The sequence below is a fragment of the Suncus etruscus genome, chromosome 10 (assembly GCF_024139225.1).
Source record: "Suncus etruscus isolate mSunEtr1 chromosome 10, mSunEtr1.pri.cur, whole genome shotgun sequence".
In the NCBI taxonomy this organism is placed as follows: Eukaryota; Metazoa; Chordata; class Mammalia; order Eulipotyphla; family Soricidae; genus Suncus; species Suncus etruscus.
The window spans coordinates 9595149-9739327 of NC_064857.1; the positions used below are offsets into that span (position 1 = coordinate 9595149).

At 34.9% G+C, this 144179-nt stretch overlaps 3 non-coding genes and 1 pseudogene across 3 annotated transcripts; 2 read left to right on the forward strand and 2 right to left on the reverse strand.

Moving 5' to 3' along the window:
* Window positions 1-24814: 24814 nt before the first annotated feature.
* LOC126021198 (small nucleolar RNA SNORA51) lies at window positions 24815-24942 on the forward strand. The gene has a single exon (XR_007499802.1). It is a non-coding gene; the product is annotated as a small nucleolar RNA SNORA51 (small nucleolar RNA).
* A 6620-nt stretch (window positions 24943-31562) lies between these two features.
* Window positions 31563-105132, forward strand: LOC126020843 (pyruvate dehydrogenase E1 component subunit alpha, somatic form, mitochondrial-like; annotated as a pseudogene).
* On the reverse strand, window positions 62996-63126 carry LOC126021175 (small nucleolar RNA SNORA51). Its single transcript, XR_007499781.1, has one exon. It is a non-coding gene; the product is annotated as a small nucleolar RNA SNORA51 (small nucleolar RNA).
* Window positions 99713-99815, reverse strand: LOC126020990 (U6 spliceosomal RNA). Its single transcript, XR_007499623.1, has one exon. It is a non-coding gene; the product is annotated as a U6 spliceosomal RNA (small nuclear RNA).
* Window positions 105133-144179: the final 39047 nt, after the last annotated feature.

The window sequence follows — 144179 nt, forward strand, 5'->3', positions numbered from 1 at the left end:
AACTTGATTGTCTTACCTGAATTTATCTACAGGGGAATTATGATCAGATCTAGATAACTCCCATCAATCTCACATTCTAAACCTTAGACAACACTCTTCAGATTCTATTTAACATATTCCTGGGGATCAGATCCAAATGAACACCTGAAAAGTTACCACTATATACATTGAAAACATTAATTTTATTTAATTTGTATTCATACTAATGAAACCTTGAAGAATATGTTTTGAACTTAATCGAAAATTATTGAATAAAGTGGGAGAATATTATGCTTTATCAGTTGAATTTGTTTCAACATGAATTATTCTATATTTAGCATGATTTAAATAGCTAATAAATGGTTTCAGCTTTTGACTTGGTATACTATAAAGAAATGTTTCTCAAAGTTTTAATGACTCTAATTTTTTGTCCATGGTTGGCTCCTAATTTTATTTCATGACCTCTCATGTTTTATGATTTTTATATACACTACCATTGAAATATTTTTAGGACCAATAATAGTCATTTGACCCCTAGTTGGGAAGTACATCTATATAGACAGTATTAGATCAACATAAGAATTCTGGAATGTGGAGATGTATATCTCCTGTAAGACTTGATCATGATTTATATAAATATCTCAAATATATTTATCAGATATTTGAAAAATATTATCAAGGTGTTGAGACATGTACAGGGGAGGGATTACAGTTGTCTTTGAAAAACTCCATAGAATTTGTTCTTTGTAGCACAAAAAATGACAATACATATTACTAACACCATTATAGGAATTAATAAAAATAAGGATGGTGGATGGAGGTGATAGAGAATTGAGTGATTCACTGACACATTATTGGCAAATGAATCATACATCTGATTAAGTAATCAGAAATATTTTAACTTTAGAGAAATCTGTCTCTAACCAGTCATGATAACCTGAAGGATAAAATATATAAGTAGAATGCTGGTATCCTACATGATTTGTAAAAGCTAATCCTCTATAATTGTTGAATGGCATTTTCCCTTGATTTTTAAAATAGACGATCAGTTCCCATTCTTGAGTAATTTCCCACTGGTAAGGTATCCTGTGCCCAGGTGTTAATATATTTAGAATCACTAAGTAAAGCCACCAAGAGGTCAAGATCATTGAAAGAAACACTTTGATTACTCATATTTTCTCTAGAAACAAACAGTATGACTCAATAATAGAGACATGGGGGGGGCATCAATTAGTATCATGAAGCAGTAGCAGGAGTAAATACTAGTTTATGGTCGAGATTATATTGAGGTTCCTTGGGTAAAGGAAAGTTAAGATAAAGAAAAACAGGTTACAATGGTCACATTTAAATAATTTAGTAGGTCTCAAAATGGTTGTAGAGACCCCTCATTGTGTGCACTTGTGTTAGGATGATTAATGCAGAGAAGATTGTTTCTTGAAGCATACAGTTCAGTTCAAGTAGTACAGCTGTGTATTTTAAAAGTATGGTCCAGAATAAGATCTTGGATAGCCTTGAGAAGACTAATCATTCCTAGCCAGAAAGATCTTTGAGTGATACAAAAATGTCATACAAAGGATCCCTTCATGAAGTAATGCATATACATTGAGGAAAAACACTGAACTGGCATAACTCACTTGGTCTATTTTCTCCAGCCTTCCAAAAATGATCTGATGTAATTATCAAAGAGGATATTATATTGAGAATGGGAACTTGATCATAATTTTTATGAACTACTTGATTCTGGCTCTGAAAAGCCAGTAATTCCTATAGATACAAAATGTCATCATGATCTGCCAATCAGAAAATAGGCATATAGAAGATTAGAAAAACAATATTTTATTGGTTTTGTTTGATAAGAAAATCACTCGGATTCCAAGTTCATGGCATAAATATTTTCTAGTGCCAAATGACAGATTGGAAAAGATATAATAGGGCTAGTTATACTGGTTCTTTGATACAGAAACTGAAATTGTTATAGTAATATTGGAAAAGAAAAAATATTCAAAACAGCCTTTACCTAAAAGAGTAGTAAAGATAAAGCAAAGTTTGATAGGGAGGGTTTTAAGATTAGCGTCATCTCCAACCCAAAGTCAAGGACAATAGAATCACGAGACCCAAACTACAACAAGCTATACAGAAAAGGGACCTGTTATAGTAGCAATCCAGGATGGAGGAATAGGCATGCTGGGAAAAGTGGTGGAGGGAGATCAACACTGGTGACGGAAATGACTGTCACTGTGTACCATAAACAAAACTGTGGAAGACTTGTAAGTCACATTGATCTCAATAAAAATTATTTAAAAAAGAAGCTAAAATGCAAAAAATATAAGTGTTATCTATAAAAGAATATCAACGCTTCTAATAGCTTGATAGAAAGTTCCTGTTGACAAGTACATTGAGGAAAACGATTGCTGAGCCTATCTTACTGATGGATCTTCTTCACATGATATGTTGACATTACCTAAAACAGTGATTTATTTTATTCAGAAACTAAATGATGAATAATTGGTGTTAATTAGTTATATATAAATGCTACATGGAGAATCTTAATAATGAGATAATTGAGATAACTTATTCATGGATGTTGGTCAGCTGTTATCATCAGTTACTTCCTTCACCAGTTATTCATGAAAAAAATAGTCATGGGTTCATCAAGCTAGATCGCTTCTATTAATAAGGATGTAACTTAGCTCCAAGATAGCATAATTCTTAGAATAACCAGAAATTATCTATTGACATGTTTAATACATTAAATCATTTCCATTGTGGACAAAAAAAGGTTTTTCCCCAATTAAAGTAGATTTTCTTAATATATTTTTAATAGAAATATTTCTTCAAAAATCACTCTTCATAACTTTTAGATGTCTTATTTACTATTATAGTAGTATTTCACGTTACTTTTGACACAAGCACTATTTTTATAATATTTAAAACATGAGAAAGACCAAAACTTATGGTGTTTAATGATATCATTATATTTTTAATAATATATAAAGAGTCCTATAACAACTTCTGAGTTAGAATATGTTTTTAAGTATTTTAGTATAGCATCAGTTAGATGGTAAACCAATCTAGAGTAGAATAATGTTTTCCAAGAATTACTATGTGTTCTGAATCTGTAATTCAAAATGGTGCTATTATGCCCCAAATTAAAATGTTAGGTCCATTAATGAGCATTAGAAATGGAAAGCAATTTAGTTTTATCTTTCTTCTCTTTACATTTAACAAAATGCTTATAAAATATTTGCTTCTGTTATTTACAATTTGGTTTCATTCACCTAGATCTTTGCCCTCTTTTCCAATCATTTCTCTGTTCTTAATCAATTGTGTTTGAAAAATTATTAGTTATCACTTGATCTTAATATGTTAGAGACATTAAAACAAAGTAAGGAATGCCATTTTGTCTTAAAAACCATGTCTTACCTTCTGTATTCTTAAATTGATATTGACCAAAAAATATGGATTTAGATTTTGACAATATCCTTGATACAGAATTGAATTTTATCGGTGGTGAAAACAAGCCAAGTTATTTTCTTTTCCCCCCACAAAATTCACAAAGACTTGAGCACTTTAAGATTAAAATCATAGGTGATTCTACTGAGCTTGAACTTATAATTTCCATTTTCACATTGGGAGAAAAGAAAAATACCTGCTCTTCATTTTCTTACATTTTCAAGGCAGCTGGACTATTGCCCAGTCATATTGGCAAATCACATGCTTAATTTATGCAGGAGATAAAAGTTCCAGAATGCTGATTTTCAGTGCATAGAAGCATATGGAACAGAAAAGTGCCAGACCCAGCTTTGCACTCCAGGAATGTGTAGGAGGGCTTACTGGCACTTATGGGTGAAGAAAAGGAGACATGAGTAAAACTCATGAAGTAGTCTAAGTTTGCTTTCATTATCTTCACTTTAGATACATTTTTGAAAGAAGTTTTTTAAGATATATTTTTGAAAAAAAATACTCTGATGAAAAGTACAATGCATTACTAAAATCACAAGGCATCTTGCTTTTTAAGGTACTTTTTGTTTTTATTTTTTCTGAATTTTCTGATACTTTAAAATTTTTCTCTATATTATCCTCAATTTTTGAATTGAGGGGCCGAGGATATAGCACAGCAGTAAGGCATTTGCCTTGCATGTGGCTGAACTGAGATAGACCTGGGTTTAATTCCCGGGATCCCCTATGGTCTCCTGAACTTTCCTGGCGCAATTTCTTAGCATAGAGCCAGGAGTAACCCTGAGCATCTCCGGATGTGGACCAAATCCAATTAATTAATAAAAATAAATAAATAAATTGCTTTAATAAAAAAGAAAAGAATTTTTGAAAGAATATTTCACTCTATACCCACAGGAACCTCATAAGAATTAGATATAATTGAAAATATTTAATTCATAGAAATTTTCGTTTAATTGTAAACAACTGAAAATGAGAACTATAACTACATTGTATATTAATATATTTTAACTACAATATTTATTTGATCTCAAATTGGTGAAATGCATATTGTAGAGTAAGGTTTCAGTTTCTCTGGGCATCTATTTTACAGCATAATCTCTTGTATTTTTTTCTTTATGTTAAACAGTGCCCAGTTCTTTCAGCACTTACTAACACTCATTCTCAGAACTTAACTCTCTTCATAGTTGAATTCAATGAGAATTCTACTTAATGGAGCAGATCTGGTCCGTGGAAGTTGCATCTAGTTTTGTCCTAGAAATAAATTAAAATGTGTTGCCATAGTTTCAAGCACTAGGCATTTCTTTTATTAAAACAATTGTTTTTTATCCACTCAAGCAATCAAAAACACTGAAATGACTCAGGCAAAGAAAGCCACAATCAATCAAGATAGGTGAACTTTCCAGATTTAAAGTTTCTTTCAGCATATTTAATTAAGAATATTTTATATGAAGTATAATAAATACAAGTATGATATTCATTTTCAAAATACACCTTGAAAATATCAAGTATTTTATTGTTCACAATTGTTTATTTTTTTATTATTATGAAATAGTGATTATTATTTGCTTTCTGCCTTTCATTTTTTTTCCTTTTTCTTGAAATTCTCTCATTTTCATTCTGAAATATTCTTTCCTTTTCACCCCTTTGCTTAAGTGGTGCATTCTCCTTCAGCTCATGGTGAAATAAATTATATAAACTCCTACCAGTTATCGCATTATATTTTCTAGATTATATTTTCTAGTTGTAGGTATGTTCATAATATTCTCCAAGTGCCATGGGTAAGAGACGGCATTTTCCCTGTGTGTACTGCATTAAAGATAATTGTTTTCCTATTTAATGTAAACCTATGTGTAGTAATGGTGGCTACAGTAATTTTGTGATTAAGTGCCAGAAGTAGCCAACTTAAGGTAGCATATACCAAGAAGTAGAAATGAATAAAATTACTTTAGGTATCATCATCTGAAACTTATTTAAGTCCTAAATAAAGGTAATCCTGAATATTCATTTTGAAACTCTTTGTTATTTTACTATACACACCTCTATCCTATTTTTACTTGTTTATTTGACAACATAAATGATTATAACTGGTATACTAATTTAAATAAATGGTATAACTCTTTTAGTACTGAAATAAAAATTTCTAGCTTTAGGTAACCTCAGTTCTTTTTTTTTGGATTTTGGTTTTTGGGTCACACCCAGGGGCACTCAGGGATTACTCCTGGCTCTGTGCTCAGAAATTGCTCCTGGTAGGTGCAGTGGACCATATAAAATGTTGAGATTGGAGCCACCATCTGTCCTGAATTGACTGCATGCAAGCCTTCCCGCTGTCCTATCTGTCTGGCCCCATACCCACAGTTCTTAAGTCAGAAATATTCCATTGTATGAGAAATGTTTCACAGAGTAACAAAAGTACAAGTTTGGGAACATTGAAACTTTTTCACTAATAAAATGTGCTATAGTAATTCCTTATTTAAGAAAAATACACATTTATATAATTATTTGATTCAGAACTCACTTGCTGTATTTTTTAAGAAGTAAACCTGATTTTTGTCAATGATATGTAAGCCACTATGATTAAAATAAGAAGTATATTAAAAAAGAAGTAAACCTGGGCACAAACAAGTTGGGAACTAGCAGTTTATGTGGAGGTCTTCCAGGAAGTGCGATTGAAGGAATAGGTAAAAAAATGAGATATATGGGAGAATTATTTCTTAAATTAATATGGGGACCTGAGATTTAATTGTATTAGTAACTAAAAAGCCATCTGGATAAGCAGATTAGGTATTTATCCATAACTTCCATTTTTTCTTTACTGGTTGAATATTAATCCTAGGGAAAGTATATTCAGTGAACTTTATTTAAATATTTTAAATGTTATTTTAATAATATTTTTTATTGTGACCAAAAAGTGAATAAAAAACCTTTCACAGTAATATTTAAGGTCACAGTGACAATGAATCAGGGCCATTTCTACCACCAGGGTTGTTCTCCTCTCTCCACCCCTTTTCCCAGCATGTGTCTCATATCTCCCCATTTTCCCCGAGTGCTAGTGAAACTGTTCCCCTCTGTGTATAGCTTGTTGTAGATAGGGTATAGATTCTGTTTTCTTACTTTAGATTTGATGTTTAAGTCGGATCATTTTTTAATTCCACTTAATGTTCATATGGCTGTTGGTCCTGGTACAGTTCATTTTTATTTCCCTCCTCAATTCATGAGGCAGAACAAGATGATTCACGTTGTGTGGTTCTGCTGGAAGAGGAGAGGGCTATCGAGAAAATATAGCTCAATTTATTCTTTTGTTATTCCTTTTGAAATAGTTTTATACATCATTTTTGGTTTGTTTTGTTTATTTTGGTTTGTTTTTGGTTTTAGTTTTGGGTGTCACCTGATGGCACTCAGGAGTTACTTCTGACTATGCACTCAGAAATCACTCCTGGCAGACTCAGGGGACCTTATGGGATGCAAAGAATTGAACTTAGGTCCATTCTGGGTTGGCCGAATGCAAGGCAACCGCCTTTTCTGCTGTGCTATTACTCTGGCCCCGAAACAGTTTTATACTTCTTTTATATACTATAAAATGTAAAATTTTCTGTATCTTAACAGGAACAGGAAGGCCATAATATTGATAACTATATTAATATTAGATCACCATATTAACACACTGTCAGAAAAATCTAACTTTTAGTAATATTATAGCAAGTGATATGTTCTAGTTATTTTATTTTATGATTTTGTGTGTGTGTGTGTGTGTGTGTGTGTGTGGATTGGGTCATATCAAGCTGTATTAAGGGTTTACTCTTGGCTCTGCTCAGGGATTATGCTGGACAGTAACCTATTATAATACTGGGGTTTGAACTGGGTTCACTGTGTCTAAGACAAGTGCCTTACTTGCTGTACTATCTCTCCAGCCTACTTAACCCATGTGTAGTAGACCACATTCCTATGGGATCACAGAGAATCTTCAGAGAGCAGTTGCTCAATGAAAGACACAGTTGCCTTAAACCAATGCAAATGAATTGATGCCAGGCTAAGGATTATGAGGCCAAATAAAAAAATACTATTCCTTTCTATTACTTATATGAATTCCTAGAGACCTGCTTTTACCTGTTTTTGAATTTTAGCTTAGTGAATTATCTGATAGTAGATATTCTTTTCCTTCTGTTTTATGTTATGTTATTTTATTTTTTTGCTATCCCTCTAGGGCTCAACCTCTTCCTCTGAAAATCTAGAGAAGACATTTTTGCAGGAATTTTTTTGCTAAATATATGTGTAATATAATGGTCAGAATATTATGTAAATATGAGTATTTTGAGTATTATGTAAATATGAATATCTTTGCAATTGTTTTATACTTCAACATTTAGTATGTTTTCTTTGACTTAAAATATTCTAGGTTGCTTTCCTTCTTTGAGTTACTTGTCAGTAAAGATTGACACAGATTCTTGGACAGTATCTGTTAAGGGAGTTAATACAAGGAACGCTGTAGTGTTATAAACAATGCAGGAGAAAAATAAGTAAACACTCAGTGATTAGGTGTATTACTCATGTAATCTTTACTCATTGTGAGTTCTGGTCCCATGGTGTTATTGCTAAGACAAAGGAACAAGATTTTTTGTATTTATGTGTTAGATGTTAGCTGAAGTCTTACTCTAGAAAGAAATGTATATCTTCCGAGATTTTTTCTGTATTAAGAGGCACTGTTGGTTAACAGAAATTCTCCAAATCATGCAATAAGCAGTTGGCAACTAATGCCTACAGTACAAGTACTTGCTTGTCAGAGAAAACATTTTTGGAGAGATAACAACAAACTACAGCGGTCATTCCATTCTGGACATCTTTTTGTTCTTATTGTGTATTTTAATTTATTTTTTTCTGTGCCACACCAGGTGATGATCAGAGATTTCTCCTGACTGCATTCAGGATATACCCCAGGCAATGCTCAGGGAACCATATAAAATGCTGGGGAATAAACCTGGGAGCATACAAGACAAGCACCATCTGTACTAACTCTGTAGTCCCCATCTTGAAAATATTTGACCCTACAGGTTTATCCATAGCCCCTGATCTGCAATAGTTTTCTATTTTCATCATATCTCTCAAGACCCTCTTGGTTTTCTGCCTCTGGCCTGCCCATTGCTGTCCAAAATTAGATTATTGATACAAAAGACAATTAACTATAAATGTTTTTCCTTGACCTACTCATAAGTTCACATAAGTTAATTTAAACAAGAAGTCCTTTGTTTTTTTTTTAAGTATATAAAATATATAATATTGATTAAAACTTTATTTCACTATAACTACTGATACTGAAATAAAAAACTTTAAATTTCCTTATTTCTTTTTTTTTATTATTTAATATAATTTTTATTTTGATCATAGTGGCTTACATATTGTTGACAATAATATTTTAGGTACATATTTACATAAAACCAGGGGGGATTCCCATCCCCAAATTGTCCTCCCTACACCCCCGTTTCTGTCTTACCTCCCATTTCCTCTTCCCTCACCCCCAGGGCGGCTAGAATATGTGGTCCCCTCTGTCTCTAACCAACTACTTAGTAGTCTTGCATCAGTTTGGTCTTGATGCCTCCCCTATTTCCCCCCTAAGTAGGGGCAGGGGTAGCTAGTTCAAGTTGCATGGTTTTGCCTGAAAAAGAGAAAATAAATAAACCGGGGTAAGAGTTTAATACCCCGAAAATGGGCAGAATCCTTCTAGAGGTTCTCATCATCGATTTGGGAAATGAAGGAGAAAAAGAAGTTGAAACACTCCACCAGTACCAAAAGAAGTGTCAAATATCCAGTGAGGACTCCAGCTATAACGATAAGCACCACAAAAAAAACAGATAAAAAACAAACCAAAACAAACTAAAAACAAACACAAACAAACAAAAAAGACGCCGTGGTCTTGAAATAAGAAACATGGCGTAGCACATAACGAAAGAAAAGAAAGGAAGAGAAAGAAAAGAAAAAAAAAAAAAGAATAATTGGGGCCAACAATTTCAATAATCACATCCAAACTGAGGAATCGACCAAAATAGCTAGGTAAATAAAAATAATAATAACAATAATAAATGAAGGTAAGATATATATATATATATATATATATATATATATATATATATATATATATATATACATAACCAAGATTTTGTGTTTTTTGTATTTTTTTTCCCTCCTGCCCTGGCACAGTAAATATTGGGGTCATTCGAAAAGGAATTCACTTGCCCTATAAGATATGGGGTTTCTCCGTCCTTGGAGTATACTGTCATGGAATCAGCTCTAGTCTTTGCTCAGGATCATTACTCTCCCGGTTGTGGTTTTTTTTTTTTTTTTTTTTTTGGTGTGTGGAAGGCTTCTGCTCTGTCCAGTGTGATACCGTCAGAGCTCTGTGTTTAGCAGTCCCAGTATCTGTACATATCCTGAGGTGGGACTTATGGTGAAGTCAGTCTTTGTGAATCTAGAGGTTCTGTTACCTCAGTGCCATTTTAATCCATCTTCTGTGGTTGGTGATCTTGGTCTTTGCGCTGAACCTAGGAAGGCATCTAGGATAGCGTCTTTCTTTGTTCTTCCAGAAGCCCCTTTCCGTTACAATTGTCTCTGCCAGACCTTTGGGACTGGGGATCATGCTTATTGTGCAGGTCTTAGTTCAAACCCTAGACTAGGGCTTTTTTATTGGTTCCAAGATGTATACAGTCTGGTCGTGGTTCTAGTATCCAGTCATCTGTAAATCACGATCTTGGCTTTTGGACCTACCAAAGGGTGCCGCATCTTCTGGTTTTGTCTTGTCGTTAGCTGGTGAGGTAGGCTAAACTGCTCTAAGGTCAAGTTGTTCACATTTTCCTCATTGTCGAGATATCATGTTAGAGCTGGCCCTTGTTGTTGACCCTGCAGTAATAAGGCTGTCCCAGATGGAGATTGTTTCTTACAGCTGTTGTGAGGAGCTGTGCCGTTTCTATGTCTGGGATCCAGGGTTCAAGGCTGGTTGAATGGTATCTAATCACCTGAGGTCTAAGTTGATTCCACTTGACATATTTTCAAGGTAGGAGATAACCCTGTATTGTAAACAACTATGAGTTCCTATCTCTAGTAGATAAGAGCTCTTTTTTTTTAAATATGTAAGATTTCCCCTTTATTTAGTGTGCCTTTGCAGGGGGAAGTGGTGCTCCATTATATGTCGGAGTATTTGGGGTGGACAGAGTGGGTAACAGAGATAGGTCACATACCCAAAGACGATTAAAAAAAAAAAAAGGAAATAAAAGTGTATGTGCCCACAAATGTAAATGTAAGGCAAACATTTAAATAAATAAGTTAATTAAAAAAAATAAAAAAAATAAAATGAGTTAGCAAAGTTTTTAAAGGACCAACGTGGTGCAAAAGACTACTTTGCATTTGGGAGAGAACAGGTAAAGAGTTGGTGTATTACAGGTCTTATGCCTATGTTGGAAGTACAGTTTTCCCATTGTCTTTTGGATTTTTCTTGTGGTGTGTGGGTTCCCAGGCATCTTCCAATCACACCCCCTGCCCCCCTTCAGATTGGTAAAAATTTGCAGCTGGGAGGTCTTGGAAGAGTTCTTGCATTGGGGATACTATTGGACCTAAGTCCGGTTTCAAGAAACAGTACATGTTAGGGGGAGTTGGTAGGGAGGGTCTCGCAGCATGTGTCCACAGGGGAGTTGGCTGTCTTTTCTTGCAGGAGACGATGTGTGGGTTCGGTTGGGTGTCCCCTCGCCTGGGTGCTGGGTACTGGTTCATTGGGTAGGAGGTCGATCTTGATGCCTAAAAGATTAAGGACTGAGGGTGGAGAGTTTTAATATGGTGGGAGATCTGGATGGGATTGAAGGGTGAAGGGATAGTTGGATTTCCGGGGGGGAGAAAGGGGAAGGTATATGGGAGGGGTATGAAGGAAGAGAAAAGAGAAAATACTGTAGAAAGGGAGAAGAGAAAGGGAAAAAAGTAAAGAGAAGAGTAGAAGAGAAAAAGAAAAGAGAAGAGAAAAAAAATAGAGAGAAGAAAGGAGAGAATAGCAAGGGAATGCTGGTTTGGTTGAATGTGTTCGATGACTAGAGCCTGTAGTTTAGGTCTGTACATCGCAGGTACTGCTTTGGTGGTCTGACTGGTCACGTGCTTCGATTCCTAAAAGAAGGTTTAACCTAGAGATAAAGTGTATGTTAAAGAGTTTTCTCGTGGCCGTCTCATAGTGCAAGCAAGGTATGGTATCTCGTGTGGTATCCCGAATTGCCATCTTAGTTTGTCCGCCCTTTGTATCTAAGGGCGCCTGTGGAAAGAAAAGCTGAGAGGTTATTTTTAAAATATAGTAAGGTAAAGGGATTAAAACGTAGTGTTACGGTATGTTGCCATTGCATTACGTGATTTCCCGCGGTGCTCTATACTTGTGTTCCTGTTTACGATCTCTAAGGGATTATTGTGGGCCTTTGTTGTAGGAGTCTGGTTACATACTTGTTCTCTCCATGTTGCTGTTTCTGTTGTTGCTGTTTTCCTTGTGGTATAATGTGCAGTCAAGAGTTTGCATTGTTCCTTTTTCATGTATTTTGGACACTGCTCCCACGTATATGTTGACTATTACAGTGATCGGAGTTTCTACCCTGTTAAACCCTGTTATATGATTGTTAGGTATTAGTTGTGTATAAAATATATGTTCTAGGTGTTTCAGAATAGTGCTACCATTCTGTGTTTATCTTTTGTCTTCTGGCTTACTTCGTTTAACATAATATGATCTAGGTCCATCCACGTTGCTGCAAAGTCTGTGATTGTATCATTTCTAACTGCCATGTAATATTCCATTGTGTATATGTACCACATCTTAATGATCCATTCATCTGTTGTTGGACACCTAGGTTGGTTCCAAGATTTGGCTATTATATTGAGTGCTGCGATAAATAGTGGGGTGCATACGTATTTTGGAATGAATGTCCTTCCATCTTGTGGGTATATGCCTAGGAGGGCAATTGCTGGGTCAAATGGCAGCTCAATTCTGAGTTCTTTGAGCACTCTCCAGACTTTCCTCCATAGGTGTTGGACTAGGGGACATTCCCACCAGCAGTGGATGAGAGTTCCTTTCATACCGCATCCCTGCCAACAAAGGTTGTTTCCATTATTTTTGATGTGGGCCATCCTCACTGGTGTAAGGTGGTATCTCATTGTTGTCTTGATTTGGATCTCCCTGATGATGAGTGAAGGTGAGCATGTTTTCATGTGTTTGTTGGCCATCCTTCTGTCTTCCTCAGAGAAGTGTCTATTCATTTCATCTCCCCATTTTTTTATAGCTTTGTTTGGTTTTGGGGGGCTCAGCTTTCTGAGTGCTTTGTATGTTCTAGATATCAGCCCTTTATCTGATATGTCGAGTGAAAAGATTTTTTCCCATTCTGTTAGCTGTCTTCTTGCGTTAAGCAGGGTTTCTTTTGCCATGCAGAAGCTTTTTAGTTTGATGTAGTCCCATTTGTTTATATTTGATGCTAACGTTCTTGCCATTGGTGCTCCATTCTCAAAGACCTTTTTGATATATAGGTCTTCGAGTGTTCTGCCTATTTTATTCTCAATAAACTTTATGGATTCGGGTCTGATTTCAAGGTCTTTGATCCACTTTGAGTTGATTTTTGTATAAGGAGTAAGGTATGGGTTGATTTTCACTTTCGTACATGTGGTTTTCCAGTTGTACCAACACCATTTGTTGAATAGGCTTTCTTTGTTCCATTTCAGATTCTTGCCTCTTTTATCAAATATTAGTTGGCTATATACCTGGGGGTTTATGTCTGGGAATTCTGTTCTGACCCACTGGTCTGAGGTCCTGTCTCTGTTCCAGTACCATGCTGTTTTGATTACTATGGCTTTATAGTATAGTTTCAAGTTAGATAAGGAGATGCCTCCCAGCTTCTTGTTTTTCAGTATTTGTTTGGCTATCCTGGGTCTTTTGTGGTTCCAGATGAATTTTGTGAATGCTTGTTCTAATTCTTTAAAGAATTGTGTCTGGATTTGGATAGGGATTGCATTAAATCTATATAGGAGTTTGGGTAGGATAGTCATTTTGATTATGTTAATTCTACCTATCCATGAGCATGGGATGTTCTTCCATTTCTTTAGATCATCTTCAATTTCTTTCTGGAGTGTTTTGAAGTTTCCCTGGTATAGGTCTTTCACTTCTCTTGTAAGGTTGATTCCTAGATACTTGATATTTTTTGATACTATCTTAAATGGAATTGCATTTTTAATCTCTCTCTCCTCAACTTCATTGTTTGTATATAGAAACGCTACTGTCTTTTGTGTATTGACTTTGTAACCAGCCACTTTGCTGTATTGGTTAATTGTTTCTAGGAGTTTCACTGTGGACTCTTTAGGGTTTTCGATGTATATCATCATATCGTCGGCAAAGAGAGATAGCTTGTGTTCCTCTTTCCCAATTTGAATTCCTTTGATTTCCTTCTCTTGTCGGATTGCTATTGCTAGGACTTCTAAGGTTATATTGAATAAGAGTGGAGAGAGTGGACAGCCTTGCCTAGTTCCTGATCTTAGTGGGAATGCTTCTAGTTTCTCACCATTGAGTATAATGTTGGCTGTAGGCTTTTCATAGATAGCTGTAACTATCTTGAGGAAGGTTCCTTCTAACCCTATTTTGCTGAGTGTCATTAACATGAAAGGATGTTGGATTTTGTCAAATGCCTTCTCTGCATCGATTGATATGATCATGTGATTTTTGTCTTTCATGTTGTTGATGTGGTGTATAATGTTGATTGATTTGCGTATGTTGAACCAACCTTGCATTCCTGGGATGAATCCCACTTGATCGTGATGTATGATCTTTTTGATGAAGTGCTGGATTCGGTTTGCTAAGATTTTATTGAGTATCTTTGCATCTATGTTCATTAGTGAGATTGGTCTGTAGTTTTCTTTTTTGGTAGTGTCTTTGCCTTCTTTGGGAATGAGTGTGATATTAGCCTCATAAAAGGAGTTGGGGAGGATTCCTGTTTTTTCTATGGTTTGGAAGAGCCTATGGAAAAGTGGTAGTAAGTCTTCTTGAAATGTTTGATAGAATTCACCTGTAAATCCATCTGGGCCTGGGCTTTTGTTCTTAGGGAGTTTTTTAATTACATCTTCAATTTCCTCTGAGGTGATTGGTCTGTTTAGGATTTCTAGATCTTCCTTTTGCAGTCTTGGAAGAGGGTGTTTTTCCAAGAATCTATCGATTTCTACTGGGTTCTCTAGCCTAGTTGAGTATAGTTGTTCATAATATGATCTCATGATATGTTGTATTTCTTGGGGTTCTGTTGTAATCTCGCCCCTTTCATTTGTGATCCTACTGATTTGGGTGTTTTCTCTCTTTTTTTTGGTGAGTTTTGCCAGTGGTTTGTCTATCTTGTTTATTTTTTCGAAAAACCAACTTCTGGTCTCATTGATTTTTTGTATTGTTTTCTTGGTTTCTATGTTGTTTATTTCTGCTCTGGTTTTTATTATTTCTTGCCTTCTGGATGTGGTTGGACTTCTCTGTTGCTGATGTTCCAATTCTTTGAGGTGATCTTTTAAACTGTTGGTTTTGTTATTTTCCTGATTCTTGACATAGGCCTGTATTGCTATGAGTTTCCCCCTAATTACTGCTTTTGCTGTGTCCTATAAATTTTGACATGTTGTCTCTTCATTGTCATTTGTCTCAAGGAATCTTTTTATTTCTTCCTTGAGTTGTTCTTTGATCCAGCTGTTGTTGAGCAGCATGTTGTTTAATCTCCAGGTATTAGTTTTTCTCCATTGCTTCTTCTTGACCTCAATTTTGAGCTCTGTGGCATAGTGATCTGAGAGGGTACTTCTAATGATCCTTACCTTTGTGGTCTTATATAGGTTGGCTTTGTATCCTAATATATGGTTTATTCTGGAGAAGGTTCCATGTGGGCTTGAGAAGAATGTGTATTCTGCTTTCTGGGGGTGGAGGGCTCTATATAAGTCTATTAGCCCTAAATCTTCTAATTTTTCATTCAGAGCTCTTATTTCTTTGCTATTTTTCTGTTTGGTGGATCTGTCCAGTGGTGATAGTGGAGTATTGAGGTCCCCTGCTATTATCACATTTCCCTTCATGTGTTTCTCCAGGTTTGCCAGTAGTTGCCTCACATATTTTGCTGGCTCTACATTAGGTGCATAGATATTGACCAGGGTTAGTGTTTCTTGATCTAATGTTCCCCTGATCAGTAAGTAGTGACCCTCTTTGTCTCTGATCACTTTCTTGAGGTTGAATGCAATTTGGTCTGATATAAGAATTGCTGTCCCTGCTCTTTTTTGTTTTCCATTGGCCTGAATAATTACTTTCCATCCTTTTATTCTAAGCCTGTGCTTATCCTGCATCTGTAGGTGTGTTTCTTGCAGACAGCAGAAGTCCGGTTTATTTTTCCTAATCCAGTTCTCTACTATGTGTCTTTTAATTGGAGAGTTTAGTCCGTTAACATTTAGGGAGATTATTGAGAGAGAGGATTGTTGTGTAGTTGTGTTGTGTAGGGTGGTTTTTGTTACAATCGGGGGTTTGGATTGTGTAATTCGTCTTTGAGTAAGTCGTTTAGGATCAGTTTTGTTTGCACAAATAGTTCAAATTCGTTCTTCTTTGAGAATGTTTTTAGTCTATCCTCCCATATGAATGTAAGTTTTGCTGGGTATTGGACCCTAGGTTGGAAATTTCTTTCATTCAGTCGTTTAAATATGTCATTCCATTGTCTTCTTGCTTGAATTATTTCAAATGGGAGATCTGGTTTGATTCTTATGTCCCTACCTTGGTACTTGAGGTTTCTTTTCTTCCTTATTGCTTTAAGGAGTTCTTCTTTCTCTTTGTTTTTTGCTAATTGGAGTACCATGTGTCTTGGTGTTTGTTTATTGGGGTCTATCTTATTGGGAACTCTTTTTATTTCCTGTATTGGCATTGCAGTATCCTTCCAGAGGGTGGGGAAGTTCTCCGCTATTATCTCTCTGACTACTTGTTCTTCCCCTTTCCCTACTTCCTCCCCTTCTGGTATACCCACAATTCTTAGGTTGTTTCTTTTGTCCTTGTTCATTAGATACTGGACCTTTCCTTCCAGTGCTTTGCCTTTTATTTCTTTGTTGGTTTCTTGATCATTTTTTGTTTGCAGTTTTCCTTCGAGTTCTTCAATGTGTTTCTCCAATTCTGTGTTTCTGCTTGTAAGGCTTGTTACTTTGTCTGTTAATTCCTTCACTTCTTTTTGTATGGAATCTCTCATGTTCTTTAACATTTCTTCTTTAATTTGGCTGATTTGTTCATCCATAGATTTCTTATACTCGATAGCTAGGGTTTCTCTCATTCCTTTTATTAATTCTTGCATTTCCTTCCTCATGGCTGCTTTTAGGTCTTCATCGCGTGTATCTGTGCGTTTTGGTGGACTTGGAAGCTTGCAAGACTTTGTCACCATATCTCCAGATATTAGTGATCTCCTTGATTTATGCATACTTCTTTGTATTTAATGGTGTGTTTTAGAGTGCTGTGCTTCTAATTTTCACCTGTTTTGATCCCGTGTGGTGTGGGAGTTGGTTCCCTCCCTGAGGGTGGTTCTAGAGGGACTTTTGGGTGAACTCGCTGAGGTTTTGATCCTCCTGTACTCTTTATGTGGCCTGGTTAGTTGTTTTCCCCTTTTGTTGGCAGCTAGTACTGGCCCTTTCCTGACCACAGTGGTGGGGGGCACTGTTTCTCCTCTCCTTTTTCTCCTCTCCTCTACTACTTGGAAGTCAGTCTTCCTCTTAATATATGTCAGCAGGTGTAGTTCCGCTTCTGGCCACACTGGTTGCAGGCGCTGTTGAGCCTGACTCTCTGTTCCCTCCCTTATCTGGGGGTCAATGAAGCTCTGCTCCTCCGAGTTACCGCGGAAGAAATTCCCCCAGTCAAGCCCTCCCGGTAGCTGCTCTCAGCCCTAGGGGGGGTCTCCGGTCCACTCTGGGGCTCGGGGCTAGGTTGCTCTAGGTTACCAAAAGGTCCAGGGGGCAGGCCCAAGCTCACCTAGTCTATTCGTCCCACCTGTCCCAGCTGGGCAGGTGACTCCGGCCCACTAGGTACTAGGGAATGTCCTCCCCAGTCTACGCTCGGGTGAGGTGGGATGAACTCTGGGGCCTGGAAGTTGAGGCAACGGGTGGTGTGGTCTCTGTGCCAACCAGCTGGCCTCTGCAGTCTATGGGGGGGGTCGCGCGCAGGGTGGCTGGCGGCTGCGGGTCGTCCACCTGTGAGCGCCCTAGGAGAGTGCACTCACCCTGGACGCCTGGGGTCCCTACTCCCCGGTTGGCGCGGCTGGCCTCTGCAGTCTATGGGGGGGGTCGCACGCAGGGTGGCTGGCAGCTGCGGGTCGTCCACCTGTGAGCGCCCTAGGAGAGTGCACTCACCCTGGACGCCTGGGGTCCCTACTCCCCGGTTGGCGCGGCTGGCCTCTGCAGTCTATGGGGGGGGTCGCACGCAGGGTGGCTGGCGGCTGCGGGTCGTCCACGTGTGAGCGCCCTAAAAGAGTGCACTCACCATGGACGCCGGGGGTCCCTACTCCCCGTTGGCGCGGCTGGCCTCTGCAGTCTATGGGGGGTCGCGCACAGGGTGGCTGGCGGCTGCGGGTCGTCCACGTGTGAGCGCCCTAAAAGAGTGCACTCACCATGGACGCCAGGGGTCCCTACTCCCCGATGGCGCAGCTGGCCTCTGCAGTCTATGGGGGGGGGGGTCGCGCGCAGGGTGGCTGGCGGCTGCGGGTCGTCCACGTGTGAGCGCCCTAAAAGAGTGCACTCACCATGGACGCCGGGGGTCCCTACTCCCCGTTGGCACGGCTGGCCTCTAAGAAGTCCTTTGTTTTAACTCACTGAATAAACTCCCTGAAACCCGACATTTAGTCTCTATTGTTTTTTATTTGTTTCTGAACAAGTTTATCACTGAAACAAATGCCTACATTGAAAGAAGAGTTAGTTGATTGATAGTCTTAATTTGACACAGCAATGATTTTTATCTTTACAAAAGATGAAAAGTAATTAAGTGAAACATGAGTTTGTTGTGGATAAAATTCATGTTTATAGAATCAAAGATGTGACTGAGATTTAAAAATACAAGTCATTCATTTTAGAATGACTTTTAGAATCAAAAGTCTAATTGTAGAGAGAAGCAGATAGGTGTCTATGGTTTAATATACAATGCCAATATGTTTATTATTTACCTTGACAATGTGATACTATTGTTCAAACACCATATTAATAAGAACTTTCTATGTATGTTATATGCAAAGTGGACTTGGAATGGTGAATCTTATTCTCAAACTTGGATAGGGGAATTTGTTACATCATTTTCTACAACATGAAAACTGATGACATTTTATTATTTATTTATGTATTTATTTATATATATATTTATTTATTTATTTATTGGTTTTGAGGCCACACCCGGTGATGCTCAGGGGTTACTCCTGGTTCTGCACTCAGAAGCCGGTCCTGGTTCTGGGGACCATATGGGACTCCATATAGTCCCAAAAGAGGTCCATCCTGGGTCAGTGGCACGCAAAACAAATGGCCTACCGCTGTGCTATTTTTCCAGCCCCCAAAATGATGACATTTTAAAAAGAAGTTATGATAACCATGACGAAGAGAATGGTATGTTTAAGTGATATTTAAAAAGTAGAAAAAGGAAGATCACATGATGGATAGACGAGAAATAAGAAGTGAGTAAAACATAAACTACAGAAGATCACTGCTCAGGGCTTACTCAAAGCTCTACATAGGGACCACTCTTCCTTGTGAAAGGCAAGTACCTAACACATCTTATATCTTCTGGCCTAAAAATTGCTATAGTTTTTATAGAGGTCAATGGTCAAGAAGTTCTCCGGGTTTACTTGTATCTCGGGGATCACTCTTGGTGGGGCTCAAGGGAACATATGTGATGCAAGGATTGAATTTGGGTCACCGTATACAAGTCAATTGTTTCAACCCCAAATTGCTAGATTTTAAAGATTTCTAACAAATATCATTAAATAGCTCATTAGGAATTTCTTGAGGTCTTCAGAGAAAAAAAAATCATTTGGTTTGAAATGCCTTGGAAAATCTGATCTTAACAAGAATGCTTTCTCAGAATATGATTTTGTGGCATTACTTTTAAATTTTGATCACTACTGCTTTATTAATTTTTTTTTTGGTTTTTGGGTCACACCCGGCAGTGCTCAGGGGTTATTCCTGGCTCCAGGCTCAGAAATTGCTCCTGGCAGGCACGGGGGACCATATGGGACACCGGGATTTGAACTGATGACCTTCTGCATGAAAGGCAAATGCTTTACCTCCATGCTATCTCTCCGGCCCCTGCTTTATTAATTTATTAATTTCTTCATGGTATTTAGGGCACTAGGAATTTATATTATTATGTTGAAGAATATAATCCTTTCAATTTTGTATATTGAAATATATATATTTCCTTTTGGAAAAATAGAAAAACAACCTCAGGCAATGGACTTCAAAACTTATTTGTGTAGTCTATGAATCTATTGATTATTACTAAGTTTAGTCATCTACTTAGTAATTCAAACATCATATTTATTGTAAATAAAATGGATACATTTTTCTCTTTATCACTTAAGTAGTTTATATTTTCCTGGGCTTATGACAATGATAATAACAAAGTCTGATATATATGTGGTGATTTTTCTGAATCTAGCATTGTTTTATCATAATGTCTATGAAATAATATATTACCATTCAGAAACCTGTAAGAAATAAGGATAAAATAAAAATATAAATAAAGAGAAACATAGGACATGTAAGGCTTCCATAAATTCTCAGGTACATAAAAAGTACATTGGTGGTACTCACCTTCCAGTCACTCTTGACATGGGTGAGTCTTTGACAGAGTTTCCAGGCACTGTTAGTATTTAAACAGAAATATTAAAGTTAAAGAAAATGTAGCTTATGTGCTCCCATAACTTTTTAGAATACAAACCAACCAACAAACAAAGAATACCCACAAGCCATTCAGGAACCTCATGTGTTTTTCAAATTATTTTTAATAGTGGTCAATCACAATGGTACTTCCTAGCTATTCCCAACATATAGAAATGGGGGCTTCCCATCCACGAAACATCCAGGCTGGTCTATAACATCACCTGGAAGCAATCCTCTACCACGGAAGACCCTACACTGCTCAGATATCCACCTGCTCAAAAGAGACTTCCCTTAACACTGAGAAGACTTAACAACAACAACGACTGCTTACAGGACAGGGCTCCCTGCATTGCCCTTTGATTGTGAGGTGAAACGAGAGGACGCTCCACATCCTGACTTCAATGTAAGATATGCAGATTCCAGGATTTTTAATACAGAAACATGATACCAACAACAGAGACTGTGTGAAAAACAAAAGTGTGTTGGCACTACAGACAATGTCTTGGATTGGACGTTCTAGTTTGCCTGGAGTCTAGAGTTGGTCTTGTGCCAGGAAACTTCAGGGGTAGGGTCTCTTTGTATTTAGGCCAAGGTTATTCCTTTCCATGTCCCTCATATTTTGGTGGGCCTATGAAAACAACAATTGCCACTCTAACACCATTTTTACTGTGATCATTTGACTCTAATCCTTAAAAAGAACCCACTTAAAATTTGAGGTTAACTTAAGCTAATATGCCTGTATATGGAAATGTAAAAAAATACTATGCCTGTAATGTTTAAGGAGTTACGTAAGTTTTATGGCTTTAGATTGCCTTGTGTGCTGTTAAGAAATATTATAATGTGTTACAATCTGGGGACTTGAGGGACAAAGTAATTGTACATGGATTCTGTCCTAATTATCTTAATGTTCTTTGGCTGAAATTTCAAAGTTAAGATATCAGCAAAAGGACTTCTGAGAATTATGTTATGGGTGATTGTCCTTCCACTGTAACTTTACCTTGTCCTCTTTCTTTGCATCCTTGTTCTCATAATTAAAAATAAAAAAATTAAAAAAAAATTAAAAAATGGGGGCTTCTAATGATTATGCACTCATGTGATAAACATGTAATCTATCACTTGAGTTAACTTTCAAGCCCCATACCAGCTTTTCAAAGCACTTCTTTAAGAACATATATTATATTCAGTGGCATAGGGATAGGCAGAATAACAGCTTATATTTTTTTCTGAAAGATTAATTATTTTGAATTCTTTTCACTCAATCCTCTTTGATCCTTTCATTGCTCAGACCTAATAGAGTATGTGTCCAAGTTATTCATGAATTTTGATAGAAAAATTCAATATTTTACATTTATCTTGACTTTTAACATAAAATATATTAAACCCTGCTTTATATTATTTTACTTTCTGTTAGAGTATGAGATTGACAATTACTTATATTTGAAAAATTCAAATAAGTTAAGAAGGTTTAATCAACATAATATGCATTAAAAGAAGAGATTCATAAAACAGCTAATAATAGACCTGATGAAATTAATTTTTGGCAAAACAATTTATAATAGAAGATATTAACATTCCCCCTTCATCATTGTACAGGTTACATAAAGAGGAATAAGGAAATAAGGTTCTAGAACAATAGTATGGTGGATATAAGGGAAGAAAATAGTACAGTAGATATAAAAAATAAGGAAATAAAGTTCTAAAACAATGGTATGGTGGATAGGGTGTTTATTATGCACATGACTAAACTGTTTTTGATCACTGGCACCCCATAAACTCTTCTGAATCCAATATGAAATGATCCCTGAGTGTAAAGCTATGAATAAGTCTTGAGTACCTCTATGCATTGATCTCTCTATCACTCTTTCTCTCATACACACAAATACACACCTACATACAAATCAACAAAAGGAAAGAAAAAAATCATTTAATCTTTTCAATAGATATAAAGAAAGCTTTTGGCAAGATTCAATATACACTCAACTTAAATTTCAATAAATAGAGATAGGATAAATATACATAAATAGGAATGACAGCTTACAACATACCTATTTCTAAATCCCTACTTAATATCGATAAACTGAAAACTTTTTGTCTGAGATCAGGCAGAATACAAGAATGTCCACTTGTTCTATCATTTTTTCATGAATTCTTTCAAGTTCTTGTCATAGCAGGTAGCCAGAAAAACTAAATCAAAACATTCAAATTTGGTAAAAGTTAATCTATCACTTTCTTGATGATAATATAATATGTACAGAGGCTTTATAAAAGCCCACTTCAAAACTCATAGAAAAATAAACCAATATCATAGAATTTAGGCTACAGAAATAAAATTTATTATTTTTCCTCTATAAAAAATAATAAACTAGAAGAGTAATAAATAAGATGATAAGTACTTTAAGATTCCCGAAATATCAATTTTCCAAATACCTTATTGACAGTTTCTTTTAATTGAAGCACTGAGATAAACAAAGGTGTTCTCAGTTGAGTGATACAATATTCCAACACCCTTCTCTTCACCAATTTACATTTTCCAAACCCAGCTTGCCTATCTATCACTTATCTATCTATCTATCTATCTATCTATCTATCTATCTATCTATCTATCTATCTATCTATCTATCATCTACCTGTCTGTCTATCTATATCCATCATCTATCTATATATCTATCTCTATCTATGTATATATCTATTCATCCATCCATCCACCCATCCATCCATTCATCCATCCATTCATCCATCTATCTCTATCTCTATTTTCTCTCCTCTTATTATTTTAGGCCTTGTAATTTGCAATACTATTACTCAAAGGGTATCTTGCATATTAATTTACGTCTTTTCAGTACTCAAACACATATTTTAAGTTTGGTTGTTGTACTTTGGATTTCATGCTTTACCTGTTGTTTGCTTATATAAATAGATGATAGATAGATACATAGATAGATACATATATAGAAAGAGAGATAGATGGTTTAGATATATAGATATGGCACACTTCTACCTCACTGATTTACCAGAGTCCCTTGACAACTGCCCCTGTTACTTTAACTAGGCCTCTTCTTACTTTATCTCTTACTGTTTTCCTTGTCCTTGCCCCTATAAGTACTATCAAGTGTAATCTTATGTTAACATGCACTTCCTTGACCAGTTATATCAACAGATAGTGAAATTATCTTGTGTTTGCACTTCTTACTTCTCTTAACATTAAGTGCATAATTTTTATGTTCCTGTAGCTGCTTGGTAAACCTTTATGTATATATATCACACCTGCATTATCCACTTATCTTGGAACTTTCCTTTGTGCAACCCTTAAGTGCTGTGATGTTGCATTTTAATCGTCATTTGTCTTTTATTTTATTGATTTTTCTTCTGTTTTGTTTTTTGGGTCAACATTTATCAGTAGCATGCCATTTAATTCTACATATTTGTGAATATTTAAATTTTTATAATTTATTTAATATGAAATATAACTGGTTGAAAAAGATGCTTGGTATGATTCAATCTTGAATTTACTAAGAAATATTAAAATTCTTGTTCTAACATATGTTCTTGAAAAGATCCATTTGGGAAGATCCATTTGGGTAAAATAAATATTTTGTTTATGTGTAATAATATGTGTATTACTATTAAGCTAGAATTGTCTAACATGTCATTTACTCTGTATTTTTGTTAAATTTTTAGTCTTAATTATCCACTACTTCATATGGGGTATTATATCCTATACGTTATATTTTTACTTCTCCCTTAAACCTATTAATATTTCATAAATATATTTAGATGTTCTTGTGATGTATGCATATCGTCAAATGTATTATTAAGTTGTAGTAATGACCAACTGCATATGTTTTACCCACTATTTTTGGTTTTTGTTGTTATTTTGTTTGTTTTTAGACCACACCCGGTGACAATCAGGGGTTACTCCTGGCTATGCGCTCAGAAATTGTTCCTGGTTTGGGGCTTCATATGGGATGCCAGGAGTTCGAACCTTGGTCTGTCCTCGGTCAGCCACAAGCAAGGCAAGTGCCCTACCATTGTGCTATTGCTCCAGCCATTGAAAATATATTTAATAATAATCTCCTTGGGGTGCTTTTATATCAACTATATTTATTTTCTATTATTAATTTAAATATTTTCTTTGAAAGACATTATTAAGAATAAAAACTTTTGTTATTATCTTCATTATTTTGTTTTTGTTTTAATCAGTGTTTACTCTTTGCTCTGTACCCAAGAATAACTCTTGGAGGACTTGGAAGACTCCCTATGTAGTGCAGTGGATTCAACCAGGTAGGCTTCAAGGCCACTTTGTTCCTGTTATCTTGACTTTTTGTGGCATAATAGAAATTAAGTGGAAAGTAGAAAGCCTGCCTAGAGTACAGACCAGTGTGGGGTGCAGAGGAGGGACACTTGGGATATTGGTCATGGTAATGTTGCACTGGTGAAGGATTATATATATACATATATATATATATATATATCAAAAAAAGAAAAGAAAAGATAAGACCTCCCAATTCTTACCAAGTGTTCTTTACACTGACTATATAGAAAGAGGAGGTATAGTAAATGCATCCCATATACACCTCAACACAGGCCCTTTGCCTGGTCTGTATTGTGAATTGGGGGACAAAAAAATAGAAATTAAATGGAATTTCTATTCATTGGAATGGTTAAGAAATACAATGAAATGGCTAAGAAATTTAGTGGAGTGTGTAAGACCCCAATTTTTAGGAAAAAGTTATCTTTGAATAATTACTACTTCCTCTTTCATTCAGTCTCAATAGTAATGATTATTTATTCTTTTCTTAAATAATTTCTTTATTTAAGCACCATGATTACAAACATGTTTGGAGTTGGGTGTAAGTAATGATTATTGAATCAGAAAGAATGCCCTCCATTTTGACTGATGTTCCATTTTTAGGAAACAAGTAGGTCTTGAAACTTACTTAGGGTCTTTAGAGTAATCACTTCTGCCTTGCAATTAGTAAAGAAAAATTTTTGAATTGTGTCATTGGGATTGTCTATCTAGAGCCACATCTGAGCTTTATTAATTTTTACAGGCAAATAGTTTGCTGAAATCAACTGAAATGAACATTCCAAAAGTAGAGGGAAATCATGAACTATCAACCAACTTGCCTTTTCTTTAATGCTGTATGCCATTTATTGTAAGCAATACACACTATGTGATAAAGTCACTTTAAGATTTAGTGAAGTTTCATAATTTTGAAAGTAAATGGGGGCTAAATGTTTGAAAATCAATAGGCTACTTGGACCAGTAGTGTTTCCTGTGCTTTTCAAGGGAAAAAACCTAAGTGGATCATTGAAGCATATCAACCGAAAGCAAAATTCTTGTAAACTTTCAGTGGGCTTTTGTTTTGGTGAAATCATCCTGAAATATAGCACTGACTTAAATACCTTTCTTACTCTTACATGGATACCAATTGTCTGTGGAAAAAGCAAAGAAATATTAATTACCATACTGCTATCTAAGAGCTTAGTTATATATGGATAAACTAAACAGTGATTTAATTAAAGTAAAATATTTTAAAATAAATAAAATTATAACATGACACACATTTTCACGTAAAAGAAATTTTGGCTTGATTTTTATGAAGTGTTATAATATACACTAATTCAGTTAATAAACTAAAATCTTTCTTTAAAAATGTTAGACATCTAATGCTCAGGAAATAGCTGTAGTTTTAGGGTACATGCAGAGATTTTATGAGGCCCTGGCTTTAATCTTAAGTACCAGATAGTTCTTCAAGCACCTCCAGGATGACCTCTAGATGGTGATATCTTTTCTTTTTCCCACACTCCACCAGTATTGTATGGCTCCTATAAACATAAAATTACACAACATTTTTTGCAGGGTCAAAATTTTGGATGTGATTTTAAATAAATTATATAGTAATTTTCTATGTAATTAGCTACAGTGTTCATCTTTTTTTAAATTTTTTTTATTTTTAATTTTGCGAACAAAGATGAAAAGAAAGAGGACAAGGTAAAGTTACAGTGGAAGGACAATAACCCATAACATAATTCTCAGAAGAAGTCCCCTGGCTGATATCTTAACTTTGAACTTTCAGCCAAAGAACATTAAGATAAATAAAACAGAATCCATGTACAATTACTTTGTCCTTCAAGTCCCCAGATTGTAACACATTATAATATTTCTTAACAGCACACAAGGCAATCTAAAGCCATAAAACTTACATAACTCCTTAAACATTAGAGGCATAGTATTTTTTACATGTCCATGTACATGCATATTAGCTTAAGTTAACCTCAAATTTTAAGTGTTTTTTTTTTTAAGGATTAGAGTCAAAGGAGCACAGTAAAAACGGTGTTAGAGTGGCAATTGTTGTTTTCATAGGCCCACCAAAATATGAGGGGCATGGAAAGGAATAACCTTGGCCTAAATACAAAGAGACCCTAGCCCTGAAGTTTCCTGGTATTAAGACCAACTCTAGGCTCCTGGCAAGTTAGATCGTCCAATCTAAGACATTATCCGTAGTGCCAACACACTTTTCACACAGTCTCTGTTGTTGGTATCATATTTCTGTATTAAAGATCCTGGAATCTGCATATTCTACATTGAAGTCAGGATGTGGAGCATCCTCTCATTTCACCTCACAATTAAAGGGCAATGCAGGAAGCCCTGTCCTGTAAGCAGGTCGTTGTTGTTAAGTCTTCTCAGTGTTAAGGGAAGTCTCTTTTGAGCAGGTGGATGTCTGAGCAGTTGTCGGGTCTTCCATGGTAGAGTTTTGCTTCCAATACTATACATACAAATAAGATCCTATCTAATAGAGATTGTAATACACAAATCTTGTAGTGCAAGGGGACCTTACACCCTGAACATTGACATAATGACCTGACACAGGCCTCAGTGTTCATCTTTTAATAGAAGCTTTAATATAATCTTTTCAAATCTATATTAATTATACCTTATTTCCTTCCTTTTCATTTTTAACTTTTAAATTCTCCCAATTAACAATGAAACCCAAGAAATTGGGAGTCTAAGATTAATAATTGAAAATGTTAAAGTCGTAGTCATTTTTAACCTTCTCTCTTCATTATACTATCTCTCCTTTTTAGATAAAAATTCTAAATAATTATGGTACTATCTTTAATTATGTACCGTAATACTCTAGAACTGATATCATAATGTCTGTCAATTTCTCCTAAAGCTGAATGGCTCTAAGACTGGGATTTTTTTCTTTTTGGGGGGGACTTTGGGTCACACTTGATAGCCTTCAGATGTTAGTCCTGTCTCTGTACTTAGAAATAGCTCCTGGTAAACTCGGGGATGCTGGGTTTCAAACCACCATCTGTCCTAGATCAGCTGTGTGCTAGGCAAACACTCTCCTGCTGTACTATCTCTCTGCCCCTCAAAGACTGGGATTTTTTTTAATATATATTTTATTTAAACAACTTGATTACATACATGATTGTGTTTAGGTTTCAGCAATGACTGGAATTTCTTAATGAGCAGTCAGTGCAAAAGAACCAGAGATGTCCTATCAACATTTTGCCTTTACCTAAGAAGATTTTTTTTCTAGTGACTCCAGTAAGGTTTTTCTTTGCTTTAGCAAAGTTAACTAACAGAATTATGCTAAGATTTCCTTCCTGGTTAAGCAATATACAGTCCCAAACTTCCTGACTTTATTTTTACTTATTTCCTATATAAGTTTTTTAAAAAATCAAGAAATATGCTAAGCAGCTGTTCTCAGAATTTTCTCAGAATTTTCCCTCTCAGTGTGTGATTTTGAAGCAAGTTGGCAGAAAAAGGTGTGAATATTCAAATGAATTTTCCTAGAAAGGATATAAAATCTACCTAAAATTTTTAAAAATTCAACTTCATGTAAATTTTTTATTGCTGAAAAATGCAAATACATTAGGTGGAAGCATATTATCATTGTAATGGTGGAATAAAATAGTTGAACTGTTTAATTTTATTTACTTATTAAATCTTTGACTTCTATCTCATAATTATAAACATTACAAGACACTAGGAATGTAGATAGAGATATAATAATAGAATTATTTTTATGAGCAATTTACAGTTTAGTGCAGATGTTAAGCAATCATGTTACAAGGAATCACTTACATTTTATATAATGCTATTGCAATATAAATTATGATGGAGAGAAATTAGATACTGAGAGTATGGGATAAGGACATTTATTTTTATCACTGTAAATAATAGTGGTCGGCCAAAATTGTCGAGGGTGGCAGAACTTAAATCATAATGCCAGATTCCAAATGTTGACATTTATTGTAAGAATCAGAAAAGAATCAGAAATTTAATCAAAGGCAATTCATGACTAATGCTAGTTTTAATAGATTTCTAGATCAAAACTGGATTGATTGAGAGTCATACAAATGGATTGGTTAAGAAGAGAAGCTAAAGGTAAGCAAAATAACTGACTCATAGTATAGTCTGCTAGAAAAGAGGATGAATTCCAATTGTGTATGTTGACAACTTATATGTGTCATGCAAGGACACTGCTGATATAGGAAGTAGGATAATTCACAGGACTTCTGTTAATGTGAGAAGTAAAATCATAAAGAAAGATGAGTCAAGGATGCATCCATAATTTTGGTTTGAGTATTTTGGTGGGTGGGGAGACATTTTAAAATGGAATGTATTTTGGTTGTTGATTGTGGACATTAAAAATATCACTTGAAGATTGAAGGCCCATAAGTTCAAGAGTATGGGGGCCCAGAGAGATAGCACAGCGGCGTTTGCCTTGCAAGCAGCGGATCCAGGACCAAAGGTGGTTGGTTCAAATCCCGGTGTCCCATATGGTCCCCCGTGCCTGCCAGGAGCTATTTCTGAGCAGACAGCCAGGAGTAACCCCTGAGCAACGCTGGGTGTGGGCCCCCCCAAAAAAAAGAGTATGTATATATATATATGTTGGGAACTGACTTGTTTGAGGACATTTTGCGGTTCTTTCTGCCATAGCCCAGCTTTTCACCTAAAAGCAATATGCAGTCTTGCTGCAAATTTTTGAGCTAAGAGAAAAGAATGTGCAGCTGCAGGACATAATTTAGCTCTAAGCCCGGAGGAGAGTAAAAACTGCCTGGTACAGTTATCAGAAACTAGGCCCCATTCCTTAAGACCACATTCCGGAGTGAATTAGGCTGTTTTCAATAAGTATATGCTACATTGTCTGTTCAAGATCACTGAGACGAGCACATCTTGCACCATTTCCTGATAGTCAAGCAATTAGGAATGCAGCTAGAAGGACACTAAAAGTTTCCATTGAAACAGCGCGTTCAGCATAGCTTGAAGGTCATCCAGCCCCCTAACCCACTGTCCACTTCGCGCCAAAAGTATGATTGACAGCACCTTTGTACTGCCCCCTTCTCCTTCACTATAAAAGAAGGAGCTGTAGCCCAATAAAGGGGCCTTTGAACAGTGAAATATTGTCTTAGGCCATTTATTATTAACCTCTCTTAAATTTCTTACAGTGTGGTTGTGCTTCTACTCAGCAAAATAGAAGTGCGGTCGTCTGAGAAGCCTTCCCAGCAAATTCCTGCTGGCCGGGCCCCCCTGGGGGGCTTCTGGACCCTGCATTTTGGCGCCCAACACTGGGCTCGAAGATCACCGCCACACTCCGAACGACTATAGGTCGGCGAGTCCGGAGCTGTTTCATAAATCGCAGGAAATACCTCATCAGGGTAAGCGTTGAAACGAGTTAGCCTTAATCAAAAATTTAAACTGCAGTTTTTTCAGTTGTTCTGATCGCCGCCCCTGATTGGCTTTTGGGGCTTCACCCATAGGATACGCTACCATGGGTGTTTTCGTGGAGTACTGAACTTAAATTCATTAAATATATACAGTCTGAGTTGAAAGCCAGACATGTAGAGGTTACCAAAAAAGATATTTGTAATTTTTTAATGTTTGTTCATGATGTTTGCCAGAAATCTAGTGTTCCTGGGCTCCCTCTCGCTCTGACTCTGTCTCTCAGTTTCCTTCCTCTTCTGACCCTTCATCTTTACTTCTGCCGCTGCACCCTCTGTGCAAAATCCTAAACAGCCCTTCACTTCCCTAGTCTCAGCTCCGTCCCTGTTCCACCAAAACCTTTACTCCCCTCACCACCCTCCCCTCCTTAGCCAGCAATTGCAACAATACAAAGCCTTTAATTAAAAAAGCCACACAGCTGTTTCAAGCCATGTGACCCCAGCCCCTTACACGCTCTCCTGCTTGAAATCTATTGGGGGCGGCGCTGTCTCCCCCGCTGAAAAGCTGAACTCTTGCAAAGTTAACTTTTTCTCCGCAGTAAAATCTTTCCTTCCAGCAAGCAAGCACACATTCTAATCTCTGAGCTCATCGCTGGCTTCACCTTAAAGGGACAGCGCCCATTTTCCAAATCCCAGCTTAAACCCGGTTCCACACGTGGCAACAAACTTTTGCTACTCCCCCCCCCCCTTGGCCATGCGGCCGCTTCAGCAAAATTCAGCGAGCAGGGCGAAAACCTCCCATCCCTTACTATACAAATGCCTATCTTCCCTCAGGCTGCTATAATTGTCTCTCTGGTGCTACAAATGTTCCTTTTTCCTGAGTTGGGATGCCTAAGTTGAAATGTTTTTCTAAATATAAAGGCCACAGTTGGTAAAATTAAATGTGTTACAAAATGTCATAAATATAAAGTTTGTAAAGTGGTTCAGGTCATGGGCATTTTTTAATAGTTTAAGCTCCTTAATCTGCGTTTAAATGTTTCTCATATTTTGTCTTTTTAATTGCTCTTTCCTCTCCATGTTTGTTATTCAAATCTAATAGTCAAATAACATTTTGTAACATTTTTAACTTTGTTTTTGAGGAATAATTTGTAAATATAACACAGGTGTCTTTCTTACCTCTGCATTGGAAAAAAAAAAAAGCAAAACTTCTTTGTTAAAATTACTGCACATGTTTAGAAAGTTAATTTTTTAAAAACTAAAATAATACAAGTGAGCCACCCCCAATCAATTTTTGCCACAACCTGGCCCATTCACCCATTCCCCAGGACACACTGGCTATGTCAGCTCAACCTCTCCCATGCCCTGAGCTTTTCAGGACTCTGCCTGCTTCCTCACCCTTCCAGCACATGCTGTCCTCCGGACACCCCTCCTCTTCTCAGCTCATCCTTGTCATGATCAACGCCTCCGCCCAGACGCCTTCAGTACCTACTACTCACCTACCTCACCGTCCTAAATTGCTGCCTTGAACTGCCTCACTTCACCAACGATACCAACCTTCTACGATGCGGTATGAAGCTTCAACAACATAGCTTAACTTTAAAACTAGTGGTGGAACTTGAACTTTGCCTTTGGTACCCAATATGATTCCCCCTATTGAAAATTGTAATCAAATTCTTGTCGTTGATTTCTCCTTTCAGTTCATGATTGCCCCCAATTTAACGTTTTTTGCCTGTTTCACTGGTTTATCTCCCCCATTGTTTCACATTTGTTTTTTCAGTCCTAAAACTACTGTGTTTTCATTGTTTTAATGCCTAACTTACCTGTCAAACCTGCTCTCACCCTAGCCTTAATCATAGGCCTGGGTGCTACCGCTGTAAGCACAATAATTTATTCATTGGTTCATGCTCTAAAATCTGTCAATGCCTTAAGTATAACTGTTGTTAATAATGTTTACAAACTTAAACTAAGTTTACAACACTTAAAGCACATTGTTAAATCCCTAGCAAAGATAGTGCAGCAAAACCACCATGCTTTAATTTGGTTTCCTTTTTTTTTTTGAAGAAAGGGGGAGTCTGTGTAGCCCTTAAGGAACAATGTTGTATTTTTAAAGACAAAACAGGTTTAGTTAGAGATAGCGTTCAACATATTGGTGATGGTATAAAAGATTTTCAAAAACATTTCGATGAAGAACAAGGATGGTACCAGGATTGGTTTTTCTCTTCCCCTTGGCTCCACACAATCTTGTCCACTATTTTGGGCCCTCTTATTAGCCTCATGCTGCTCTTTTCTCTTGGCCCATGGATTTTCCGCAAAATTACTGCCTTTATTAAAAACCAGGTAGATGAAAAGGCAAAAACCTCTATTCAGGTTAACTACCAGCGTCTAACCCCGCGTGACTCCTGTGAAAACTTGGCTTTAGTCACCAAGCCGCCTTTCCAGCCACTAAGTTTCCAGGAGATAGAGCGCATAGCTAACAGACGGAGCTCGCTCCGGCACTTGTGCTCTCGGCTGTGGAGACACCTACGACGGGATTAGCAAGGTCCCAGTTAGGGCACGGCCCTAAAAGGCTACAACGCATAATTCGGATCTCTGCGCACACCCACGGCGTTTGTAGCCACCTTTTAAATGCGGCTTTGGCCGTGTCCGACCTGGTCAAACCTTGTATGCCTAAGACACGGTTCTTCCACTCGCTCACGACTTTCCTTCTTTTATTAGAAGAGAAAGGGGGAGATGTTGGGAACTGACTTGTTTGAGGACATTTTGCGGTTCTTTCTGCCATAGCCCAGCTTTTCACCTAAAAGCAATATGCAGTCTTGCTGCAAATTTTTGAGCTAAGAGAAAAGAATGTGCAGCTGCAGGACATAATTTAGCTCTAAGCCCGGAGGAGAGTAAAAACTGCCTGGTACAGTTATCAGAAACTAGGCCCCATTCCTTAAGACCACATTCCGGAGTGAATTAGGCTGTTTTCAATAAGTATATGCTACATTGTCTATTCAAGATCACTGAGACAAGCACATCTTGCACCATTTCCTGATAGTCAAGCAATTAGGAATGCAGCTAGAAGGACACTAAAAGTTTCCATTGAAACAGCGCGTTCAGCATAGCTTGAAGGTCATCCAGCCCCCTAACCCACTGTCCACTTCGCGCCAAAAGTATGATTGACAGCACCTTTGTACTGCCCCCTTCTCCTTCACTATAAAAGAAGGAGCTGTAGCCCAATAAAGGGGCCTTTGAACAGTGAAATATTGTCTTAGGCCATTTATTATTAACCTCTCTTAAATTTCTTACAGTGTGGTTGTGCTTCTACTCAGCAAAATAGAAGTGCGGTCGTCTGAGAAGCCTTCCCAGCAAATTCCTGCTGGCCGGGCCCCCCTGGGGGGCTTCTGGACCCTGCATATATATATATGCATTATATGTTATCTAAACATTCATATTAAGGTAACTCTAGTTTAAAGTCTACTTGCTCACCTGGAAAAGTCAACCTTATGTGGGAATTATGAAATAATTAGGTGTGCATGTAGGAGAGTCTACATTATGTTTGGATATCTATGAGACAATCAGGGCACTGCTTATTTAGAGGGTTCCGATTTTCAAGATTGAAAGTACAGTTCCTCTACCCTGCTGCTTTCTTTAACCTGACAGCGCCGTAATTCTAGATAATTGCCTTGCAGGTAGCCAACCAGTTTTGATTACCTACATTTCATATGAACTCCTAACCCCACCAAAGAGTGATTCCTGAATGCAGATCCAGAAGCAACCAATGAGCATTGTTGAGTGTGGCCCCAAAATAGACTAAAAAAATCCACTATACTTGAGATTACTAGATAAAAGAAGCCATTGGTAAAATTAACTAGCAGTATTAGCTACAGTAATAGTTCTTCAATTTCTTATTATTAGCAGAGGACTTGAGCTATCTAAGATTACCTTCGATAGGAAAGAATAAATCTTCCTTTATTTTCTTTCATTCATTTATTTGGGGATGTTTGTCAAGTTATTCACAATATCTAGCTGAAAGATATGCAAAGTCTGCCGGTAGAGTTCTGGGTTACTTTGGCTCAATATTCCAATTGTGGTAGTAGCATCTGGAATGAAATATCCTGGCCTGGTTATGAACTCGAAAATAATGGCTGATACTTTCACATTCTTCCTGTTATGTTAAATTCTCCCTCAGAATCTATGATATATCTTTATGATGTATGACTAATATTTGGGGTTCCTCCAATATATCAAATTGTGTAGTATTACATTCACCCCTTCTAATGGCATATTCCAATCTCTGTTCCTGGCTCCACATTCTTCCCTGAAAATCCTGAGGCCACTTATATATAAGTAGATGTTAATTAGACACTTGAAAGTGTTTTTTCATCCAAGACATATCAAGAATAATGAAATAATTATAAATCAAAATATTGGCACACTAATTATATTTAGTATCATTCCAAGGTAACAAAACACATATGTACAAAATGCAGAAGTTGAAGTGATAGTGCAGCAGGTTACCTTGATGTAGCTGAATTTGGTTTGATCTCAGGCAACCCATACATTACCTTAATGCTACCAAAAGTGATTCTTGAACTCAGAACCAGGAGTAATTCCTGAACATATCCAGGTCTCCCTTACATCCCAAAATATTTAAGACAGTTAAATTATACAAAATCTTTTAAATTTTTGTTGATTTTTTCTGGTGCCAATTATCAAATAGAGGTGTCACATATGATAGGCAAGTGTTCTACAGCTGAGATAACTAACACTAGAAATATTTTAGAATAGTAATTATCACAATATTGCAGTAAGGGGATGAAAGACAGGCTGCAGCTAATAAAATTATGGGGACTTTTAAGGTTTTACGTGTTCACATACCACCTCGAGTTCCTCTTCAGATGGCTAATCATGGCAGCTTTAAAATTGTGTAAAGAGCTTCAGGAAAGGAATTATTTGCGCTACCTGTGAATTTTATAATGGACTTGATCTGAAGGTACTACTTTTGTCATTTTTTTTTTTGCTACTTTATCTTGAGGTTAGGCAGAAATTAAACTTTTGGAATTAAAAATAAAAGGTTTTCTGCATAAGCTTATAAACCATTGTTTTAATGGTTTTGTGGAATTATTACAAGATTTTCTTTATTTTAAATGTTTTTGTTGAAAGAAAGATTGAGAGACTCCCAAGTAAAGCTCAGGAGTCCCAGAGCCACTCTAGATTATTCTTGGCCTGCTGAGCTTTCAGTTCTGTGCTAGGACCCAAATATGTGGTTTTCAGTGTCAAGAGACCATCAGAGACACTCTAATAATATTCAGTAATATTCAGGGACTTCCTTGTGACACTTGGAAATGTTTTCTGATAGACTCTGAACTCTCTTCTATCTTTTTTTTCTTTTTCTTTCTTTCTTTCTTTCTTTCTTTCTTTCTTTCTTTCTTTCTTTCTTTCTTTCTTTCTTTCTTTCTTTCTTTCTTTCTTTCTTTCTTTCTTTCTTTCTTTCTTTCTTTCTTTCTTTCTTTCTTTCTTTCTTTCTTTTCTCTCTTTCCCTCTTTCTTTTCTCTCTTTCCCTCTTTCTTTCTCTCTTTCTTTCCCTCTTTCTTTCCCTCTTTCTTTCTTTCTTTCTTTCTTTCTTTCTTTCTTTCTTTCTTTCTTTCTTTCTTTCTTTCTTTCTTTCTTTCTTTCTTTCTTTCTTTCTTTCTTTCTTTCTTTCTTTCTTTCTTTCTTTCTTTCTTTCTTTCTTTCTTTCTTTCTTTCTCTTTCTTCTTCCTTCCTTCCTTCCTTCCTTCCTTCCTTCCTTCCTTCCTTCCTTCCTTCCTTCCTTCCTTCCTTCCTTCCTTCCTTCCTTCCTTCCTTCCTTCCTTCCTTCCTTCCTTTCTTTCTTTCCTTTTTTTCCTTTCTTTCTTTCTGTTCTTGGGCCACGCCCAGTGATGCTCAGGGGTTACTCCTGGCTAGAAATCGCCCCTGGCTTGGAAAACATATAAGATGCCAGGGATCAAACTGCAGTCCATTCTAGGTTAGTAAGTGCAAGGCAAACACCCTACCGCTTGTGCCACCGCTTTGGCCCCTCTTCTATCTTTCCTGCTTAAAAAAAAGTAACTGATGTCTACACTGGAAAAAGTATAAACATTAGATGATTAAAATATTAAAATACAAATATTTAGCCAACTTATTAGAATTTGTAACATTTTCTTAAAAGCAATTTGTATATAATACAGTGAATAAGGTGTTTGCTTTGCAATTATTAGATCAGGGTCTGATCCAAAGCACCCAATATGGTTTTTAGAAGAAAACCTTGAAGACCATGACGATCAAACCTAAGAAAAACAGAATAGTAATAATAATTGTTTGTAAATGCTGAAACAATTTAAGTTGAAAATGTAGTTACTAATATTCCATTTACTTAATAATGATTTATATAACTATCTAAAATTATATTATGTGTTTTATACTTTTGTACTGATGGATATAGACTATTTCAAATATGATCAGTTAAAGTCAAAAGTAATTCTTCCTTTTTTACATATTTATACAATTTACAAATACTAATAACATGCTTTAGCATATCAATTTTTAGAGAAGAAAAATTTGAATTTCTTTAAACTGTTATACTTTTATACTGTTATACTGTTAATTTTACAGTGAACATCCAAAATGACTTCATAATAATAACTGAATTTTATTACAATTACATAGTAATAAAATGTCAGGTTAGTTATAAAGCAAACAAAGAAATATTTTGGCATCCATGAACTTGTTGGTTAAATTATTAGTGGTTCATTCATTTCTATTTTAGCTTTTAAGAATACCTTAACATTTTTATAAATAAAGCTTATAGGTAAAATTGAGAATTTATTAACATTTAGATAAACAAGTTTTAAAGTAAATTTCAAAGATGTCATGAAACATACATCAAAAATTATATACAATTTATAAGAAATTTGAATTTTTCAAAGGCTCGTGTTTTTATCTAAATTGGATAGCATACATAGGATACAGACATAAGTTGCATACTAGTTGGTAAAAAAAGTCATTAAAATGTTATTCTCTTCTCATCTATTAAAAGTAGGATGACCTTTTGATTTGGAAAATGTTTCAATTGTCTTTATTTTCCACACTCAGAATATATTTGGCACATCGATTAAAGTTCTTGTTTTACATGATATTGACCATGACTTGACCTTCAATTATGCATGTTCCCTCTGAGAATCACAGGGAGAAAAATGTGAGTATAGTCAAGAGTAGTATTAAGCAATATGTGTGACCCTAAAACTAAAATATTAAAAATAAAAAATTCTGAATCAAGAAAATGAGTTCTGGGACTAGAGATAAAGTGTATATTTTAAAGATGTAAAGAACTAAATGGTGAACAGATATGGGCACTAGATCTAAGATCATTACTGAACACATCCCTTGGGTCACTGGAGTACCTTCAAGATGATTTGGCTATCATTTCTCTGTAATGCCCTTGAAGTGCCTATGCAGTGAATCATCTGAGAATCATTAAGAGGTGCTCTGTGTCTTCTGAGCAGCTCTGATGGTCATCTTATTAAGTAAACGAGTTGATTTTGATAGAGACCTTGTAGCTTTTGCATCAGAATTCTGATTCAATGGGGCCGGCGAGGTGGCGCTAGAGGTAAGGTGTCTGCCTTGCAAGCGCTAGCCAAAAAAGGACTGCGATTTGATCCCCAGGCGTCCCATATGGTCCCCCCAAGACAGGGACAGTTTCTGAGTGCTTAGCCAGGAGTAACCCCTGAGCATCAAACGAGTGTGGTCCAAAAAAAAAAAAAAGAATTTTGATTCAAAAAAGTACTAAAGGACATAAAGGTACTCAAAGAATTTTATCTAATTTAGTACAGTATGATAACTCTAAATTATTCATGATCTAGATTATAATTAGGTTTGAGGTTACTTAAATTAATTATTTTAAATTAAGTGAGCTTAAATTTTATATCTGGTCCTCCCAAGTGTTATGCAGAAGTTCCAGAAACCACTCCTAGAGAGGTTCATCCAACTAGGTCCCCGGTTAGATGCTAAGGCCCAAATGCTGCTCAGGATCTTCAGTGTTGGAACCAAAAGGGCTATATCTGGAATTCTATATATCTGGAATTCAAGGGCTATATCTGGCATTCAGGACCATGGTAAGTGATGGTCAGGATGTGGTGCCAAAGATAGAACTTTATTGACTATGATATCTGTTGTGTCCTTATTCTTTCATAAAAGTGTTAACTGAACTACTCATGTCTAGAAATTTACTTCTAAATTGGTTTACTTTATTTGTATGTTTACTTTAATATATTTTATTTGTATTTTCTAATTACATAAAGGAGGGTTTTGGAATTGGTATTTTTGCTTGTATGAAACAACATATGTTGTTACAAATATAAAAACTATATATATACACACAATATTAAATTTTTCTGAAACAAACTACACTGTCCAAGCTAATATCCTGAATCTATAATTTGTGAATTGAGAGAGCTAGGAAAACTTACTTATAGTTGCTACACTTCCATTTTGCCACCTATTCCAAAATATCTATAAAAGTATTTTATATGCATATAAAAGTTCACTTTCATATTACTTCCCATTACTTCCAGAATCCCCTTCCCATAACTACCATTGTCTCCCCCTCAGATGGGCTTCCAACCAACTCAGTTAGATAGGCTGGTTCTCTGGTTCTGTTTCATTAGGGCATTTGTTATTTCTTAGTATGCATCTTTGTATTTCACATCTGAAAAAGATAATTCTGTGTGTCTGCTTTTCTCCTTCTGATTAACGTCTTTCAACATGATGGTATTCAAATCTATTCATGGGCAACAAATTGCATGCTTTCATCAGTTTTATAGATGAGCAGTATTTCACATTGTATGTATGGCATAGTTCTTTCTATCCAGTCACCTATTTTTCAGAAAGTTGGAAAACTGATGGCATTTCTATATGTAAATAATAAACTATATGAGAGACATTTAAAAATCTAATCCCATTTTCAATTGTGCCTCAAAAATTATTTTAAAAAAATCCTGAGAATAGGCTTATCAAATAAAATAGAAAACATACTAAGAAACCTGTAAATCACTTTTAAGAGAAATTATTAGTAGGAAGTCTTAATTATACTTGCTATAATTCTCCTTTTTCCACCTATTCCAAAATATCTGTAATAAATTTTCATATGTTTACATGAGTCCACTTCCCATTAACACTATTTTCCCCTTTTATAAAAAAAAATATTTATATCTTCTACATAGGGCTCCCACTTTTTTCTATAGAATCTTGGAACATGAAATACTTTGTTTTACCTCATATTTATACATCTTTCAACAAATCAATAAAAGGAAAATAAGTGAATGGGGCCCAGGGGCCAAATGGTCTCAGATGCATTGGATGGGGAAAAAAAGTCAGAACTAAATACCCTAGCCAAAGTCAATGACAAAAGAATAGAAAAACAGAACCAAGAAACCAAGACTACAACAATTTAAACATAAAATGGACCTATTACACTGGTTGACCAGAAGGCTAAAGACAGAGGTAAGGGATGCATTCTGGGAACTATTGTGGAGGGATGTCAACACTGGTGCTGGGAATGGACCTAATTCACTGTCGTTATATACCTGAAATACAACTATGAAGGATTTATGATTTACAATGGTTTCAATAAAAAAATTAAAAAAGAAATATTACATGTCTAAAACTCAGCTATCAGTAATTTTGTAAAATACACTTTCCTAATTAAATAAGATTTAAAAAAAAGACAAGCTTCTCAGCGTTGGTGGTGGGAAGGTTGCACTGGTGATGGAAGATATTCTTTTTTATAACTGAAATCCAACTACAAACATGTTTGTAGTCATGGTACTTAAATAAAAATATTTTTAAAATAAACATTTAAATAAATAAATTTGATATAACAAATAAAAACAAATATAATTCTAACTGTCACTTCCACTTCCAAATAGTTAAAATTTCTATGACTCTCGAGGAGTCTTATTGAGACATTATTGAGGTGCATCATTGTTTAAAAATTAAAATATTTCTTGCAATGTTTGACAATATGATTTATATGTACCTGGCATAGTTTATATATAGCTATATAAGTGTTTAAGGTAATGATAGCTTATTTAGAAAAAGAATAAAATATATATTTTATGTCTTTATAAAATGGTTACACATAGGAAAGAGAATGTGTAAAGAAATATTGCTTCTGATAATATTCAGTGAAAAATGAAGTTATTGTCTATGCTTGAGACAATATAATAACATCACTTTGTTAAATCTGACCATATATTTTTAATCTTATCTCTCACTCCAGCTTTTTTTTTCATTCATTCGCTAGATGAATGTACACCTATTTTTGGTTTCCCACTAAGAGATGTCCTTGCAGAGCCCTTGTTTATCAAGATGTTATAAAGCAATAATGGTGTATTCTCCTATTTCTTACTCTTTTTAATGTAAAATTTCAAGCATTTTATCAATGTCAGACTGTGGGATACACGGATAGAATAAAATCTGAGTCAGATGCCTCAGAGGCTAAGGAGGAAAGAACTAATAATTTTCAGTTGAACATGATAGTTTACATTTCCATATCATAGCATCTTGACTTTTACATTTTCAAGATAATCTTCAAGTTTAACTGGGCATATTTAAGACAAAATTTTGAGACTTATTCATTATATAAAAATTTACATAATTTTCTTTTGTAAAAGTGATGTGTTATATATACTCAATGAAAAGTACTAAACTATAAAATAATAAATATTGGCTTCTTGCAATTTAATTTAATTTAAATTTAAAATGAGCATATTAAATTAATCAAGTCAGAAAGGAAAGACAGAATACAACAGTCTCAATCTTAAGTGAAACAAAGCAATAACTAACAAAACAGTAATAATAGCTCAGACTTACCACAAAATTGAGGTTACTGTACTGTAATGGGAAGGACTGTTGAAAGAAAGGACTAGAGGGAATCAATTTTATAGTTTTAAGTGTAGTTGAATGTTGCTTGTAGATGTCATGTGCAGCATATAGTTATCAAAATGCAGAACTGTATTCCTAAAACCTGTAGTAGATTCCAATTTAATTGATAAAAAGAAATATTAGTACAAATATTCCACTTGCTAATCATATGCATACAAATGTGTTTGTACATTAGTTTGTAAAATAAGATGTTTGCTATTACAGATTATTAAGTATTTCATCAATCTCCTTTTTTATATTAGCAAGGAAAATATTTTCATAAAATGAGTAGACTTAAATAAAAAAATTAATGAATATGTAGGTCATCATTACAAAGTATAAATGATTCATCCCAAAAGACAAATATTTATATTCGTGGTTAAATACTAATTCTTGAGAAATGCTTTTTAATTACTGTTAAATCTATTGTCATAATATATACAATGTATTTTTTGAAAACTCAGGATATTTTTATGAAAAATTTTATTTTGATAACCTATATCCTGAGAAGTCACAAGAACAAGAATATCATTAAATTTAGAACAGAAATTAGTTGAGTTCTGAGATTAACTTTATAGCTCTAATATGTATGCATATATAAGTATATATGTTTGGAACCAATTCTATAGCATATACTTATGTTATAATTTTTGTAGAATTCGTTTTTGTTGTTGTTTTGGTTTGGTTTTTGGGTCACACTCGGCAGCTCACAGGGGTCACTCCTGGCTCTATGTTCAGAAATTGCCCCTGGCAGGCATGGGGGACCATATGGGATGCTAGGATTTGAACCTCTGTCCTTCAGCACACAAGGCAAACACTTTACCTCCATGCTATCTATCCAGCCCCAATTTTTGTAGAATTCTATCACTAGAATCTGGGGACCAATTCTTTCTGGGAACCAAACAGGGTATTGTGCATGCTAAGAATGTACTTTGCCACCATGTCCACTATCAGTTCAATCCTCTATGTTTTTAATGTATTTTTCTTAGATAAAAAGTGAGCTACATGATGGGAACGGGGAACATAGATTAATTATTACTAAATACTCTTTACTAGTGCCATATCTTCCTCATTAGCCCCTCAATAAAAGTCTTGAACTAATTGTTGGTAAATATTTATTCATAATGAAGGGATATATTGATTTAATTTTATTATATATATTATAAAATATTATATATGTACTTTCAATATCTATATATAATAATATGACTGAAAGAGGCATTTTCATAGAGTAATGGGCTAAAAAATAAGGTCTTTGATGTATTCTGTCATAACCTTCCCTAACATAATTTGAAATTAGAGACACTTTGTCTTCCATAGTCTAAGGTATAAGTCTGATATTTTCTGCTTTTCCCCCAAAGGCATATTAAATAGTCCAGGGGTCCCTTTGAACAATGGATTAAAATTTTGACATTTTCTCAGGTTCAGATTCATATTTTATGAGTCCAGTGCCACCCAGACATGCACATAAAATTATTTAAGTCCCATATGTTCATTTGTACAGAGTATGCATTCCATTACTCATAATAAGAAGTAGAACATGTGAATATCTCTTATATAAAGTCCTTACCGAGAAGCAATTTTCTCCCCATGGAATTTTACAAATTCTTTCCAATTTATAAGTGAGAACTGTACAACACTTTAATGATATTTCTAGAGTGGTATCTTATCTTTTTTCTGTGACTTTTTTGTTCTTCTTTAGAAAAAATATTTTTAAGAGCTTTGTTGGAAGATACATTCAATGTTCCCACTACCCAAGTATTATAGAAATTATATCAGAACATAAATATTTCTATTATGTAAGATATGTAAAGGTATTCCCATCACCACAGAAATTAAATGAATGCATGTTTTATTTATTTTAAAATGTGCCTTCCCACTGACAGAACTTTACAAGAAAAAAACATCTAACCCCATCAAAAAATGGGGAGAAGAAATGAACAGACACTTTGACAAAGAAGAAATACACATGGCCAAAAGACACATGAAAAAATGTTCCACATCACTAATCATCAGGGAGATGCAAATCAAAACAACGATGAGATACCACCTCACACCCCAGAGAATGGCACACATCATAAAGAATGAGAATAAACAGTGTTGGCGGGGATGTGGAGAGAAAGGAACTCTTATCCACTGCTGGTGGGAATGCTGTCTAGTTCAACCTTTATGGAAAGCGATATGGAGATTCCTCCAAAAACTGGAAATCGAGCTCCCATACGATCCAGCTATACCACTCCTAGGAATATACCCTAGGAACACAAAAATACAATACAAAAACCCCTTCCTTACACCTATATTCATTGCAGCACTATTTACCATAGCAAGACTCTGGAAACAACCAAGATGCCCTTCAACAGACGAATGGCTAAAGAAACTGTGGTACATATACACAATGGAATATTATGCAGCTGTCAGGAGAGATGAAGTCATGAAATTTTCCTATACATGGATGTACACGGAATCTATTATGCTGAGTGAAATAAGTCAGAGAGAGAGAGAAAAACGCAGAATGGTCTCACTCATCTATGGGTTTTAAGAAAAATGAAAGACACCCTTGTAATAATAATTTTCAGACACAAAAGAGAAAAGAGCTGGAAGTTCCAGCTCACCTCAGGAAGCTCACCACAAAGAGTGATGAGTTTAGTTAGGGAAATAACTACATGTTGAACTGTCCTAATAATGAGAATGTATGAGGAAAATGGAGAGCCTGTCTAGAGTACAGGCGGGGGTCGGGTGGGGCGAAGGGAGACTTGGGACATTGGTGATGGGAATGTTGCACTGGTGATGGGTGGTGTTCTTTACATGAGTGAAACCCAAACAGAATCATGTATGTAATTAAGGTGTTAAAATAAATTAAAAAAAAAACTTTAACCTGCAAAAAAAAAATGTGCCTTCCCAGAGGAGATGATATTCTTTGAGTTTGGTTCAGTAAATACCTGCTGTATTCATAATGGGAGAGTCAAAGAGAATAAACTTCTCATTTGACTTAAAACCAGTCCCTACAAATATTCTATAAAACATAAAGATACAAAGTCTGATGAAAGATAGATTCAAAACTCAATAAACACTTGATAATGAAAGAAAAAGAAAAAATAAATTATAATGAAAAATTAGAGAAAAAGTAGAGTGAAAGGAAGTGAAATAAAAGAAAAAAGAAACAAAGAAAAGAAAAACTTAAGGGAAATTCTGAATGTGTATTCTCACTGAGAAGGCACAATACTGATGTTTTTTTCTGTCACTTTCACAAATACTTTAATATAATTGTAACTTTTAATTTCAGATTTGATCATGCAATTACATCTCAATTTAACTGAAACTTTACTAACCTCCACTGCTATTTCATTTTATTTTTAAAACCTATTTTAATCACTGTGATTTTATAATACTAGAAATGATGGAGTTTCATGCATTACAGGATTTCAATCCTAGACCTTCACCAGTGTCTGCTTTTCTTCATCATTATCTAATTCCTCCTCATGAAACATTGTCCTACAGCATGGTACGCTCCTATTCCATTTACCAGTTCACACATGCTGTTGGTTTGGACCATTTCTTTGCTTTTTATGACTCACATATGAGAGGAATTATACTTTATCTGTCCAGCTCCTTCTGGCTTAGTTGGCTGAACATGAAATCTTCCAGTTCCTTCTATGTAGCAGAAAAGTGCACTATTTTGCTTTTCTTCTAACCAAGTAGTATTTCATTGTGAATGGGTACCATAATTACTTTATTCAGTCCTCTGTTCTTGGGCAAATGGATTTTCCCTCCAGATTTTGGCTATGATGAGTACTGATGCAGTGAACAAAAGAGTATGAATATTTTTTCTGAAATATAGTTTTTGGGGTCCTTGGGGTATTTGTCACAAAGTGGAATATCGGGGTCATCTGAAACTAAATTTTTAGATTTTTTTGTGAACTGTCCATATTATTTTGATACTTTTAAGTCTGTGGGTTTATTTTATTTTGCTCATATTAGCCTGACAAATGGCATTGATTCATTGAAGATGCTTCTGAGCTTTTCCTATGATTTCTTCAATACCATTTATGAATTCAGGCCAGATATATGTCTTTAATCCATATTAAGTTGACTTTTGTATGTCACATTTTTCCCATAAAGAAGTTTGTATTTAATTTACTACATGAGACATTTATTTCTAAGTGTTAGTAAAATTTTAGGTAAACTTGTGGAGCTCAGTTAAAGTCTAGACACTAATGGGGAAATGTCTCTTTAAAATAATTCACAAATAATTATTTTGTTTAATCATTTATTAAATAAATTATGATGTAATGATCTTAATTTTTCACAGAAAATTATATGGGACTGTTTACTTCTAATCTTTCTGAAGCAAAAGTTAAAAGATAGACAGACTTAGGTAAGTATTTATTTATCTCGTGTAATTTATTTATTTTAATTGCTTTATTTAAGCACCTTGGTAACAAAATTGTTCATTGTTAGGTTTCAGTCATACAATGGTTTAATATCTTTCACAAGCACCCATTCTACCACCTATATCTTCCATTTCCCTATCATCTCCCACCTCCACCCCCTACCCCTGCCTGTCTCTAGGGCAGGATATTTGAATTTGCTTCTCTCCTCTGTCTCTGTCTCTGTCTGTTTGTCTGTCTGTCTCCTTCTCTCTCTCTCTCTCTCTCTCTCTCTCTCTCTCTCTCTCTCTCTCTCACTCTCTCTCTCTCTCACTCACTCCAACCAGTTCCAACTATCATTGTTCTCTTCTCTAAATGCACTTTGTGGTGAGTTTCTTACCCTGAGCTGGACCTCCTGACCTTTGTCTCTATTGTCTTTGGGTATTAACTCTTGTTTTACTTATATCCTACAAATGAATGAGATTATTCTTATTATCCCTTTCCATCTGGCTCATTTGAAGTCATGAAATTTACTTATCTCATGTAATTTAATCTTTGAGTTTGTTGGGAGGGAAAAAGATTAGCTACAGGGTTCTGATAAAATGTGAATTGAACAAATTGTTTGTCATAGTCTTCTTAGCACAAAATTAAGCTGTGTCCCTTAAGAGCCCCATATTTCTACAAAACTTTAACACAAAGGAATATATAAGAACTGAAATGTCAGAATGAATGTGTCTGCAAAAATAATTTTAGCATAAGTTGTAAAAGACATTAAATCTACTCTAGAAATTAAAATTTAAACTATTTATACTTTTATTTTAAACTATAGAATATTGTATTTCAAATAGATATTATGTATGAACTTATGCATAAGTAACATTCCTGATTATTATTAGTTACAGATTTTATGTTTTATGGTGTCACTATGAATACTGAATACTAACTCTTTTTCTCAGGGTGTTTTTTCTTTGGTTGTTTTGCTGATTTTGAGTGATATTTCTAACAGTGCACAGAACTACTCCTGGAATGTGCTCAGTTTCCACTTACAGAGGGGTATGAGGACTTGTGTTGCTGGGAATGAAAATAAGGTTGGTTGTGTGCAAGATAAATCTTTTACATCCTTCATTATCTTTCTGACTATGAACCATATATCATAGGGAAAGTTATCTGAGTCTCTATTATGTGTGAGTGAGAAAGAGAGAGACAGGACATAGAGATAGTGATAGAATTGATCAATACAAAGCATCTTGTATATGAAGATATCTTATTTAATAAATACTATCAATTCATTAATGTTAAACTTGTGGTCAACAACACTATAGCTTTACCTCAAGAAAGTTTGTCTCACAGGTTTTTCCCCCTTAGGCATATCTCAGTATTTTTGAGCTTAGAAACTCCAGACAGCACTGCAGGAGTATGCTGGGCACTATTTCAGAAAAGCAACAAAATTTACTGCAAAGCACAAAGCAGTGAAAAAATTGTGATTATATGTATACCAACAAGAGTATTTTTATTTTTTTGAAAGCTGAAATAAAGAAAGTGTGATCTTCCATCTAAGTTGGGAATGTGCTTCTTAGGCAATTGAAAATAAAAATTCACCTTCATCTAGCATCTATTCAGGAATGACCATGAAATTTCATGAGAATTAGAATGAGTTAAAAATAAATTTTAGCCAGAAAGATATTTATAAATATGGAGTCCTTTAAAAATAAGACATGATAGTTATCTATGTATGTGTCTATACACACATGTGGATTCACTTAATTATTTCTCTTTCATTGTTGAATGAAGGCATAAAAAAGGAAAGAAAATCCACTTTTAAGCATAAGTATTTTTAAGAAAAATGCAGTGTCATATGTCTACAACACAATTGCATGAAGAAATGTAATTATCTGAAAATTCCTCCATATTCTCCTTTATGTATTAACTATCCCATATCTATATCCCTAGCAACAACTGATTTGCTTTCTATACAGAGAAAATTTTAACAAAATATTTCTAAATGGAATTATATATTGTGTAGATTTTCCTGTTTTATCACATAGTATTATGTGCTTGATATTAATCTATATTGTTTTGTGTTTAAATATCTTTCAACGTTATTACTAAGAATATTTTAATTTATATATTGTTGAATTACAATTAATATTCATCCTCCACTTTAGGGTATGATCTGGTAATGGGATTATTGGATTATTTCCTATTTGATATTCTTTTTTTTTTTTTTTTAATGCATAATTTTTTTTTTTATTTAAACACCTTGATTACATACATGATTGGGTTTGGGTTTCAGTCATAAAAGGAACACCACCCATCACCAGTGCAACATTCCCATCACCCAAGTCCCAAATCTCCCTCCTCCCCACCCAACCCCCGCCTGTACCCTAAACAGGCTCTACATTTCCCTCATACATTCTCAATATTAGGACAGTTCAAAATGTAGTTATTTCTCTAACTAAACTCATCACTCTTTGTGGTGAGCTTCCTGAGGTGAGCTGGAACTTCCAGCTCTTTTCTCTTTTGTGTCTGAAAATTATTATTACAAGGGTGTCTTTCATTTTTCTTAAAACCCATAGATGAGTGAGACCATTCTGCGTTTTTCTCTCTCTCTCTGACTTATTTCACTCAGCATAATAGATTCCATGTACATCCATGTATAGGAAAATTTCATGACTTCATCTCTCCTGACAGCTGCATAATATTCCATTGTGTATATGTACCACAGTTTCTTTAGCCATTCGTCTGTTGAAGGGCATCTTGGTTGTTTCCAGAGTCTTGCTATGGTAAATAGAGCTGCAATGAATATAGGTGTAAGGAAGGGGTTTTTGTATTGCATTTTTGTGTTCCTAGGGTATATTCCTAGGAGTGGTATAGCTGGATCGTATGGGGAGCTCGATTTCCAGTTTTTGGAGGAATCTCCATATCGCTTTCCATAAAGGTTGAACTAGACAGCATTCCCACCAGCAGTGGATAAGAGTTCCTTTCTCTCCACATCCCCGCCAACACTGTTTATTCTCATTCTTTGTGATGTGTGCCATTCTCTGGGGTGTGAGGTGGTATCTCATCGTTGTTTTGATTTGCATCTCCCTGATGATTAGTGATGTGGAACATTTTTTCATGTGTCTTTTGGCCATGCGTATTTCTTCTTTGTCAAAGTGTCTGTTCATTTCTTCTCCCCATTTTTTGATGGGGTTAGATGTTTTTTTCTTGTAAAGTTCTGTCAGTGCCTTGTATATTTTGGAGATTAGCCCCTTATCTGATGGGTATTGGGTGAATAGTTTCTCCCACTCAGTGGGTGGCTCTTGTATCCTGGGCACTATTTCCTTTGAGGTGCAGAAGCTTCTCAGCTTAATATATTCCCATCTGTTAATCTCTGCTTTCACTTGCTTGGAGAGTGCAGTTTCCTCCTTGAAGATGCCTGTAATGTCCTGTAGTGTTTTGCCTATGTGCTGTTCTATATATCTTATGGTTTTGGGGCTGATATCGAGGTCTTTAATCCATTTGGATTTTACCTTTGTACATGATGTTAGCTGGGGGTCTAAGTTTAATTTTTTGCAAGTGGCTATCCAATTGTGCCAACACCACTTGTTGAAGAGGCTTTCCCTGCTCCATTTAGGATTTCCTGCTCCTTTATCAAAAATTAGATGGTTGTATCTCTGGGGAACATTTTCTGAGTATTCAAGCCTATTCCACTGATCTGAGGACCTATCTTTATTCCAATACCATGCTGTTTTGATAACTGTTGCTTTGTAGTACAGTTTATAGTTGGGAAAAGTAATTCCTCCCATATTCTTTTTCCCAATGATTGCTTTAGCTATTCGAGGGTGTTTATTGTTCCAAATGAATTTCAAAAGTGTCTGATCCACTTCTTTGAAGAATGTCATGGGTATCTTTAGAGGGATGGCATTAAATCTGTATAATGCCTTGGGGAGTATTGACATTTTGATGATGTTAATACTGCCAATCCATGAGCAGGGTATGTGTTTCCATTTCCGTGTGTCCTCTCTTATTTCTTGGAGCAGAGTTTTATAGTTTTCTTTGTATAGGTCCTTCACATATTTAGTCAAGTTGATTCCAAGATATTTGAGTTTGTGTGGTACTATTGTGAATGGGGTTGTTTTCTTAATGTCCATTTCATCCTTATTACTATTGGTATATAGAAAGGCCATTGATTTTTGTGTGTTAATTTTGTAGCCTGCCACCTTGCTATATGATTCTATTGTTTCTAGAAGCTTTTTGATAGAGTCTTTAGGGTTTTCTAAGTAGAGTATCATGTCATCTGCAAACAGTGAGAGCTTGACTTCTTCCTTTCCTATCTGGATTCCCTTGATATCCTTTTCTTGCCTAATCGCTATAGCAAGTACTTCCAGTGCTATGTTGAATAGGAGTGGTGAGAGAGGACAGCCTTGTCTTGTGCCAGAATTTAGAGGGAAGGCTTTCAGTTTTTCTCCATTGAGGATAATATTTGCCACTGGCTTGTGGTAGATGGCCTTCACTATATTGAGAAAGGTTCCCTCCATTCCCATCTTGCTGAGAGTTTTGATCAAGAATGGGTGTTGGACCTTATCAAATGCTTTCTCTGCATCTATTGATATGATCATGTGGTTTTTATTTTTCTTGTTATTGATGTTGTGTATTATGTTGATAGATTTACGGATGTTAAACCAGCCTTGCATTCCTGGGATGAAACCTACTTGATCGTAGTGGATGATCTTCTTAACGAGGCATTGAATCCTATTTGCCAGGATTTTGTTGAGGATCTTTGCATCTGCATTCATCAGTGATATTGGTCTGTAATTTTCTTTTTTGGTAGCGTCTCTGTCTGGTTTAGGTATCAAGGTGATGTTGGCTTCATAAAAGCTATTTGGAAGTGTTTCTGTTTGTTCAATTTCATGAAAGAGTCTTGCCAAGATTGGCAGTAGTTCCTCTTGGAAAGTTTGATAGAATTCATTAGTGAATCCATCTGGACCTGGGCTTTTGTTTTTCGGCAGACATTTGATTACTGTTTTAATTTCATCAATGGTGATGGGGGTGTTTAGATATGCTACATCCTCTTCCTTCAACCGTGGAATATTATAAGAGTCCAAGAATTTATCCATTTCTTCCAGGTTCTCATTTTTAGTGGCGTAGAGTTTTTCAAAGTAGTTTCTGATTACCCTTTGAATCTCTGTCATATCAGTAGTGATCTCTCCTTTTTCATTCCTGATACGAGTTATCAAGTTTCTCTCTCTCTTTCTTTGTTAGGTTTGCCAGTGGTCTATCAATCTTGTTTATTTTTTCAAAGAACCAACTTCTGCTTTCGTTGATCTTTCGAATTGTTTTTTGAGTTTCCACTTCGTTGATTTCTGCTCTCAACTTTGTTATTTCCTTCTGTCTTCCTATTCTTGGGTCCTTTTGTTGAGCATTTTCTAGTTCCATTAGCTGTGTCATTAAGCTACTCAGGTAAGCTCCTTCTTCCTTCCTGATGTGTGCTTGCAAAGCTATAAATTTTCCTCTCAGTACTGCTTTTGCTGTGTCCCATAAGTTCTGAGAGTTTGTGTCTTTATTGTCATTTGTTTCCAGGAACCTTTTGATTTCCTCCTTGATTTCATCTCGGACCCACTGGTTATTGAGCATGAGGCTGTTTAACTTCCAGGTGTTAAAGTGTTTCTTCGGAGTCCCTTTGGAGTTCACAAATAATTTCAGAGCCTTGTGGTCAGCGAAGGTAGTCTGCAAAATTTCTATCCTCTTGATCTTATGGAGGTATGTTTTATGTGCCAGCATGTAGTCTATCCTGGAGAATGTCCCATGTACATTGGAGAAGAATGTGTATCCAGGTTTCTGGGGATGGAGTGTCCTATATATATCCACTAGGCCTCTTTCTTCCATTTCTCTCCTCAGGTCTAGTATATTCTTGTTGGGTTTCAGTCTGGTTGACCTGTCCAGTGTTGACAAAGCCGTGTTAAGGTCCCCCACAATTATTGTGTTGTTGTTGATATTATTTTTCAGATTTGTCAACAGTTGTATTAAATATTTTGCTGGCCCCTCATTCGGTGCATATATGTTTAGGAGAGTGAATTCTTCCTGCTCTACGTACCCCTTGATTAATATAAAATGTCCGTCTTTGTCCCTTACAACCTTCCTGAGTATAAAGTTTGCATTATCTGATATTAGTATGGCCACTCCAGCTTTTTTATGGGTGTTGTTTGCTTGGATAACTTTTCTCCAGCCTTTTATTTTGAGTCTATGTTTGTTCTGACTATTCAGGTGCGTTTCTTGTAGGCAGCAGAAGGTTGGATTGAGTTTTTTGATCCATTTAGCCACTCTGTGTCTCTTAACTGGTGCATTTAGTCCATTGACGTTGAGAGAAAGAATTGTCCTGGGATTTAACGCCATCTTTATTTCAAAATTTGGTGTGTCTTTTGGGTAGTCTTGTCTTAGATTAGGTCTTTCAGTTTTTCTCTTAAGACTGGTTTTGTGTCTGTGAAGTTTCTGAGCTGTTTTTTGTCTGTGAAACCATGTATTCTTCCATCAAACCGGAAAGTGAGTTTTGCTGGGTATAGTATTCTGGGTGAAGCATTCATTTCATTCAGTCTTGTCACAATATCCCACCATTGCTTTCTGGCATTGAGCGTTTCTGGTGACAGGTCTGCTGTAAATCTCAGGGAAGCTTGCTTGAACATGATTTCCCCTTTTGATCTTGCTGTTTTCAGAATTCTGTCTCTATCTGTGGGATTTGTCATTGTGACTAGGATGTGTCTTGGGGTGGTTTTTCTGGGGTCTCTTTTGGTTGGTACTCTTCGGGCATGCAGGATTTGATCACATATATTCTTTAGCTCTGGAAGTTTCTCTTTAATGATGTTCTTGACCATTGATTCTTCCTGGAAATTTTCTTCCTGGGTCTCTGGGACTCCAATGATTCTTAAGTTGTTTCTGTTGATCTTATCATAGACTTCTATTTTCGTCTGTTCCCATTCTTTGACTAATTTTTCCATTGTCTGCTCATTTGCTTTAAGTTTTTTGTCCAATCTCTCCTGCTGTATGGAATTGTTATGTATCTCATCTTCCACAGCACCAAGTCTATTCTCAGCTTCTGATACCCTGTCCCAGAGCTTATCCATTTTGTCATTCACTTCGTTTACTGACTTTTTCAGTCCTGTTAGTTGACATGTTATTTCAGTTTGGAGTTTTGTCATTTCTGCCTTCATATTTTCTTGGTTCTTATTAGTGTTCTGTTCAACTCGATCCATGGTTTCTTGGAGTCTGTTGAGCACCTTCCATATTGCGAGTCTAAAGTCCTTATCGGAGAGGTTGATTAGTTGTTCAGTCATTATCTGGTCCTCAGAATTGTCATCTTCATTCTCTATGTCTGATGCTGGCCTGCGTTGTTTCCCCATTGTCACACTTGTATTGTGGGTTTTTCTACGTGTTGTGGTGGTATTCATTGTCTATATGATGTAGGCAGCACACTCCTCTGGCTCCTCCCTTTCTGGATGGGCTGACTTGCCTCTAAGGGAGGGGAGTCCTCCGTGGATGAAGCCTCACACTGGGTCAAATCTTAGCCCCGAGCATGCAACGGAGAAGACAGTCCAGAGAGAAATGTTTGCTTCTGTGATATAGCGCCGTTCTTAGTGTGATTTTTCCTTCTTGTTGCAATGGAGTTCTTTCCTTAGAAAGAGTGCACGGCCGCGTAGCGAAGCGGAGCGGCCGTGCTCCTCTGAGCCTCTTTTTGCCCCACTCGCAAGAGTTTCACGCAAGAGGACAGTAGACAGACATAGACAGGTCACACTCACAGTCTTTCACAGCTGAGCCCCACTGGGCCGGTGTACTTTCGCGGATTTTCCCCGCCTGGTGTCACACACAGGGAGCCAGCTTTTGCAAAGGATAGCCGGTTTTTATGCTCTGAAGTCCCTCCCTGAAAATGGCGTCTGGGCGAGCGAGGTTTCTGGAGGCTCCTTTTGCCCCACTCGCAAGAGTTTCACGCAAGAGGACAGTAGACAGACATAGACAGGTCACACTCACAGTCTTTCACAGCTGAGCCCCACTGGGCCGGTGTACTTTCGCGGATTTTCCCCGCCTGGTGTCACACACAGGGAGCCAGCTTTTGCAAAGGATAGCCGGTTTTTATGCTCTGAAGTCCCTCCCTGAAAATGGCGTCTGGGCGAGCGAGGTTTCTGGAGGCTCCTTTTGCCCCACTCGCAAGAGTTTCACGCAAGAGGACAGTAGACAGACATAGACAGGTCACACTCACAGTCTTTCACAGCTGAGCCCCACTGGGCCGGTGTACTTTCGCGGATTTTCCCCGCCTGGTGTCACACACAGGGAGCCCTATTTGATATTCTTCTCCCACCCTAAGGTGTGGCCTGGTATTTGTTAATAAAAGCAGGCATATAAGGACGGCAGGCACTCATTCTCAATCTTCTTTCCCTAAGCTGCTTTCCTTCTTAGGAGCAAGATTCCTTGCTTGAGTGCTAGAAATCCTGAACCTGTTCTTGTACCTTTTCACTGTGTGGATTATTTCCAGAGTCAACGTTTGCTTACAGACCCACGTATAACCAAGTCCTTGTTTTGGAGCCTGGGATCCTCTTATAGATGTCGTCCAAACTTGGACCTAAAATTGTAATAGGGAGTCAAATAGGAACTCTGCAGCTTATTGATGAGATATTTATTTAGTTACTCCTTAGGTGAATTTCACCATTCTTCGTTTTAAAGATTATGGCTCTTTGTTTCAATATGATGTCATGTGCTTGGGCTTTGGTTGGAGGACCCTGGCTTCTCCTAATGCTAATTGCATCAGTGTTGGCTTTCTTTGTTTTTCATTTTGCGTGTAATGTGAGAATCAAAAGATTCAGGCTGAATTCTCTAGCATCAAAGTAAAATTTGCTGAGGCACATGCTGATTATTCTAGTCTTGATTTAAAAGTTTCTGATGTACTTTCTAACAGTTCTGAAAGAACAGTAAAGCCAAATATTAGAAATGCATTTCTGGGATCACATGTAGTCAAGCCCAATGCCCCAAGGTTGGTGTTCTGCTGTCCCCTACTGGTGCTAGGCCAGTGGAGCATTGGTCTGTTATAATTGATCATATTGGCTTCCACAGAGAATCAAATGATATTGAAATGGCCCAATCAGAAGATGGATCTATAGGATTTTCACCCACCCACCCTGGACCTCAGCCTTTAAGAGAGTGTGGATTGAATCCACCTCTTCCACAAGAAATAGTTCTTAGTGAAATTAGAAATGAGACAGTATGGGGCCGGGCAGTGGCGCTAAAGGTAAGGTGCCTGCCTTGCCTGCACTAGCCTTGGACGGACCGCGGTTCGATCCCCCGGTGTCCCATATGGTCCCCCAAGCCAGGAGCAACTTCTGAGCACATAGCCAGGAGTAACCCCTGAGCGTTACTGGGTGTGGCCCAAAAACCAAAAAAAAAAAAGAAAGAAAGAAAGAAAGAAATAAGACAGTATTAGAAATTAATTCTCCCCATCAGGAAAATAATAAATTTCAAACTATGAGGGTTTGAATATGAATTACCTCAGTATATTTAAGAAAACTGTTCAGAATATAGCTCTCTTTCATTATTTTGTGTTGCATACATTTGTACCTAGAGTGATAGTGGGTGTTGGACCCAATAGGATTTTAATATTGTAACAAAGTCCTATTTGAGTGCTTCTTAGTATTTACAATAGAAGATTGGTTTGAAGAAAATTCTAATAGTAAAATTAGTAGTTTAGTTCACTTTGAAAGGAGAGTTGCTGAGTCACACTATGACTCTAGGGAAGGACAGTACACAGAAGTAAATAGGCAGATAAAACATGCTGATTTAAATCTAGTCAGGGAACTCGCATTGAAAACTTGGGGAAAGATTGACTCAGATTATGAGTTCAAGGATAGCTAGCTATACAAGTTATGTAGGGAGCTATGGAACCATATGCAGAATTTGTGGGGAAATTGACAGGCAATTAAAAGGCAGGTTAAAAATACGAAAATTCAAAATCTCTTGACAGAAACTTAGCCTTTGACAATGCCAATGAATATTGTCAGGCTATCTTATGCCCAGTAAGGGAGAGAGATACCATGGGATTTCTAGTTGCTTGTAAAAACACTGCAACTTACAATTATCCTTCTCTGCTTCGCACCGCTGCACCTCTAACAACATATGTTGTTCAAAGGCGAACTTCAGGAAATCAGATCAAAGGCTTACATCCAAGGAAAACACCTGGTTCTTGCCAGAGTGTGGTAAGGGATTTTGTTAGCAAGTGACTATCATTCATTAGGTAACTGTCAACACAGCAACTGGGGGAGAGGTCCGAAGCCTTTATCACTAGGTCAGGTCATATGTTTTAAGTGTGGCAATATGGATGTTAACAAAAACAGTGCAGGTCACAACAACCAATTTTTGTACCTGTTCAAAAACTTGACCCCTCAAAACCAAGATTTAATCAATTAGTCTTGGGAAACTTGATCAGGGGCCAAGGCTTGTCACCTCAAAATTAGGGATCTCTTCCTCAATATTTAAACTTCCCATCCAGAAAAAAGAAACTTTACAGTTTAAGATCATTAAAGTCTGCCATTTCCTGAAGTGATTTAGATTGTCCCTGCCTAAAGCACTTGATTGCCTTTACAGCTCAATGTCATTATAAGATTATGTCTGCCAAAACAGGGCCACTCCCTCAAGGAACTATGAAGATGATTTTAGGAAGAAGCAGTTTAACACTCAAAAAAATAGTAATTTATTTGGGCATTATAGATTCTGACCACATAGTAGAAATAATACTTCTTGTTTCAGTACCCACAATCTGGACTTTTAAAAAGATGATAATAGAACTCAAATTACTTCCTTATGTTATGCCTGGAAAAATAAAAATGCATCAGGGATGGAGGCTTCAGAAGTACTAACCCTAAGGCTTCTGTATTTATAACTTTTACTGCTAAGCTTAAAGTGGAAAATTCAATGTTAACTCTTGAAATTCAGGGTAGAAAAGTTGAAGGAATATTTGATTCAGGAACAGGAGTGTCTGCAGTTTCTTTAAGAGATTGACCCTAAAATTGGGCCTACAAGAAATTCAAAACAGTTTAGAAGGGAGAGAGGGGGTCTTGATTCCAAATTTTGTCGCCAGAGCACTAGGTATTTGAAGTGCTTAGGATTGGAAAATCAACATGCTATATTCATTCCTTTTGTAGCCCCAATTCCTTTGAACCTATGGGAATGCGATTTGTATAAGCAGTGGGAAGGAGAATATCAAATCCCTCTTCAAAACACCTCTGGTATATCAATTCAGAGATTTCACCTTTTTAACTGGGTTTTCAGGGTTAAAACACCAGAACCCATTCCCATTGAATGGAAATCTGATGTTCCAATCTGGTTTCCCCAGTGGCCCATCCATAGTACAAAATTAGAGGAGCTTATAAACTTAGTTGATGGACAGTGGAGGCTGGGACATATTCAAACATCTTTTTATCATTGGAATTCTAGAGCATTTATTAAGAAACCATCAGGTAGCTGGAGACTTTTTTCACTGATTTAAGATCTGTAAATTTTAAAATCTGAATCCCCCAAGTGGAACTAGAGACATTATGTAAATGATAAATAATTTTCTAGGATTTTAGAATTAGGATGGATAGTATTAGACTCAGCATCCTCCTAACCCAGGCTAATGTTTCAAACTATTTTATTTTTTAATTTAATCATCATGTTTGCAAAAAAATTTATACTGGAGTTTTAGTCATAGAATGTACACCCTTCATCAGTGTGATCTTCCCAACACCAATGTCCCCCATTTCCTTTCCACCCTAACCCCCTGGCTGTCTCTCAGAGAGACATTCTGCCTCTCTCCCTCACTATTATTGTTATGATAGTTATCATTATGGTTAGTGCTCTGGTTGTAATCACCACTTTTTTTGGGGGGCAGGGAATCACACCTGGCATTGCTCAGGAGTTACTACTGGCTTTTAGCTCAGAAATCACTCCTGGCAGGCATGGGGGACCATATCAGATGCCAGGATTTGAACCACCATCCATCATAGACAGGCTGCTTGCAAGGTAAACATCCTACTGCTGTGCTATCTCTCTGGCCCCACAATCACCACTTTGTGTGGCAAGCTTCATGTTGTGTGCTGATATTCCATAGAAGCTGATTTATATATATATATGTATGTACATATATACGTGTGTATATACTTATATATACCTATCTTCAATTTCAGTTTTATTTTTATTATTTTTATATATGTATTTTTAAATGATTTGCCTTATATCTGCCATTTATTCATTGTCAATTTCAATTTAGCATTTTATTCTTTTTTTGCTATTGACCATATTATTTTTAAATATTTTAATCTTTGTTATCATATTTAGGAATACACTACTCTATCTATTGTTATATAAAATATATTTAAATTATTTTATCATATTCATAGGAGTTTTTATATACTTAATTTATATATATGTCTGTTTGTATGTCTATGTTTTCTTTTTTTAAAATAAATATATAATTTTTATTTTGCTCATAGTGATATACATATATTTCACAGTAATATTTTAGGTACATATTAACATTGAAAAAGGGGAATTCCCATCACCAAACCTATTTTCCCTCCACCCCCGTTCCCATTCTGGATCCCATATTCCCTGCCCTCACCCCCGGGCAGCTAGAATGAGTGTCTAGCTTACTACTTAGTGATCATACAAGTGTTTGGTCTTGGTACCTTCCATTATTTTCCCCTCTATTTGAGAGGGGGAACTAGTTAGTTCAAGTTATGTGGTTTTGGTTGAAGAATGGAAAAGCAATAAAACGGGGTAAAATTTGAATAAACCGAAAATGGGCTAAGTCCGTCTTGAGGCTCTCCACTTCAGTTTGAGAGAAGGAAGGGTATAAAGAAATTGGGACACCACATCAATACAAAGAGAAATATCAAATAAAATAAGCAATGTGCCTGTGGTACATATACAAAATGGAATATTATGTGGCTGTCAGGAGAGATGAAGTCATAAAATTTTCCTATACATGGATGTACATGGAATCTATTATGCTGAATGAAATAAGTCAGAGAGAGAAAAATGCAGAATGGTCTCACTCATCTGTGGGTTTTAAGAAAAATGAAAGACACTCTTGCAATAATAATTTTCAGACAAGAGAGAAGGGCTGGAAGTTCTAGCTCACCTCAGGAAGCTCACCACAAAGAGTGATGAGTTTAGTTAGAGAAATAACTACATTTTGAATTGTCCTAATAATGAGAATGTATGAGGGAAATGGAGAGCCTGTTCTATAGAGTACAGGCGGGAGTTGGGTGGGGAGGAGGGAGATTTGGGACATTGGTGATGGGAATGTTGCACTGGTGACAGTGGTGTTCTTTACATGCCTGAAACCCAAACACAATCTTGTAGGTAATCAACGTGTTTAAATAAAAAATATTAAAAAATAACCAGTATGCACTACAGCAATAAGGACAAGCACACATAATAGCCATGGTCCTAAAATAAAAACATGTGTATGTCTATGTTTTCTAAAACACCCCCTTCATCAATATGGCATACTTTTGCTATGGATTGAAATGATTTCCTTTATGTTGTACTATGTAAGGCCCCTGGAACATATAGATTCTGCAAAGATTTGTTCTTTACTAAATTTATAAGAATTACTATTATTTTAGGGCCCAAATGGTGGAACAAGTGGTAGGGCATCTTCCTTGCATGCCTTAACCTAAAACGAACCACGGTTTAATCCCCAGGTGTGCCATATAGTCCCCCAAGCCTGGATATGGCCCAAGAACCAAAAAAAAAAAAAAAAGAACTATTATTGTAATCGCTTTCTCCCCTCTTTCAGGTCTTCTCTTTTTCTTTCTTTCAGGTCTTCTAAAAATATGATTTGATATTCTATCACAGGTGATAGTGTTTAAGTTTATTAAAAATCTTTTATTTTTTATATTTAGGCTGAAGAATTTTGAATGATATATCCAGAAATTCAATTTTTCTGCTATTATTTTCCATCTTTCGGTTCTAAACATCCTTATTTTTTCTTTTTTATATATGATAATTACTTGCTGAAATCATTTTTAAATATAATATTAAAACTGTTAAGATATAAATAGGCCTTGATAATTTACTTATCTGAATTAGCTTGAGGCTGGCATCTCTTGTTTATTTCCCCTAAGAATCACATATATTTATATTCAATAATTTTGAATTTTTATAACTTTATGCTTTATATAATTTCTATGATTGGTGGTTCTAGTCAAAAGTTAAATTTTTTAGGATCTCCTATACTGTTTTGAATTTGTACCAAGCAAGCACCATGGAGTTTTATGTGAGTTATGGTTTCCTGCACTTCAATTGTTAAAGATTTTGCCATGCTGCTTTAGATCAATATCTTATTACATGAACTGTTCAGAACTTTTATATGACCAAAGTACTCATTTTATATATTTCTCCCTGACTTCCAATTTCTTCAGAATCTTCATCCTTTTTCTATGGCTGGATTTTCCTTAAAACTCTGTTCAATAATGATGTCTTGGCATTCTTATTGAATGACAGATATTTTGGGCAAAGAAGTGAGAGATGGGTACTAAAAAGAAATTAGTAGCCCCGCCATAATAGTCTGGGAAGCAAAGAATACTGATAAAAAAATAAACAAATCCAGAAATTCTTTGCATTCTCCTTAGCATGGGCCTCTTCTATGTTTTTCTGTTCATAAAAGTTTTTCTTTTCTTTTTCTGTAGCTAGGCTCTGCTGTGATATTTTGTACTGGAACTTCCCTTGGAAAAACACCAAGAGATAAAAGAAGGGAATTTTAGAGCAGTTAGGTGTTAATTTTGGAAACAATAAAGTGGAATAAGACAGTGAGGCAAGTTGGAGAAGATAGAAATGTATTTTGGCCCCAATAGAAATTGAATTAAGCCTGTAAAACAGCTGATAGGAATGAAACACAAAGAATAGCATTCTTTCGGAAAATTTTCACTTGCATTCAGGACTAACTTAAGGCTTCAGTTTACCCACCATATAACCAAATAATTCTCACATGATTATCATTGCTGTTTTGCACCACTTGTTGGATTTTCACAATGTAATGTGTGAAGTTACATACTGAGAAGCTCTGTGACTGTGCAGTCTGATAGTTACCTGCAACCTTTTGCCAAATTTCCACTTAAATCTAACTTTGCTGTGATGTTTTCATCGAATTCACCCTGAAACTGTGGTAAAAGAGTCTTACTATATAAACATAATAGGATTGACTACAGTAGACCTGAGTGACTGACTCTTTGCAAAATCTTGTGCTTAACTAACTACATTTATGCTATGTGTTGCTGTGCACTTGTAGGAATTCAAGTTTTCACTGATCAAAGACAACAAAACAAAACAAAACTGGGCAGAGCGATAGTACAGTGGGTAGGGCATTAGCCTTGCAAGCAGCCGAATCGCCAAACCCAGATTCAATCCCAGGCTTTCTATATTGATCCTCTGAGCCTGCTAGAAATAATTTCTGAGCACAGAGCCAAAAGTATCCCCTGAACACTGCCAGGTGTTAACCCCAAACAAAAACAAAACAAAACAAAACAAAAAGAATTGAAAACCTCTTGTCACCTACTTTGAAACACCATAGAGATGTCCCCATGACAGCAAAACCTAGCAATATTATTTTTATGTATTATTGTTTAAATTTATTCCTTTTTTATTCTGCAAATATCAATTTTTCAGAGTTCTTGATTACAACTTCATTTTAGAATTTTAGGTTTAATCAGTAGAATTAAGCTGAAAAGTCTCCATGAGTTTCTGGCATTCCATTTGGCATTTAATTTCATTAAAAATTGGACGATTTATTTTAAATTTTGGCTTCTTTATTGGAACAAAAGGGAAAATGTGCATTGAAAGAAAGCAACACATAACTAGAAAAGTTAAGAAAAATCCTTAAATCCTTAGAACTAGAAAGATAACTATTAAGATTCTGAATTTTATGTCTGTAAATAGGTAAACTCACTTAAATTTGATTAAAGAGCAAATAGAACAAACATGGGCTATAACTATAATGCATAAATCTTGTCCTGTTGCCTAGGAGTATATACTATTGATATCCAGAATTTTATTTTTACTTTGTTGTTCTGCATTAAATTGTAGGCTGTTTATATCTATATACTAATTCTGTGAAATTTTATATTTTTATTTATGGCCATACTGGCTGTGCTTAGGGCTTATTCTTTGTTATCTTCTAAGTGGCGATTCTTTTCAGTACTCAGAGACCATCTCGGATACTAGATATTCAAACAGGGTCATTTGCATGCAAGACAAATGCCTTACCCCCTGCACTATCTCTCTGGTCTATGAGAGTTTTTGCAATGTATGTAACTGTAATTAAGTATATTTTGCAGTGTAGTACTGGTCACAAAATTAGATCATTTAGAAAATTTTGGATAAGTCATTTGCAAAATTTATAAGGAAATTCTATCCAGGATGTTCTAGAGGCATCTGAGAAACAGATGTTGAAATATCTATTATACTTAGACAAGTTGTTGGAAATGAAAGGATAAAACTTTTCCTTTAAAATCTATAATTGAGTATATTCTAAAAAATAGCATATTAATACACTTGAATTGTGTCAGTGTTTAATTACTAAAAAATAAAACCTCTAGATTCTACCAATGATCTTTAGGGTTTTTTTGTTGTTGTTTTTGTGTTTTTGTTTTTTGGGCCACACCCAGTGATGCTCAGGAATTACTCCTGGTTACATGCTCAGAAATTGCTCCTGGACCATATAGGAAGATATGTGATGCTGGGAATTGAACTGCAGGTCAGCCACATGCAAGGCAATCGCCCTACTGCTGTGCCACCACTCAGGCCCCCGAATATCTTTCTATATGTGCTGAATCCATGCTTTGTTTAGAATACAAGAAACTTTAATATGTAATTGGTAAATATTTTGTAGGAGACAAAGAATTTATATGCTCAAATTAAATTCCATATCAAATTCTATATCTGGAATTTCTGGAAGATATGGAATATATCTGTCTAGAAATTATAAGCACTCACCCTTTGGAGGAGGTGGGGCAAGACTTTCTTCCAGCACCACACCCTTTGCTGAATTTCTGTTGCCTGTACAATTCAAATCTACCTTACAACTGCCTACACACCAATAATCTCACTTCAATGCTTTTGGACTAATCTCTTCAGTGACTTCTAGCTGCCAAAATCCTCCAGGTATGTTTGGTTTTGTGGCTGATATCTCCAGAAACCTCTTCCTTAGGCCTTTATACTAATAGAAGACTTGCCAGCTACACCCATGATTCAGAGCCTCTGTCATGTCTGTGTAAAAGGCCAACATATCTAAGTCTCAAGACAGGTTCAACTAAAAAGAAAAACTCATGGACATATGGACCTTACAGCTGAATGTACTGGAGTCCTTTGAAGGGCTATCATCATGTGATATCATATGAGCTTATCAGCCCAGCTCCACTATCTTCAAAATTGTGGATCACTCAGCTACAACATCCCCATAGATTTAATTCTGATTTCCTAGTAAGAATACACAAAATTAGACGTGAAATTTCATAGAATTCATTTTTGGGCCACACCCTGTGCCGCTCAGGGGTTACTCCTGGCTATGCGCTCAGAAGTTGCTCCTGGCTTCTTGGGGGACCATATGGGACGCCGGGGGATCGAACCGCGGTCCGTCCTAGGCTAGCACAGGCAAGGCAGGCACCTTACCTCCAGCGCCACCGCCCGCCCCCCCATTTATTCTTTTTTGTCCCCCAATTCACAATACAGACCAGGCAAAGGGCCTGGGTTGAGGTGTATCTGGGGTGCATTTACTGAACCTCCTCTTTCTATAGTCAATGTAAAGAACACAGCATATGGTAAGAATTAGGAGGCCTTTATCTTTTCTTTTCTTTTTTTTGATTTTTAATATATATATATATATATTTGATTTTAATATAATCCTTCACCAGTGCAGCATTCCCATGACCATAGAATCCATTTAAACTCAACCAAAACAACAGGATATTCAAACAGCAACATACAACTTAATAGACCCTTCAGACAATGACATAAGATTCCATTGAAAGATATAGCAATGTTCACACATTTGATTTTAATAGTTTTTTTTAATAATTTCATTACTATTTACTTGTACAAAGCAATAGTAAGTGAATTATTTGTACCTGCCAAGGGGCAAGCATTGGGGAGCCTGGGGGACCTGATAGTGTGAAGGAAAGTTACACTGGTGATGGGATTGGCATTGAACTATTGAATGCAAGAAAAACTGAATTATGAACAACTCCATAGACCACCATGTCTAAATTAAAAACATACTATTTTTCAAAAAATAAGTTACATACACAAATTTTACATTTACTAGGAATACGTCAGTTTCATTTGCAATCTCCCAGCGAGTATTTCTGCAAATCATAATATCTTATTGTTTGAAGATTAAAATAAAATGAAAAAATTTATTATGACATGATGACATTTTATTAAGCTCCTTAGAAGAGAGTGAAATATTATCAGTATCAGACACCCTATGATAAAATGTTTGGTGTATGTGTTAATGCTAGAAGTCTTTGTGAAAGTAAAAAGTCCACATTAAATGTTTTTGGTTGTTTTGCCATTCACTGTGTAGAACTGACTGATAGGACTGGGTGAAGTAGGCGGTAGTGTGATGCTCAGGTTTGACCTCAGCACCTTGTATGTTCCAGATATGTGCAATCTTTGCCATATAAACTATCTCCCCAGTTCTGTCAAGCTAAAGGAACATTAACTATAGTTTCATTTTTCTTTTTTTTTTTTTTTTTTTTTTTTTTTTTTTTGGTTTTTGGGCCACACCCGGTAACGCTCAGGGGTTACTCCTGGCTATGCGCTCAGAAGTCGCTCCTGGCTTGGGGGACCATATGGGACGCCGGGGGATCGAACCGCGGTCCGTCTCCTAGGCTAGCGCAGGTAAGGCAGGCACCTTACCTCCAGCGCCACCGCCCGGCCCCAAGTTTCATTTTTCTAAGATAAAGTAAAATCTGAAGGAGCACTAATTACCAGGAATTCTGGAGTAACTCTATGGTACTAAAACTAGAGTGATATTTCTGTGATACATAGCCAAATTCTTATACTTAAAATAGTATGTGAAAGAACTACTCCTTTTTTTAATTTTGGGGCACACAATTTGATGCTCAGGAATTACTCCTGGCTATGTGCTTAAAAAATTGTTCCTGGCTAGGGGATCATATGGAATGACAGGGATTGAACCAAGGTCTGTCCTGGACAGGCCTTGTGCAAGGCCAACACCTTACCTTATTGCTGTGCTATTGCTCCAGCCCCAACCAGGCAATTTCTTAATCCTTTCTAAGAGAGAAAACTGCAGTGAGGTTTCAAATCAAGAAAACTGATCTGATCTGCAGGCCTACCAAGATAAAATCTTAAGGGTGTGCATAGAGGAGCATAAGGGTTAAAGGAGAATTCATAAATGCTACATAAAACCACATTTCTAATATTTACAAGTGAGTAAATAACAAATTGATCATTTAAGATCATTAGGGGCTGAAGTGATAGTACAAGTAGTAGGGCATTTGCCTTGCACGCAGCTACCTGGAATGAATCTGGGTTCAATCCCCTGTTTCCTATATGGTCCATCCAGCCAGGAGTGATTTCTGAGTGCAGAGCCGAAAGTAATCCCTGAGTGTCACTGGGTGTGACCCCAATCCCCCCCAAAAAAAAATTAATAAGATTTCTTTTTTTTCTTATTTTGTACCCCAACCTATTGCTTTTCTTTCCTTCAAACAAAGCCACATAACTCGATTTATCTAGCTCTGCTTCTTGAATAGAGGGGGAAACTGGGGAGGGTACCAGGACCAAACAGATATATGATCACTAATAGTGAGCAAGACAAAGAGGGGACCACCTACTCTAGCAGTCCGGGGGGTGATGGTGGGGTATATGGGTTGTAGAAGGGGAACTGGGGTGGGGGAGGACAAATTTGGTGGTGGGTATTCCCCTGGTTCAATTTGATATGTACCTAAAATACTACTGTGAAAGATATGTAAGCCATTATGATCAAAATAAAAATTAAAAAAATGTATCTGAAAAAAAGAAAGAAGAAAGAGGAAGAAAGAAAGAGAAAGAAAGAAAGAAAGAAAGAAAGAGGAAGAAAGAAAGAGAAAGAAAGAAAGAAAGAAAGAGGAAGAAAGAAAGAGAAAGGAAGAAGAAAGGAAGAAAGAAAGAGAAAGAAAAAAAAATAAAGGAAGGAAGGAACAAAAAAGAAGTAAGGAATGAAGGAAGAAAGGAAGAAAGAAAAAGAAAGAACGGAAGAAAGGAAGAAAGAAGAAAGAAACAGGAAGAAAAAACAAAAGGAAGAAAGAAAAAGAAAAAGAAAGGAAGAATAAAAAGAAAGAATGAACGAAAGGAAGAAAAAAGAAAGAAAAATAAGAGGGAAGGAGAAAGACAAAAGGAAGGAAAGATGGAAGAAGATAGGAAGAAGGAAGGAAAGATGGAAGGAAAGGAGGAAAGAAGGAAAGGTGGAGGAAGTAAGGAAAGGAGGAAAGAAGAAAAATGGAAGGAAATAAGGAAAGAAAGAAGAAAGAAAGAAAGAAAGAAAGAAAGAAAGAAAGAAAGAAGAAAGAAAGAAAAAGAAGAAAGAAAGAAAGAAAGAAAGAAAGAAAGAAAAAAAGAAAGAAAGAAAGAAGAAGAAGAAAGAAAGAAAGAAAGAAAGAAGAAAGGAAGAAAGAAAGGAGAGAAAGAAAGAAAAAGAAAGAAAGAAAAATAAAGAAAGAAAGAAAGAGAAAGAAAGAAAAAAAGAAAGGAAAAGAAAGAAAGAAAGAAAGAAAGAAAGAAAGAAAGGAAAGGAGAGAAGAGAGGAGGCAAGAAGAAAGGAGAAATGAAGGAAAGGAGAGAAGAGAGGAGGCAAGAAGAAAGGAAAAAGAAATGCCAGTAGCTTACCAGAAAACATGCTAATGGATATAAGTTCTCAGTCTTTTTTTTTTTTTCGGGCCACACCAGTTTGACGCTCAGGGGTTACTCCTGGTTAAGCGCTCAGAAATTGCCCCTGGCTTGGGGGGAACCATATGGGACGCTGGGGGATATAACCGCGGTCCTTCCTTGGCTAGCCCTGGCAAGGCAGTCACCTTACCTCTAGAGCCACCTCGCCAGCCCCAAGTTCTTAGTCTTAATACCATTTTCTTATGGTAGATATATGTTTCCTTAAATTTTAATCCTCTTCTGATTTCTACTTGAATTTTCTTTCAAGTTTCTCACATATTTGGGGACTGGAGTAGGCAGGTTGTTTGCTTTGCATGGATCTGACTATGGTTTGATCCTAACATTCCATATGGTACCCCAAGTACCAATAGGAATGACCCCTAAGTAACTCCTGAGCACTTCTAGGTAGGACAAAAAAAAAAAAAAAAAAAAAAAGAAATTCTCACAACTTGTTATCAACCTAATCAGGTTTAACAATAGAGATTTAAAAATAGTTCTTGAAATCCCTTTACTCTTTCATACCTGTAAAGGCAATAAATACCTAATTATTTTTTAAATATTTACATTAATGATGAAATATGTTCAACATATGTATGTATTCAACATATGTTCACCATATATATAATATATGTTCAACATGTCAAATATAATAGATAAAGTTGATCACCTTTCAGTGATCTATACTTATTTTAATATAAGTGCCATACTTTGGAATATGTTTATTATATATATTTATTTTTACATGTATTCATTCACTTAAGTAAAGATATTGATAAATGTCTATGTATATGTAGAGAATGTGAAATATTGTTTCATATGATTTATGCCAATTTATAAACTATTGAACAACTTGTATTATTCAAAATTTTTATGAGTTTATATGTATTGTACTCATGAATGTTTTTATTTACACATTTCTCAGTATTTGCCAAACAGATATGTCAATATTTCTTCATTAAAATGTTTCTTTATAATGTTAGGATCTCTTAAGCATATATAGAGAGTTATTCCAAGTTTTGGTGGACTAATTTATTCTTTCTTGTTTTAATAAGTATTAGAACTTTCACTTAGAGGTAATATCAGGAATAATTTCCAAGAAATTTATTCTGGGAGAGTCTGGACTCTTTAAAATATCAAATATTCACACAAATAAATATACTAAATTTCTGTAAAACTTTGACAACAGCATGAAACTATATTCAAAATAACTAAATTAGGGATATTTTAGGATGAAAGTATTGATTAAACTTTTTTTTAAACTTTCTTTTTCTTTCTGTTTTTCTTTCTATGTGTTCTTTTTCAATAATGTTGCTTTCACTTATCTGGAAACAAATGTATTATGATCAACTATATTATGCATTTTTAAAATAAAGTAAAAAGAACTTTAAGAACCTAATATGACCCCTAATTTTGACAGATAAGTTGGGGTGATATTATTAAAAAAAGAAAAAGATATGATTATCTATTCTGTTGTCATTTGAGATAAAAAGGATAAGAAAAAAAAAGGAAGAAAAAATTTGGCCATAACTATCAAAAAGAGAAAGAGAAAAAAAAATGCACCCAGCTAATAAGAAAAGAAAAAAAAAATCACCAAATAATAACCACAGGAATGAAAAGGGAAGAGAAAAGTGGAGGAAAAAAGCTGTAAAGTGTAGACCAGTTGCACTAGTATTCTGGGGGGAAAGGGAAGGAGATATGAGATGTATGCTGGGAACAGGGATGGAGGGAGGACAGCACTGGGGGTGGCAGTGCCCCTCATTCGTTGTCACTATGTACCATAAATAATTCTGTGAAAAAAAATAATAATTATTATTAAAAAAAAGAAAAAAGAAAATACAGAAAAAATACAGCAAAAAGAACATTTGTGAAAATTATTTTATCTTGCAATGAGATCATTAAGTTATTTTCAGATGGGTTAGTAAGCTCTTGATAGTCATTAACCATTGTGTTACTTCAGTTGTTTTTGAATGCTGGGTGATTTTAGGTACACATTGGCATCTAAATTGGAGTTTCAAATGAGGATGACAGTATTAAACAAAAATGGAGTTGTCATAAAGCCATGCAGTTCAGGAATTCCAAGTAACGTTGTTGATACTGTGGCTTATATGGGGTGTGTTTTTAGCTGCCAGGTCTTCCAGAAGTGCAAGAAAATGGATGGAGGGTATCTATAAATGCTCAAACAAACAAACAAACAAACCAAAAAAAAAAAAAAAAAACCACAAGAGTCCTGTTAATGTCACTTCAAATACCTGGATGCTTGGAGTTTTTGTTCAGATTGATGTTTCTGCAGAGGGCCGTAGAGGAGTGGTGAAGCAGAGACACTGGTGAAGTTGCAATTGTGGGTGATGAATGTAGCAGGCATGACATTGACAGGACAGGCACTTGGCCTCCCCTCTCTTTCTGAGATTGCCAGCTTTTAGGCTTATGGTGGCCAGTGTAGCCATGATTTTTCATGGCTTGATTTACTTCTCTTTTGAGAACTGAGTGCGTCTATGGAGCTGGTTGGATAAAAATATGACACTTGATTTTAGAAATGTTATATATTTGACTAAATTCTTTTGCTACTTTTTTGTGTATTTTTAATATAATAAATATAATATAATGTAGTATAATATTATATGATATAATATAACACAATAAATTAAAATATTATAATATAACATAGCATGACATAATAGATATGATATAAAATAGATAAGCTATGATATATAGAACTGAGTGAGGTTTATACATACCAGATGCAAATTGATATGATTACTATTGATTTAGAGTAGGTGAAAAATGGGGAAAGTGGCTGTTTGGAGGCATATTGTAACATATCACAGCGATTTTAAATGGCAATGTAGTAGACAGCAAAATATCATGTATAAAATAATGGAATAAGATATTTTAATGTGGAGTTACAGATAAAATAGAAGAAATCAGGGGGCCGGGTGGTGGCGCTGGAGGTAAGGTTCCTGCCTTGCCTGCGCTAGCCTAGGACGGACCACGGTTCGATCCCCTGGCGTCCCATATGGTCCCCCAAGAAGCCAGGAGCAACTTCTGAGCGCATAGCCAGGAGTAACCCCTGAGCGTCACAGGGTGTGGCCCAAAAACCAAAAAAAAAAAAAAAAAAAAAAAGAAATCTTAGACAATGTACCATGAATACCATCATGGTCAGAAAAGTGGTGCTCAAGACTGGAGAAAGGCTTTCCAAAGTACCAGGTAAATTACAGGCAAACTTTTCTAATACCTTTCTATTAAAGGGCTTATTTAGTGAGTTTGAGAAATAGTACAGGGGATAAGGAACTTGCCATCTATACAATTTAGTTGAAACTTTGACCAACAGGAATTTCTTGATTATTGTGAGGTGTTAGTGATTCCTAAGCACACAAATTAATTGATTTAATTAACAAATTAATTGATTTAGACACAAATTAAATGAAGGATTTAGGTCCTTACCTAAGACTTCCATAGTACAAAAGGAAAATAATCTGCTTTATTTTGTAGGCAATATACCACTTCCAGGTCTTTAGAGTTGATGAAATGTCTGCATTAGGATTTGATATTTGACTTGAATAACTGTCTTTTAATAAATTAGGAAATATAGGAAGTATAAATTAGGAGCAATAAGAAAAGAAGTACATAATGAGATTCAATGAGATTCACCAAATACAGATAGAATGCGAAGTTCTAAGTACTTTTGAGACTATCAGATTTGTTGGTTGAAATCAGCAACTGGAAAAGTAGGCCCGAAGGAGTCATCAGGGGCAAAATTAGCTTAGAGTTGGGTTTAAATTCAGGCATGATTGGCATTGCCTGAAGGCAGGGGGTTAGCATAGTGAGAAGACTGACCTGAAATGCAATCCCAAGAAAATCCTCAGATTGATTATACCTATTTTTCTAAAAAAGAGAATCCAAGAAATGAAGGCCAATCAGAAGAGTTGAAAGAGTTAACAGGAAAGAACAGTCAAATAAGCCAGAGCTGTAGTATTATCAGTGCTTCCTTTTAAAAGGGCTTTTCACTTTCTACAGCGAATAGATCTGGAATAATGAATTCATTGACTCACACAACCTGAACAGCGTGTTCCCTTTTGAGTTCAGTGATATGAATTTGGGGACATTTTAATTCTAGGCTTGTTCACAAGATGACCATAATTTGTATTCCCAATTCCTTTTTCTGGTAGCAGTAGGATGTTTCATTTCCTTTAATAAGCATGCTTCATACTTTCATTCTTAGCCCATATTACTGAGGAGCACATATTTTTTCCTTTTCAATTTTCATATTTGATATAACCACATAAGGGTATTATAAATAATAAATATGTATGCTTCTTTCTATAAGATCCACTTCTAGTGTTAGACACGACTATTGCCACTATGTTAACAGTAATTTATGCCATTCTGCAGATAGAAGAATTTTGGCATAGCATAGCTGAACAACTTTCTATTGGTAACAGAAGTAGATGGTTGAGTCTTGTGGGCCGTTAGTGCAATGGACCGTGCTGTCTCTATCACTCTTTTCTTGGTCATTGGCTATGTAGCACCATCACTTTAAGAACCCCAGGCTTTAAATCTGCAATTAGAAGCACACTAAGAGATACAAAAACCTTCATTACCCAAAAGCACTTAAATCATTTCCCTAATAATACTTCTTCATTGCAGTTCTCCCAGTGCCGGTCAATGACTGAACAATCTTAAACTTTCTGAAACATTTACATTTAAAAATTAGCTGATATTAATTCTAGCTAATGATTATGCATTTCAATACATTCAGAAATACACTACCCAATGTTTAAAGCAAAATCTTATGAACATAGTCTCCAAAAGAGGACTCAGTGTGAAAAAAATAGTACAGTTCCCTTGGAAGCAAACAACCTTTTGCAGAAGATCTACCAGGCCATTATTTTAGACATTCACTAGAAGATACTCTCAGAGCCATCAGGCTGGATAGCTGTCTAGACAATTGTAATTCTCTGTTATTTTGCTCAAAAACAGGCCTGCTGTTATTTCCTCTCTGGTGGCAATAGCTGTCAGCCTACAGCAATATGACAGCTGACCTGTTAAATCTCTTTCACGACATTGCTTTGCTTTACGATTTGTTTGGATTCTTAAAAAGCTGGTGAAATTGTGGTTTCAGGGGTGAATCTTAGGCAGTGATTTCTGGTCATTTCAAAGCATCCTTATTTTTTCATTTTTTAACAATTCTTAAATGAAAAAGCATAAATGCTTAATGTAAATGGTGGATCAGTTCTGGTTAAACTAGGCACAGTATAGAGAGGATAGGCTGATGAGAGAAATTTCATTGTACATTGGCAGACCATCTGTAGTGGACATCTGCTCTTGTATCACCTTTCTTTTGGGGAAAATTCCCTCTTTATCATGGTATATGGAGTTTGATGAGGCACAATTCCCAGTTTAAAGTGACGATATGATCAGGCAGTAGGCATACCAAGCTTCCATTATTTCAAGAATAAGATATCTGAATGTAGTCTGACTCTGAAAAAATACAAAAGAAAGACAAATTTAACACATGGTATGGACAATATTAATTAATTAATATATTTAAAATCCTGTTTATGTAGGAGGAAAATGAACATGTTGACTAAAGTGTAGACTTTTTAAAGTTATAAATACATATTAAATTTAATAAGATAACGTTTTAAAGTAAGACTAGCATGCATGGCTTATAAATATCACAAAATAAAAATAAAAATAAGTGAAAGGACCAGAGCAAGTACAGTGGGCAGGATTTTGCAATTCTTTTTGCAATATCAGGATTTGCACATTTCAAACCTAAGTTTGACCCTCAGTATCATGTCACATGATTCTCAGAAAAATAATCAGGAGTGATCCCTAAAATACAGAGCCAGAGGTAAGTCTTGAGTACTACCAGAAAACAACACCCAAAATTATCTGTTTAAGGTTACTTGAAAAATTGCAGTGAACAATATCTTTATTTACTTTTAGTTTTTTTTTGTTAGTTTTTGGGTCACAACTTCCTGTGTTTAGGGCTTACACCTGAATCTACACTCAGGCATCATTTATTTATGACTCAGGAGACCATATTGAGTTCTAGAGATTTAGCCAATTCATCTTCATACAAGGCAGTCATCCTGGCCACTGTACTATTTCTCTGTGACCTCTTTTAATAATTCTAAGTTTTGGCATCATGGTTTACAATTTTGACAATGGCAGGATTTTATTATACAATATTCCAATGTTATATCTTCCACTAGCTGCCACTCACCATTGTTCTAGGACCCCATCCTCTTATAATCCTCCCCAGTGGTATACTTCTTACTAAAGATCAGTTCTCAATTTATATTACCTATGAGTATTTGTTGTTCCTTCACTGAGTTTCTTCATGTACCCCAAATTAAGAACATCATTATGTGCCTGTCCCTCTACTTCTGACTAACTCTACTCAACATGATACTATCTAGAGCCATATTGATAACAACAAATTGCATGATTTCATATTTTCATATAGCTGAGTTGTATTCAATTGTGTGTATATATACATATATATATGTATAGATATATACATATATATATGTGTATATATATATATATATACAGACATCTGTTTTAGACACTTGAGTTGTTCCCAGATCTTGGCTATTATGAATGAACTGAGATAAACATAGGAATATAAATGCATTTATTGAATAGAGTTTTTGGACCCTGAGACTAAATACCAAAAATGAATTTTCAGGTTCTTATGGAGAAAAGCTATTGATTTTGAGAAGTGATCAGATTGTTTCCCAAGATGTTCTATCAGTCAAAATTTCCACTATCAATGATTTCTTTCCCTTTACATGTCTACACATTATGTGTGTGTGTGTGTGTGTGTGTGTATGTGTGCAATATGAGACATTCTCATTGGTGTGAAGTAATATCTCATTTTTCCCTTTGGTTTTTGGTCACACCCAGTAGCACTCAGAGGTTACTCCTGGCTCTTTGCTCAGAAATTATTCCTGGCAGCCACAGGGGAACATATGGGATGCTGGAGATAGAATTTGGATCAGCCACGTGCAAGAGATATATTGGTAAAAAATAGCAGAACCTTTCATGATACTGAACTTAGAGCTGTCTTTAATGATTTAGTGGCCATTCAATGGCTAAGCAAGAACAAAGATCAACAAGTTTAGGCAAACGAAGAAACTTCTACACTGTAAAACAAATGTAAAACAGAATAGAAAGTGATATTAGAGACTCAGAGTCTGGGGGAAAGTATTTATTCAAATCTCATCTGACATTGGATTATGGAGCAGTGGTACCACTTTGTAACAAGTAAGCATAAACAAACCAATCTCATAAGTTTTGTGATGCTCAGGGAATACTCCTGGCTCTGCATTCAGAAATTACTTCTGGTAGGGGGCCGAATCGATAGCAAAGAGGTAGGACGTTTGCCTTGTACACAACAGACCTAGGACGAACCCAGGTTTGATCCTCAGTGTCCCATATGGTTCCCCGAGCCTGCCAGGTTCGATTTCTGAGCTCAGAGCCAGGAGTAACCCCTAAGCACGGCCGGGTGTGACCCAAAAATAAAAAAGAAAAAAAAGAAAAAGAAAAGGAAAAGCAATTACTCCTTCTAGGTTTGAGGACCATTTGGGATGCTGGGGATCAAACCTGGGTCAGCCATGTGCAAGGTAAACACTATTTGCTATGCTATTGCTCTGACCCTGTCATAAGTTGTTTTGTTTTTTACTCAGGAAATATAAACTCAAATACTTTATGTACAAGCTAATATACTATAACATCTATTTCTTTTCTTTTTTTTTTAAGTTTTTTGGGCCATGCCCAGTGACGCTCAGGGATTACTCCTGGCTATACGCTCAGAAATTGCTCCTGGCTAGGAGGAACCATAGTTTCAAATATAGTTATAGTTATTATAATATTAATTATAAAATATTTTAATAGATTTCTTGAATAGAAAAAATAAATAAGGGTGAATTTTGTGGGTATTTTATTGTTGTTGTTATTTGGGGGAGGGGGTTGGACCACATCTGTTGTTGCTCAGGGATTACTCCTGGCTCTGCACTCAGAATTTCTGACTGGTTCAGGGGACCATGAGGAATGCCAGGGATTGAATCCAGGACAACTCTGCACAAGGCAAGATTTTACTTCTTCTATCACTCTGGCCTGGGGATCAATATTTGAATAAAGTCATTAGCACAGCTCTTTCACTTAAGTTATATAAACCATATTTAATTATTCTTCATATATTCCACAGATAGAAATCTTTCATCAATTACTATGAATAGCTTATTTTTCAGGTCCTAAAGAATTTCAGATAGTAAATCACATTTAGAAAAATGTAGAAAATGCTTGTATATAATAGCCAATAAAAAGGTCAATAAATGATTGAACATTTATTCACTTAAAATGATTTGATAATTACAAATTTTATAATTCAAACATATTAACATGTGTCCAAGTGCCTTATCGCCATGTGTTTTGAAATTAAAATCCATTCAACTTTTATAAAAGTAATATAATTACATTCCTTAATAATTTGTATGCTTTTGTTCCAATTATGTTAGGCATATTTTAATTGTGGCATTAATGATGTAGGATAATTTCATAGGATAATACCAACCATTTTTAATCCTTGACTTAGGCTTCACCGAGCTAGAAACATAACAACATCTCTGCATTCAGAATTCACTATAGTTTTTAAGAGTGACCCAGTGAAATCTTTATTTAGTGGAAGTCTGCTTTTTGTTTTCTTGTCATGTATAGTTAGGATATTCTGCTTAATTTTGAGTATTTGAAAAATGTGGATTATACTTCATAAATATGGTCTGACAATGGTAGAAAGACATCTAACTTTAGTTTTTTTCAATCATTATAGTAGAATAAAAGGAAGAATGCTACTTGAATTGAGACAAACTTTTCTCATCATTGTATCTGAAGATGTATAAATGAAACTTAGGCCACAAAAGTTATACATTTATTTATTCATCAAACACACATAGTGGAGACTTTACCTGTAAAAATAATTTTTTTACTTGATAATAGTACTAGCCATAATGATGACTTAAACACACTATCTAGTGGCTAAAGATTTTGGCTAAAATAAAAAATTCAGAGTTTCTTTAGAAGTCTCCGATATAAAGTAAGGGTTTTTTTTTGTCCTGTATTAACTACAACTAGAACTTTCTATTATATATGACAATGTGAGTTAAAAAAGGATGTACTATTCTCTACATTTGCTCCCCCAAACCTGTCTGGAATGATTCCTGAGTGTAGAGCCAGGAGTAACCACTGAGCATCACCAGGTATGGCCCCAAATCCCAACGTCATTTTTCTAATTCAAAATATTTCACGAATTCTTTTATCGGTATGATATGTGATGTGACAGCTTTCTCTTTAGATTAATTTGCATCAGCCTCTTAAGTTTATTTTTAATTGGTGTACTAATGTTATGACTTGTTTAAAAAAAATAAATCCCTTTACCTCAAAATTTTATGAATTTTATCTATTTTTAATTAATACAACGTAGTTTACAGAACTGCATAGTTCAGTGACACAATTTCATGCCTTTTGGAATATGTTTACACATCACAACTACGACTAAAGTACCAGGATTCATCTCCTACTGCTCATTGAATCCTTCCCTAATATAATTCCTTCTTCACAAGTTGTCTCTGCTGATCTCATTTCTGTGATCCCAGTTCACCATTTATTTTTTTTAATTTATATTTGTTTTTCCCCTTATAAGGCTTCTTTGTATTCCACATGAGAATGTTTTTACCATATCTTAAATCTGTGGCTAAACTTTTCCGTTGATTGCAAACCCTTTTGATCTAGCAGGAGAGACAGTCTAGATTTATGTTTTGTGATCTTCAATAGCTAAAAATTTAATTTTTAATTATTAATAACTCAGTCAACGTCATTCATTTGTTCTATTTTTTCTTTCTATATTTTTCTTGCTAAAGGTTTGGTCTTCCAATTAAAACCTTTGTTTTATTTGTAGTCACTGTATCTGTTCTCCATGACATTTTTATTTTAGTCTTAAAGTTTTCCAAAAAATAGGGAAAGTTTATATATTTACACCTCAATAAGAGGGACATTAACTTTTAGAATATCGCAAGCAGCACACCACATAATTAACATATTTTTATTGTTTAATTCTCTGTAATTCCAACTATTAATTTATCTTCCCTGGACATGCTTGCATATATGACTGTGGTCACTTGTGAATAACATCCATTTAGAGTATATATTTGAAGATGAAAGAGGGTGGATATCACTGGATGGATGCTCTTCTTAAAATATCTACCAGAAGTGCACACACAATTTTTATAGCTATTAATTTTTATTGGAATGTAAGGAAATCATCAAAATTTAAAATATTTTATGTATGAAAATTTAAAAGTTATATTGATCATTTTGAAAGGATAGAGCAAATATTTGACTAGTTTAATTGACTTCTAGTTTGAAAAATCAGTATATTTGTTTGTTTTGGGGTCCATATCCAACTTAAATTCAAAGTTTACTCCTGGCTCTGTGCTCAGATGTCACTCCTGACAGACTCAGGGGGTCGTATAGAATGCCACAGATTGGCTTAATTCAGAACACATGCAATGTTTTGTTAGTTGATTAAAACATACATCATGTTTGTTTCTTCTTCTTAAATGTATTTATAGTGCCTAATGTATGAAGAAAAATTGTAGAATTTATATAATTATGATGAGTCATCTATAACTGGATATTAGTTGGCTGACAGGTCTTTAATGAACTGATTCTTTTTTGTTCATTTTTCAGGGACAAAGGCAAAACTAATAATTATAATAATGCCAAGTCATAAGAATTCATCAGGAACTCACATTCAAAGAATGTTTCTTAAATCTTTATCTGAGGATATCACTAAATATTGCTTAGCTAGCTGAGTAACTTGTCAAGTATAATAAATAATTCTCAATTTATTTTTTATTAAAAAATTCACAGTTCATTTTTCAAAGATGAAAACCCATCTTGATATTAATCTGTTGCTAAGCTTATGACAAGTGATTCCAAAGTAGCAAAATAGCACTTTACTCAATATATAGCCAGAATAAAGAAATGGAAATTCATATTTGATGGAAGAAGCAATACTGAAAGACAAACTCTTTGTTTATAAACTTTAAATGTATATTTGAAATCATTTCATTTTATATATTGAAAAACTTTTGAGTGCATGTCAGAAAGTATGACAACCAGAAAAAATAAAATCATGCTATAATATATAAAATCTGATGTTTAGTACAATTCCAAGCTCCAGACTTTATAACTCTGAACATAACAATTCTTTTGTCTTATAAAAGTCGGTTCAACAAAGTATTAAAATTTCTATGTGGAAAAAAGAGGTGTGTTGTAAAAGGTTTAGAATTTAATTTTTATGTAATCAATATGCTTGTAGGTTATTACAATTGCATTATAGCATATGCTTTTTAATTATATTAAAAGGTATTCAAAAATATATATAACACATTGAATCCAAAATTATTAAGTCCAGCACATATGTGCAAAGGAATCTGAAAATCTTATTCATACCAAACCTCCAAACATTTTTAAGCTAGGTGGGGATTCTAAAGTAACTTAAATTGTCACTTCTATTTGATGTTCTCTTGTAATGCTCCACACACAGTCACTGATAGGGCATTATGAAGCATTCCCCCATTTACAAGTCATTGTGAGGGTGTCATGAAGCTTTCCCCTGGTTTCTTCATTGCCAAGGAGATTCAAATCATTCCTTGATTTCATTCATGGGCCCCAAAGTTTGGGGTGTACAGCTGATCTCAAAGCAACTGAAGTTTAAGTCAAGCCAAAATGTTCAGGGTCTAGGACCAACCTGCAACATACAAATTTTGGAATTCTATTCCTAATAGACAGGAACTCCTCTCTATCATAAGATTTGTTCATTTTAATGGATCTATCTATGAATAAAGGAAAAATAATATTATTACAAGATAATATTGTAGCACCAGGAGACTATGGCTAAATTGTAGTATCTATACCTCAGAAAACGTCATACACTATATTTCATGATACATAGTCATAATAACAACACTATTCTCCCAGGACAATTTAAATACACATATTTCCTTTTGTTCTGCTGAACATGTCCAATGCAAAAAACAGTGTTCACCAATAAATAAATACACATTAAAAATACACATATCCCTCATAGTCTGCTGTGATTAAGTATAGGAATCTAGATTAATCCTTCAGTTAATGAGGCTATCTATTGGTTGAGACCAGTTAGGGAGGCAGAGGATGTGTTCTGAAGCTGTTGGGTAGAGTCACAGTCTTAGATCAATCTGAGCCAGGCCACATAAGAAATTGATTTTGGTCTCAAACAGAAGTCCAAGGTGATGACTGGTTGAAAAAGTGCAGGGGAGAGGCCTGAGCAGTGGCACAAGTGGTAAGGCTTCTTCCTTGCCTGTGCTAGCCCTAGAGCAGACCGTGATTCGATTCTCTGGTGTCACATATGGTCCCCTAAGCCAGCGCGATTCCTGAGTACATAGCCAGGAATAATCCCTGAGAGTTTTGGTGTGGCCCCCCAAAAAAACAAAAACAACAAAAAAAAGAGTGCAGGGGATATAAGAGTTGAATGGTGTTCCAGGGAACAAGGGTTGTTGAACTGTAAGGATAAAGGGCTTTAATAAGGAAATCAATAAATACAGGGTATGTGAGCATAGGAAAACAGTAGAAAAGGTTTTGTTGAGTGGCAGACAAGGGGATGAGGTAGAAGGTCTATGTACAACACAGACAGACATTATATAAAACACAGACAGATGTAAGATTAATATAAAAGTGGCCACCATACATACAATCACACATACACATAATTGATCAATCAATAATTTAGAGCTATAAAACTGACCCATCTATAGTGGTAAATGGGAATGGGTCAAAGTACCTTATAAATATAAAGCTAGCAAGTTAAGTGGTTTGTGAATTTTAAGCCAATATCTATAATAGCTCATTACTAGGAATCACAACTAGTGAGTGTAGTCTTGGTTGTAAAATCATCATAGATTAGAATGTGCATACACGATTCTCAAACCACTTCACTTTTATTCCCCAACAGATTTGAACTGCTACTATCATCCTTATAATATTTTTGGTTTAAATAATCAGCCAAACATGGGACATTACACAGGTACTCTAATATTGAGTTCTTGTAATAAGTACTTCCTAGATTATGAAGTCCAGTGAGAGCTGGGAAAGTTTTCCAAAAACAGGACTGAGATTTCAAATTTGATTATTTTAAAGCCTTGTAATCTCTTGTTTAGTGTGACATGTTGCTTTGTTATCCCAATTGACTGTTGGAGTTACAGTTGGATTTTTTTTTTAAATCTTCCTCTTGAATAACTTGTGTTATATTCAGGGAGGAGTAAGAATGCTGCAGTTTGGAGGGTTCCCTATCCTACTCAGCAGGAATATGCAGCTTTACTTTATCATTTATAAGAATTCTACTACTGAGGAGACACAATTGGATGCAGAATTTTTTGGCGGGACTTCCATCTTTCTCAAATAATGAGATTACTCGCTACCCGTTCTTTGTCAATTTTTACTCGTTAACTTTCTTTTGTGCTGTAAATCTCTCAAAAGTGTCTTTTGTAATATGTATGGGCTCTTCTTGGGGTAAATTCAAGAAATTTAATGAAAATAAAAGAGGTTTGGGACAAACCTCTTTTTTTGTATTTTAATAATTGAGTTTGGAGGGTCCTGTGAGCATATTAACCAATGCTTTGTCCCCAGGATTGTAAGGGATTCTGGTGATATTTTTGATTTGCCATTCTTTGCAGAATGATTGAAAAGTTTTGCTAGTGTAAACTTGGCCAATATCGGTTTTGATGTTATGGAGAACGCCCATGACAAAAATATTATAGCAAAAAGTAACAGCTTTAGCTCTTTCAGAAATCATAGGGACAGGATTCTGAGTGAGAGCACAGTGGTAGGGTGTTTTTCTTGTGCGCAGCTGAGCCAGGACTGACCTGGGTTTGATCTCCAGGGTCCCATTTGGTCCTCCAAGCCAGGAGCAATTTCTGTGTGCATAGCCAGGAGAAGCTGCTGAGTGTCACTGGATGTGACTCAAAAAAAAAAAAACAAACAAACAAAAACAACAACAACAACAAAAAAAAAAGTCATAGAGACAGGCCAAATCAAAGGAGAATAAGTGTCAACAACTACACAAAATAGGCTTTGTTTGGAAAAAAGGTTAATATGTGTAACATCCACCTGCCAAAATTCTTTTGTCTGCAGACCTCTGGGTTAGCTTCAGCTACATGTGATGCACAGTGTAACGAAGTGGAGACCTGATATGCATGTGTGATCTCCCTCACTTGTCTTATGAAATTCAATAATGCACATAAATGTGGTGGAAATTTCTGTGTATGGCTTGATGCTCTTTTATAGGTGATGTTAAAATAGACACGGACAGGCAATCAACAGTTTCATTTCATTGAGCCATTGGCCCAGGGAGGCCAGAATGTGATAGATTGAAAAATCTCATAATATGAGAAATATAAATAAAATTTGAGAGTTTTTGTAAAAGAACTTGTAATTACTGAAGCAAGTCCTGAGTCACATAGGTTTGAGCAGTTAGGGAAGCAGTGACAATTCCAGGGAAAAGGCTGGCCCCATATGCTGACACCATGTTATATGAGCCTGGGGTATAGGATATTATATAAATAAGTGTAAATTTCAACTATTCAGGCAGACTTGTAATTTGTAAACAATGTGATCAGTGAGAGAGCCATCTATGTAATATATCAGAGCAGTAGGAATGGGAGGACAAATTATGGAAGAAATTAAAAAAGGCATCCTGAAAAATTCCCAGGCTTTTTTGTTAGGTAATGGAAGAAAATTTCTCCTGAGAAATCAGCTAAAGCTCTTTGTCCGTCACTGATGGGCAAAATGGATTTACTTTTCTTTTTGGGAATGCATAGGATTATGACATGATCATAGTCCAGTAGGGCATGCAGCCAAAGTCTCCCTTTTATTATCAGGGCAGCTATTAACTCCAAATATGGCAAAAATGGTGCAAGGCTGTTGTTTAAATAGAGCCATTATAATGGGAGGAACAACTAGGCTATCACCACAGTTGGCTACGGGGGCATAGAAAAGAGCAGTAACCATATTTTTTGGGGGGTAATCCTGTTTTGATCATTAAGACCTTGTTGTATAGCTTTAAGTTAGATATGAGATGCTCCCATTTTTTTGTTTTTCAGTATGGTTTGGCTGAATGAGGTCTTTTATGATTATATACAAAATTTATATTTTACTGTTCTACAACTGTTGTCTGAGTTTTAATAATAGTTATAGTAAATAAACAAGATAGTTTGGGTAAGATGGTTAATTTGTTAATATTTGTTCTTCCAGTTCACGAACATAGAATGCTTTACCATTTCCTTAGATCTTATTCAATTTCTTTCTTAAAGGTTTTGAAGTTTTTATAGTATGGGTCTCTTACCTCTTTTATTAAGTTTATTCTTAGATACTTGATAATTTTAACACTTTTTAAAATGAGATGGTCATATTGATCTCTTTCACCCCTAATACTTTATTTGTATAAGGGAATGCAACTGATTTTTGTGTATTCACTGTGTAGCCCCAGCCACTATAATATATTGTTTCTAGGTGTTTTTGTAGACTATGGTGTATTCAGATATTTGAGCTTGGAAGGTCCTGAATAGATCCATTAGTTCCAGCTCTTCTAGTTTCTCATTAAGGGGTCTGTGCACTTACTTATATCCTGCCTAAAGGAACTATCTAATGATGAGTGTAATATGTTAAAATCTTCCATTACTTGGGGCCTGCGAGGTGGCGCTAGAGGTAAGCCTTGCAAAAGCTAACCAAGGAAGGACAGCGGTTTGATCCCCGGGCTAAGCCAGGGGCAATTTCTGAGCGCTTAGCCAGGAGTAACCCCTGAGCATCAAACGGGTGTGGTCCGAAAAAACAAAAAACAAAAAAAATCTTCCATTACTATTGTCTTTAATCCATGTGTTTTTGTATTTTTGTGAGCAATAGCCTTACAAACTATTCTGAACAAATATTTGGCATTTATAAATTGGTTAGAGTTATTAAATCTCAATCTATTTTTTTTTCTAATTAGGAAATAGTGTTTTACTTTCTTTAAGTTGATGCAATTTGATCTGATATAAGTAAGTCTGTACCAGCATTTTTTTTTTTTTGTTCTCCAATGGTTTGCATAATTGTTTGGGTATTCTTTTACTTTGATTCGTTGTCTATACTGAGATTTTTAGATGTGTTTCCTGTATTCTGTAAATGTCTGGGTTATGTTTCCTAATTTATTTCACCAATCTGTGCTTTGTGATAGGAGAATTTAAAGATATCATTAATATCAAGAGCTGTTGTGTTATTTTAGTTGATAGGGTTATTGCTCTACAATGGTTTATTGAGTTTATATAAGTGGTCTCAGTAGTTCATTTAAAATTGGTTGGATTATCATGAAAGTTGCCAGATCTTTTTGCCTGAGAATGTTCTTTTTCTCTATTCACATCTAAAGAAGACACTGAGCAGTGAACTCTAGATTAAAAGCTTCTTTCATTCAGTAATTTGAATATGCATTCCACTTTTCTTGTCTGAGTCATTCATATAAGAGATCTGTTGTGATTCATATGTTCTTTCCTTTCTATTTAAGGTTTTTATTTCCTTACTGCTTTAAGTTCCAACTCTTTCTTTAGTTTTGACCATTTTGATTACATTATGTCTTGATAATGTTCGGTTTAATCTATTTTGTTTCATTTTGTGGGGGAAATCTTGAATTTCTGCAGAGTCCAAACAATAGAAAAATACGCTGCAATCATTTCTCCCACTACTTGTTTTTTTTTTCTTTTACCCACCTTCTTATATTTTTATAATTCAGAGATAATTTCTGGTCTTTGATTTTAATTTCATTAAGTACCTTACATTTTCTTCCATCCTTTTGTCTCTTTTCTTTTTTGACTTTCTTATCAATGTCGGCTTTTAATTTGTCTTTGAATTTGTGTAGATCACTCTCCTGTGAAATTCTGCTACTGTGGCTTGCTAGCATGTTCTTTAGCTATGTATAGATTCTCCCATTTTCTACAAAAGTTTCCCATTGAGTTGGTTGAATTTTTCATCAATTGATTGCTTAATTTTTTTTGCTAGTGCTTCCTTCATTTATGTTGCCAATGCATTGAGTATTAATTTTAGGTCCTCATCTGTTGTGTATGTAAATATTTTAGGGGATTACTATGTTACTCACCCTAAACTGATTGGTGATTGTGCCCTACCCTAGGGTGTGACCTGGCATTCTGCCCCCACCCTAGGGTAGTACCTGATTCTGCTTCCACCATTGGTTGGTATGTGATCCCACCATTGGGTGGTACCTGATTCTGGGGGATAAAAACAAGGGTCTGTGGAAGGCCAGGGCGTTTTGGCTGGAACTGAAGCTGAGTCTTGGGACTTCAGTTTTGTCCAAAACGCCCTGGCCTTCCACAGACCCTTGTTTTTATTCCCCAGAATCAGGTACCACCCAATGGTGGGATCAGATACCAACCAATGGTGGAAGCAGAATCAGGTACTACCCTAGGGTGGGGACAGAATGCCAGGTCACACCCTAGGGTAGGGCACAATCACCAATCAGTTTAGGGTGAGTAACATAGTAATCCCCCAAAATACTTACATACACAACACTGGAGCTTGTTATTTCATTTTTGTCCTTTGCATTTTGTTGATGTCAACTTTGGAGTTTTAGAATCCCCCTTACTTTAGAAGTAATCTATTGAATTGTTTCTACCAAAATGGTGACTAATAACATATCTGCTTTTTGTTATTTTCTTTATCATGCAGATTTGAGTATGTGAGAAAATTGTTAACTGGGTTAAATGAATTTTGAGGCTGTATTCTGTCTGAGAAAGAAGAGTAATACACCCCACCCACCTGCCTGCAAATATAAGTTGTATAAAGGGATGTCTTTGTGTAAACACAGTTGCATCCCCAGCAGTTCTGGGTTTAGAGGTTAGATGGATGACAAATCTGGCAGCATTTTGGACAAGAGACTTGGGTGGGTGGAGTGGCACATTTAAAAAGCCTGCTGTTCTAAATTGGCTAACTGGAGCACTCAGTTTCCAAAAATTAATTCTTAAAATGAGCAAAGTAATTTAGCAAAACTATATCCATAAGTTCCAAAAACTTCTCAGTAAGAGAAATGCTCTATGTTTAAGTAACCCAATGTTCCATAGCTCTAAGTTCAATGAAATACCTCTACCTCTGTATGCATTTATCCTCTCTAAATTCCATTTATATTTTCTTCAATTCTTTACAGCAAGTATCAGAAACAATTAAAATAACAAAATTCTGTTAGCTGAGAAAATATCTGTAGAGCTAGATTTAGTACTTTGCTCATTATTGAGTATAATGGAAAGGATCTTGAAGAATTTGTTTTGAAAGCCATGAATTCAACATTAGGTTGTATTCTGATTATCTTTCCTTGCATATTCTTCTAAGCATTGTTCTATATTATGAATGAGCACTGGATAAATTTGCATGTGATTTGGCAGGCAGAAGTGAGACAGCAATGATAGTGATTTATGTTTTGAAGACTGGATCCAAAATAATGTGTGTGTGTGCCAGCATTTTTGTCTTGGGTTAATATAGAGGTCTGCATCTTGGTTGTCTCTATCTGAATTTCCTGCCATGGATTCTTTAAATTCTGAGCCATATAATATAATTGACAGATAAACTAATTAACTTTAGATATCTATCTGACATCTAATTTACATTAGATATAAGATCTATTGCCAAGGGAGCTCTAGAATTAAAACAGAAGCAGAAGCAAGACAAGGATGATGGTTGAAACTCTCCTTCAAAATTTTGTTTTCTCAAAGTTTCCACATTCAATTTTTTTCTCTTTACCCAAGATTAATACTCAAAGAAATGATAACCTTGCATAGACTTTTACCCTTTCTCCCCTTCATCTTAGACTTCAATGTTTATAATAAGCCCCTTAGTGATATTATTTAAAGAGGTAATTTTCTAGAGTTATGCTCAATATTTTACCTACTTAAACTTTAGGCTCCCATAGTGACTTTTGAATATGTGAGTGGGAAGGAAAGTGGCCTAAGCCCAAGCACTGAGAAGGGAATATGCCATGTTCTATCTATATATTTCTACCACCAGAGCTGTAATTGAGAAGATAAAGTCTGTGATGAGCCCTTTCATGGCACAGACACCAAGTCCCACCAGTCCCAAAAGGCAGCTATGAAGCTAAACCTTATGTCCACTTGTTCTGCCCAATCTGGAGTTAATCCTTACCACCTGGATTCTTGAAAAGATCTGGATTCAGGCTGGAATGATAATTTGCTTTTTGCAAATTATGAAAAGTCAGTCCTAGATCTTTCCCAGGGCTTGTAGGTCTGTTGCTTTCCCTCACAGAAAAGAATTTCGGTAGGAGGAGCAGTGAAAAAATAAACCTGTTGTATTTGGAAGTACTGAGAAATGGGAGGTGAAAGATAAGAAAGAGAAAATAGGGGCCTGAGCAATGGCGCAAGTGGTAGGACGTTTGCCTTGCTCTCGGCTAACCTGTGATGGACTGCATTTTGATCCCCCTGGCCTCCCATATGGTCCCCCAAGTCAGGAATGATTATTAGTGCAGAGCCATGAGTAACCCCTGAGCATCACTGAGTGTGGCCCAAAAACAAAACAAAAGAGAGAGAGAGAGAGAGAGAGAGAGAGAGAGAGAGAGAGAGAGAGAGAGAGAGAGAGAATAATGTTCCAAGAGCTCTGTTCACATCCATAGATAACCTTTGAACTTAAATATCTAAAAGGGGAAATGAGGGAGACATATGTGCCAATACCAAGTGCATGGGCTCCTGATGAACTTTATTTGTTCTCAGTTCACTTTTACAGGGTTGTTTCAATCTGCCCCACATTGGGTTTTCCATCTAGACAAGAGTCCTATTTTTAGGGTGGTTTCCAGGAGGAATTGTCGGGAGTAGTTGATGGTCCTTGATATTTTGTTCCTCACCTTTGTTCCTGCTGAGACAGATTCTAGTCTTTTCTGGGCCTGCAGAAATAAAATTTAGTAATTGTCTTACCTTAAAAGAGAGAACTCCTTCAAAATCCATCTCTTGGTTTTATTATATACCTAAAGCTTTTATTACAGCCAAGATTTCATTTATTTTATGGCTGAGAGCATATGAGGTGGGCTTCCCTACCTGTCAGGTATGGGGAATTTCAATGACTTCTATTTTGCTAAACAAATGCCTAAAGGCATCATATATACTGTAAAACCAGAGTAAACTGTTAACTGAAGAAGTTTTCACTGCATTTTTGGATCTCGTCTACTTCATTTTATCATGTTTTCCTCTTTTGTTCAGAATTTAGACACAATTCCTAAAATGAACTGATCAAATCTCAACACTGAGAAATTTTTCATGAAACAAAATTTGGATAAGACAACTTTTGAGTTGTGAACACTCGCAAGATATTCCACAGATAACCTGTAATGCAACAAAATAATTACTACTCAAAAGAAATGATTATTATCATGGGAGGGCCCTGGAGATAGAACGTGGTTTACTTTTTCTACCAGTTCTATTCTTCCACAACAGGATAACCTAGTTTAATAATAAATGGAACAAGGATGTCTCAGTTTCCCCTTACCAACTGCTGTGATCATTTCCAGTTTATCTGTCTCCACATTTTAAATGCCTCTGCAATTACTGGACTTTTTCTGAAAATGGAAAGTTTACAATTCCCAAGACCAGAAATTCTGCTCGAGGCTTGATCTTACAGGAGACGAAGAAATTATGGACAATAACTAAGCAAATGATCAAGTAGATAACTTAAAAAGGCCCACACAATTCTTTGTAACATCCTAATCCTTTGATAAATACACAAAAACACACTCTCACTACTAATCTTTCCCAGACCACCACCCACCAATACTATGCTTAACTTAGATCTATGCTGACATTTTCATGGTTGGAAAGTTTCTTCCTTGTATAGCTCTCACTGTCACTGCTCCTGCATCCAAATGATTAAACCTGGGTCTGTGAAACAGTCTGGTTTTACTCCTATATTGGCACGAATCCTTGCCTATGGCTAACTTGATTTTGATCCCTGGCACCATATGGTGAAAATGAAAAATGCTGAAAAATGCTAGAAATGATCCCTGAGCTCAAAGCTAGCAGTCAGCTCTAGGCACTGAGAATATGGAGCAAAAAAAAAGTAAAAAAACAAAACAAAACAACTATTACCAACAATTCCATTTATTTAGAACAATTAATAGTGGAAAAATAGAAGTATTGTAAAAGGAAACTATTTGATGAGACCAGTTTCGCCTTATATTAGAGACACAAAAAAGGAATCATAGGTTATTTTTATAAGGAGGCAATGAATCTCACAGAAAGCCACACTTCCATAAAAATGGAAGGAAGGACTGACAGTAGGAATTGCAAGTGGACCAAAGAGCTCAATGATTAGATATAGACAACTGTCCTTGTCTCAAAGCCTAAAGATAAGGACTTTCCCCCCTTAATTTACCTTTACCTTTCTCCAGAAAGCCTTAGTTTTCTACTTTGTTTTGGTTTGCAGGTATGATGAAATGTGCACCAAGGAACCAAGCCACCAGGAAATTTTATTATTGATTCTATAATTCCCTGGTTGTAGCCTGTTCTATGAAAACCCTTTCCTAAAACTTTGAAGAGAAGATGGAATTTTTGAGGCTAGAAAGTACCATTCAGATAGCTAGCATCTGAATAAACCCATTTGGGGGGGGTATTAAAAAGAAGAGTTCACGCAAGAAAAACTGCTCTAGGGATTTCAAGAAGAAAAAATATTAAGGACAAGTTATGACAAGTTTACTGAATGCCTCTAAGTTTAATGTCATGGAGAAGTCTGACTGTTTTCCTCAATATAATCTATTTATGGAGGTCTTGTATTTATGGAGGTCTTACTAAAACCTGGTCTTTAAGCCAGTTTGAATTGTTTTATGTAAGATGTGAAATAGAAGTTTGAGTTCTCTTTTTGATGTCTTTTAACAAGTGATTGACCGTTTTTCTCAGAACAGTTTTTGGAGAGGATTTTTATTTTTTGCCTAATGTAACATTTCTAGGTCTTGTGTTGAATGCTAGATTACCAGAGGGATTTGTCTATTGGTTTAAGAGTATGTTTTGTGTTTTTTTTTTTTTTTTGCGGGGGAGGGTCATGCACAGCTGTGCTCAGGAGTTTTTCTTGGTTGTGCACTCAGAAATCTTCTCTGGCAGGCTCAGGGGATCATATGGGATGCCAGGGATCAAACCACCATCTGTACTAGGTTAGCTGCTTGCAAGGCAAACACCCTACCTCTGTGATATCTCTCCAGCCCCCAAGAGTATGTATTAATTTTAGCAAAATGTCTTAGAATTGATCACAACATATAGTTTTAAACAGCACTTCAAATATATCTCTAAAAATTGTCATGGTGATTTTTATAGGGACTGTGTTGAATCTTAATAATACCTTGGAAAGGATGACATTTTGACAATATTAATCCTCCAGATACGTGAAGAGAGCATATGTTTCCAGTTCCTTGTGTTATCTTCTATTTCTCTTGGCACTAAGCTAATCTTTTCTTTGTATTAGTATTTCACCTCAAAGGTCCCAAAACACAATTTCAAAAGGACATCCATAATTCTGTTTTCTTTGAAGCACTGTTCACACTAGTCTAGTTCTGGAAACAACATGTGCACCAAAGAACTAATAACTGGATAAAGAATTTGTGGTATATCTGCGGAATGGAATACTACTCTGAAATAAGAAAACATTTTTGAAAGCATGCAATTAACCACCGCTTTCATGGAACTAGAAGGTTTCATGATGACTGAAGGCAGTCAGAAAGAGAGGGACAGATACAGAGAGACAGAGATATGAATTATCTCTCACAGGAGGGTACAGAGATCAACAGCTAATGGCCTCAGAACTGGAGAACTGTGCTTAACTAATTGAGGTTGTGACACGAGAAAGGCCTTTGAGACACTGGAAAAGCAATGTGGACATTGGTGATATATATGTCACTGAAATGCACCACCCTATCATTAATAATATTTCAATAAAGGTAAGATGAGGAATATCACTGGCTTCATAAAGAAATAAAGTTCAGAAGGATACCACTTTGGGAGGTCAGGGCCAGGTAATAGCACAACAAGGAGGGCATTTCCTTTGCATGTGGCTGGCCTGGGTTCTATCCCTGGCATTCTATAGGGTTTACTGAGCCTGCGGGAGTAATTTCTGAGCATAATTACTGAGTCAGGAGTAACCCCTGAGCATTTCCAGATGTGTCCCAAAAGTAAAAGAAAATAAAAGAAAATATAATATCACTTTGTTCCAAATTTTGTCATAGTGGAGGTGAGGGGATGGTGAACACTACAACAAAATTTAGAGGAGAGAATTTGAATTTTTCTTGAGATTCTCTCCTTTAGATCTGTGAGAAGTAAATTCCTATAGTTTTACTTAGCTAATAGTTCTAGTTTTAAAATTATTGTCTTTTTTTCTTTGAGGGAGAGAGAGAAAGAGAAAGAGACAAAGAAAAAAGAGAGAGGGGGAAGAGTAGGGGAGAGTGAGGAGAAGATGATTCCAATTAAATTATAATTTAATTTTTGAGTGTTCAAGCAATACGGTAGTGGGGAAAACAATTGCCTGGCATACAGCTGACCTTGGTTCAACCTATAGTTCCTATTTTTCTGGCAGTTATCAAGCTTTCAGACCTTGAATAAGTCAGAAAGTGCTCCTGAGTCACAAACAACATCCAGATATCACTCTGCATTGAGATAGAATTATCTTGTCACCTCCATGACAATTCTCTCTTAAAAACTCAATTTCCATATGAATATACAAGTTTTGTTTTCAATATATAAATTTTCAGGAATAGGGCATAGTCTTTAGCCTATATGTTTATATATAATTTATATACTATATATATATATATATATATTACATGTCTATGTAGTAGAGAATAAGGGAGAAATCAAAGAATTATAAAACTGACAATAAATAGAACTTTTTGTCTATTGCTCAGCTATTCTAGAGAGCACAATCTGGTAGAAGCAAATCTATTATTAGAAAGTACTCTGGATTTGAAATTAGATAACTTTATCTTTCTTGCTCTGGAATATTCCAATCAATGGAGCAATCTCTAAGCATCATTATACTCCAATGTTTACTTGTATAAAGTTATTTAATTGACTTATAAGGTCTTTCTTAGAAAATTCATCATACTACAAATGTAAGATAGTTATTATTAATAACTCTCAACTCTCAACATAATTTTGATAAAATAATTGGACTTAAGTATAGTCTGCTCATAAAGTTTTTTCAAGTAATGTATAAAATTTAAATGTAATGAATTAACATCATGCTGTTTGTGTTTCTTAGTCACAAAAGTCTACATTAGCTTATTATATTTGTGATTATTTTATAATGAGGTTGAGGATATTAGAACTTTGATAATAACCTGTATCAACCCTTAATTTAATAAGATACTCAATTTAATTTTTTTAAAGAGAAACTTGGAATCTAATTTTATGCACTGCATTCCTTAAGTTCAACAAGAGGAATCAGGTAGAATAACTTCATGGTACACCAAAACAAGGCCAGAAGATTTAGGGACAATGTCTTTAGAAGAAAAATTGGGAATGCTGTGTTGTTTTTTGAGACTTCCATGGTTGAGTCTAGCATAGGGATTATACAAACTTTTACCTATACTTAAGAATGAGTACGATGGGAATGTATAAGAAGATGTAAAGATGAAACTAGAGAATATTATACTGAGTGAAGTTAGTCTGAAGGAAGAGGAAAGATATAGAATTATCTTGGTTATATGCGATAGTTAAAGAATCACAGGAAGATATTAACAAACAAAGCAACACAATGAGAAAAACTGATCCACACATTGAATTATTATATGTGTGTGTTTTGGGGTGGGGGAGAGTTGAAAGGGAGGCGTATTAGCATTCTGAGGTGAGTATATTGGTAAGGGGCTCACTGGTGAAACTATGCACACAGAAAACTGTCCTTAATAATATTTTGAACTAGGCTGGATCCATAGTACAGTGAGTAAGGCACTTGCCTTGCATGAAGCGAACTCCAGTTCAATCTCGGGCCTCCCTTATGGTCCCATGTCTGGCAAGAGTGATTCCTGAATGCAGAGCCAGGAATAAATTCTGAGCACAACCATAGTGTCCTTCCCTAAAGAAAATGAAGTCAAAAACTAAACTAAAACAAAAACTAAACATTGTGAACTAAAGTACCTCAGTCAATTTTAAGAAGTTCAAAAAAAATTAAAGATAAAATAAAACTTAAGAAAAAATAAATTATACTCAAGTTTACCTTGAATAAAGCATTATACAAAGTTAAAAAATGAAGAATATATAAATTCAGTGTTAGAAGATGATGAGGCATCTCTATATTTATAGAAATAAATCAAAAGGCGCTGGTGAGGTGGCGCTAGAGATAAGGTGTCTGCTTTGCAAGCGCTAGCCAAGGAAGGACAGCGGTTCGATCTCCTGGCGTCCCATATGGTCCCCCCAAGCCAGGGGCAATTTCTGAGCGCCTAGCCAGGAGTAAACCCTGAGCATCAAAAGGGTGTGCCCCTCCCAAAAAAGAAATAAATCAAAAATCATTAGAGAAGTGAGGGTGTTGTAATGAAAAATAAAAATGTAAACTTAGACAATATCTTATTTATTTGGAACTTTTCTGAATAATATGGGTAAGGAATTCTTTAAAGTAATAATATATAGTCAAATATTTCTCTAATAGCTAATATATAAAAATATAATATCTCAAAAAACTTCATAAGCATTTTATATATAACTACCTACATAATTTGTCATACAACCACTATAATTATCCTCATTTCCTCATTTTACAAATGAATAAACAATGACTTGAAAGATAAAGTCCTTTGCTTATAGCCACTTAGCTACTAAATGAATGAATCAAAACATATATTTTATTTATAAAGTCTTGGTAAGAACTGTTGAACCTATAAATTTTTACTGTTAAAATTTTGAGACCAGCTCATATCCAATGTATAGTAGACTTTTATTTTAAATTTTCCTTTGAGAGAAGTACAGGATTACCAGTAAATTATTCTTCCCCAGCCTTGGTCATTCTTGATTCCCAAATATTTCCATTTTTATTTAGATGTATTACTTAGCATAAAATTAAACTCAGAAGGTATTGTGGGAGCACGAAATTATCATTTCCTCGCTAAATTATTAAAATGTTAATAACATGTTTTTGGGTTTTGGTTTGTTTTGGATTTCATATCAAGCTAGGTAGTAAAGAACAAGAGATACAGAAGCAGGATAAGTGTGCCAGTTTCTGTGGTGTGAGATGGCACCTCATTATTGTTTTTATTTGCATCTTCCTGATGATTAGTGATGTGGAGCATTTTTCATGTGTTTTTTCTCGTTAAGTTATGTCAGTACTTTGTATATCTTGGGTATTAGCCCCTTATCAGATAAATATTGCATAAATTGTGTCCCCCGTTTTGTGGGGGGGGCCTTTATGTCTTAGTCACTATTTACTTTGAAGTGCAGAAGGTTCTCATCTTATTATAGTCTCATTTGTATATTTCTGCAGAAGGTTCTCATCTTATTATAGTCCCATTTGTATATTTCTGCTTCCACTTGTTTGGACAATGACGTCTCTTCCTTTAAGAGTCCTTTAGTCTTAATGTCATGGAGTGTTTTACCTATGTGTTCTTCTATATGACTTACTGAATAGAACATTTTTAGGCAAAGTCTTCTTCAGGTGAGAGATAGACATGTATGAAAGTGTTTAGCAGTTACAAATGGGAAGATACAATGATTTCCTTATCTCGAGCTCTCTCTCTTTCTTTTTTGGTATTTTGTTTTGGTTTTTGTGAGCCACAACCAGAGAGCTCAGAGGGTACTCTTGGCTCTGCACTCAGAAATTGCTCCTATCAGGCTCGGGGGACTATATGGGATCCAAGGGATCAAACTTGGGTCAGTCCTAGGTTGGCTGCATGCAAGGCAAACTCTCTACTTCCTCACTCCTTCTTTCCTTCTCTTTCCCCACCTCTCTCTTGTTCTGAATTCAGGGAAAAGATGCATGATTGTATGATCATATTTTATAGATGGTGTGTATATTTTATAATATGTGCATCTTTTGAAAATTTTGAAACTTAAAGAAATATTTTATTTGACTAGTTTAGTATCCATTTTTTCCTCATAATTCTGAAGATTTCACTTAGCTGCTCAAATATATCTTAGTGCTTAGCATGTTCCAGCAATTTAAGATCCAAAGCTAAACGTATGGTTGAGTTAGGTGCAGGGGTCTGTAAATTTTAAGACATAAAGAACCACTTGGGCTTGTTTGCGAAGGGGAAAAAAGAACCTGAGAGCCACACACACATTATGATATTTAAAACAAATATAGTAATGCGTATATTGTTTCTTATCTTAACGCTATATGTAGGATCTTGCAGTTAGCTGTTGATCTGAAGAAAAAAGGAACTTTTTCGCTTAACAATGTAAAATATATTTGTGCAAATTAATAGCTGATTAAAATAGGTAATTACCTGTTTAATGAGATTTTTGCTCCTGAACCTCAGCCTTGCACATCAGGGCTGTAAGAAGTTACCGTCATTTTCACACACGTTTGTGAACTATCATCTGTGAAGTATGATCAATGTTTGATACCACTCCCCACCCCGCACTCCCCACCATTGGTCCCACTGTCAGAGCCTCAGCAAAACTTCAATAGAGCCACAGGTTTCTGACACCTGCATTAGAGAGATATTACAGTGAATAGGGTATTTGCCTTACATGCAACCCAATCCAGGTTCAGTTCTCAGTACCCCTATATTAGCATCCCCAAGCACTGCAAAGAGTTATTCCGATGGAAAATTCGGAAGTGACTCCTGAGCATTTCCAGGTATGCTCCCCCTCTCAAAATAGTATTGACTTCAGTTTAGTACCTGTTATTCTCTGAACTGAAAACAGTAGCCAAAGTAACCAAAGTGATCATGATGCAAAGGATATTGCTTAGATGGGTTTTATTACCATTGCCTTGACTGTAAAATTTTTAGGATTCCCATACATTAGGAAGCAAATTATAAATAGAAGGCACTGACTTTATTTGGTTTTAACTTAGGACAAATATACTCCATATTTGCCAAGGAAGAGCTGAGAGTTTTCACTTTCGCTTGATTTGGTGGCATTTTACCAAAATACTGCTCAAATGAGCAGGAATAGATAGTAGTGATATACGTGGTGACATAACTTGACATGACCAGGACATAGTGACATAATTATTGATATTAAATCTTTATAGAAGACTCAACAAAACTCAGTAAGCTGATTAAATCAGAAAATTACTGTTACTGCTGCTAAAAGTCCTATAATACACAGGAGGAAAAAAAGTAAGAGAAAATAATTTCTTCAAACCCATTATGTATCAGTTTAAGAAATTATCCTGTGAATATGATCAATGAATATTGATAAATTGAAAAATTCAGTTTGAAATCATATGAAGCAACCACAATCATCACTAATAGGTTAAGAATTTGAATTTCAAAATGAGAAATATGATACAGTACTTACTAGTACCAAATATGGTCTCTTAAGCTTTGCCACAAATAATCCCTAAATGCTGAGCCAGGAGTAAGATCTGAGCAGGATAGAGACCCAGACATCCCAAATATATGTATTTATGTAAATGCATATTAATATAAATGTATATTCATATTAATATATATTATATATTTCATATAACTGTTTCACTTATAAGCATATGAATGGGAAAATTTTTACTGTCACTCTATAACTTGTTATTAGACAAAGTTAAGTAACTATAACATAGTTTTCTATCTTTTTTCATCTGCATTCTACCCTAATCTCTGATGCATACACAGGGTTAAGTAGTTGAAACAGTTGTTCTTCATATCAAATAATAGAAGTTCTTAGATCACTAATCTATAATGATTTTCTAAGTGTAAATGCACAAAATCAATTGATTGTAGGTATCAGACATTGGTATTTCTTTATTGCCTTTACTTTCTTTTCTTTGTTCTTTTTGGAAAAATACAATTAACTTGACTCTATATAAAGAATCTTACAAACAAATCAATAAATCTCTTGTACAAGTAAAAGTATACTCTTCAGGATTTCATTATATTAAAGTCCCTGAATCCAAATTAAGAGTGGCAGATAATTACTTTGGTTGATAAAGTGTTTTTCAGGTTAGATTTATGTTGATCTGACTATTATAGATGGCTGATTGATTTATTTTTCTAGTTTACAATCAAATCAATTAATCCTTGATCGTCTACTATGGATTGTTGAACATAGATTAAAAATTACATATGTTCAAAACCAATGATTTCTTAATTCCTATTAGCTATGTCTGGCCAAGATTTTGGTAATTATAATAGCAAACTTAAAATATTTAAGCAAATTAGAAATAATAAATACTAGAGTTTGGTAGTGATTTACAGTGGTTAGGGCACTTGCCTTGTATATAGATGACTTTGGCTTAAATCCATCACTGCATATTGTCTCCTGAACACTGCCAGGAATGAAGCTTGATTGCAGAGCCAGAAGTGAGCCCAAAACACATCTGGGTGTGGTAAAAAAATAATCAAATAAAAAATGTTCAATATATTGTCCTGTTTGGAGACATACTACCCTCTAGTTAAGTTGGTTAGTTCCTGGAAAACATTTATTGGAAGATATGAATAATTACCCTGTCTAATTCTATAACAGACCATTCCTCTTATACCTCATTACTCACAAAATTCTGGCTTAGCAGACCTTCTCTGCATTTATCCTGATCTAGTAAATGTTAGAAACACACTGATCATGCCTTTCTTTGGCACTCCTAACACTGCTTGTATTTAGCATTTTGCCATTTATTCTTAGTTTGGGGACTTTCCAAACAAAGTGAATATGTTGGATTTTTAATTTGCCTAATGGAGTTTTTAACAGGGGAAAGCAATGAGAAAAAATGTGAAAGATCAGCATCTTTTTAGTAAAATTACATCAACAGCAGATTTTTATGAGAGATAATTTTTATACATGAAAGGATAATATATAGTGCCTTAACATATATTCCCAAAACATATATTGTCATGTTTTTTTGATAATAAATTTGTTTGTGTATTTGGGACACACACACATACACACACATATACATAGCTGTGCTTAGGGTTTACTCATGTCTTGGCATAAGAAGGGGTCATTCAGAATGCTCAGAATGCTGTGGCTCAAAACCAAGTCAGTCACGTGCAAGGCAAGCACCCTACCTACTGTATTATCATTTCACCCTCTTTAAAATATATTTTTAAAAGAGAAATAAGTTGAGGGGAAATAAGGTAAACTAAAGAAATACACAAAGAGCAGGTTATTTTGTTGTTTCAAATGGACCAAATGTATACCATAAATATTGTTCCACTTTTCCAGAATTGATTATAATTCAAAATCTAATGTTTGAGTAAATTACTTGCTAGATGTTTATAGCTAATCACCTTAAGCACACACCCAATTTTTAACACCCAGAGGTGTTTATCTTCTCTGAAACAGAATCACAAACCTAGTTGTAATTCCGTCTCACATCCTACCCTGTTGGCTGACACAGACTCCACACCTTACTCTCCACCTTATAACTATCCATTTCCCACCTACAATAAACAGAATTACTTTTCCACAGTGGCTGGTGAATGCTTCTTCGTGAGATCCGACCTCACCAGTGACTTCTACATCCAGAGACTCTGATCTCACCAGTGACTTCTGCATCTTGGGATTTATCCTTACCAGCTTCATTTACAACTGGTGCCCAAATAGGGATCTAGAGACCTAAGAAGACCCCAATGAGGGAGTGACGTGACCATCTTGTGGATAATCACCATGCTAGCACTCTCAAACTGGATTGAATGTGCCGTGCCTTTCACTAAAACATCAGTACACATGGCCCTCATTCTGAATGGCTTCAGGTTGCTCTGGTTTCTCTACCTACATTTCTTTCTGTGGACTATACATGCCAGGCTCCCTAGAGATTCTCCTGCACACATACCTCAAGAGGTGAAGGGTTCCTTCCCTGTGGTGATGTGTTCTCAATAAAAACCTTCCTGTGGCTGATAATTTATCATTCACTATTGGCACTAAACCAGAGAGACATCATCCCCCAAGAATTATGAGCTGGTTACTACCTCTGCAGACTCAGAATCTGAAATGGTTTAACCAAAAATATCTCTGTGCCAAACCATGAGACAAGTGGACAAGCCAGTGCTGGAAATCCCAGTCTTAGGCACTGTACTGTCAAACAGTTCAAAGTCTGGAAAGGTTACATATTTATTAATATAAATGACACCAAAGAAGATGTTTTTATTTACTTAACAGCTATTAAGAGAAACAACCCCTGGACACTTCTGTGTAGGGTTGGATATGGGGATACTGTGGAATTTGATATCATGAAAGGAGAGAAGGAAAAGTTGCTACTGTATTTGAATCTGGAGGAATGCTAGTGAAAAGTAGTTATTATGCCCTCAATCAAAATAGGTTCTGTAATTCATCCCCCTGGCTTCACTAAGCTATCCCTCCACCTGTGGTGGCAGATGCCCCCTCAAGCAACACAGAATCAAAAGATGGAGAGTTGAAGACTTGGCAGCATCCCAAACACTGACGACCACCACCTTTCTTCTACTGAAGGCACTTTTTGTAACCCCCCCCCAACCTGCAACAGCTTATCAAGGTCACGGGATAAAAGCCAAAGAGATTCCCCATTGGAGGTAGATCAAAAGCAGGGAGATGAGCGGGTTTCCCAAACAGATTTTGACCCAGGCCTTTCCGTCACAGTAACATTTGCAGCCTATCAAAAAAAAAAAAAAAAAAAAGTAGAAATGAAGAAACTAACCCCAGCCAAATGAGGAGAACTGAGATCCTGCACCTGGGTCATTTTCAAAAAATTAATGTTCTGCCTGGTTTCTCCCTTGATCCTATTTGCATCGATCACTATATTGTTGGTTAAACTGTGCGTTCTACCTGTATACATGTTAATCGCTACTGTTTTGTTCTATGCCCATTACAAACAGATTATTTTGTGTCCAAATCTAGGGCTTTAATAGTACTTTTCACAGTATTGGATTACTGGTCCTACTCTATTTAGAATTTATATTCCACCCTAGGGTGTGATCTGCTGATGGGATTACTGGATGCCTCCCTGCTTGGATTCCTTCTCCATTCTAGGGTGTGTTTCAGTTCTTGAGAATAAAACCCTGGATTTCAAAAAGGAAAAGGATCTTTCTTTGGTCTTCCTCCACTAAGCTGCTTTTCATTTTAGGAGCAGAACGCTCCTGGATTGAGTGTTGTAGTTTCTGAACCTATTTTTTTTTTTTACATCCTTTTACTGTGTGGATTATTTTCTGCCTCAGTGTTTGCTTCCAGACTCACATCTCAACAGATCCTAATTTTGGAGCCTGGGGCTCTGCTTATACACATTTCTGGGGAAATGCATGCTGTTGTTAGATTTTTAATGGGTCTTGGCTATCCTAGTGAATGTTTCCCAGTTGTTATGATGCTTGCTGTGTATATTATCTAGCAATTTATTCTAAAATTATGTCTGCAAATTTTCTTCTAATGTTCTGTCCACAGAAGTCAATGGAAAAGGAGCTTGGATACTATAAACTTCTATTACATTATGCCCATTATGAAAATGTTTCAGCAAACTTATTTTCAAACTATGTATATCTGCAGAAATGTTCTAATGTTTTTGTTTAGAAACGTCTTTGGAAAAGGAACTTAGATGCTATAGATTTTATGATAGTGTTCAGTGTAAGAATGGTTAGGAACTTATTTCCAAATTAAGTATATATGCAAAAGAGTTCTAATGTTTATGCTCAATTCTATGAAAAAATTTGATATGTACAAGAGAAAGATATGAAAAATATCTGATTATTTTGAGAATATGTGTACACAATCTAACCTAAGATGCTTTTACAGCCCAGTTTATTTTCACTAGCAGTGATTCCTAGGAATTAGAAACATCAGTAACTGGCTTAATTTGTCCTCACCACACCACTTGCTGTTAATTATTTTTTATTTTATTTCCCAGCTTTTACCATGCCTGTGCAAAATAATAGCCACTTTTAGAAGTTCTGAAGTGGGTTTCTTCTTATAGTGGAAGACAATCTAGCACAGCTTATTTAGCTCTTCTCTAATATTTGTGTGGTTAACAAACCATCTCAATTCTTGTTTAACAAACAGAAAAGGGGAAAATTTACTTTAAGCACATACCCAGTTTTAACATCCAAAGCACACACCCTACTTTCCCTAATCCCCTTATCTCTTCTTCCCTAAACAGAGATGCAAAACACCCTGTTGTAATTTCCTCACATCCTATCCAATTGGCTCATAAAGAATCCACACCTTACTCTTCACTTTATTATCCCCTAATATAAATATATATTTTCCAGTGACAATAAACAGAGTCATTCTCCAAAGTGGTTGCTGGATGCTTCTTTTTTTTTTTTTAATATGGAACACTTCATGAATTTGCGTGTCATCCTTGCGCAGGGGCCATGTTACTCTTCTCATGTTAATCTTTATGGCTATAAATTTAGAGTTAGCATATCAATGTATCAAATGAAATTGTATATTATGCTTGTAATAACATTATGTGAAATTTTCTCTTAAAATTAGAAATATTTTATCATAAAATGTTATTATCACTCCTCTGCAAAATAAGTGTACTTCTGTCAAACCATATAATATGTACTTAATACTTAACTATATTTGTAAAAATTCTAATCAAACAGAAAGATTTAAAATTAACTGTTTTTAAATTTAAGTATTGCAAATTAATGCTTGTACTTACAGTGGGTTTAATGTTTATGATTTTTGATATATGGTTACATAGAGAGTATATAGATTTCAAGATAAGATCATACTATAAGGTCATATAAGGTTATACTTATAACCTTAAGTTGCTCAGAGTTTACTTCATTTCTGCCCACCCACTTATCTTCTGATTTGCTAAAAACCAGTTCTATAATCCAGGGCCAAGGTTTTGTTATTAGTTGAAAATGTCTTGTCCCAGGCTCTGACAGAACTTTACCAAAAAAAAAAAAAACCAAAAAAACAAAAAAACAAAAAAAAACATCTAATCCCATCAAAAAGTGGGGAGAAGAAATGGTCAGACAATTTACAAAAAAAAAAAAATACAAATGGCAAAAAGGCACATGAAAAAATGTTCCACATCACTAATGATCAGGAAGATGCAAATCAAAACAACTATGAGGTACCACCTCACACCACAAGATTGGCACACATCACAAAGAGAACAAGCAATGCTGGCAGGGATGTGGTGAAAAAGGAACTCTTATCTACAGCTGTTGAGAATGCTGCCTAGTCCAACCTTTATGGAAATTGATATGGAGATTCCTCCAAAAACTGGAAATTGAGCTTCCATTCGACCCAGCTATTCCATTCCTACAAATATACCCTAGGAACACAAAAATAAAATACAAAATTCCCTTCCTTACACCTATATTCATTGCAGCACTATTTACCATAGCAAGACTCCGGAAACAACCAAGATCCCCTTCAACAGATGAATATCAGGCTAAAGAAACTGTGGTTCATATACACAATGAAATATTATGCAGCCATCAGGAGAGATGAAGTCATGAAATTTTCCTATACATGGATGCAGATGGAATCTTTTATGCTGAGTGAAATAAGTAAGAGGGAGAGAGATAGACTCAGAATAGTCTCACTCATCTATGGGTTTTAAGAAAAATGAAAGACATTCTTGCAATAATTTTCAGAGACAAAAGAGAGGAGGGCTGGAAGGTACAGCTCACTTCATGAAGCTCACCAGAAAGAGTGCTGAGTGTAGTTAGAGGAATAACTACATTGTGAACTATCCTAAGAATGTGAATGAATGAGGGAAGTAGAAAGCCTGTCTGGAGTACAGGCGGGGGTGGGGTGGGAGGAGGAAGATTTGGGACAGTGGTGATGGGAATGTTGCACTGGTGAAAGGGGTGTTCTTTACATGACTGAAACCCAATTACAATCATGTTTGTAATCAAGGTGTCTAAATAAAGATAATAATTAATAAAAAAGAAAATATCTTTTCTTGTGTATTTCTCTATATACCATAAATGAGTCACATCACCTAAATTTTTCTTTTTCCTTCTGACTTATTTTTTAAACATGAGTAAAGATACTATTTTCAAATAATCTAAAAAATACTGTTGAATTTGAGGTGCATCTAGTTGGTTCTACTCTGGTTAAAAAGCTTGAAAAAAAAAAGGCTGAAATTCTACTAGATAGTATGTTGCTTTTAATCAAAGCATTTTTACATAACAGATCAATAGGATCTATTAGAGAAACAGTACTTGTTAACTGTTGTGTAAGCTGAAATAAGGAAAGATGAACTAAAGCAAAAAAATTGTTTGGAAAGAGGTAACAGAAAAAATTTATATTATAATTTGAAATATTGTGGAGGAATATGTTATTTATAACTTTGGTAGGATCATGGTTCATTATGTTGCCATGCACATTTGATAGTGAAACAATACATAAAATACTTATTGAAATATTGAAGTTTAAAAATAAACTTCATACTTATTATTAGATGACATTTTCCCAAATACGTTAAAATTATGCTGCCTTACATTTAGCGTATTTGCCAGCATATAAGACGACTGGCGTATAAGATGACCCCCTAATTTTGCAGTTAAAACATAGGTTTAGGCCTAATATTCGCTGTACCAGACAGAACGTTCCTGTGCTGCAACTGTATGTACCACAGTGAGCCAATCACAACAAGCAAAGGTTCAAAGGTTCTACTGTCATAGACTTCCTCTCTGACTCTGGCCCATCTGAGCAGGCTTTTGACAGTGTCCATTCGGGTCCAGAACATTGTCTAATTTGCATGCATCAAAAGCCTGCTTGGATTGGCTGAGTTAGAGAGGCTGTTCCGTCCGAGTAGCCTGGCAGGGATTGGTGCAGGATCGAGTTGGAAAATTCGTTTTGTGGCAATATTCAGACAATTTTAGTTTAGCAGCATATTGAAACATTTTTCGGGATATACTCAGCGTATAAGACGACCCCCGATTTTGGTTGACTTTTTTTTTGTTTCAAAAGTAGTCTTATACGCCGGAAAATACGGTAACTAAATACAATTCTAATAGTAAAATTGTTGTTCATTATGAAAATTATTGTTATTTATAAAATATATTTTTGTTTTCTTTGCCAATGGAATCAAGTCATTGCCAATACCTCTTAGGTCTATATTCAGGAAAGTTCTGTCTATTTTTGGGGTATATACCCGAGGGGTGTCTTCAATAGCTTGATTCCATTATGTGTATGGAATGAGAAAATGAATTAATAAAAATATAAAAATATAAAATCTTGAGTTTTATATTTTGCATTTGGCTATCCAGTCTTCTTGACCCAACTCAATTAAAAGAAATTACATCTTTTTTTTTTTTTTTTTTTGTGTGTGTGTGTGTGTGTGTGTGTGTGTGTGTGTGTGTGTGTGTGTGTGTGTGTGTGTGTTGGCCGTACCTAGTGATGCTCAGGGGTTACTCATGGCTATATGCTCAGAAATCATCCCTGTCTTGGGGAACCATGTGGGATGCTGGGAGATGGAACCACAGTGGCAGATGCTTTACGCCCTGTGCCACCTTTCCAGACCCTAAATTACATTTTTTAATTCATGTAGTCAGCTCCTTCATCACATCTGCTCAATTAAATGTGGATTTAATCTATGAACTATCAGAGATTTACTTCCATTGGTCTGAGAGTTTGTTCATATCTCATTATAATATAATTCTAATATTATTAAATATAATGCTACCTGTTTTTTATTCCCTCTGCAATTCTTTGACTATTCTAGAAGTTTTATGATAAAGTACAAATTTCAGTAATATAGAGTCTAAGTTCTTCAAGAATGCCATTGTTGTTTTGATGAATATCACATTTAAAATGATTAATGCTTTAGACAGGATAGTTCTGTTTTCTTTTTCTTTTCTTTTTTCTTTTTTCTTTTTTTTGGTTTTTTGATCACACACGGCAGTGCTCAGGGGTCACTCCTGGCTCTACACTCAGATATGGCTCCTAGCAGGCTCAGGGGACCATATGGGATGTCGGGATTCAAACCGCCGACCTTCCGCATGCAAGGTAAACACCTTATCTCCATGCTATCTCAGGCCCCTCTGTTTTTCTTTTACTTTGCTCAATATGGGTTTACAAATTTCCATCTATGTCTTTCACAGCCTTTGTTACATTCATTCCAAGCTTTTAATTATTTCTTACACTATTTTAAATGGAGTTGTCTTTATTTCTCTTTTAGCTAATTCATTGCACATAGCATTGCAACTGAGTTTTTGGTGTTTTTTTTTTTTATCTTGCTACTTTACTGTAGTGTTTTATTTTTCTAAATATATTTTGGGGGTTAAACTATATGTAGGACTTTCTAACTATATTATCAAATTTTCAAAAAATATAGTTTAAATTTCTTTCAATTTAAATGACCTTGATTTATTTTTTTTTTACCCAATTGTGGTGAGAGTTTTTAAACTATAGTGAATGATAACAGAGAAAATAGACATTCTTATTTAGTGTCTGATCTCATAGAAAAAAACTCTGTTATGATATCATCAGGTATGATATTGAGTTTGCTGTACATGGCCATTACTCTCTTAATTGCTCTCTTTTACCACTATATGTTGATGGTTTCTTACCATAAATGAACGTTGAATTTTGCCAAAACTGTAGTCTTCATCACTTTCAACAATCATGCAATTTTGTTTCCTTTTGCATATAAAATATTCTATTGATATATTTGCATATTTACAACTATGGGATGATCCAATGCAATCATGGTATATCTCTTTTTGATATTTTGCTTGATAGTTTGCTAAGATTTTTTAAAATTTTTTGCATCAATATTAATCAAACTTATTGAGAAAAATTTTTCTTATTTAATCCTATTTTTTGTGCTTTGCATTCATTCCAGATACCAAGTATACACTATCAATCAGGTTATTCTTCTATTTAAAGAGTCTGAAACTTCGGGACACCTCAGCCACACTCCTTGATCATTGGAATTGTCTTGCAGCCACTCAGTCATCTTTCTGAAGTTGCTAATCAGATTGCTGGTGGAACCCCATAGTGTAGCAAATGACACTACATTTGAAATTAAAAAATGTGATCTTCTCCCCCTGAAAAAAGGTCTTTCTATCACAACAGTGCTTAGTAGTGTGGATGGACTTACATACTACAGGATAATGCAGACTATGTGCAGAATTAAGTTAAAGGCAAATTAGCTGTACAAATAGAAATTTATTCGTGGATTCATTCACTTATGTGATGATCAGTAAGCTTGTAATGTGGGCCTGGAGGTATTAATCTACCATAATTAACCTTATCACAGCCTATAGGGTTAGTGGCTTTACTTTCACTCATGGTCTTACTGTAAGAACAATTCTTGTTAAACTTAAAGGCCAAGAGGAGGCCATGCTAAAGGAAAAGGGATCCACACACATGTAGGCAAAGAAGTTCTGTGGATGTAATGGCAATATCGAAACTCAGATGCTATTGGGATCTGGATTACTTTGGAGCGTAAATATAATGGGAAAAAATGAGGTTCCTTTGACATTGTATGGTGACAGTGCTGCTAATTAGGGTAGGATTAGTTATACTCACAATATAGCAGATTTGTGGAAGTTGTATTTTATTGTTATATATGAAAATAACTTCTGTTATATGGGGACATCTGTTGACAAAGCAGCCGCCAACGTTGATTATCATATGATTTCATTCCAGGACTTATGATAGATAGAATTAAAGATGCCAAAAAAAAAAAAAAAGAATTAAAGATGCCTTTGTATGCCCAGGAAGTGATAAAGTTTGCACTACTTATTGTAGATCCAAAATAGGATCATACTGAGTTACTTTTACACTGTGGTAATGGTTGCAGTTAATTAAATTAAGTCCTTGTATGGTCACGTCTTGTTAGTGATATGAGTGCACTGAAATCTACTTCTAAATAGTTTTATCTTAATTTCAGTTTATTTTAATAAATAATAAAAGGACAGTTTTATTTTCTTAATTTCATTTTTTTTTAAATTTTGGACCACACCTGGTGACACTCAGGGATTACTACTGGTTATATGCTCAGAAATTATCCTTAGTTGGGGGAACATACGGGATGCTGGGGTATCAATCCATGGTTCATCCTAGGTGAGCCATGTGCAAGGCAAACGCCTTACTGCCATGCCATAGCTCTGGCCCCTTTATTTTTAAATAACACTGTTTCCAACTAATTTCAATAAGCTTATAACTTATACGTTCTAAATATGTCTTCGGTAGCTAATCATCTCAAACATTGTAAGGCATAAACTTAAGACATGTAAATGGAATAAAACATACTGAGGACTTACAATTACCATAGAAACAGCATGAGTGTTCCAGGAGTCAGCTACTGGACACAAGAAGAAATTCAGGAATAAAGAAGCAAGAATGCACCTATTATGCTTTTCATGGATAGGATGGTGAACAACCTTGCCTGTTATTGTTGAAAACTTAAAGGAAATTTATTGAAGCGAGGAAATAAATCATAGATGCAATTTCATTGTAATAGTAGCATACACATGAATTTGTTGATTATAAATTTATATTTTCAACTACTTGCATCAAGTTCTTGCTGTTATAACCACTTTACAAGCTCATTACCTGTTCTCTGCTTATCACATCCAAATGCTTGATTCTCTGTAGTAATAATAATGATTGTAAATTTGTTTTTATTTATTTTAATGTATAACTTCTCAAAAATTAGATCAATGCAACAGCAAACAAGGGGTTTGCAATTATTTGCTTGTTATATTTCTTAACAAGAATTAATTTACTAAGACTAAATGTAAAAATAGGGCCCGGAGAGATAGCACAGCGGTGTTTGCCTTGCAACAGCCCATCCAGGACCAAAGGTGGTTGGTTCGAATCCCGGTGTCCCATATGGTCCCCCAGGCCTGCCTGGAGCTATTTCTGAGCAGACAGCCAGGAGTAACTCCTGAGCACCGCCGGGTGTGGCCCAAAAAAGCCAAAAAGAATAAAAATAAAAATAAAAATAATGATGCTCTGCATTTAATCTTGAAACACTAGTTGGGAGCCATAAAGTTGCATAATACCATTTGAAATTTGTTTTGTAAACTAAATTATATATAAGCTAAATCAATATTTCATATTGACCACAAAATATTTTTTCAGAAAAGAATGTAGATGCACTATTGACACAAAATACCTTCCTTCATCCTTTCTTACCTCCTTCCCTCCCTCTTTACCTCTCTCTGTCCCTCACTCTCTCCATCATTTTGTCCCTACCTCTCTACTTCCTTCTTCCCTCCCTGCTTCCCTCCCTTTCTCCCTTCCTTACTTCCTTCCTCCCTTCCTTTCTCCCTTCCTAATTTCCCAACTTCCCCACCTTCCTCTCTTCCTCCCTCCCTTCTATCCTCCGTCTCTCCTTCCCTTCCTACTTTCCTCTCTCATTTCCTTCCTCCCACCTCTCCATCCCTTCCTTCCTTTCTTCCTTCATTTCTCCCTTCTTCCCTTTCTTTCTTCCTTCCTTTCTCCATTCCTCCTTTCTTCCCTCCTTTCTCCTTTTTGACTTCTTTCTTTCCTTCATCCCTCGCTCCCTTAATTACTTTCTCTTCCCTCCCTCCCTCCTCTCTTTCTTCTTTCCTTCCTCCCTCTCTCCCTTTCTTCCTTTTCCCCTCCATCCTTCACTTCCTCCCTCCTTTTCACTTACTTCATTCCTTGCTCCCTCCCTCTCTTTCCCTTGCTCTCTCCCTCCTTCCTTCATTTCATACCTCCCTCCTCGCTTCTTTTCTTCCTTCCTTTTTCCCTTCCTTCCTCCCTCCCTCTCTTCCTCCCTTCCTTCCTTACTTCCACCATTTGTTTCCTTTCCTTTGTTCCTCCCTCCATTCCTTCCTTTTTTCATCCTTCCTCCCTCCTTTCCTTCCTCCCTCCTTTCCTTCCTCCCTCCCTCCTTTCCTTTTCTTCCTTCCTTTTTCCCTCCCTCCCTTCCTTTCATCCTTCCTCTTTTTTCTTTTCTTTTCTTTTCTTTCTCCCTTCTTCCCTTCTTTTCCTCACTTCCTCCCTTCTTTTCCTTCCTTCTTTTCCTTCTTTATTTCATTTCTTCCTTCTTTCCTTCCTTCCTTTCCTCCCTCCCTCGCTTCCTTCCTCCCTCCCTCCCTCCCTCCCTTCCTCACTCCCTTCTTTCCTTCCTCCCTCCCTCCCTCCCACTCTCCCTTTCTCTCTCCCTTCCTACCCCTCTTCCTTCCTCTCTCTCTTCCTCCCTCTCTCCTTTCCTTCCTCCCTTTCTTCCTACCTTCCTTCCTTCCTTCCGTTGTTATTTCTGAGTTGCAAGAGATGCCTTTCTTTTATCATTTCACCTTGTTGTCGAAAACAACGATTAGGAGTCCTTTTTTTTTTTATAACATCTTGGTCTATAATTTAAATTTTATCTCTGAGGATGATATTTTACTTGCCAACATTTTGGGGAGTATATCTGGCCTTACTTAGGGCTTGTTCCTGGCTCTGTGCTTAAGGATCTGGCAATTTTGGGACTCATAAGGCATGATGGAGAATGAATTCATATTGTCCACAAGCAAGGCAAGCTGTCTACTGCATAATAAATGATCCATTAAAACCCACAAAGTATGGCTAGAGTGTGATTGCCTTCCACAAGGCCAACCCAGGTTTGATCCTAGGAATCACAGTGTGCCCTGAGCAATGCCAAAAGTAATTCCTGAGCACAGAACTAAAAGTAACACCTGAGCACTGCTGTGTATGTCCTAAAGGAAATAGTCACGAAGTAAAATATATATTTTTTAATTCTGAAACTTTTGTTACATTTCACTTTTGCATTAGTAATTATGTATTGTTATATGTAGTGTCCCAAACACCATGTTTTATGTTCCTTTGGCCATTTTATTGTTAGAAATCTACTTTGACAAAAATAATACTATTCTCATTCACTTTTGGCTATAATTTAGGAGTAACTTTTGTATATCTTTATATCTACTGCATTATCAAAGCTAAAGTAAACTTCCCCATTGGCAAGTATTTGTTTTCTATCTGTTCAGTCATTTTATATAGTTCAACACAGAATTTAATTCATTGTCATCGAAGTAAATATTAGTTAACATTTTATTTAAAGCAATTTAGACATAATTACACACTGTTCTGACTACAATCTTTTCTTCTTTCAAACCTTTCAATCTTGGTTTATCTTACTTCTTTGGTGATTTTATTTTCTAGCAGTTTTCTTTGATTTTCTTTTCTGTCTTGTGAATCTACCACAGATTTTATGTTTAACTGTGTTTACCTAGGACTTTTCACATGTCTAATACATAGTTTATCTTAAGACATAAATGTTTCAACACTAATCCCTTCACCAATTGACAATGATGAAGAGATCGCTGTTGAAGTATTTTATGACTGAAACCCAATTGTGAATAATTTTTGTAACCTCACAGTAACTAAATAAAATGTATTTTAATGAAAATTAATGCAAAATTAAAAAATAGAAATAATGACTGAAAAGACAAAAAATGATTTGTAGTTGCTCAAAATAGAATTCACCAATGATAGAAATATATACTATGGCATATCTGGGTTCTAATTTATCTTGAATTGTTATGTATTTTGTTTTTTGTTTCATTAGGACTTTAAGATGAGTTAAATTTCTCTCTGTGTGTATATATACATTTAAATCTGCATATAACTACATAAAAATGAAAATATGTAAAATATTTAGAGGTTAATGTCTCTCCTATGGGAAAATTTAAAAAGCCACACTACATTTTTACTTGTTAATCTTGAAATTTGTGAAGGTTCTGTCTTGTAGCAGAGAGAAATACTTGATTGTGTTCTGAAATATGCTTCTATCATGTTCAACCCAGAAGCACTGACACTTCAAGCCATGGTCTGTTTTATATACCACATTCTTGACAAAATTTTAAATACAAAACACAATAAATTTTTCCAGTTTGCTTTTAAATAGTGATTTTGAATTGAAGATATAAAATACATTAAACATGTGTGTGAATACTTTACTCATAAATTGATCATTTATCTGAGTATGGCTACTGAAATTATGATGTAAAATAGTGATTGTGTGGATTAATAGTATACAGTACTTGTTATGTGGCAAGCACTCAATTTATTCCATATCCTCTCATCATCATAATCACTACTGTTAGATTTTGTTTGCTTGTTTTTAGTTAAGATAAGATTTAATATATGTAGTAGGAAACAAAAAGTAACAAGGCTTATTTAAAAAGTAAAATTTTCTACTTAAATTTCTAACTTATCCCACACATATAGATAACTGTAGTCCTTAATAATTGTCCTTTCTTTTTATTTATAATTAATTTCCTTCCAGGACCAAGGTTATTATGATTTTCACTGCTACTGATGCTCGTTTTGGTTCTATGACATGACTTACACAGTTAAATATGAGTGCAAATAGTGTGTAATTTCTTGGAAGAAGCCTCAAGAGCTGGTGCCTAATGCTCTCAGTTCTTTCTTTTGTAACAAGCTGTGAAGGATCAGTTGTAATTGTAGAATTACATGTAGAAGAAACTTTTGTTCAACCAAGAGGTAAAAGTAACAAGAGAAAGAAAGAATTCTTATTTAAAACAATGGATATGTCCTTATTGACACAAATATTAGGTGTGCTTTTGATTTCAAAGCATGCTTAATATTATAATATGTAATATTATATCATAAATATATAATACATATTAATAATATATAAATACACTATATAACAATATATTATGATATAACATACAATATATGTGATATGATATAATATGGTTTATATTACAATATTATAATAAATGTTTCAGGTCATTATTTCTGCTAAAATATTAGAAAAAGAATAAATGTAGGTATGTCCTATGCTTTTAATTTTGTTTTATATTTTATGACCACTTCTGTTTATATCGTGTTGGCACTAACTTACTAATATAAAAACAGACCCTCAAAAAAGCTAACAATGTCAAAGTGAAATAATGATCAGTGATTCCTCTGATTAATATTGTAGGTAATGTAATTCCAAAGTGAAGTGTGTCAAATATGGATATAATTTATATAACATATTATTTAATAACTTGTATATGTAACAGAAATATCTAAACTGTTAATCTGTAGAAAATAAATTCTTTATTTTAGTGTTGCAAAAAAAGTAAATAATATTAGAATTATTATGAATTTCATATTTTTTTTCTTTCTGAAACTTGGATAGAAGTTGTGATCGTGGCTAACATTTTTAGTATTAAACTATTCAACTTCCAAAATTCACAAGATAAGAGTCGAAGCATCTATGAAATCAATATTCCACTTTGCATATTTGAAATATTTTATTATTTCAATTTTGAAATACTGGTTACAACACTATGCCAGATGGAATAGGTAGACTTAATAACTAAAAATATATGACCATATAAGACAACTTTAGTTTTAGCAATAATTTTTCAAATAACCACTTACAAAGCATCTTCCGTTTCAAAATAATACATATATATATATATATATAAATTAAAATCTGACTTAAGTAACAAGACTATTTAATGTTTGTGTACTTTATTTTATAGTGTATCTGCTGCTCATTTTATTTTATACTATCTCCCAACATTTACTGCACTAATTCAATTTCTTTTCTATTTATAAGCTGCATTTATCAGTCTTTTCCAGATGTAATAAGGAACTTTTTCTCATTGTTTAGGAAAAACATAGTTAAGATTATATTAGTCATCTTAGGATGTGCTAAATAATTTTAATTGCCATTTAAATTATGCTAACTATAATCCACTCCTTGGACTGTTGTTGGATTTAAATTCTGCGTACTTTTATACATTTAAATATGCATTATAATAAGTAGTGGCATAATTTAAACACATCTTAGTTCTTACTGCAGATCCTGGTTTTGTTATTCTTATGTGCATAAAATATACATATTTGAGTACAAAAATTAAAAAATATATTTAGAGAAAAACTCCTACTATTTATATTTTTGAACGCTATCTGAATTTGAGTCTAGACTTGTTTTCACAATTTTTGGACTCTAAGACTACCATGGAGTTTTGGAAAAATTTTACAACTTGTTCTTGGTGACTCTCTTTGGACCCTATTTAGAATATGATGATGATGCTAACTAAATAGTCAGTGTAACTTGATTTTTGACATTAGAAAATACATGAATTCCTCTAGTTCAGCTACTTACAAAGTAGTTTCCTTCATCTCAACTTATAAGAAATTGTCTACAGCTTGGGCTAATACTTGTGGAACTCTGCCTGGTGCAGCAACCACCATTAGCTTTTTTCCTGTGAATATGGTTCAGATTTTTAATCTCATATAAAGATATAGAATGCATACCAAGAAACAAAAGGGCATGCCTTATTTTGTTGAATCATTCTAATGACTTCCTCCAGAAAACATCTCCTTGAGATGTATGATTTTAAGTAGAATTCTAATCTTTCAAGTCATTTTTTAATTTGTATCAATAATCAAGTATAAGGAGCATGAAACTTAAAATAAGTACATAAATAATAATAATAATAAGAAGAAGAAGAAGAAGAAGAAAGTGAACTAATCCTTTTTAATTTTTAGTTTTTGATTTTGGGGTCACATCCGGTGACACTCAGGAGTTACACCTGGCTATATGCTCAGAAATCGCTCCAGGCTTAGGGGACCATATGGGATGCTAGGGGATCAGGGGTTACTTCTAGCTATGCATTCAGAAATTAATCCCGGCAGACTTGGGGGAACATATGGAATGCTGGTGATTAAATCTGGGTGAGTTGAACTTGGGTCGGTTTGGGGTTGGCTGTGAAGAATTTTCTTCTTTTTATGGTATTTGTGATCTATGCCTTTAGGCTTCATTCAGTTCATTGTATATTCTCTACTTACCCTTTAATTTATAGTCTATTTCCCTATATATCATTTTTCATTGTGTGGTTAAATTTCCCTATGGATTTAATTTCTTCTATACTTTTGAATGCTGTTATTTACCTTGTATTTAACCTACACTATATATATATCAAAGGAATTCAAAAATCCTTTTAACTTAAAATGTTTCAATTCCAATCCCATTAAAAGGCATCCTACCCCAGTATCCCCAGGTTCTCTCCCAGCTCCTAAATCTTGCCTACCAAATTAATTATTTTAAATTAAATTGTTATAGTTGAGTCACATATTTAAAATTGTATTGGCCCTTAAGATTTATGTGTGGTAAATTATCTCATCTCAAGTTACTATCCTTTTGCATTACCATTTTTTCTCCTCTTTCTTTCTTGAAAATTAGTTGGATTCTTAATTAAACGAAAGGAAGATAGGAAGCAACTATTAGGAAACTGAAAAGCAGTATCACTTTTGGTCATGCTATTTTTTCCACATCATGAAGTTTTCTGCTTTGTGGATGGACCTGGTGTATAGCATTCTAAGCAAAGTCAGTCAGAAAAAAAAAGAAAGATAAATGCAGAATGATGTCTTCCATATATGGGATATAAAGAAACCAATGACCAAAGGCAATGGAGACTCAGCACTGGTGTAAAACTGAGCTTACCATGATGGAGGATGGGAAAATTGTTTGAGGTAGAGGTCACATGGTGAAAGATGTGTTGTTCATTACATTGTATGCATTTAAAATCCTATTATTAACATACTATAAATCACAGTGCCTAAAATAAAAATTAAAAACTAGAAATATAATGTGGCTAAGATAAAATCTTTTATATAGCCTAGCACAGAGAGGGTAGACATCCTCAAGTGATGGTGTTTTGTATGGCCTGCACACCATCTCATCCTCCCCTCCATAAACAAACTTTAAAATAGTCTTTGAGAATGGATTCTTTTTTTGGCAGTTATATATATTTAATTTAATTTTTGTTTGAATTATATATGTTTCTTTTTTAAAATTTTATTGTGATCAAAGTGAATTACAATTCTTCCAAAGTAATATTTGAGGCACATAGTGACAATGAGTTGGACAATAAATGGACGAACTACCAGTGTTGTCCTCCCTCCACCCCTGTTCCCATCATGCCCCACATCTCCCTTCTTTATCCCCCATAGTGCTAGTGCAACTGTTCCTCCCTTGTACAGCTTGTTGTAGATTGAGTATCGATTATGTTGTCGTTGAATTTGGATTTGGTATTCATGTCTGATCAGTTTTTATTTCTTAAAAATTGACTGGAAACAATAGATGTTGTTAGGATTATAGTGATGGGAGAAAAAAACTTGTTTATTGAGCTATAGCCTGGTTCATAGAGAAATGTGTGAAAACTAAAACAAAGCATTGTGAATAAAATTTCCACATGGCCCTGTGATTCTGGTCTTGAGTATCTACCCCCCAAAATACACATACATTTATTAGCTTCAGACTCAAGATCTAACCCACGAAGACCACTAGGAAAGTCAGTAATGCAAACGCAGAGGAATTTTTTACCAGTGTGCTGGGGCCACACCTATCCCAGATGAAACTTTCAAGCCCTTTTTATATTGTTGTTGGGGCTTCAAGCTATGAAGGTTGAAGATAAACTATAGGTTCCTTCTACATGTTGTGTCAACCAGGTTTAAACTATTGGCTGAAGTAGTAGAGGATGAGCCCGCTGGATGTTCGTGAACTCGGCATGTAGTTTCATAAGATTTATCACATGCAGGTCTCAGGTGTTGCGAGTTCATCTAACTGTCCTGGTACAAGCCCTTGGAGTTCCTGGAACTGGCTGCACTGGCCTAATACCTTCTGTCACACATCAGGCCTGTCATGGCAGTTCTTATGTCTAAAGCAAAGCATGGTTAAAGAAGCAAAACAGGAGCAGTTAATTCTAAACTTACACTTCCTTCTAAAAATTAATTGAAAAGACATATGTATACCTATACTCATTTCAGCACTACTTAAATAACGAAGATAAGGAAACCAAGAAGAGTGCAGCAACAATAAGTAAATAGAAAAGCAGTGTATACAATATATAATACACAACAAAACACTATTCAGTTATGAGGAAAACATGAAAACTTTGAAGTTTGTTTCTATTTGAATAAAATTGCTTTTTCTGTTCTGTTTTAGTTTCACGGTGAAAAGGCTTTTTAATTAATGTAATTCCCCTTTATCTTTCTTTTGTTTTTATTGTCATTGGTCATAAAAGAAAATTTTGAAGACTAATGTAGTGGGGAAATTATCTTTTTTTGCATTATATATCCAATGTTTTCTGGTCTTGTACCCAAGTACTTGTTTTATTTTCAATTAATTTTTACTTATGTTTGCAAAGTGCTTACAAACCAAGAAAGTTTGTTAGGAAATCAGTTCTAAAATAACAGTTGTTAAAATGCCTTCTGTATCAACTGATCCGAAATATAATTTCTTTCCCTTCCTTCCTTCCTTCCTTCCTTCCTTCCTTCCTTCCTTCCTTCCTTCCTTCCTTCCTTCCTTCCTTCCTTCCTTCCTTCCTTCCTTCCTTCCTTCCTTCCTTTCTTCCTTCCTTCCTTCCCTCCTTCCTTCCCTTCTTTCTTCCTTCTTTTCTTCCTTCTTTTCTTTCTTCCTTTCTTTTTTATCGTTCTTCCTTTCTTCCTTCCTTTTTTCTTTCTTTTGTTCTTTCTCTCTTTCTTTCTTCTGCTTTATTTCATTCTTCTTTCCTTCATTTCTTTCATCTTTTCTTCATTTTCTTTTCTTTCCTTCCTTTGTTTATTTCTCCCTTTTGTCCTTAATTCCTTCTTTCTTCCCTCCTTCCTTCTTTCTTTTTCTTCTTTCCTTCTTTCATTTATTCCTTTTTTCATTCTTTCCTTCCTTTTATTCTTCCATTTTTTTTCTTTTCTTACAAAGCTAGACTCAGGAATTTCTGAGCCTCTCTTGATGACACTAAACTGACCAGGAAACGTGATTTAATACTATAACCTGAAACTAAAATACCACTGATTTTTAAGATAAAATCTTGTGCTTTGCAACAAGGTTGGAACTGAAGTTTTTATGTTAAGTGAAATAAAGCATAAAGAAAAAGACAAATACGAGATAATCTTATTCCTGTGCTCTATAGAAGTAAAGTAAGGTAACAGACAAATCACAAGGAAATGAATCTTTAGACTCTGACCACAGAAATGAAGAGATGGAAGAGAATCAAGGAGGAGAAATGTTCCAGTGGACTCTAAAAGGTTTTTATAAACTTTATTAGTGGTTATTAATAAAGCAAAGAATCATTTAAGATTTTAAAATCAAGTTATTATAAATTAGTATGTAAACTATAATGATTATATAATATGGTGCACTTTCATTTCTTAAATTACCTAGAGAAACCAAGGAAATAATTTTGGTCAGGGACACATGCCCTGAATATAAATTGGGTTTTTCCCAATATTTTTCTCTCTTCTGTTGTGTTCTAGAAATGTTCTGTATCATGGTGCTCCTTATCTTTTCTTCTATTGCTATTTTTTCTGATGATAATTGTTCTATTATATTTTTAATATTACCTAAAGCATGTTTTTAATTCTGTCCTTTAGAATAATAGTCTTCTTATTTTGGAGTTTATATTTTCTTGTGCTTTGCTGATATCAGTGCCATCATTTCTTTTTTTGTTTGTTTGTTTGTTTGTTTGGCTTTTGGTATTTGGGGGCTATACCTGGAGGCATTCAGAATTTACTCCTGGCTATATGCTCAGGAAAAGCTTGTAGCAGTCTCAGAGGCCATCTGGGATGCCAGGGATCAAATCCAGATTCATTCCAGGTCAGCAGCATGCAAGGCAAACACCCTACTGCTTTTCTATCACTTTGCTATCACTCAGTTACTTAAATAATTAGTACAATTGAAAAAACCGATTCCTGAAAATTAAATGGTTTTTAATAAACAGTCTTGGATAACTGATGGTGAATTTTACCTTTATAATTGGAGGAACATTATCGTATAACTAAACAAAAGTAAGCAAAGACTGAATTATCTTGGTAGCTGGATATTTTGAATTCATATAAAAATATTCATTTAATTTATTGTTTTGTTTATATTATAGACAGAAACTATTAATGGCAAACAATTTAGTCTTTGTGATTTTAATATTTTCCCGATAGAGTATCATGCATACAAAATATTCCAACACTGCATCTCTATCACCCCATCCTCCTAAGCTATATTTTGTATGTCAGCTAACAGATGCTATAATGCGGGGCCATTTGTTATTCTTTTACTATGCTCCTTTATATCTCACATATGAGAAGACATCCTGTAGCTGCCCCTCTTTTTTGGCTTAATTTGCTTGCACAATATCTTCAATTTCATCCACAAACTGGTAATCTGTACAATTTAATCTCTTCTTATAATCACTTAGATCCCATTTTAATCTATGGTGGAATGATTTTTAAATATAATTTTTATTTTAATCATAGTGGCCTACATACCATTGACAATAATATTTTAGGTACATATTAACCTAAAATCAGGGGAATTCCCATCACTGAATTGTCCTACTTCCACCTCTGTTTCCTCCTATCTCCCATATCTCCCTCACTCCAGGGGCTGCCAGAATAAGTAGTCCCCTCTGTGCCTAGCTAACTACTTAATGGTCCTACACCTGTTTGGTCTTGGTACCTCCCTTATTTCCTGCTCTAGTTGGGAGGCAGGATTAGATAGTTCAAGTTATGTGGTTTTGTTTGAAGAAGAGAAAAGTAATAAACTGGGGAAAAAACCAAATACGCCGAAAATGGGCGGAGTCCTTCTGGAAGCGCTCATCCTAGTTTTGAGAGACGAAGGGGAAAATGGAGGTGGAACACCACAACAGTACAAAAAGAAGTGTCAAATAAAACATCCAGTGAACACTCCAACAATAAAGATAAGCACCACATAAAGGCCATGGTTTTGAGATAAAAAACATGGCAGAGCACATAAAGGAATGGTGGAATGATTTTTTATCCATCATCTGCTCTAAGACACTTGTTTCCAGGCTTTTTGCTATTTTAATTACTGATGTAATGAACATAGGAGCACAATTGTCTGTACTGAATATAGTTTGGGGGCCTAGATTGAGCTAGATTGATGCCAAATTGAGTTATATGGTGATCCATATTTTTCTCCCAGAAGTGTCTATATTGTTTTTACAAAAGGGTTGATCCAGGTAACATTTCCATAAGTAGTAAATAAAGTTTTCTTTTACCCTCATCTGTGCCACACTGATTGTTTTCTTGTCTTTGATATGTTGTAATCCAAATGATTAAACTGATACCTCATTGCTGTTATAATTTGAACTTTCCAGATGATAGATGATGCAGAGCATTTTTTTTTGTTTGTTTTTTTTTATGGCCACACCCGTTAGATGCTCAGGGGTTACTCCTGGCTACACGCTCAGAAATTGCCCCTGGCTTGGGGGGACCATATGGGACGCCGGGGGATCGAACCCTGGCCCTTTCCTTGTCTAACGCTTGCAAAGCAGACACCTTACCTCTAGAGCCACCTCGCTGGCCCCGCAGAGCATTTTTTATCTACCTATGTCCTATATATATGTTATCCTTAAAAAATGACATTAATCTCTTCTATCCTTTTTTGAATATCCTGTTTGTTACTTTTCTTATCACAGTAAGTGCCTCCATCTTCGAGCACTAACACTTCATTAGATGATTAGTGAGAAAAATTGACTCCCACTTTGTGGGATATATTTTATGTTCACATTATCATTTCTTTTTTGGTGTTGATTCTTTAATTTGATGTGATCTCATTGTTTATTTTTGCTTTCATTTGCGTGGCCATTTGACTTGCAAAATGCCTCTAGATACAATATCATGATGACTTCTGCTTATGTTTACCTTACTAAAATAGGGTTTCAGGTCTGATGTAGAATTCTTTAATAAATTTTGCGTTTGTTTGTTTGTTTTGGGTCCACATCTGGCAGTTTTCAGAAGTTACTCCTAGCTATGCTCTCAGAAAATGCTTCTGGCAGGTCAATGGACCATATGGGATGTTGGGAATCGAACCTGGGTCAGTCATGTGCAAGTCAAACACCTACCCACCAGGCTATTTCTCCAGCCCCAGTAAAATTCCTAATGTCTTTTTAATATTCCTTATAATATGGTTGTGGATCACAACACCAGAAAAATTGTATCATAATAATATTTGGAGGTAAGACTCAGGCTTAAGTACTGTTAAGTCTTTTTAGGAACTTTGAATAAACAATTTTGAGAATCACTGTTCTTTATGACTCTAAAAGGAGAGACTTTGAAGTTTGCAGCTTATGGAAAAGTAATATAATCAAAAACAAAATGAAAAATGTCATACTCAAAAACTGATAGTTAAAAATAGAAAACTCTAGGCAAATATTTATTTTTAAATTAAAAAACTGTTAAATCTATGGTAAATAAGCATTAACTATTTGTGGAAGAAAGGAATAGCTTAATGAAAAAAAATCAAATTTTTATAAAATAAACTATATTTTGAAGTTAGATAACTGGTTTAGAGGAAAAATATTCATTTTTTCCTGATGTCCAAACCAATTGTCTTTTAATTAAATTAGGAACTGTTTTAGGGGATAATTATGGAGGAAAATAAAAATTACAAATCGAAAATGAGCCAGTGCAGTAAAGTGCAATAGAAATAAACTGCTTTATCAGGGATTTATAATGCAATACTAATGAATTAGCCAAAAACATTGTGGACTGAATCCATAGCATTTGAGATGCTTGGACCCCTGACATTTTTTCTTGCCAATCTTTCTGGATACAATAATAATTAAATGTACTTTTTAGAGCAAGGAAGAGTTTACCTTCCCTGCCTTCCAACATTAATGACTGCAGATTCTGAGTGCAATGGAGATTGAGCATTTTCCTCAAGGCAGTTGAGCTAATTAATGTCAAAGGTTGAATTTAAACCCTGGATCTTCTGATAACTGATTCTACGAAGTGCTTCCTTCCAATGTTTCACTTTGGTATACATAAATATTAAAATAGAAATATTTAAAACAAAACAAAAATCGTTTTATTTGTCATATTTTTTTTTATTTTTCTCATTTTGATGTGTACTAAAATGGAGCAAAATCAGACTAAAAAGAAATTACATTATTTTACTTTATTTATTATTTAAACTATATTCTCTAATAATATTTATTAGAAATTTTAATAACTTCAAATTATAATATAAAGTAAAAGCAAAGCTATTTGTCAATACAGTACCTAGAAAATCAAAACTCTTTGACCATGCTCTCAGGTGTTAGTGTTTGTATATATCCCAATCACTCCAATCTCTCTGTTTCACTTTTATTCCCTCTCATGAGATGCCAGTATTTTGCACTGAACTACTATTCACTTAATTTCCCAGCTCAGGCAATGCTTTCTCCCTTTAGTTTTTTAATTTTTATTTTAAATCACCATGATATACAGTTACAAAATTATTAATAATTGAATTTCAGTAATAAATGTCCAACACCAATTCCTTCACCACAAAACATTACTGACCACAAATGGGCCCAGTTTTGCTTCCCATCATTCCTTTGGCCTTTCACTATGGCAGACATCTCTCATTTTCTCTTCTCTTTCTTATTCATTTTCCTGTTAGATACTGTGGTTTGCAATATTATTGAAAGGGTATTATGCTTATCATTTTATCTCCTTTCAGCACCAATTCTTATCCAGAGTGATCGTTTTAAGCTATCATTGTCATAGTTGTCTCTACTCTGCCATAATTGCATCTCCACACTCTTTGTGGCAAATTTCTTACCATGGAGTGGTCTTCCTGACCCTCACCTCTATTATCCCTGTATACTATTTCAATACTAGTTTATGGGTTTTTTATATCCCACAAATGAGTATAATCATTCTATGTCTACCCATCTCCCATTGACTCATTCAATTTATATCAACTCATATATAAACAAATTTCATGACTTCAGTTATTATAATAATTGCATAGCATTCTATTGTGTACCACTAATGTTTCTTGATCCACTCATCTGTTCTTGGACATTTGGGTTGTTTCCAGGTATTAGCTATCATGATTAGTACTGCAATAAACTTAGGAATGCAGAAGTCTTTTCTACATTGCATCTTTGGGCTCCTAGTTTTCCTTGGAGTGGTTTTGCAGGATTATATGGAAGTTTAATTTATATGTTTTTTAAGAAATATCCATATTGTTTCCCAAAAAATTTTGACCAGTTGACAGTCATACCAGGAGTGAAAGAAAGTCCTTTTCTCAACAAGTCCACATCAACACTGGATATTCTTGTTTATGTTGTGGGCTAGTCTCTATGATATAATATATGATATGATATGATATCTAATTGTTCCTTTATTTGCATCTTTCTTTTTTTTTTTTTTTTTTTTTTTTTTTTTTGGTTTTTGGGCCACACCCGTTTGACGCTCAGGGGTTACTCCTGGCTAAGTGCTCAGAAATTGCCCCTGGCTTGGGGGGACCATATGGGACGCCGGGGGATCGAACCGCGGTCTGTTCCTTGGCTAGCGCTTACAAGGCAGACACCTTATCTCTAGCGCCACCTTCCCGGCCCCTATTTGCATCTTTCTTATACTAATGATGTGGCAAAGTTTTTTATTGCCTTCTAACTATCTGTATTTCTTTATTTTGGAAATGTCTGTTCTTTTCCCCATTTTTGAGTAGGGTTAGATGTAATATATTGTTATGTTTATCCAGTGCTTGTATATTATAGTTATTATTAACCCCTTATCAAGTTATTGGTTGAATATATCTCTTGTTCCATGGTGTGTATCCAAATCACCTTTGACTTGAGGTGTAGAAGCTTCTTATTTAATACAGAAGCATTTATTTCTCTTTGCTTACTAATCTTGGTGTTATCCTTAAAATGTCTTTAACTTCAGTGTCATAGAGTGTTCTGTCTACATTTTTCTTTACATTGTAGCTATGCATATTATAGTTTTAAGAATGTTATCAAGGTATTTAATCTATTTTGATCTGACTTGTGCATGGCATTAAAGAGAGTTCTGAGTTTGTTTTTGCTGACCAGTTTTCCCAACACCATTTGTTGAAGAGGTTTTCCTTCTTTCACTTTATATGTTTACCCCTTTATCTAAGATAAATTGATAACATATATATGACGATTCTTCTCAGATGTTCTAATCTATTACATTGATTAGAGAGGCTGTCTTTACTGCAGTACCATGGTTTTTTTTTTTTAATGACTACTGCTTTATATTACAGTTTAAAGGAAAGGGATGCCTCCTACCTTCTTTTTCACAAGGATTTCTTTAGCTATTTGTGGAGGTTTATTGTACCATATAAGCTTTATGTGTTTGATCAAAGTTCTTGAAAAGTGTCATAGTTATACTTATATGGGTTTCATTAAATCTGCATAATGCTTTGAGAAGTATTGACTTTGTTTGATCAAAGTTCTTGAAAAGTGTCATAGGTATACTTATATGGGTTTCATTAAATCTGCATAATGCTTTGAGAAGTATTGACTTTTTTTTTTTTTTGGTATTTGGGACACACCCAGTGTGTAACCCAGGGGTTACTCTTGGCTATTCACTCTGAAATTGCTCCTGATGTGGGGGACCATGTAGAATACCAGGGATCGAACCTGGGTCAGCCTCATGCAAGGCAAACGGCCTACCTCTGCTTTATCACTCTGGCCCCAAGAATTAACATTTTAATGATGTTACTCCTCCCAATCCACAGCAGGGTATGTGTCTCCATTTTTTTTGGTATCCTCTTTTATTTGCAGAAGTGGTGTTTTGTTGTTTTCTTTTTATAGTTATTACACCTCTTGAGTTAATTCTGATATACTTGATTTTCTGAGACTAGAAGTGTGAGAGTGGGGAACCTTGTCTTCTGCCAACTTGTCTTAGAGGAAAGTTGTTTGGTTTTTCACAATTAGCATAATGTTTGCCAGAGGCCTGTTGTAATAGACTTTGACTAAATTAAGGAGTATTTCTTCAATTCCCATTTGGTTGAGAAATTTTTTTTCATGAATGGGTGCTAGGCCTTGTGAAGTGCTTTCTTTGCATGTATTGCAATGATCCTATGATTTTCATTTTTTATATAGTATATTATCCTGATTGATTTATATATGCTAAACCATCCTTGAATCTATGGGATAAATTCAAATTGATTATGGTGTATGGCCTATTGATGAATTATTGGATTCTATTTGCTAGCCTTTTGTTGAGGATCTCTGTTTATCAAGAATATTGGCTTGTAATTCTTTCTTTCTCTCTCTTTTCTTTTTTGGTGTCTCTGCTTTTGGTATCAGGGTAATATTAACCTCATGGAAAATGTTTGGTACTGTTTCTGTTTCTTCAATTTTCTGGAACAGCTTGGAAAAGTATGTCCTTTTTAAAAGTTTAAAATAGTTTACTAGTAAATCCATCTAAGACTGGGCTTTTTTATTTGGTAAGCATATCGAATATCACTTCAATGTCCTCAATATTTATAGGTATGTTTTTGTATTCCACATCATTTTAGTTCATCATTGGGAGGTTGTAGGAGTCCAAGAATGTATCCATTTCTTCAAGGTTTTTTGTGGCATACAAATTCCCAAAATAATCTTTAATTACCCTTTAATTTCTGTAATATCTGTTGTGATATCCCTTCTTTAAGTTTTGAATCTGCTAATTAATTTCTCTCTTTGTGAATCTTACTAATCTTGTTTACTTGTTTTCAAAGAACCAACTCTTGCTTTCATAGATGTATTGGATTGTTTATGGGTAATTTTTTAACAGCTCATAATTTTAAATCTAAATTTTATTAATTCCTTTCTCCTGCCTACTTTTGGCTTATTTTGTTGGATATTTTCCAATTCCTCAAACTATTCTATTAAGTTATTCATTTAGGCTCTATATTCTTTTATGATGAATGCTTGAAAGGCTATAATTTTTCCTCTCAATATCACTTTTGCTGTGTTCTAGAAATTCTAATAATTTATGTCTTACATTCACTTGTTTTCTGTCATCTTTTGATTTTCTTCTTGATTTTATTTCTGTTGTTCAGTATCGAAGTGTTTAATTTCCAGGTGTTAAAGTGATTTCTCCGTTTCTCTTTGTAATTCACTTCTATTTTCAGTGCATTATTGTTTGACAATATAACTAATACAACTTCTATCTCTAATGTTTTGTTTTGTGTTTAATTAAACTAGACTCAGTTGGCTATTGTAGGATTCCTCGAAAGCGGAACAGAAATAAAGGTTTCCCCCGGTCTTCAAGTTGTTAAGTGTTCTCCCTACCCCCATCTTATCTCTACTTTATTAATGAAGCAAGTCTCCATGCTCATAAATTGGCAGAGTATATTTTATTTAATAAATATTTTTATTATTTTATTAATTTTGTTTACAAACAGTAACTCTATTATAATATAATTTTATTGTATTATATTAAAGTGTATTATATAAATTATATAAATATTAAAATGATAAAATATCAATAAATATATTTATTACATATTTTATTTAATAAATAAAATGCTGATTTAAAGAGGCACAAAAAAGGAAAGAAAAATAGGGGCCAGAGTGATAGCACCATGGTAGGGTGTTAAATAATAAGATAAAATAAAATTAAAATTTATGTTTTAGTAAAACAAATTTTTTCATATATCACCTAGAATAGTTTGTTTTAGAGTTTAATTTTTTGTTCCATGTGCAACATTCCCACCACCAATGTCCCATATCTCCCTCCATCCCACTCCATCCCCACCTGTACTCTAGAAAGGCTTTCCAGTGCCCTCATTCATTCACATGGTTATGGTAGTTCTCAGTGTAATTATTTCTATAAATTTTTCTTAAAACCCGTAGATGAGTGAGACTGTTCTGCGTCTCTCTCACTTTCTCTGATTTATTTCACTCAGTATAATAGACACCATGTACATCCATATATAGGAAAATTTCATGACTTCATCTCTCCTGACGACTGCATAATATTTATTGTGTATATGTACCACAATTTCTTTAGCTATTCATCTGTTGAAGAGCATCTTGGTTGTTTCCAGAGCCTGGCTATTGTGAATAGTGCTGCAATAAATATAGGTGTGAGGAAGGGGTTTTTGTATTGTATTTTTGTGTTCCTAGGGTATATACCTAGGAGTGGAATAGCTGGGTCGAATGGGAGCTCATTTCCAGATTTTGGAGGAATCTCCATATCGCTTTCCATAGAGGTTGGACTAGACGACATTCCCACTAGCAGTGGATAAGAGTTCCTTTCACTCCACATCACTGCCAGCACTGATTGTTCTCGTTCTTTGTTATGTGTGCCAATCTCTGTGGTGTGAGATGGTATCTCATCATTGTTTTGATTTGCATCTCCCTGATGATTAGTGATGAGGAGCATTTTTTCGTATGCCTTTTGGCCATTTGTATTTCTTTTTTATCAAAGTGTTAATTTTTTCTCCCCATTTTTTGATGGGATGACATTATTTTTTTCTTGTAAAGTTCTGTCAGTGCCATGTATATTTTTGAGATTAGCCCCTTATGTGATGGGTATTGGTGAATAGTTTCTCCCACTCAGTGGGTGGCTCTTATATCCTGGGCACTATTTCTTTTGAGGTGCAGAAGCTTCTCAGCTTAATGTAGTCCCATCTGTTTATCTCTGCTTTCACTTGTTTGGAAAGTGCTGTTTCCTCCTTGAAGATGCCTTTAGTATCAATGTCATGGAGTGTTTTACCTATGTGTTGTTCTATATACCTTATGGTATTAGGTCTGATATCAAGGTCTTTAATCCATTTGGATTTTACCTTTGTACATGGTGTTAACTGGGGGTCTATGTTCGCATTTTTTGCAAGTGGCTAACCAGTTCTGCCAGCACCACTTGTTGAAGAGGTTTTCTCTTCTCCCCTTAGGATTTCTTGCTCTTTTGTCAAAAATTAGGTGTTTGTATGTCTGGGGAACGTTCTCTGAAAACTTAAACCTATTCCACTGATCTGAGGGTCTGTCTTTATTCCAATACCATGCTATTTTGATAACTATTGCTTTGTAGTACAGTTTAAAGTTGGGGAAAGTAATGCCTCTCATTTTCCTTTTTCTAGGAGTGCTTTAGCTATTTGAGGGTGTTTGATCCACTTTTTTGAAGAATGTCATGGGTGTCTTTAGAGGGATCGCATTAAATCCGTATAATGCTTTGGGGAGTATTGCCATCTTAATGATGTTTATTCTGCCAATCCATGAGCAGGGTATGTGTTTCCATTTCTGTGCATCCTCTCTTATTTCTTGGAGCAGGGCTTTATAGTTTTTTTTGTATAGGTCCTTCACGTCTTTGGTCAAGTTGACTCCAAGATATTTGAATTTGTGTGGCAGTAATGTGAATGGGATTGCCTTTTTTTTTTTTTTTTTTTTTTTTTTTTTGGTTTTTGGGCCACACCCGGTAACGCTCAGGGGTTACTCCTGGCTATGTGCTCAGAAGTTGCTCCTGGCTTGGGGGACCATATGGGACACCGGGGGATCGAACCGCGGTCCGTCCAAGGCAGCGCTGGCAAGGCAGGCACCTTACCTTTAGCGCCACCACCCGGCCCCGGGATTGCCTTTTTAACGTCCATCTCTTCCCTATCATTATTGGTGTATGAAAAGGCCATTGATTTCTGTGTGTTAATTTTGTAGCCTGCCACCTTGCTATATGCATCTATTTTTTCTAGAATCTTTTTGGTTGAGTCTTTAGGGTTTTCTAAGTAGAGTATCATGTCATCTGCAAACAATGAAAGCTTGACTTCTTCCTTTTCTATCTGGATGCCCTTGATATCTTTTTCTTGCCTGAACACTATAACAAGTACTTCCAGCACTATGTTGTAGAGGATTGGTGAGAGCAGAAAGCCTTGTCTTGTACCAGAATTTAGAAGAAAGGCTTTTAGTTTTTCTCCATTGAGGATAATATTTGCCATTGGCTTGTGGTAGATGGCTTCAACTAGATTGAGAAAGGTTCCTTCCATTCCCATCTTGCTGAGAGTTTTGATCAAGAATGGGTTTTGGACCTTATCAAATGCTTTCTCTGTGTCTATTCATATGATCATGTGATTTTTATTTTTCTTGCTGTTGATGTTGTGTATCATGTTGATAGATTTACAGATGTTAAACCAGCCTTGCATTCCTGGAATGAAACCTACTTGGTCATAGTGTATGATCTTCTTGATGATGCATTGGATCCTATTTGCCATAATTTTGTTGAAGATCTTTGCATCTGAATTCATCAGAGATATTGGTCTGTAATTTTCTATTTTTCTAATTTTGGCAGCATATCTATCTGGTTTTGGTATCAAGGTGATGTTGGCTTCATAAAAGCTGTTTGGGAGTGTTACCTTTTTTTCAATTTCATGGAAGAGCCTGGCTAGGATTGGTAGCTCCACTTGAAAGGTTTGAAAGAATTCATTATTAAATCCATCTGGGCCTGGGCTTTTCTTTTTAGGCAGCTGTTTGATTATAGTTTCAATTTCCTCCATAGTGATGGGGGTGTTTAGATATGCTACATTCTCCTTACTTAACCATAGAAGGTTATAAGTGTCCAGGAATTTATCCATTTCTTCTAGGTTTAGTAGCATAAAGTTTCTCAAAGTAGTCTCTTATTACCCTTTAGATCTCTGCAGTATCTGTAGTGAACTCCCCCTTTTCATTTCTAATACGGGTTATCAGGTTTCTCTCTGTCTCTTTGTGAGTTTTGCCAATGGTTTATCAGTCTTGTTTATTTTTTCAAAGAACCAACTTCTGCTTTCGTTGATCTTTCGGATTGTTTTTTGGGTTTCCACTTCATTTATTTCTGCTTTCAGCTTTGTTATTTCCTTCTGTTTCCTATTTTTGGTTACTTTTGTTGAGCACTTTCTAATTCTATGAGCTGCGTCATTAAGCTATTCAGGTACGCTCCTTATTCCTTCCTGATGTGTGCTTGCAGAGCTATAAATTTTCCTCTCAGGACCGCTTTTGCTGTGTCCCATAGATTCTGGCAGTTTGTGATTTCATTATCATTTGTTTCCAGGAACGTTTTATTTCCTCTTTGATTTCATCTTGGACTCACTGTTTGTTCAATAGCAGGGTTTTCTTCTGTGTCCCTTTGTAGTTCACATATAATTTCAGAGCCTTCTGGTCAGCAAAGGTAGCCTGCAAGATTTATATCCTCTTGATTTTATGAAGGTATGTTTTATATGTCACCATGTGGTCTATCCTGGAGAATGACCCATGTACATTGAAGAAGAATGTGTATCCAGGTTTTTTGTAGTGGAATGTCCTATATATGTCTACTAGTCCTTTTTCTTTCATTTCTCTTTTCAGGTCTAGTATATTTTTGTTGGGTTTCAGTCTGCTTGACCTATCAAGAGTTGGCAAGGCCGTGTTGAGGTCTCCAGCAATTATTGTGTTATTGATGTCTTCTTTGAAATTTGTCAATAATTGTTTTTTTTGTTTTTCTTTTTTGTTTTTCTTTTGTTTTTCTTTTTTTTTGGGTGGGTTTTTGTTTGTTTGTTTGTTTGTTTTTAGTGGAGAATGTGGGCATAGATCCATTTCCATATATTTAAAAGCATTTTGTCAATACTAAAATTTGATAATCTTGGGATTTTTACTGATATTCCATAGGAGCTATCAATTGAATTAAAAGGATTGATATTTCATTTATTTATCCTTTGCAGTGCCACACCAAGCCACTCCTGAGCAAGCTCCTGCTCAGAACTTACTCCTGGATCTGTGCTCATGGACTTCAGAATCACTCAACTCTCTTTGGGAAACCATATGAGATACTGGGAATTGAACCCAGGTCAGCCATATGCCAGAGATACAGTTGGTCCCATGAATTGATATTTTAATAGTATGACTCTTCAAAGCATGTATGAAATAGATTCTTTCCTTACATTTCGATCTTTGAAATTTCCTGACAAGATTTAAGTTTTCTATGTATAGACATTTACTTGATATCTTTCCTGGAATTTAAGTTTTGCATGTTACTCTAAATAGTTCTGTACTTTTAAATATCAAAATCTAACTTCATATTAGTAATAAATAAAAATTTGGGTAAAGATTGTGTTTATTTTATTGTTAATATACTCAAGTTCTAGAAGAGAATGTGTATATGTAGATTTCAATTACAGTATTATGTCACCTGAAAGTATATGAATTTATAGATTTTATCTTCTGAATGTCTTTCTTTTTTTTCCCAATATTCAGTTGTTAGAAAATCCAATATGATTATAAATAGAAATAGAGTACGGGCCAGAGTGGTAGGGTGTTTGCCTTGCACACAGCTGACCCAGGATGGACCTCAGTTCATTCCCTGGCAATTCCTATGGTCCCCCAAACAAGAGTGATTACTGAGTACATAGCCAGGAGAAACCCCTGAGCATCACCAGGTGTTGCCCAAAAGCCAAAAAAATAAAAAATAGTGATGTAATATTACAGAATTATTTCTAAATTTATAGGTGTAAACTTCAGCTTCTCTTCAAGAAATTTAATGAAATATACCGTTTATTATCTTAGAAAGTGAACTTCTTATTCTCTTGATAATTATTATCAATTGTACAGTTTTTCTATAGTTTTTGAAATACTTCTGGTCTATTTATTCAGGTGTCATATTTTATATGGTAAATTGTTGACTAATTGTAAATGTTAAATCTTCTGTTACATAGGTACTTGGACACATATAGATATGTATATACAACTTATATGTAAATTGAATTAAAACAAAAGCAAAGGTAATTTAGCCAGGAGTAGACTATAAAGGGCTTTAGAAAGCAACATGCATATTACAGTTCTTTATATATTTTTCTATCCCTGATCAAGTCTTGTTTGGTTGACTATAAACTCATTAGAAATTAATCAGTATAGTATTTATTTATTCTTTCTTTTTTACCAAAATTCTTAGTATTTATTGACCCTATTAAATATTCTTGATGTATTTCATATTCTATTATTTAAATATAAATCAAAATTTCTCCTCTAAACACAAATATTATTTGTAAACAGTAAGTTTCATTTTGGTAAGATTTATAATAGCCATTTTTAGATATGAATTTACTTTAAATTCTTTTAAACTAACAAGACTGACTCATTTTCTTTTCTAGCAAGAGAATAAAAAAGAACTCTCAAGATCTTTAATTAGCCAAATCATCATTCATTTGAAAACAGCAGAAAAGTTTCAAGCCAATTAAAAAAGGAATCACCAAACTGTTTTCTGGCAGATAGTGGCAGTTGGGACCTTTGTCTGGGTTGACAGGAAATTTGTTTTGCAATCTGGCATGCCATTTCAATATCATACAATCCTTTTAAAGAATACACCAATATGTAACATATTCAAGTCTAAATTTTTTTTCATTTATTGACATTAATTACATAACCAAACTGTAATAGACACCAGTTATAAAAAAATCATTAGTCATTTGTTAAAGCTTCCTAAAATGTAAACAACTATAAAATTCAACTCCCCATTTATTAATTGCAATAATAAACAACTTGTCATCTGACATAATTACACATTAAGTTGTATACATGCTTTTGTTAGGAAAAAATTTGCCTACATAGGCATTATTGATTAGGTACTAGAAAAATCATGCTAAAAGTTTTTTTTTATTAATATATTACTACATAGATTTTTAATGATCCCACTACTTGGTTGAAGTTTTTCTATGAATAATAATAAATAAACTATTTTATTGACTATTTATGTTCCTTTAATTTTACTTATCTCCAAATTTGTTAATGTTAACAATCATTTTCTTATTGACTCTACTTTTGGTTTCACTCACCAGCTCTTTATAATTTTATTCATTTCAGTATATATAAAATAAAAGTATTATGTCAAAAACAAATGGTACTATATATATTTTATAAACTGCTGAAAAATGTATAGGTATTAATATATAAGTTATTTTTATCAAACTAATAATTTTGATGTTACTTACTTTTTATTTATAAGGCATATCATGTTAATTAGAAGATCATATTGTTAGAATAGAATAGTTCAAAAAATTAATTAAAAACCTGTAAAGTTCTAGTATAAAGTATATGTGTTTTTACTTATTATGAGTCTTTGTTTTTGTTATGATTTTAGTTTACAGTTCTGATATATTGTATGGTTATCTGGTAATTTGTCCATATATTTCTGCCAGTTGAAAATATGAGAAATTTAGTCATAAATTTGTTTATGGTTTGGGACCAAGTCCAACAGTGCCTTGGGCATATTTCTGGCTCAATACTCAGGCAGTGCTCCTGGGAAGGACTAAAGGGATCCAAACTTGGATCTAAACATACAAGGCAAGTATTCAACCTGCTCTACTAATCTCTCCAGCCCCTCTGACAATTTTTATACACTTTCTTATGTGATCAACCCAGTCTATCTTTTTTCTCAAGCTTCAGTTCTTTTCAGTACTTTTCATATGAATACATCCATTTTCCTAAGCACCCAAATTCAACTAATAAAAATTTTATTATCAGTCTAATTGATTGAATTAGAATTAGTCTAACTGATTAAATGCTTCACAACTTCTTGCTTGTGACTTGAAATTATATCAATTGTTCAAAATTCATAGGCTTCATTTTTACCTTTATTTTCTTTTTTTTTGTCATATCGTTAAAATGTTTCTGAGGCCAAGTTCCCATAAATGCTTATCTATACTAACACAATAACTGACAAATTTACATCCCACCAATATGTTCTGCTAACACTTGTCTTATGACTGATACACAATTTTCATCATGGTCCTCTTATGTACGAAAAACAGAAATGACTAATACTATAACTCCAGTAGGATTCATTTTTCTGGCTAACTAATTACATTCTTTGTATATTCTGGTTGCTTTTAAATTATCCCCAAGCCTCTTTACAAAATAAATTCACAGGTTTTTCAAAATACCAATAAAATTATAATTTTCTTTAGGAAATTTCACAAATTCCTTCACACATTCTCAATAAACCCCTGCATCTTAACAATCAACTATTTTTGTCTAAAACTTTGTGCCTTTTTGAATATCTATGACAGAGCCTTGAAATAACAGTCATGGAACTTCTATAATTAATAATTATATCATAGTTGTATCATAATTAATTTTAATGCAACTTATAGTTACTACTCAAACTGTGTAATTACTGAAATAAGAACTAGAACTTTGTGATAATTTGCTGACATTTTTAATTGCATGCCCAGAGAGTTGGAGGATACCTTCTTTGTAATATTTTTATGAATATTTTTGGTGGAGGAGCATATTAGAGGGTGCTCAGAGCTTATTCTTGTCTCTGTTCTAAGCCCCACTTCTGGTGTGGCTCAAGGGACTATATGACCTATAAAAATTAAATCAAGTAAGCATGTGCAAGGCAAGAGAACTACTTGCTATATGATCACATAGACAGTGGATTCCTGCTTTAGTCTCTATAAAGCACAATGTTTCACTTATAGTATAGCTTTTTCACAACAGAATTGAGAACTATCACATAGAAATGTCTTATAGAATGGGATCTTATATTGGGTAAGACGTTTGCCTTGCATGCAGCTGTCTCAGGTTCGATCCTTGACATCTCATATTGTTCCCCAAGTACTGCTAGTAAAGAGCCAAGAGTAATCCCTGAATACTGAAGGATGTGCGCCCATCAAAATGAGAAAAATAAATAAATAAATAAAATAATTATAAAATAATTATATCAGGAATATATTTGTGTCATGTTGTTGTTCAGGTTTAAGTTTAGTATGCTGGTTTTAGTACTGTTTTATCTCTTATCCCTGAACAGCTCTAAAATGGAATGTTTTAAGAATCCACATATAAAATAGTATTTAAAATTATTCAGTCACATAAAACTGTTATTATTATAAGGTGTTCAGATTTTACAATTTTTGTTAGCTCTTACTAAGATATCTTTTTTGATCTCTTTTTTTCTATATCTCACTAAATATGTTTTCCATAGGAATAATATTTATCTCTTAGTTTGATGGGAAAAAAATGAAGATGTAAGGTCCTGGAATAATTTAGAATTCTAAACTGCTGCTTAGTAATTAATATAAAGAAATGATATCTAAAAAATTTTTAGTTATGTGATGTGATCAACAGTACACATGTATATGTATTATTTTTGAGTTTTTGCTTGTTTAAATATGTTTTGTGATCATTTTGAATTACATAAATTTTTTGGAAGTACTAAGTAAACAAACAAAATTTCACCCATGCTCTAGATTTTACTTATTGCCCATATTTTACATATAAATCATATTTACTTCAATCAATATATAAATAAATATTTATTTTCTGAATCACTGAGAATAAGTAGAGACATTGTTTTTCACATTTGTTGTAGTTCATTAACAACATAACCTGAGCTTCTGAAAACCATTCATAGTTTTGGATCACTTTTGAAAATTATGAAAATAAATGTTGATACAAACAGTAGTACTGTTTAATTCAGTTTATACTGAAATTTACAAAGTGTGCCTTTACTGTGCCTTAGTTATTATTAAATCATTTTAGAATCGAATTCATAATCACATATCACATTTAATTGTTACCCGGTTTAGTTCTGGAATAATTTCTTTACCTTTTACAGATAAATACTCAAGTCTATACAATGTATTGGCATGACCAGAGAATGACTTCAGAACAAGGGCCAGAGAGATAATACAGTGGAGAGGACATTTGTCTTGCACGTAGCTGTTCTGGGTTCAATCCCTAGTACTTGATATTGTCCTTCATACCTGCCAGGAGTAATTTCTGAGTTCAAAGTCAGGAGTAAGCCCTGAGCATTACTGGGTATGACACAGAAAATAAAAGAAAACCAAGCAAAAAGGAAAAACAAAAGCAACTGTTTAATTAGTGCAAATGAAATAAGAGTATATGGGGAAAGGGACAATGGAGGTGGGGGATATTAATGTACTGTGTATATAAAGGGAACTCTTATCAACCAAGTTTTCTCAACTAGATAAACTGAAATAGGGATTGAGAGATAATGCAGCAAGTAAGGTATTTGATTGATGTCTGACCTTGGTTTGACTCCACTCCTGGAATCCCAGAACTAAGAATTAGCCCTGAGAACTGCTGGTTGTGACCAAAAGTAAATAAAATGAAAAAAAAAAAATAAAATAAAAGAAGGAAGAAATAAAGAAAAAAGAAAGAAAACAGAAAAAAGAAAGACAAAAGAAAGAAAGAAGACAGAAAGAAGAAAGAAAGAAGAAAAAACAAGAAAAGAAAGAAAGAAAGAAGAAAATAGAAAGAAAAAAGAAAGGAACAAATAGAGCAAAGAAAGAAAAGAAAAGAAAAGAGAAAAGAAAGAAGAAAAAGAAGAGACAAAATAATAGAAAGTAAGGAAAGAAAGAAAAGAAAATGAGAGAAAGAAAGAAAGAAAGAAAGAAAGAAAGAAAGAAAGAAAGAAAGAGAAAGAAGAAAGAAAGAAAGAAAGAAAGAAAGAAAGAAAGAAAGAAAGAAAGAAAGAAAGAAAGAAAGAAAGAAGAAAGAAGAAAGAAAGAAAGAAAGAAAGAAAGAAAGAAAGAAAGAAAGAAAGAAAGAAAGAAAGAAAGAAAGAAAGAAAGAAAGAAAGAAAGAAAGAAGAAAGAATGAAAGAAAGAATGAAAGAAAGAAAGAAAGAAAGAAAGAAAGAAAGAAAGAAAGAAAGAAAGAAGAAAGAAAGAAAGAAAGAAAGAAAGAAAGAAAGAAAGAAAGAAAGAAAGAAAGAAAGAAAGAAAGAAAGAAAGAAAGAAAGAAAGAAAGAAAGAAAGAAAGAAAGAAAGAAAGAAAGAAAGAAAGAAAGAAAGAAAGAAAGAAAGAAAGAAAGAAAGAGACGAAGATAGATAAAATCATGCAATTTTGCCACTTCTTGCATGTGATATTTCTGGACAGTCTGTATGGAGTCAATCATAAGGAGTGACCTAATGCAGAATTATCTCTCCTGAGTGGGATATAAAGAAACTTATTTAGTAAACATCAAATATGAAAAGCAAAAGAAGGTGAAAATTATGGAACTTGAGCTACAGATCCAATTTTTTGGGGGGAAGATAGGAGAGATGGGAGGGTTAGTGGGGATGAAAGGTGGTTAAAAAAGGGAACATTGAGATAATGGTGGAGTGAAGTGGACACTTTGATTGAAGGTGTGATGTTGGACAGTTATATTCATGAAACCATACGGTTGACAATAATGTAAACCTAGTGCCTCAGGTAATTTTTTTTTTGGGGGGGACATGCCATGGTGCTCCGGATTCACTTTTGGTTGACTTAGGGACCATATGGACTGCCAGTGATTTAACCCGCCATTCATGAGCAAGCTTCTACCTGCTGTATTGCTGCTATTTCCTGCTCCCTAGATTTTTAAGAAAATTGCAGGCTAATGAATGAAAGTCACACAATAGTAATAGAAATTTAGTAAAGTTTTATAATAGGAAAATTTAGATTCTAAAATGAAAGTACCAGACTTGCTCATTTTTGTTAATGTATACAAAGGCTGATTTAGTGTGATGCATATATGAAATTTTAAATACTGCTATTTTCATAAAAATTAAATTATTGCTGGTGAAATGCAGATATTTAAAGGGTAATTTTTGTGTGTGTGGTTTGAGGATCATATTCATCTCAGTGCTTAATCCTGACTCTTTGCTCAAGGATTACTCCTGGAAGTACTCAAGAGACTATATGTGTTGCTGGAAATCAAATCTATATCACCTGCATGCAAGAAAAACGCCTTACATGCTTGGACTATTTCTCCAATCATGAAGAGCTCATTGTGTAAAATTCTGAAAAAATAAATTTACAAATGAAACTATTTCTATCAAACAAGTTATTCAGTGTTCCGAACTGGCCTTTATAGTAAATATCAATGATCATGCTCTGACTTGCCTATTTTTATAATAGACTGATCAGATGTTTGGCATGTCAATAGAAATACATAATTTAATTTCCTTTCTAAACCGACTTAAATCATCACAAGACATAGAAACTATTGTCACTGTAGTAAAATCTCAAAGGTGTTTCTAAATTTTTTGAAGTACTGATTGTCGTTCTGTGCCAATTTACTTTTTTCAAATTTGCCTAATGGATATGAGAGATCATTAGATTTTTGTTCCATGGACCATTTCAATATTTCTTGAAATACAGCCTGTTTCACACACATTCATCCTCTCATCCCACTCTATTAATGTCCTACTGATTTTTTTTATCCAAAACTGTTATGTGCAGTGGAGTAAGAAACTATTAACCAAACTGTATTTTTTCAAGATGTACTAGGATATATCTAAAACTCCAAATAACATTGAATTGTTCTGTTCCTATAGCTTTGCATTTTATTATTTCATATAAACAAAACAAGCATACAGATATATGTGTATTATACTTATCTAAAGCACATAAGATTCATCTATGATGCTGTTTATCATTAATTTGATTTTTATAGATTAGTTTTCCATTATGTTCATTAAACAGATGAAAGACCTGAGGGTTTTTTTTCCAGTTTTGGTCTATTAGCTATAAAACTCCCAAAATATGCACATATTTTTGCATAAAATACCTTTGATTTTTGTTATTAATATCTAGAAAATAGTTCTGTAGAAATAGTATAGGGCTGAGGTGCATGTCTGACCTCAGTTCCCTCTTTTGCTAAGCATAAATGTAGACATCCCTAAAACAAAAACCAGGGCTATAGATAGAGTTCAGCATAAACAACACTTATATAGAACACTGGTGATCTGGGTTCAATTTCTGGCATTTTATATGTTTCCATAGTTATTGTAGGAATAATTCTTGAATGCAGAAGTAGAAATAAGACAGAATAAAACCAAGAAAATAATATAAAAACAAAATATGTAGAAGAGTTTATTAGGTCAGATAGAAAGTGTAACATTTATTTGAAAGACATATCATTTTTCAACGTTTCCTAGATTATTTTATTTTCTACTAGTGTCCAACTTGCAGTGCTTTTTAAAACTTACCATTCCTCAATACTGCCGGTATTATTTTTTACACAATGCAAGCAAATTTTGAAATTTAATTTAATTGTGTTTGTATTTTACTAATACTAGCTAGCATGCTGCATATGCTTCCATACACTTAATTGTCATTCATAGTCATTACTATTTCTTCAGAAATAGTAAAATTCAGATATTTTTATTTGGTATAAAAGGTAGTACGAAGGTTAAGACACTTGCTTTGAATACAGCTATATTCACTACAAGGTATGAATTCTGGCACTGCATAGGATACTTCTGAACCACTGGATGTGGTCCCTTAACATAGAGGCAGGGATAGTCACTAAGCACCTCTGGCTATGCCCCACCCTCCAAGAAAAGAATTCCTTTAGAAATGTTGATGGGGCCGGGTAGGTGGCGCTGGAGGTAAGGTGCCTGCCTTGCAAGCGCTAGCCAAGGAAGGACCGCGGTTCGATCCCCTGGCGTCCCATATGGTCCCCCCAAGCCAGGGGCGATTTCTGAGCACATAGCCAGGAGTAACCCCTGAGCGTCAAACGGGTGTGGCCCAAAAACCAAAAAAAAAAAAAAAAAAAAAAAAAAAGAAATGTTGCTCATTTTTACCTGTAGGATTGCATGTTTTTGTTGGATTTTATTGTTGAATATCTTCTTTACTCTACATAAAATTCTTTATTTACATGGAATTACAAGTATTTCTAATTCTCTGTAGCTTACAGAATATCTGACCTGCCAGCCATATAGAGCCCACAAGAATATCTGGTCTGTACCTGATAGAACAGAAAATATCTGCTTCTCATTAGTTGCCTAATGACTTCCTGCATCCTTTGTATGTCCTGTGAATGTTATAACTATCAAATAGCCTTTGAAAACATAAAAAGGTTTCCACCTAGTATGGCAAAAAATGTTTACTTCTGATGAACTCCAAATTTTTCTTTTCTGTGTGCTTTGTGCTTTTTTGCACAATACCTACAAACTTCTGCTTAACCTAAAATATTAAATATTTTTATCCCATGCTTCCTTCTGGAAATTTTATATGCATTCACTTTACATTTCACACTTATCTAAAGTTAAATTTTTTATAAATATTTTTATAAATTGATTTTACCTAAAAAATAAATTATAATTTTACATATGTATTTTCTTTTTATTTGTTTTTTGTTTGTGTGTTTGTTTGTTTTGGGGCCACACCCATTTGATGCTCAGGGGTTACTCCTGGCTAAGTGCTCAGAAGTTGCCCCTGGCTTGGGGGGACCATATGGGATGCGGTCCTTCCTTGGCTAGTGCTTGCAAGGCAGACATCTTACCTCTAGTGCCACCTCACCGACCCAGATGTGTATTTTCTTATATGTGAATATCTATTGTGTCCATAACACTTACCTACATGAGTATTCAATTGTACTTGCATTTTTCAATAAGTTGATGATATAGTTTTCCTTTATTTGAGTTTTATTTTGTACCAACTTTTTATATTCTTTATCTATAATCAATACCACATCTTTAATTTTATGGTGACAATTGAAATTTGATAATGAGTTAAAATTAAATTTTGAACTCATTTGATTTGATTTTCCATGCAAATTTTAGGATAATATAACAGGTATCAACAAATATCAGCATTGATTGTGATTATTGCCTTGGCCTAATAGACTAATTTGGGGATAAGGGATAAGTGGCATCCAAACAATACTGAATATTTTAAACCTGAGAACTCAATTTACCTTTATGTTCATTTAGATAATCTTTTCTTTATGTATCTTTACAGAAATAATAAACTAATTTTGGTATTATTCTTCCTAGTATTCTTGGTGTTGTAAATTTTATAACATTGAAAAAAGACACACTTTTTGGGAAATTCAGACAAGTATAAGTAAAAAAAGAGGATTCATAACAATATTCATATATAATCACTAAGTACTTCAGTGCATTTTGAAATTGTTTATGTATATTTTTTTATCTTAAGGCACATAGGGCTTAGTATATGGATGTCTCACTTATAGAATTTATATTACTGTATGATTCATAAAATCCCCTTGACATATTTAATTGGTTGTAAATGGATTATCTATAAATGTAGCATGATTAATATTTTATTGATAGATACTTGGGTACTTCCATTTTCTTTTTCTTATAAATAATTAATCAATGAACATCTTTCTTACAAATTCATTGGGACAGTTTCTTATACCAAAAATTGCTGAGTTAAAAATACAAAATTTACTAAGATATTTGACAAGTAATTCTAGGAAAACACCATTTTACATTTACAATCACAAGGTCATAACGCACTTTATACCATATTAGTTATTCATTAAATATTATTTTTAATATTATAGGTTAGCAGTAGTATATCTAATAATCATATTATTCTACACACATATAGGACTTTCAAAATACATGGAGCTAGAGTAGTCACTATAATATTTTTCAAGATACTATCTGTTGTAATAATAGTTACCTTTTGTTGAGCACAAACTTTGTCTTTATATTTAGTTATATTTTATAAATACCTTTTTCTTTAGGATAGCACTTAAATGCAGTGTTTCCTTTCTGAATAATGTTACAGGAAGGTAAGATTTATAAAGAGAAGGTTAGTATCTTATATATGAAACTCTGTCAATAATATTTGGGTAAATTAAGGTGCCTAAAATGAAATTTAATTTTTTCTTTTCTCATTTTTCTCTGAAATTTAATTTTAAAATGAATAGTCTTCAAATAACAGTTTTAATAAATAAAAGAAAACTGCTAGTTTATGCAGAGATCTGAGATCAAAACACAAGTCAAGTGAGTTAGACAATATTTATGTTCTTTCATTTTGCATGTGCTTTCATTTTTAAATGTCATTTTTGATCTTTTTGTTGATAATAGATAGTACTACATATTTTGTTATGTTTATTAGTTTTCTTTGTTCTTGCTAAACTTATCCCTTTAGGTTTTTTTTTTTTTTTGTAATAGCTGCTTGGGATTTGCTATATTGAGAATAATACCATCAAAGAATTAAGTGAATTTTTGTTTGCTAAGATTTTTTTTCTTTTATGGCTAAATAAAAAAATTAACTTCAGTGGCTGGAGAGATAGCACAGTGGTAAGGCATTTGCCTTACATGCAGAAAGATGATGGTTCAAGTCCCGGCATCCCATATGGTCCCCCGAGCATGCCGAGGGTGATTTCTGAACGTAAAGCCAGGAGTAACCCCTGAGCACTGCCAGGTGTGACCCCCCCCCCCCACAAAAAAAAATGACATCAAACACAATTTTGACTAGAAGTAGAGAGAGCAAATTATTCTCTTTTGGTCCAGATCATAAAGAGTCACTATTTTGTGTTTGTAGTATTGACTATTACCTGTAGGTTTTGTTTTCATCTTTTATTGATTACTTATATTTATTATTTGTATAGAAATTCTGGTTGTAAGTGAAAACAAACTATATTAAAATTATATTCTACATTTACTGAATATTCAATAATTAAAATGAATGATTATTAACTTTTTATTGAGGCACCATGATTTATAATAATATTGTTTTAATAATACAATATTACCATATTAAAACCAGACACACTTAAGTTCATTCCAAGTTGTAAGAAATGAAAGATTTTACCTTGCTTATAGCAGGGTAGAATTTCAATATATATATATATGACAATGTATCAACCCATCTGTTTTTAGATATAAGATTTATTTCCAGGTTTTATTGTTAATAGAAATGCAATGAACATCTGTTAGCATATATCTTGTCAAATTAACTTTTTTTGTATTATATTTGAATAATTGCCAAGGGTGAAATCATATGAAAGTTCTATTTAAATTTTTAAAGAAACTATCCATATAATTTTCATAGGTGTGGAACCAGCTGATTGTCATGCGAAAAGTTAATGACTTTTCTTTATTCATTGAATCCCTGCCTGATATTATTTGCTTTTTTCAAAACAGATTATGCTATCCTTTTGTTTTGTTTTGTTTTTGGGGGGTCACACCCGGCAGCGCTCAGGGGTTACTCCTGGCTCTCAGCTCAGAAATCGCTCCTGGCAGGCTCAGTGGACCATATGGGATGCCGGGATTTGAACCACTGACTTTCTGCATACAAGGAAAACGCCTTACGTCCATGCTATCTCTCTGGCCCGAGCTTATGCTATCTTTTGTAAGGTGTTATTTCATTCTCATTTAGTCTTGCATTTTTTTGATAAAAATTATGAACACTTTTATATTACTGTTAGGCATCTGAATATATTATTTAGGAAGATATTTTTGTTTCTTTCTCTATTTTAAAGGGGATTATTTGCATTTGTAATGGAGTTTTGTATATTAATTCTTCTATATTAATTTCTATATTAATTCTTCATCGTATAGATTGTACATTGGCATTTTATTCCATTTAGTTGTATCTCTAAGTTTTAGTCATTTGCTCTTTCACAGTGTAGAACTATTTCTTGTTTTATGAAGTCCCATTTGTTTTGTTTGCTGATTTTCTTTACAAATATTTAGCCTTCAATGATCCTATAGATACAGAACATCATTTGAGATGTACATTATCACTTCCCACACTTCAGGTATAGGCTTGCTGACTCCCATCTCCACATCACCAGTTCTTAGGACTGCACCGTCACTGCCTGATGAATATTGTTGAGTGCATCTTGCTGACTCCTGAGAGCTTCTGTAGCTCCCAAGATACAATTTAGAATCTGTCCTTTCTTTTTTACTTTTCTCTGTGGATGCTGCGTACACCTAGCAGGAGCTCAAGGACATCCTTTCAATGCGCTGGAGAACATGAGATACCGGGGATAAATAAAAAAAATAAAAATAAAAATAAAATAAAAAAAGGCCTCCTATATAGAAAGCATATGCTCAGCCCATTGAGCTATCAATGTAGTCCTTTATTTTCTTTAGTGAAATGAATAGAAATTTTCAACTGAAATTTAAATCTATTAATCATTTTGCTAAGATTGGCACTTGCACTCTTTCTTATTGTTATAATTAACATGCTTGCAACAAAGTTCATATGTATGCTTGGTGTACAATTACCAGTCAATAGGAAAACTATAAGATAAAATATAATTTACTTATCTAAATACCTAAAACTAAAAATACAATTATATATAAAAATACTTAAGTACATAATGTAAAAAAATATTTTGGGTATGTATCAAAATTATTTTAAAGTATTACAAAAAATAAATAAAAACTTACATGTATGAAAATAAATATTTAGGCTTACTATAGAATTATTTATAATCACTAGATCTGCAAACAACTTCTTTGACCAATGAAAAATAAATAACATATACATGGTTGATAAACACAATGGTACACAATTCAACTCTAAAAAGGTATGTGTAAAAATATGGATGGATCAAGGGACTATTATAGTTTAGTGACGTAACCTATCTGGAGAAAAACGAAACTATATTTTCAGTCACATGTGTTATATGTAGAAAAGAGCAGATAAACTTAAAATTAAATCTTTGGAATTATAATACTGGTGATCACCATAAGGGAAAAGGAAATAAAGTCTATAAATCAGGACAGAAGGGACAATTGTATGTAAGGAAGACAAACCTTACATTTATATGGTATTAAAAATGCAATGCTACCTCAGCAGAAAAATAAAACGTATTTTTATTTTAATTGTTATTTGTGATTAAAGTTCTTAATTTATGGTTTATTGTTCTTTAAAAAATCTGCTTTTACAAAATTCTGACCTTTCAGGAAGGCCTTGAGTCTCTTTTCCTCATGCCACTTTTTTTTTTTTTTTTTGAGGGGGTGTCACTTCTGGCAGCACTCAGGGTTACTCTAGCTCTGTGCTCAGAAATTGCTCCTGGCAGGCTCAGGGGGACCATATGGGATGCCGGATTTGAACCACTGTCCATCCCGTATCAGCTGCGTGTAAGGCAAACGCCGTACCGCTGTGCTATCTCTCTACGGACCCCGTCTCTTTTAACGCTTCTCACATACCCTGCAGAGTTCCTCATTTTTATATATCAAAATCTGGCTTTGTTGACTGCTCTTTCTCTTTAGAGCAAAAGCCCAGGTCTTAATTAAGCTGTGTGTGGGTTTTTGTGTGTGTGTGTGTGTGTGTGTGTGTTTGCTTAGATTTATTTTTATTTTTTTGTCTCGAAACCAATGATGCCTGAACTTATAATGAAGCCATTGTGGATAACCTTGGTTGATGGGAAGTCCTTTATAGGAAGCAAAAGTCTAAGGGCATTATTTTTATTTCTCTCATGAATCATCATTGCCACCTAATTAATGAACCAGAAACTTTGTTTTGAAATATGGCATGGTAAAAATTGCTATTGTCTAGGCTGGAGTGATAGCACAGAGGATAAGACATTTACGTTGCATGTGGCCTTACCTGGATTCTATCCCCAACATTCCATAGGTCTTCTGAGCTTGCCAGAACTAATTTTGGGGTCGGAGAGATGGCATGGAGGTAAAGCGTTTGCCTTGCATGCAGAAGGTCGGTGGTTCTAATCCTGGCATTCCATATGATCCCCTGAGTCTGCCAGGTGCAATTTCTGAGCATAGAGTAAACCCTCAGCACAGCCAGGTATGATCCAAAACCAAAAACAAAACAAAACAACAAACAAACAAACCTAAAAAATAAAAACAGAAGTAATTTCAGAGTGCAGAGCCAGGAGTAACCCCTGGGTGTTACTGAGTATGGCCCAAAATCCAAAAAAAATTGCTCTTGTGTTTTGGACATTATTGTAAAATATGTTGAAACATTTGATTAAATGTCTTTAATTTATGATTTCCTAGGATTATATAATTAAAATATCTTTAATTTATGATTTGATTTTCCTTTTAGATTTCAGCACATTTTCCTAAACATTATCAGAATACAAATACAAATGATTACTGTCATTTGACTCTTTGTTTAATTTTGTTACATTTTAATTTAAATTATGATTTTAAGTGTATGTCTGTGTATATCCACATGTAAATATAGGGTCTAAGTTCAAATGTAAAGATTTATTTCAAACTACCTTCATATAAAAATAATGGGGGCCGGAGAGATAGCATGGAGGCAGGACATTTGCCTTGCATGTAGAAGAACGGTGGTTCGACCATATGGTCCTCTGAGACTTCCAGGAGCAATTTCTGAGCATAGAACCAGGAATAACCCTGAGCACTGCCAGGTGTGACCCCCCAAAAATTAAAAGAATACCTTAATATAAAACTTAAACTGTGAGGAGAGAGAGAGAGAAGAAAAGAGAGAGGAAGAGAGAGAGAAAGAGAGAGACAAAAAGACAGAGACAGAGAGAGAAAGAGAGACAGAGAGAGACAGAGAAAGAAAAGAGAAAGAGAGACAGAGAGAGAGCGAGAGAGCAAACTGCAACAGAAGCAAGGTAAGGGAATGGGTAGAAGGGAAAGGGAACATTGGTGCCATGAAATGTGTTGTACATTGTATGACTGAAACTCAATCATAACAACTTTGTAACTGCTATTTCATGATTAATAAATTTATTTATAAAAATATCAAAGTAAAAGAAAGAAAACTCTTTAAAATTAGGAGAGATAGTAACTGGGTTAAAGGCATTTGCCTTACATCTAACTAACCCACGTTTGAATTGTCTGTACTTCATACAGTCTCCTGAGCAGTACAAGGAGTCAATCTTGAGTATATTGCCAAAAATATCATCCGTGTAACTCCAGATATCCTACACACATACACACACACATACATCACATGCATACTTTTAATAGAAAAGACAAGAAAAAATGATTTACTTTAAAATGTCATATTCATGATACATCACATAGATCTCATTTATATGTCCTATTCAGTAAAAAAACAGTATTTTTTTTCTGGTAAAACTATCTTTTATTTATGGTATGTATATAAAAAAAGACAAAAGACAAGCATTTTTATTACTAAATTCTTTGTTTTTTCTTGTTTGATGCATGTAAATTGATATATAATTAAGAGAAACAGTGAGATGTGAAATGCTCCAAAAATTCCCAACGGAATCTTATTTCAAAGCTAATTAAATTTATAGATCAATTAAATATGAATCACAACTTGTAGTATTTCTACTCAAGAATACCTCATGCATCTTCATTAATTCACACATTCTTTTATCTCTCTGTCAAAATTTTCTCATAAATTTCCTTCCAATGTCTTACAAAATTTATCCTTACTCACCTCAGAATTATGTA